Source organism: Taudactylus pleione, unplaced genomic scaffold, assembly GCF_031769625.1.
Source record: "Taudactylus pleione unplaced genomic scaffold, aTauple2 ptg000013l, whole genome shotgun sequence".
NCBI classification, from domain to species: domain Eukaryota; kingdom Metazoa; phylum Chordata; class Amphibia; order Anura; family Myobatrachidae; genus Taudactylus; species Taudactylus pleione.
This window is the reverse complement of record NW_028284416.1, coordinates 4,878,362-5,021,731: the sequence shown is the minus strand read 5'-3', so window position 1 is coordinate 5,021,731 and position 143,370 is coordinate 4,878,362. Positions and strand designations below refer to the sequence as shown.

Below are 143,370 nucleotides of genomic sequence, written 5' to 3'. Positions count from 1 at the left end.
TCCCCCCACAGGCCCACACACACACACACCACCTCTCAGCCTCTCAGTCTCTCAGACAGTCTGTCTGGAACAGATTTTAAGTGGAAAAAAATAAATATGTTTTGGAAATCTTTGTTCTCTACCTGTATTCATCATGCATGAAATTAAACCCATATGTATTCATTTATTATACATTCCTTTATATAAATAAAGGATAATGATAATAATTCCCCTGGACTATACAATTACATTACTGGAGTAATAAGTACCATTCTACTAGCTAATACCTTAACAGGTTAAGGACTATAGATAAGACAGTAAAAAGGTCGACAATGTCTAGATGGATAACAGATGTTAGACATTCCATAGGTCGATAGTGACAGAGTGTCCACACTAAAAGTTGATACGTACAAATGGTTGCCAAGGTCAAAAGGTCAACAAAAAAATTGACAACACAAAAAAAATGGTCGACTCACAATTTTTTTATTTTTTGTTTGGGTTAGGCACTTACCCCGACGGCTAGGGTTAGGCACTTACCCCAACGGTTAGGGTTAGGCACTTACCCCAAAGGTTAAGGTTAGGCACTTACCTCAATGGTTAGGGTTAGGCACCAGGAGGGAGGGTTAGGGTTAGGCACTTACCCCGATGGTTAGGATTTAGGTACCAGGAGGAGGTTAGATACCAGTAGTGAGGGTTAGGCACTTACCGGAGGGTGAGGGTTAGGCACTAGAAGGGACGGTTAGGGTTAGGAACCAGGCGAGAGGGTTAGGGTTAGGCACTAGGAGAGAGGGTTAGGCACCAAGGGGGGGGGTTAGGATGAAGATTAGGGCTAGGATAAAAATGTGTCAACCAATTTTTTTGTCGACATTTTCACCCAGTCCACCATTTATACATGTCGACCTTCATACTTGTCGACCTTTAGTGTGTCGACCTTTTGTCCCTGTTGACCTACTGACTGTCTAACATCTGGGGGTAAATTTACTAAAGTGAGAGTTTTTAGAAGAGAGTTTTAAAAGTGATGTTGCCCATAGCAACCAATCAGATTCTACTTAACATTTAACTAGCACCTTCTAGAAGATAATAGCTAGAATCTGATTGGTTGCTATGGGCAACATCACTTTTAAAACTCTCTTCTAAAAACTCTCACTCTAGTAAATTTACCCCATACATGCCTACCCTCCCGGTTTTCGCGGGAGGCTCCCGATTTTTCGGGTAACCCCCCGCACCCCCGGAATGGTAGGCATTTCTCCCGCATTCTGCCCACTTCCTAGTGAAGTGGGCAGAATGAGGAGAATACCCGCGGCAATCGCGGGTCTCCGTGAAGGGGGCGGGGCTTAAGCTGTGATTCTGCATGAATCACAGCATTTGGCCCCGCCCCTATGTAAATTGTGCCCAATCGTGGCAATTTTACCACGAGGGGCGGGGCTTAATGACGCGAATCATCAAGCCCCGCCCCCGTCGGCCCCCTGCTGCATCTCTTACCCGGGCATCTCCCGGGAAGAGAATGTTAAAGGTAGGCAACCCTGATTTACCCCCTGGTGTCTATCTAGACCAGGGCTGGCCAAGAGGTCGATCGTGATCTACAGGTAGCTCGCGGAGCTCCTGCAGGTAGATCATGACCAACTTGGTGCAACAACTGGGAACGTTGGTCTCTGAAGCAATCAGAGACTAAAGAAGCCTCTGATCGCTGCAGAGGCCAGCATTCCCGGTGATGCAATACGCAGGTGACGTCATGACGTCATCCGCGTCACCCAACATGTGAGGAGCCTGCGCGCCTACTGGATCTAGTTAGATCCAGTCAGCGGCAGGCACAGGCAGTGTCTACGCCGGAGTGAAGCTGGAGAGCTGACCAGCGTGAAGACAGGTAAGTACTGCACAGGGGGCATTCAACATAAGGGGCATTACCGGGAGCACAGCATAAGGGGCATTACCGTAGGTACAGCATAAGGGGAATTACTGGAGGCACAGCATAAGAGGCATTACCGGGAGCACTGTATAAGGGGCACTACTGGGGCACTGTATAAGGGGCACTACTGTTGGCATTGCATAAGGGGCTCTTAAATAGGGGGCATTACATAATGGGCTCTTACACAGGGAGCATTGCATAAATGGGCTCTTATACAGGGAGCATTGCGTAATGGGCTCTAATACACGGGGCATTGCATAATGGGCTCTAATACAAAAGGCATTGCATAGTGGGAACAACTACAGGGGGAACTGCATATTGGGCACACCACAGTGGGCACTACTACTGGGGGCATTGCAAAAAGGGCACTACTAGAGAGGGCATTGCATAAGGGGCACTACTATAGAGGGCATTGTATAAGGGGCACTACTACAGTGGTCATTGTATAAGTGGCACTACTGTCGGTATTGTGTATAAGGGGCACTACTGTGTGTCGCATCGTGAATAAGGGATATTATTATGCGGTGTAATGTGAATAAGATTGTGCTGCTGTGTGGAGTAATTTTAATTGGGGATACTATGTGTGATTTTGGCGGGACAGACCCCTCAACCCTTCCTGTGAGGTCACGCCCCTACTTTTGCATACTACGCCCCCTTTTTCGAGCTCGGTAGATCGCAAAAAGGTTTTTAGTTTTAAAAGTAGATCACAAAGTCCAAAAGTCTGGCCACCCCTGATCTAGATACTGTCGACCTTTTTACCTTCTATCTCTTAATCCACACCCTACAGTAACACACAATGATAAGGAAAGAGACAGTCTTGCTCCCTCCTGCATGATATCTCTAGGGAAAGTTGGGCAAGGAGACATATATATATTTTGCACAAAAGTTCTGACACCTATGTATCCATAAACAGGGCCAGGATAACAATGGGGTGTCTGGGACTACAGCCTCAGGCCTCCACATAAATATGGGTTCATCACCATCATGACAGTCAGCCAATAACCATGAGTAATAAAATTTAGTTTTTATTTCCTCATAAAATGAGGTAATTTTTTCCAGCCCCAATGTCTTTTCAAAGACGTAATAGATTTTTGTTTGAAATAAATCAACAATAGTAATATAATTCCCTACTTCTTATCAGACTGGCTAAGATCCTTTTAGTGCCAACACTGTCATTACTTCATGTGGATTAGTTTTGTCAATATTGGTTTTCATTTTAAAATCAACATTTTTTTAAGTAAGCCCTGAAGTTTTGTGAGTGATACTGATCACAATTCCATCTCCCCAGAAGACATGTGCAATGATAAAGAGCCTGTCTACAGATGGATGGGGAATGCTTACAGAGACAGCCCTCTGAGAAAGAGACAGCCCTCTGAGAAAGAGACAGCCTGTGAGTACTGGAAACATAGGGCCTGATTCCTTACGGATCGCTATTGCGATCGCAGCTCGGTAATCGCACGCAGGTCTGCTGCAAAAATATCCTAATGACTGCTATCGCCATGCCGTCGCACTGCCAGCATAGAGACGCCTACTGCCTCCCACTACCGCTCTCTCACATCCATAATACCTTGCACCAGGGTTTCCGACATTTGGCTCCCTCCTTCCGGGAGGGAGCTGTCAGGCAACCACACGGGGGACGTGTTGCTGCGAAAAGGGGGCGTGGCATGGAGCATACAGTGTCATCGAGGGCATAGGGCGTGACAGCACGAACACGTCATCGTGGCCCCTCCCCCTCTTCACAATGCCGAGATAAATTACATTGTGAAGCAGGAGGCAGGGCCACGATGACACGATTCAGAGCGAATCACATCACCGCCACACACACACACACTGCCGGGGTTTATACAGCCAGCTTGCTGGGGCTGGGAGGCTTGCCTGCTTTTCCGCTAGGCTCCCGAACGAATCGGGAGGGTAGGCAAGTATGCCATGCACACCTCCATAAACATCGGTAACATCGAGTACCATCGGCCCTCACGCAGAATTACAGCAGCCCTGACCTTACTTAGAACCTCATTGCACGTAGGCTGCGCATGCCATCGCAATGGCTAATTTATGCACATCCATGCAACAACGTTCAAATGGTCAGGCACGCCTGCGTTTCTTCGACCACTCCCCGTCACCCCCCCCCAAATGCTCACTGCCTGTCAATCACTCTGTGTGGTCTCTGTGATCGCAGTGGTGCCTTTGCGCACTTGCGATGTCTACGCATTTGCAATGCGCAACAATCTCCCGTCTACATATTCGCTTTAGCAATAGCGATCCGTAATGAGTCAGGCCCAGGGAATGCTGGGGAGAGCTGGAGAACAGTGAGCTGTAATTAAAAAATGATCTGAGGCAGAGAGTCCATTTGGGAACGCCACCGCAGAACTTCTTTGTCCCCCACGATGAACAGTTTATTTTCCTCTGAGATGACAGAGATCAAACTCCCGACATTCACTGCAACGGGATGTCTTGTGCCCAGTTCATATGGAAAATCAGATTCTTATGCGCATTTAAATCAATGCAAAAAACAACAACGTGAAATACACAAATGTAGAGCACGAGATAATTACGGTCTATAAAAAAATAAATGAAAAAATTACAAGTCTGTGAGTTATTCAAAAGCGATATTGGGTGATGCTATCGGCTGTCGCATTGTCTGGAATGCCACAAATGGTAGTACAGGACGTCTTCCCACATGTATATCAAAGCCTGCACCTATGTACACTCATGGCGGACCAATAGGTACCATAGGGGGAGATTTAATAAAGCTTGGAGAAAGATCAGATTGGAGATAAATAGCACCAACCAATCAGCTCCTAACTGTAATTTTTCAAAAACAGCCTGTAAAGTGACAGTTAGGAGCTGATTGGTTGATGCTATTTATCTCCAATTTTATCTCTCTCCAAGCTAGGGGCATATGTATCAAAGCTTGATGTGAGATAAAATTGTGAGATATATATCACCAACCAATCAGCTTCTAACTTAAGGCCCCCCGTACATCAGCAATTGATTGCAGCAATCGTGCAATTTGCAATCGATTGTGTATAAATATCTTTCCCTTTTTCAATCGATTGCAGAATGCAGAATTGCCACAATCGATTGAAAAAGGGAAAGATTTTTATACGCAATCGATTGCAAATTGCACGATTGCTGCAATCAATTGCTGATGTACGGGGGCCTTTACATTTTGCAGGCTGTGTTTAAGAAATGATAGTTTGGAGCTGATTGGTTGGTGATATATATTTCACAATTTTATCTCACATCAAGCTTTGATATATATGCCCCTAAATCTCCCCCTTAGTGCCATAAATACACATTCTTCTGGTTTATAAATTACCATAACACTGTTATATTATTTCTAGGCAGTATACTGAGTGACCTGTTGCTCTTAGTGTAATGTAATATCCTGTATTCAGTGTTCCCTGGGTGCAGGACATTTTGAGTACTTACCAATACTGACGTCTCTCTTTCCCGACATTGTACGGACATGGAACATTCACAAAACCCTCTGGATAGAGCAGTGCACGTGCGCTGATTACGCCTCGGATACCGCGGAGTGCTACAATCCTCAATTTGCTGCCATAGGTAGATTTAATTACAACTTATTTATTTTGCATTTGAAAATACTTATATTTAATTAATACCAACATATTGTTAACTTTTAATGAAAGGTAGATTTTTTTTCCCCATTTTTTTTACAGTATTAAAAAATAGGGACTTTTCCAGGGAGACATTTAAAACCTGGGACTGTTCCTAAAAGTTAGGGATAGCCGGTAACCTGGGGGCATGATTCAGAATTGTGCAAAAACCCGATGGTTAGCGATCGGTGCATTCGCAAGATCTGTACCGCGCATGTGTCGAACTCTGACTGCGATGGCGGTAGCAGTCCCCCTAAGTCCCTTTCGGGGGTGGGGAAGGGGTGGTGATGGCCAACGTTCTTGAAAACAGGGGGTGCCGGTCTCCTTTTTTCCTTGGCCCCAGCAGAGTGAAAGCACCTCCCATCCTGCATTACTTCAGGGTTACTCAGTTTTCGCAAATGATCCGAAGCTGCGTCCTCGCGCACTGCAGCGGATCACACAAGATGACAGGAGGCGTCTGTTAACACAAGACCAAAGATGCAAATTTAAACAGGGCGATGATTTTACTCTCCATGTTTTGCTAGTTAAATCATTGCCCTTTTAAATTTCAGGCATAAACACGATAGGGAGGGCCGAGTTTTAGAACCTGCTTAGTAAACAACCCACCGCCCCCCTCCCCATTTAACTTGTCTCTGTAGGAGGGAACGTTATTATTGGAAACAACTTTAGCAGATGTGAGGGAAACAGAAAATAGCCCTGGAAAGAGGACCCAGCCAAGACTAGCAACGATGACCTCTGACCTGTGCCCTGTAACCCTAAGCTCGGGTTTATGGATTCACCCTATGTGCCTGTCTGAATTCCAGTCTGTGTTATGCTAGGCTGACACTGATGATACCCACCTATAAAACATCTCCTCTTTCAGGGTGTGAATATAACTACACATTATATATCTCTGCGATGACACCTTGTCAGACCTGTCTGCACAGCCCGGATCAGGCAGAGAACATCAGGGTGGTACTACGCTGGTCGGAATACAATTCATTTTACCAATATGAATCCACAATCAAAATAGCTTCAGCTCCGCCTACATACTGGTGATAGAGCTGCAATCTACATAGTAGGTTTCTTTTCCTTTCGTAGACAGTTATGTACCTTTTAAGAATGCATCTGACCATCACTTTTCTTAGCTGCACTCCTGCAAATCATTATCTCCTTTTCAAAATATCTCTGGAGGTTACAAAATATGGCTGCCGGTCAGTCTGCTGCACAGACTCACAGCAAGTGATGCAAATAAGGGCTCCATTTATTAACAAAGCCTAACCCATTTAGCACTCGCTAAAGGGGTTATGACTTCCCTTCTGGATTTAACAAACAGAGGTAATCTAAGATTACCACTGTTTGTAACAGCATCGCTCTCTCCATCTTTAGATGGCGGGAGTGATGCGGTCCCCATTGCGGGCAATGGGGATCTTCCAGGTACGACCCGTCGCGCACTTCACAAGACCCCCGTCGCTGGCAGTGTTAGGCTGCCAGCAGCCCAGCGGAGGACCTCGCAGATGTGAAGGACTTCACTGGACCTTGCCGGAGGGGTAAGTATTGGTAAATACTAGTAGATCTTTCGTTTGGATCACAGTAATACTAAGCAAAAAATTCAGCTGGTGTTACTTTCATTGATAAATAGGGGCCTAAATGAGGCTTATGTGAAAGCGGTTGCATCATAAACGGATCTCAAAGGGTTTTTGTTTTACTCCACTATTAAAGCCCTCTGCAGACTGCATGTGCTCTAGGTGCAGGAGGTGCTAATATATATAAAAAAATCTAAAGTCACATCAAAGTCCCACTTTCTAACACTTTGAAACCACCCATTACACTAAATAAAGTGTCCCATTACCTGTATAGGAGCAGATCTGATTCCCAGTGTCCCATTAACTGTATAGGAGCAAAACTGATTCCCAGTGTCCCATTACCTGTATAGGAGCAGAACTGATTCCCAGTGTCCCATTACCTGTATAGGAGCAGAACTGATTCCCAGTGTCCCATTAACTGTATAGGAGCAGAACTGATTCCCATGGCCCCATTACCTGTATAGGAGCAGAACTGATTCCCAGTGTCCCATTAACTGTATAGGAGCAGAACTGATTCCCAGTGTCCCATTAACTGTATAGGAGCAGAACTGATTATCAGTGTCCTATTAACTGTATAGGAGCAGAACTGATTCCCACCAGTCTATTTGCAGCAAGAAAACCTTTAAAATGCCCCATACATCTTTAGCTGTAAGCTCACATGGGCAGAGCCATCCTGTATAGGAGCAGAACTGATTCCCAGTGTCCCATTAACTGTATAGGAGCAGAACTGATTCCCAGTGTCCCATTAACTGTATAGGAGAAGATCTGATTCCCAGTGTCCCATTAACTGTAGGAGCAGAACTGATTCCCAGTGTCCCATTAACTGTATAGGAGCAGAACTGATTCCCAGTGTCCCATTACCTGCATTGGAGCAGCACTGATTCCCAGTGTCCCATTAACTGTATAGGAGCAGAACTGATTCCTAGTGTCCCATTAACTGTATAGGAGCAGAACTGATTCCCAGTATCCCATTAACTGTATAGAACCAGAACTGATTCCCAGTATCCCATTACCTGTATAGGAGCAGAACTGATTCCCAGTGTCCCATTAACTGCATTGGAGCAGAACTGATTCCCAGTGCCCATTAACTGTAAAGGAGCAGAACTGATTCCCAGTGTCCCATTAACTGTATAGGAGCAGAACTGATTCCCAGTGTCCCATTAACTGTATAGGAGCAGAACTGATTCCCACCAGTCTGTTTGCGGCAAGAAAACCTTTAAAATGCCCCGTACATCTTTAGCTGTAAGCTCACATGGGCAGAGCCATCCTGTATAGGAGCAGAACTGATTCCCAGTGTCCCATTAACTGTATAGGAGCAGAACTGATTCCCAGTGTCCCATTACCTGTATAGGAGCAGATCTGATTCCCAGTGTCCCATTAACTGTATAGGAGCAAAACTGATTCCCAGTGTCCCATTACCTGTATAGGAGCAGAACTGATTCCCAGTGTCCCATTACCTGTATAGGAGCAGAACTGATTCCCAGTGTCCCATTAACTGTATAGGAGCAGAACTGATTCCCATGGCCCCATTACCTGTATAGGAGCAGAACTGATTCCCAGTGTCCCATTAACTGTATAGGAGCAGAACTGATTCCCAGTGTCCCATTAACTGTATAGGAGCAGAACTGATTATCAGTGTCCCATTAACTGTATAGGAGCAGAACTGATTCCCACCAGTCTATTTGCGGCAAGAAAACCTTTAAAATGCCCCGTACATCTTTAGCTGTAAGCTCACATGGGCAGAGCCATCCTGTATAGGAGCAGAACTGATTCCCAGTGTCCCATTACCTGTATAGGAGAAGATCTGATTCCCAGTGTCCCATTAACTGTAGGAGCAGAACTGATTCCCAGTGTCCCATTAACTGTATAGGAGCAGAACTGATTCCCAGTGTCCCATTACCTGCATTGGAGCAGCACTGATTCCCAGTGTCCCATTAACTGTATAGGAGCAGAACTGATTCCTAGTGTCCCATTAACTGTATAGGAGCAGAACTGATTCCCAGTATCCCATTAACTGTATAGAAGCAGAACTGATTCCCAGTATCCCATTACCTGTATAGGAGCAGAACTGATTCCCAGTGTCCCATTAACTGCATTGGAGCAGAACTGATTCCCAGTGCCCATTAACTGTAAAGGAGCAGAACTGATTCCCAGTGTCCCATTAACTGTATAGGAGCAGAACTGATTCCCAGTGTCCCATTAACTGTATAGGAGCAGAACTGATTCCCAGTGTCCCATTAACTGTATAGGAGCAGAACAGATTCCCAGTGTCCCATTAACTGTATAGGAGCAGAACTGATCCCCAGTGTCCCATTAACTGTATAGGAGCAGAACTGATTCCCAGTGTCCCATTACTTGTATAGAAGCAGAACTGATCCCCAGTGTCCCATTACCTGTATAGGAGCAGAACTGATTCCCACCAGTCTGTTTGCGGCAAGAAAACTTTTAAAATGCGCCGTACATCTTATGCTGTAAGCTCACATGGGCAGAGCCATCCGCTCTTAATCTTTCATGTCATTGTTTGTAATAATTTGTATAATTTCACTGTAGAGCGCTGCATAATAATAAAAGTAATAATGATTTATTTCACGTCAATAATCCTACTATATAAAATGAAATCTTTTTTTTTTTTGCACTGCGCCAAGTGCACCTCTTCTGTACTGAGCGTGGAACTCCACCCCCCCTGCCCCTCTGCACAACTCCTGCCATTAGCCACTGCAAACCTCTATTGTAAATGTGTACATCGTTCTCATCAAATGTATGTGCTGTGTAGGAAATAAATATAGACGAGACTGGATTGAGTGCTGCACCTCGTACATAAAACCAGTGTTTAAACGACACAAGTTTGTTAAATCGGGAAGTAATACTGCAGTACATATAGATTATTAAAAATGAATATTTATTTTCAGCATTTAACCAGTAAAGCACAGGAAGTCAGGCCCAGGTCCTTATCACTCTCCTCTCTGTAATACAAAGATTAAGATGGACAAAGGGCGGTGTGAGACCTTGGGGAAGTCACAACAACACAAAGTCCAGAAGATGCCATCAGACCTCTGTATAGATAACTTGATAACCAGCCCTACAGGATTACCTTTTGAGTTGATGTAGCCAAACCAACTCTCCAACTGGCCTGGAACTACAGGTCCCAGCCTGCTATCCACAGTGGCCGCTGGTACATGTAAATACAGCACAGCTGGGGACCCACCAGGACCCCCCCAACATGCAAACGATCCTACTCATTATAGTAGAAAGATTTTTCACATTAATTTCTCACTGAACGATCAGCCAAAAATACATGGTGGTGATAAAGCCATTAAAGAAATAATTTTCCTATCATCAGACAGACTGTTACAACCTTCAATGATGATATTTGCAGCTTATAGGTGTCTGATGACAACTGAGCGACTTCTAAACTTCTAGGATAAACTATCCCATAAACTGGGCTGGTCTCCGAAGTAATCTTGTTTGACAATAAGGGGTATATTGTCTAAAGTGAGAGTTTTTGGAAGTGGAGATGTTGCCCATAGCAACCAATCAGATTCAACTTAACAAGCACCTTCTAGAAGATAACACCTAGAATCTGATTGGTTGCTATGGGCAACATCTCCACTTGTAAAATCTCTTATTTTAGTAAATACACCCCTAAGAGTAACAATATCTGGAGCAAGTGACTAAAGCAGGACATTTGGTTAGTTTCATGTATAGTACTATTGATTCAGCATTAATTATCGGTGGTGATCGGCTTAAGAACGTATAAAGGTCCTGAATTATATTACAAATGATTGGTTATACCAAATGCCTGGCGCCGCAGGGCTTTGTGGCCCCCTTACATATATGGATTACGACACAACAGACACGGCCTTTTGTACATGACTTCTGCTGCACTGTGTACTCTATATTCTCAGCAGCCAGAGACTTGGACCTCCTGCCAATTGTTCAGGGACAGCACTCAACGTTCAGCTCCTTTTGGCTTTGCCTGCAGGCCGCGCAGCGTCCACCGCGGCCTGCGAGTGGCTCAGGTTCACCCAGGCGTCCACGATCAGGGCAGCCGGGATGACGATCCACAGAGCGTTCATGAAGACGAAGTAGAACCAGAAATAGATTGGATGCCACATCTCACTGTGCGAGAATCCCTCCCGGTACTCGGTGTAGAAATACAGAACGTCACCGTAGAGCTGCCCTGTGCGGAGAGAGAAGCGTCAGCAGACCCGACCGCAAACGGGGTACAAACAACCGGGCCCAAAAGTGCAGCTCCCCCCTGTGAAGATGTCTACATCCTCGGTGTCTGAGCTCTCCCCAGCTTGTGAGCAACAGAGTGGCACAGTGGTTAGCATTGCTGTGTCACAGAACTGAGATCATGTATTCGATTGCAACCAGGGAGCTATCGGAGTGGAGTGTATATCTTCTACCCGTGTTGTGGGTGGGATTTCTCCGGGTGCTCCGGTTTCCTTCCCCACTCCAAAAATATACTGGTAACTTACTGGGCTAGTGTGTATATGTGTGTAGGGAATATAGATTGTCAGCTCCACTGGGCCAGTGACTGATGTGAATGACTAAAATACTCTCTGTACAACGCTGTGGAATATGTGGACTCTATATAAATATCTGTAAATAAACAGCTTCAATTATTTAGTTATCTCCACTTATATCATAGACACGCTATAATCTCCAGTTATTTTCCCATCCATCTTCCAATATGAGGAAACCCGTCCCGGTTCCCGGAGCACAACACCCGTCAACTGCTCACCAAGGGACACGATGAGCTGCAGCACAAAGCGGTACGGCCGCTTCTGGAGGAAGGAGATAACGGTCCACACACTCATCGGCCCCCAGGCTACGGCTGTGATGGTTTCCATGCAGACTGTAAAAGTATCTCCTCTGTGGGTAGGAAGGAGAGGGACAGTGTAACAACCGCAGATGCGAGAGGGGTGCGGGCAACAGAGGTAATACGGCTGCAGCCGATTCGCATAACTAGCACCACGAAGAGGCAGAGACAGACACCCATACGGGGGAAAGGAGAAATTGGGGGAAATGTAAGAAAGCGACACCCAAAAAGATAGTAGACCAGAGGTAGACGCCCAGAAGGGAGGACAAAAAGAGACCCAGGTAGAGGGAAGAGGAGAAGAGACGGGTGATGGTAAGACAGGAACATACAGGGGCAGAGTATCACAGAGGGAGGCAGTAATATGGTGAGACAGGAACATACAGGGGGAGAGTAACACAGAGGGAGGCAGTAATATGGTAAGACAGGAACATACAGGGGCAGAGTATAACAGAGGGAGGCAGTAATATGGTGAGACAGGAACATACAGGGAGAGAGTATCACAGAGGGAGGCAGTAATATGCTAAGACAGGTACATACAAGGGGAGAGTAACACAGAGGGAGGCAGTAATATGCTAAGACAGGTACATACAAGGGGAGAGTAACACAGAGGGAGGCAGTAATATGCTAAGACAGGTACATACAAGGGGAGAGTAACACAGAGGGAGGCAGTAATATGGTGAGACAGGAAAATACAGGGGAGAGTAACACAGAGGGAGGCAGTAATATGGTAAGACAGGAAAATACAGGGGAGAGTAACACAGAGGGAGGCAGTAATATGGTAAGACAGGAAAATACAGGGGAGAGTAACACAGAGGGAGGCAGTAATATGGTAAGACAGGAACATACAGAGGAGAGTAACACAGAGGGAGGCAGTAATATGGTATGACAGGAACACACAGGGGAGAGTAACACAGAGGGAGGCAGTAGACAGGAACATACAAGGGAGAGAGTATCACAGAGGGAGGCAGTAATATGGTATGACAGGAACACACAGGGGAGAGTAACACAGAGGGAGGCAGTAGACAGGAACATACAAGGGAGAGAGTATCACAGAGGGAGGCAGTAATATGGTAAGACAGGAACATACAGGGGAGAGTACACAGAGGGAGGCAATAGACAGGAACATACAGGGGAGAGAGTATCACAGGGGGAGGCAGTAATATGGTGAGACAGGAACATACAGGGGGAGAGTAACACAGAGGGAGGCAGTAATATGGTGAGACAGGAACATACAGGGGGAGAGTAACACAGAGGGAGGCAGTAATATGGTGAGGCAGGAACATACAGGGAGAGAGTAACACAGAGGGAGGCAGTAATATGGTAAGACAGGAACATACAGGGGAGAGTAACACAGAGGGAAGCAGTAATATGGTGAGACAGGAACATACAGGGGGAGAGTAACACAGAGGGAGGCAGTAATATGGTAAGGCAGGAACATACATGGGGAGAGTAACACAGAGGGAGGCAGTAATATGGTGAGACAGGAACATACAGGGGGCGAGTAACACAGAGGGAGGCAGTAATATGGTAAGACAGGAACATACAGGAGGAGAGTAACACAGGGGGAGGCTGTAATAAGGTAAGACAGGAACATACAGGGGGAGAGTAACACAGAGGGAGGCAGTAATATGGAGAGACAGGAACATAGAGGGGAGAGTAACACAGAGGGAGGCAGTAATATGGTAAGGCAGGAACATACAGGGGGGAGAATAACACAGAGGGAGCAGTAATATGGAGAGACAGTAACATTGAGGGGGAGAGTAACACAGAGGGAGGCAGTAATATGGAGAGACAGTAACATAGAGGGGGAGAGTAACACAGAGGGAGGCAGTAATATGGTGAGACAGTAACATACAGGGGCGACTAAACAGGGGGCGGCAGTAATAACGGACCAGCAGAATCCGCAGAGATTTCACGCAATGCACCATTAAATACTCACATGACGTATCTACTGTCGCCCTTGCCATATTCTTTCCCTGGGAAGAGATATAACACAGTCTGATGAGTGACAGAGGATATCACCCATCACGGCGACTCTGTCACACTAAAACCTTGTGCACGTCCCTCAATTATACAACTTTTACACCAGAGCAAAAACCTGGGTTTTTGCTGGGTCTACCCGGATCGCAGCGCAGTGTAAATGGCGCAACCCGGGTTATCCAACCTGGGTCATGCCTAAAATGAGCTGATTGGTGGTTGTGGAGCAGTCACCTCCCACTTTTTTATGACCTAAAAAGTTTAGCAGAGCAGACCCAAGTTCAGTGTGAACGGGGCTGACCTGAGAATAACCCAGATCGATGGTGCTATGTAAACGGTGTCTGACCTGGGTTGGAACCATGTCTGAAAACCCAGGTCGGACCCGGGTTTTTGGTGGAAAAGAGGTATCATTGGATCTGGCGTTACGTAACCAGATCCACAATGCTTAGACACCCAGCATTGTGCCTTCCTCTATATAGAGGTAATCTGCATTCAACAAGTCCTACTCCACATCTCCTCCTCAGAGAACCCCCCTTCTAACACAGCCACTGCGCCATCAGACCATGAACCCTCCTCCTGACCAGGAAAGATGCCATCTGTACATTCCTCCTTACTAGCCCACCCATCCAGAGGTTTCCTTCAACCCGGACACGACCCCCACCGTCCCCTTCTTACATAGCTGTGACAGGAACGCCTGGTCCTGCGGGATGACTTGGTAGTAGAAAGAGAACCAACCCTCGATTACACCATGGATGAAGCCACAGATCATGAACCAACAGATCGCCAGGCGCCGTACCGGGCCCAAACCAGACACCCGTCCGGACACGATCCATGTTAATACCAGTAGGACCCCTGATATGGAGAACAGGAAGGTCAAGATCTCCCACATGGGGCGGTCATTGGGACGGAAGTTTTCTATCTTCAGATCACGGGGCCAGTATGGGTGAGGAACAGGAGATTCTGCGTCTGGAGCCATGTTATGTCGTGAGTCCTGTCACAGAAAAAGATCAATGACTAGGCAGAATAACATACATCGCCAAGGGAACACATACTTATACAGCAGCCAATGGTGCAAGTAACAGGGGAGACATACAGGTGAAGGGGCATCGACAGTGCTGCTTTCCATATACACACATAGGAACCAACGTTCTTCTACTATTGGGTTGGCCACCTATATGATTAAAAAAAGTAATACACATAGGGGGAGAGTTATCACAGCTAAGAGAGAGATAAAGTGGAGAGTCGTAAAGTACCAACCATTCAGCTCCTAACTGTCATGTTACAGGCTGTACTTGCAAAATGACAGAAGCTGATTGGTTGGTACTTTATCTCACTCCAGGCTTTGATAGATCTGCCCCACAGATAGTGACAGCACATATATTAGATGTTGTTATTAAGGCGTGAATGCCATAAATAAGGATATAGTGGACTCCTTCCTTACATGGAACCTACCTTTGATCTATTTCTTGAGTCAGTACCAGATAAGCTGTTTTCATCTGTATTAGATGTACGCCTTTTATCTGTTGTTTCCCTTGGCGACATAAGCCTGTGTTTTGCATGTTACACTACTGCCCTGCTTGTATCTGTTTTAGATCGCTCCATGTGGGTTAGAGGGGCTGATTCAGCAGCTGACGGATGCCGACTGAGGACGCCGACTGCCGGCCCAGATACACAGAATTACAAGTGACTTGTGCGCTGAGAGGCCCTCCTCCGGCATCTTGCATCCGACGCTTACGTACAACAGCGAAAACATCACTCGCACATTGAACCCCTGAGTAAGCCTATACTGTCTCAGCATGAGCGCCTCACCTAAGACACCGGGGCCGATGCCGCTGCGAACGAATTTGCAGAGGGTCGCTAGGGCACGGCCATAAAACGTTCCCAACACGCCCGCGTTTTTCTAACCACTCTCTGGTTACCTCCCCAGAACGCTGATTACTTGTCACTCACTTTACGAATAAATCCTCTCTGCGTGTTCAGTGCGGCTTTCACACGTGTAGTGGCAAAAAGAAAAAAAATCGCTCTACTGCGCCTGACCTGGATATTGCGTGTTTCTGTGCATCAGACCCACTTTATAGATAGGGTAGCATGGTGGCAAGATACTACATCACAGCTAGGGATGTCCATCGATGGCAAAGGTCCGATGGTTCCCCGCCATTGATTGCAGAAACATGTTAATGTTTATTTTCCGCCACGCAGGGGTCACAGCACTTAGTTCCACCCTCCATTACACTGCTCTTACCCATCCCCTTCCCTCATTGGCCTGCCACCCCGACGTGTCCCCCAGTTGAGTTGGCAAGCATCTGGTGCCCATCAATGGTTCAAAGTCAAACCATCAATGGTTTCATGCCATTAATGTAAAGTTCTAACGATGGTCATTCATACTCACAGCACTGGGGTTATGAGTTAAATCCCAGAGCAGGATCCTATCTGTGTGCAGTTTGTATGTTCTCCCCATGTGTGTAAGAGTTTCCCCAGGGTTTCATCCAACACTCCAAAAACATACAGGAAGGTTACTGGGCTTCTGACATTACCCCATGTGTGCATCCCTGTGATCAGGAATATAGATAGATAGATAGATAGATAGATAGATAGATAGATAGATAGATAGATAGATAGATAGATAGATAGACATGGACTCACCTGTGCTTCTCCTGTCCCTCTACAGACCTCTTACACCTTTGTCTGCCAGATCTGTATGTACTCTGTACATTGAGACTGAATTGTATGCCAAGTTTACACTTGGACTACGCCCACTGCCCACTATTCCTCCAATCACAACACACAGCTGTCATGAGCTAGCCAATCAGATCAAAACCTCGTTGTAAAAAGCCATCGCCCCGCCCTACTGATCAAGAAAAGGCAGCAGCTCATTGGGTAAGCAGAAGAGGGCAGGACAAACCGCGGTCAATGAACCTCGCAAGACGCTCGTCCCATGACAGCCGATTGGCTAACATCGGGGGAAAGGGGCCGGCACACACCGTGTTCCTACAGTACCGCTTACGCCCCTCCTGAGAACAGTTACCATTATGATTGAAATACCCGCGCTTAGACACTAGAGGGCGGGCTTTCTCTTATTAAAAAGAAAAAAAGTCCGGTTAGTGCGCCGCCATTTTGTTGGTTAGATCCCACTTTCAGGCACCACATTGTATCATCTTGTCATTCAGCTGCCCTCTGATCCCGCCTATGCTCCTCTCCTATTAGTCAGAATGACTGACAATCATTTCAACCTCTTGTTCCGGTTAGACGACTGGAGCTAACCAAGCTTCCTGCTCTCTCATTGGTCCAGCCCATCAGCTACTTTTTACTGATTGGTCAATCCGTGCTACTAGGCTCTGTGACAAGGGGAGTTACTCCGAACTCAACACGTAATTGGTCCAACCCCCTCCTGCCCTGCTATTTGACTGGATGCTTTTTTTTGTTGTTCTCTGATTGGTGTAAAGGATCCATTTCTGCTTAGCGATTGGTGCGTTGTTATATCTTCTGCTCTCATTTGTTCCCTTTAAAACACCAGTGATACATTGTTACAACAAGCAGCATAGCATCACCCCCGGCCCCTATCTCAGGGAGAATGGGGGAAGGAGGAATGGCATAGAGCAGGAGCAGGGCTGCTGCTGGGTAATATGGTACACTTATTATATCTACATCCAGACCATAATGTGTGTATATATATATATATATATATATATATATATACATACATACATACACACACACATACACAATACTCTGATGGAATCTATGTTATTATGTGTTTGTAGGTTGGGACCACTGAGCCCCCAGGCTTCCTGGACCAGAAAAGATGGCCGCCTTCAGCCGCAGGGAATTCTATGAACAGCTTCTCCATGGATGCGTCTTCCCCACTGCCCTGCAAGGACTGGAGCAGATCTGGGTGCTGCTGCTTATGTGCCTGGGCTGTCGGGTGCTGTGGAGGCTGGGTGAGGGTTTATATAGGGCACCAAGTACATGTAGGGTTACCGGATAAGGAATACTGGCACATATGAAATACACACGTGCTATATGTTCGCCGGCGTTTGCTCGTATGGATCCCGCACGGTAATAACTGCATCCACGTGCACACTGGGCCTGATTCAGCAAGGAACGCAGTTGCGAATACGCACGCAATCGTCTGATTGTTACGTACTGTGTATGCATAGCAGTGCGCGAACCCATTGCACTCGGGACAGCGATTGCAGTGACTACGCAGACCCATCGCAGAGTGATTGCCAGGAAGCACAGTTTGGGGGGGGGGGGGGGGGTTGGAGACACGCAGGCATGCCAGTGCGTTTGAACGCCGTTGCAGGGGCGTGCATAAATTATCCACTGAGATGGCGTACGCAGCTTGGGCTCTCACTGCGTGCAGGAAAGTTAGAAATTTAGTGGTAGGGTCAGATCTGCATTAAATGTGCGAGTGGCTCCGATGTACTTCGATGTTACCAATGTTTTGGCTGGATTGCAAGGTATTATGGATGTGCGAGAGGGGAAGTGGGCGCAGCATGTTGGCCGTGCGAGTTCTGTGCGATTGCAAATATTAGCACACTTTTGCCGCAGAACGGCATGCATTCTTGCTGAATCAGGCCCACTGCAGGCAGGCAATGTGTCTGGATTTACATGTATGATCTGCCAGAGCCAGATTAACAGGGCAGCTGGGGCAGTTGCCCGGGGCCTCACATACATAGCTACATCACCAGTGGGGGGGCACTGTGGCATTATGTGAACTGGGGGCACAACAATGTGTTTAACACATTATGGGAGTATTTATATATTATAATTTCTAATACCATCGCCAGCATATTACATACCTATATAATTCTAACACAAGGAACATCTCCTCCTCTCTCCGTTGTTCCGTCCAGGCCTGCCATCCCACCTCAAGCACCTGTTCACGATCGCTGGCGGCTTCTTCTGCCTCTATCACTTTTTTCAGCTGCAGATGATCTGGGTGGTCCTGCTGAGCCTGCTGTGCTACCTGGTGCTCTTCCTGTGCCGGCACTCCCAGCATCGGGGGGTCCTGCTGTCCACCACTATCCTCATCTATCTCCTGATGGGGTGAGAGTCAGGAGAGCTGCTTATTAGGCATGACGCACGCACGCTCCCGCTTCCCTTTTAATTATCTTATTTCTCTCTCGGCCACAGGGAGATGCACATGGTGGATACAGTCAGCTGGCACAAGATGAGAGGTTGGTACATAGGACACGTCTATTGAATCATTAAATATTGTTAGATTCCACGTCAGAGAAGTACGTGATCATCAATGTTTTCCTCTTTCACTTCCACTAAACCAGCAGTCAAGCATTGGCCCCAATGGGGGTGAGCAGTACAGATCCTCCAGTCACCTAATTAGCGAGAGAGTTCTCTCTGAATCACTCTGGTCCTGTACGTGTAATAGAGAGAATCATTTGTTGCGGCTTTCTGATCTAGGAGAGTGTTTGTAGAAGCGATCAGCCGTCACATCTTCCCTCGGCGGCCGATTACTCGCCCTTTCTATGGATGGAGCCTCCCTTCCCCTGGTCTGAGTGATGATGCCGTGTAGTCTGTAGTGCGCACGGCATAATGCAATCACCAGGGGTTGTCAGTCCTGTAATTAGAGTATGATCATTATATCGCTGTGTAATCAGCTCTGTTCTAATGTAAACACTAGGATGTTGATGCTCAGGATATCTACACCGGTGTTACTTCTGGATGTGCGTCCTACATTAATCCGGGATGTTCCCTCCGTTTGCACCCTTCCTATCTCTTGGTTGCCTTCTCACCGTATGTTTCTATTGTAGGTGCGCAGATGATTGTGGCGATGAAGGCGGTGTCGCTGGGCTTTGATGTGGATCGCGGGGTGGTTCGCTCCATCCCATCTCCAGTGGAATTCATGGGATACGTGTATTTTGTGGGCACTGTCATCTTCGGGCCATGGATCAGCTTTACCAGTTACCAACAAGCAGTAAATGGGCGGAAACTGGTAAGCAAAGTGGGATCGGGGAAATTAGTGTAACCAGTGTTTGCTACGGGTCCCATTGGGTAGGAGAAAGTGGAGTAGAATTTGTTGCTGGTAGTTTGTAGTGGACGGGGAGGCCAGAAGGTCCGTGTTAATGGGATTTTTATAGTATATTGCTGTAGTTTTCTTGGCGCCTCTTGTCTGGTTTGGCCTGATTCTCGCTCCCGTGTGCCTGTAGAGTTTCAGTTGGTTCCGGCGAGTGTGCCGCAGTCTGGTGCTCTGCCTGCTGTGTCTCCTGGTGTCCACATGCATTTCACCGTACCTCTTCCCCTACTTCATCCCCCTCTATGGAGACCGGCTGCTGAGAAAGTGAGTATTTCTTTCCTACACAGCTATATCAACAAAGTTATTTACTTTCTCCTAGTGATGGCCATCGATGGCTCTACCATTGATGCTCAATGGTTTTAAACCTTTGCCAGAAAACCATAGATGGTTTAGCTGTTGATGGGTGAGTGCTGTGTACCAATGTTTTTTTTATATCATCAAGGCACCGCCACCGATGATGCGGCATTGATGGCAAACACTTGTCATTGGCCGATGGCCATCCCTACTCTCTCCTCTTCCGTGCTACTCTATTGTGCCTTTCCCCTTATCACTAGTATTGATTATTTGTATAGCGACATTGTGATGAGCAGCTCCGGGCAATACATAAATAAGAGCTACTTGCAAGCTAGCACGAGATGATTGTAGTAATGAAATAAAGGTGAAGATGTCCCTGATCCTGAGGGCTTACAATCTAGTTGTGAAGAAAACACAGTTGAGGAGCAAGTGGGACTCACGTTGGAGTTCGGGGCAGCAGTGTATCTGCGTGAAGTGGTTGGATCAGGCGGCTGTTGAGTAGGCTTCAGAGATTTGGTAGATTTTCAGAGAGTGTTTAAAGCTTTAAAGGCCGGGGAAGGGAGATGTATGAAACCTTCGAGAGAGGGAAAATGGCAAATAATCAGCTTCTAGCTATTGTGTGTGAAGCTGATTGGTTTCTATAGAATACTTCTCCACTTTATCTCTCTTGAAGGATTGATACGTCTCCTCCTGAGAGAAGTTGGGAAGTCCATGTGTAGGTAGCAGAGCTAGGTTGGAGGAGAGGTAAGAAGCAGAATGGACAGGGCGAATGGTAGAGTGTGGGGAGATGTAGGTTGGATGGAGCGGTGTTGAGGGCTTTGGGGAGTTTGGATTTTGAGTTGGGTTCTGGAGGCAGAAGATATGGAGAAAGCTCAGCGAACGATCCGTCTGGCGGAAATATTTAGGATGGATTGAAGTGGGGTCACCTGCAGGAATACCACCTAGAAGGGGACCGGTGATGACGAGAGAAGGGAAAAGAGTGGAAGTGGTACGTTTTCCGGATATATTTTGTAGGTGGAAGTGGCAGGAATTTGTGGGAGGCTGGGTGTTGGGAGCAGGATGAAGAATGGTGGGATTGGGGAGGAGAATGGTCTGAGGGAAGTGGGGAGTGGTGAGTCGGGAGAGCAACTGCCCTGTACATCTGATATCTTAGCAGTGACATCTCTAGGGAGACCTTACCCCGATCTCTGTGACCTGTGTTACCGCTCTCTCTTCTTCCCTCTATGTTCAGTATTTTTCTTTTTTCTTTTTCTTATCACTTTCATGGAACCTCCAGTAAGAAACGCAAAGCCAGGTATTACCGTGTTCTGTGTCATCGTACACCTGGAGTCCCTCTCTCCGTCTCTCTCTCCCCTCCTGTCTCATCACACAACATAAGTGTGCACCATAGTGTTTTTGTGTAGAAATAGATGTACAAGCTGGAACAGTGCTGGCAACATACAGTCACCACGTCACAAATAAAATGAGCAGAACGTGGACCCGTTGCAGTAAGAGGAATAGATGTGACATTTCGGGGTATAAGATCCCCCCCCTTTCCCCTACGTGCTCCCATCCAGGTGTATAACCATTTATCTGTCTGCAATGTGCGGGAACCGCTCTGAGCGCTGTGGGGTCTGTATGTTATCACCCACGTCACGCGGCCGCCTATTGCGCCTTTCATGTGTACGGCGCAGTCTCCTGCATTCTAACCTATCACGTGGCGTCTTCCACCTGACCCTGCGCGTCCGCCCTCAGCGCATCCGCCTTCTGCCATCACCGCATTGTCTCTGTTATCTCTCTTTCTCCGCTTCGCATTATCACTTACCTTCACTTCTTCTTCTCTCCGCGGCAGGGGGCTCGCTGTAAGGTAAGTCTGACGCATCTCTCCGGGTGTTTATTTCAATGGCTGTTGACAGGGATAATCTGCTTGATCCAGATTTGTACGCTATGCTGATGCTTACGGAATTGAGCGATTATCGGTAAACTGCGCATGCACCAAGGTACATTACCGTATTCGCGACATTTAACTCGCGGTGTGAAGGACAGGGAGTGTTTGGAGGAGGTAACATGGAGTGGCGGCAGATGACACGGGTGTGCCTCGACCATGTCGGGGGCGTGACTCCCCCTGCGACTGCGATCCCCTATGCGCGATATATGTCACCGGCATCTCAGTTCCCTTGGGACACTTCTGCAGGACCATAAGCTTACTCAGTACTGCGACAATGTGACCGATGCTGCATTTTACAAAGCCGTCGGAGGGTGTCTCAACACGTGCTGTTATATTATTATTATTATTATTATTTTTTTTTTTTATGGTCTAGAAACCTTATATTGTCAGATTAAACCCAAACGGCCCTGGTCCTATGTTATGTTGCACACTAGATGCCGGATTCACCATGCTCTGATTTTGGACCGCTGATCCTAGATGGTCCTGGACCTGTCCAGGATCCATTGCGAGGACTCCTGATACCACTAGAGGGGGCGTAGCTCTTACCATGGGGGGTGTGGCTATATTCACAGAGTTATATCTAGCGGCAACGCCCTAAAAGATGTCACCGGATAAAAAGATGTTCCTGGGGGATGGATAATATAAATCATCAGAATTAAACAGACAACAGAAACGTGGGATGAATTATTCCTTTGTTATGTGCAAAAAGATGATTTCCCTGATGGTCTGTTTTCCCCTTACATGCCTAGCACACGGCGTTCTCGCTTTATATATAATGAGGTCTGTGATGCCCAGCCCCCGCCACCAAACCTCTGATCTCCCCTGGCTCCTCCCACATCGCCCCCATTTACAGAAGTGTCTGTCTTTTCTCCAGGTGGCTGCGGGCCTATGAGAACGCTTCTTCCTTCCACTTTAGTAATTATTTTGTGGGGTTTTTGTCGGAAGTGACCACTGTCCTCTCCGGAGCCGGATTCTCAGAGGAGAAGGATCACGTTCACTGGTGAGTATGAGGGTAAGTGGCCTCTGCGTGACTTATATCCGCAGTCACTTACAGGGTCCTTCTCCAACACTTGTGGTCAGTGTCTCTTGTTTGTTAGTTTTACCATAATACCCTCAGTAGGCTCTTCCCATCTCCTCCCTATGATCAGTCCTCTCCCTCATCTGTATAATGAGCTTCCCCTATTCCCTTCACCTCCCTATAATCAGTCCCCTCCCTCATCCATATAATGAGCTTCCCCTATTCCCAGCTCCTCCCTGTGATCAGCCCCCTCCCTCACCCGTATAATGAGCTTCCCCTATTCCCATCTCCTCCCTATGATCAGTCCTCTCCCTCATCCGTATAATGAGCTTCCCCTATTCCCAGCTCCTCCCTGTGATCAGTCCCCTCCCTCACCCGTATAATGAGCTTCCCCTATTCCCATCTCCTCCCTATGATCAGTCCCCTCCCTTATCCATGTAATGAGCTTCCCCTATTCCCAGCTCCTCCCTATGATCAGTCCCCTCCCTCACCCGTATAATTAGCTTCCCCTATTCCCAGCTCCTCCCTATGATCAGTCCCCTCCCTCATCCGTATAATTAGCTTCCCCTATTCCCAGATCCTCCCTGTGATTAGTCCCCTCCCTCACCCATATAATGAGCTTCACCTATTCCCATCACAAGCTCTTTCTTTTCCTCAGGGACCTCACAGTTTCTCGTCCACTGAATGTTGAGATTCCTCGTTCAATGGTTGATGTTGTGACCAGTTGGAACTTGCCCATGTCCCGATGGTTACACACATGTAAGTATCCTCTTACATATACGTACCAGGTGTTCCTGTGGGTGGGCTGGTACCAGACACACAGCTCTGTCCCGCGGGTGGGCTGGCGCTGGACACACCACTTAGTTCCTGTGGGCGGGCTGTCGCTGGACACATGCTCTCCTCCTGCGGGTGGGCTGGTGGTGGACACATGCTCTCCTCCTGCGGGTGGGCTGGTGGTGGGCACATGCTCTCCTCCTGCGGGTGGGCTGGTGATGGACACATGCTCTCCTCCTGCGGGTGGGCTGGTGGTGGACACATGCTCTGTTCCTGCCGGTGGGCTGGTGGTGGACACACTGCTCTGTTCTTGCCGGTGGGCTGGTGGTGGACACACCGCTCTGTTTCTGCCGGTGGGCTGGTGGTGGACACACCGCTGTGTTTCTGCCGGTGGGCTGGAGGTGGACACACCGCTGTGTTTCTGCCGGTGGGCTGGAGGTGGACACACCGCTCTGTTCCTGCCGGTGGGCTGGCGGTGGACACACCGCTCTGTTCCTGCCGGTGGGCTGGCGGTGGACACACCGCTCTGTTCCTGCCGGTGGGCTGGCGGTGGACACACCGCTCTGTTCCTGCCGGTGGGCTGGCGGTGGACACACCGCTCTGTCCCTGCCGGTGGGCTGGCGGTGGACACACCGCTCTGTTCCTGCCGGTGGGCTGGCGGTGGACACATGCTCTGTTCCTGCCGGTGGGCTGGCGGTGGACACATGCTCTGTTCCTGCCGGTGGGCTGGCGGTGGACACATGCTCTGTTCCTGCCGGTGGGCTGGCGGTGGACACATGCTCTGTTCCTGCGGGTGGGCTGGCGGTGGACACATGCTCTGTTCCTGCGGGTGGGCTGGTGGTGGACACATGGTCTCCTCCTGTGGGTGGGCTGGTGGTGGACACATGCTCTATTCCTGCGGGTGGGCTGCAGGTGGACTCTCCGCTCTGTTCCTGCTGGTGGTGGACACACCGCTCTGTTCCTGTAGTGGAGCTAATTTATTGCTCTCAAGTTTTATTGATCGCCCTAAATATTCTTCTTAGATGTGTTCAAGAATGCGCTGAAGCTCGGTACTTTTCACGCCATTATTGTTACATATGCGGCAAGTGCTCTACTTCATGTGAGTATCACATGTGTATGACGTTTTCTATGTGTTTGCATGTTAATGTATATTCTTCATATTGGGACAGCTCCTCTCGTGTCAGCCCCCCCCCATGTCATCCTGTAAGATTGCATAAATGACGCATCACTCAGCCATGTAACAGCTCCCTTGCTGTTATTTCTGATTCTATATACTGTATATAAAGGAATAATCATGGTCATTACGGAGATTGCACCAGCGATTCATGGCCTGTGCCGGGGAAGCGAATGTAAGGTCCTGCTGGTGGGGGGGGGAGCAGCGTCTGTTCCCCCAGGGGCTTTTTCCACCGTTTACTGTCATACAGACTGATGGGCCTTGAGAGAGGGGGGTCCAACATAGAAGCAGCAGCAATTGTGTAACACGAAGTGTCAGTCCTACATTTGAGCGTGTTGACATCCAGCGTCATGTGCGTGTTTGCGTGTTTTCCCCAGGGTCTCAGTTTCCATCTGGCAGCTGTGCTGTTATCCCTGGGATTCATAACGTACGTGGAACATGGTGAGTCCCCTCTTCCGTATTCGTATGTAACACATGAAACTCTGACTAACACGCTGTGCAAATCCCCATGCCACACATAAGATCACGCCCTCCGCGCTATTTATTATTATCGTTTTTTACTTCTCTCTCATACGTTAGTATAAAAAATCACTGGGCCTTAGAACGGTTACATAATTTTAACATCTACACAAACCAGAAGAAACAGGAATAAGAACTGTGTTCAAGAGCTTACAATCAAGAGGTATCATGTCTATATATGTCAAAGAAAAATGTTTTGTTTTCGCAAATAATGTTCTTGCAGTATCCTGCATTTATGTATGAAATATCCCTCTACCATAGAGCTTAGACTTTTCGTACTACAGGTACCTGCACTGCAGGTGAGACACGCGTATTAATAATGTGTGATATCTCCTCTTATGGCAGATTTAGAGAGAACTCCGCCCATAGGTAACTCTACACCTTAGGTGCGTCCTCCACCAGGTAGTTAACAGGTTGGATTCATTACCCTGGAGTACCTGCTTTTAAGCATTGCTGCTTTATAGTACCGTAGAGTTTAAACCGTCACCTACTCACACCAGTGGCAGCCATTTTGGGGGTAGTGGCTGATACTCCTTAGAGAGCAGCATGCTTGACAACTCTGTCTGTATATCCTGGGCAGGGCGGACCCAGGGTACAGAGCTCTGTGTGGGCCGAGTTCTCACTAGCTATTAACTATAACCCTCTCCTGCCACGCGCCTGTCCCTTGTATTTCAGTGCTGCGGCGAAGACTAGCGGACATCTTTAGTGCCTGTATTTCGTCAAAGAAATGTCTGCCAACTTGTGCCCACCGCAACAAGAAGGTGAGGTTACAGAAATGTGATCAGTAAAGACTTTGATCTCTTCCGCCATCCTGTGTCATACTGTACGGTATTTAATATTACATTGTAACCCACAATGCTGTGCGTCTCATGCTCAAAGGTTGTTTCTTTTCAACAGGGCGTCCTGGTGTATCTGATTAACACTCTATTCGGGGTCCTCGCTGTGCTCCAGCTGACGTACCTGGGGTCTATGTTTGATACAGATTCAGAGGACGCCACCGAGGAGGAGGTAATGCAGATTTGGCAATCATTTGACTGTAGCTGGGGCCTATGCTCCAGGACCGTAGTGGGGGGGGCCCATGCTGCAGGAGCTGTAGCGGGGGGGCCCATGCTGCAGGAGCTGTAGCGGGGGGGCCCATGCTGCAGGAGCTGTAGCGGGGGGGCCCATGCTGCAGGAGCTGTAGCGGGGGGGCCCATGCTGCAGGAGCTGTAGCGGGGGGGCCCATGCTGCAGGAGCTGTAGCGGGGGGGCCCATGCTGCAGGAGCTGTAGCGGGGGGGCCCATGCTGCAGGAGCTGTAGCGGGGGGGCCCATGCTGCAGGAGCTGTAGCGGGGGGGCCCATGCTGCAGGAGCTGTAGCGGGGGGGCCCATGCTGCAGGAGCTGTAGCGGGGGGAGGCTCATGCTGCAGGAGCTGTAGCGGGGGGAGGCTATGCTGCAGAACTAGTGGAGCTCTCAACCTTCGGAAAGTTCTAATGTCCGGGCAGATTTGTTTATTTTGTAGTCCTTGGATACAGCAGCAGATTAAGCTTAAGGATTGTACATTGCATACAATTGTATCTGCAAAATAACAAAACAAGGGCCTGATTAATCAATGGATTTTATCACAGAGAGTGATAAAACTCGCTGCATATGATAATGGTGTTCCAGCCAATCAGAATGTCATTCTTCAAACAGATGACAGTTGGGAGCTGATTGGCTGGAGCACCATTATCATACGCAGCGAGTCTCATTGCTCATTGTGAATGATTAAGCCCGTTGATAAATGAGGCCCCAAAATACAACAAATCTGCCTGTGCATTAGAAATCTGTAAAGATGGAGTCCCCCTATAAGGACTAAATAAACTTTTGCTTATTATCTGTTCTCTCTTCACCTTCAGGGTTACGGGATGTCACACACCATTAATAAGTGGTCCGAGCTGAGCTGGACTGGCCACTGGCTCACCTTTGGCTGTTGGGTGTTCTATCGCCTGGTTGGCTGAGAGGAGGACCTCTGCAGGACTCGCAATGTGACATCAGCCAATGAAAATGTCTCAGTCTTGTGGGTGTGAACAAATCATACCATTCAGTATTTCTGGGTGGACGAGAGCCGGGGGGAGGGAGGGGGGTATCGCTGATGGACCCAGGGGTACGTGTGTGTGGGGGGGGGGTGTCTCTCAGTGACCTGACTTACAGCTGTGGTATTAGGGGAAAAGACGACTTCTCTCGGGGCACATTGTATTGCACAGCCGGCTCTGTCTGCGCCTTTGGCTCTCTGTGGACTTATGGCACCAATAATCATATACTCCTGGTGGTACGGACTGAGAGTCTCATTTGCTATCTGTAAGGAGAGTTTAGAAAAGATCACGTCTTTGCCACCTGCCCTGATTCCATTAATAAAGCTGTTTTATAAGGAATGTGTTTTCCTGTATTGGATCCACACAACCCCCCCCCCTGAAAACACTGACACCTAGGACCATTCCAAAAAGATCTTTATTCCAGGAGCCAAGCGACATCACAAATACGACTCTGTTATACAGATTACACAACACATAGCAAACCGCCAGATAGTCGCTCATGCACACTAATCATCGCGCACACCCTCAGAAGCCCCGGGTGGCTCGCACCAACAGAAAGGGCCTGACCGGGAGGCTGTGCCGGTGCCAGGACATTAAAGTCTTGCTTGGCTGAACGTGCTCTGTGGACACGTGGCGGATCCCGCGCTTCCTGCGGCATGAACCCAGCAGCGTCTCCAGCGCCATTCGCACAAAAGCCTGGAAATTACTGCTTCGCTCTCGTCGGCTGTCCTTAGGGAGGCAAAAGAGGAGGGCAGGGTGAGCTTCAGATGGCGTAGGAGAGGAAAAATTGATACAGTAAGCTGCATTACGTAGAGTAGAGGCAAGATGGAGGGTGTAGCACAGGACAGACTACATAATATGGAGGACAGACAAGATGAAGGGTGAGGGACCAGACAGGCTGCATAATATGGCGAAGAAACAACATGGAGGGTGCGGTACAGTACAAGTTGCATAACATGGGGGAGAGGCAACTTGGATGGTGAGAACTGTAAAGTATGACCAGCTTTGTTTGGAGGTCGAAGGGGCTGGATGTGAGGGTGATGGACAGTACAGGCTGCATAACATGGAGGAGAAGCAAGATGGAGGGTGCAGGACAGTACAGACTGCATAACATGGAGGAGAAGCAAGATGGAGGATGAGGGACAGTACAGGCTGCATAATATGGAGGAGAGGCAAGATGGAGGCTGTGGGACAGAACAAACTGCATAATATGGAGAAGAGGTAAGATGGAGGATGAGGGACAGTGCAACCTGCATTACACGGAGGAGAGGCAAGATGGAGGGTAAAGGACAGTACAGGCTGCATAACATGGAGGATAGGCAAGATGGAGGCTGTGGGACAGTACAGGCTGCATAACATGGAGGATAGGCAAGATGGAGGCTGTGGGACAGTACAAACTGCATAATATGGAGAAGTAAGATGGAGGGTGAGGGACAGAGTACAAGCTGCATTACACAGAGGAGAGGTAAGGGACAGTACTGGCTGCATAACATGGAGGAGAAGCTAGATGGATGGTGAGGTACAGTACAAACTATGTTCTGTATACAGTGGCGATTTACCCCCATGAGCACAGGTAAATGCATCCAATTGGTCTTATGCATTATCCACCTGTGCTCCGTATACAAGGCCAAACACTATAATAACATTCTGGTGAGATCCCCTGATCTAATCAAAGCTAAAATACAGTGCGTCAGCATCCGAGATGTGAGAATGTTAATAGAGCAGTAAGAGATGGCGCGCAGGCCTGGGCTGGCGGCTGGCCCCTGCTAGCAGAGCTGGGGTGGCTGAGAGTCTAAGCCGGCGGTTGCTCCGGCCTCCCGGGGAAAGGTAGTAATGTGGCCACTGGATGCTCTAGAGTACTTCAGTCTGATGAATGATGCAGTCTTGTGTGACATTATATAGAATTTGATAGCACATTTTGGACATCTAACTTATTTTTTATTCCTGATAACCCCAGGCTGATTCTTAACTATTTTTTACGATTTTGCATAGCCTTACGTCTATCCAATGCACACTTATATCCCCCTAATGTGGCTGCTGCTACATCCAACGTCACGTTACTGTTCTGCAATTCTCCCTAAACTGTAAACCCTGCAATGTCCTGTTCTTCTAATGTGCCTCTTCCTCCATGACCTGTCCCCCCTCTCCCTCTCTTGTCCTTCATCTTCCGCGTTTCATCACGTAGACCAGGCACCAATTTAGTAGCCCTTATCTGAACAATCCTTACGTTCTCCGGGAGGCAGGTATGTTTGGCCTCCAGGACACAATGGAGTATTGCAGGTGGGGTCTCGCCGTGACTGCAGTTTTTTTCTATATTTTCTCAGCCGCCTGAGGAGGATTGGGACAAATGGGGGTCTCCGTCTTAGTTGGATCCCCCCCTAGCAAGTTTGTCAAAGACTGATAGCTTCTCCATCCTCGTAATGTATCCCACTTACTACCTGTCTGTTGTCCAAACTTCATCCAACATCTGATCTATCCAGCGCACTTTATATCAAATCCCCAGATGATTTCATTCGCAGTCTACAGTGAGTGAGATGTTAAGGGCCTTACTGACCTCAGTACAGGTCACGTCTACAGCTCCACCTTGTCCTATCACTGCTCATATTAGGTCGGATGCCGAGTTGGACGGGAATCGGGCGCATCTGCTCCTGGATTGTGTGCATAGAAATATGCGCATATTCGCCAGTATGGCGAATTATACGCATCTTGCGGTGCGTCTGCCCTTTATCCATGTATATGGTTTGCCACTAGTCATCATCCTTATCAGTCCGCACTTAACACCAGCGCCGACTAGGTACTAACAATATGGTAACATCTAGCTCTGCGTTTCCCGCAGGTGCGTCAACGCAGCCTCAATGGACTTATGTGGGAGCACCGCTGTCCAGCCCAGTTCTGTCTCTTCATTGGCAAGGGGAGATGCGTACAACTCTGCATCGCCAAAATTGCGCACACTCAGTTTCGGAGCATGCGCGGTGCGAATATAAGCAAGGTTTACGTTCAACATCACAGCAGTCCTACTGTCTAGTTTTACTATAAAACGTCATATATAGAGAGAAGGTAAAGTTGAAAAATTGGCTCATACATTACTAATGACAGGTTTCTTTACTCTCCTAAAAATCAGTGGCTTGGCATGCGGTCTGACCTTTTAAAAAAATATGGCAGCATGCAGTGACCAATTGATATGTGGACTAACACTTAATGAAAACAGTTCACCCTTCACTATAACATATCTAACTTCATATTACGGTACAGAAGCAGAGAACTGCATGGAAAATGTATCTGTTGTATATGATCTTCGTGTTATGATCACCAACCGCTTACACTGGGAGCAGCCATTTTGTGGACTGAACCAATATTCAGGAGACTGCAGCCTGCTATTTGAGTAGGCTGTTACTAATTCCTGTTGAATTGATATACTGAATGTTGGTTCATCCCACAAAATGGCTGCCTCCGTGGTGAGGTAATTGAAGTGTTCATCAAATATTTTTTTTTTAGTCTGTTTTTGTTGTCTGATATTTTATTACCTCTTTGCTTTTTAACATGTGTTTTCTTCTCTTGCACCCGGTGCCTGTGTTCTGGGAGATTCTGGGGAGAGAAGAGAGGTAGAAAGTCATGGAGATGGTCTGAGAGGAAAAGTTGGAAGTCACAGAGAAAGCTGAGGAAAATACCATATATAGAGTGTTCCAGACTCAAAAGAGAAGAACTCTGGGCCTGATTCAGACCCGCTCACAAGCGGATCGATGTTTGCCCCCTGCGCATGCGCCGCGTCCGGCGTGCGCATGTGCGAGCCCCAGCGAGCGACTGAAGTTCAGTCGCTCTGGGGCTCGCCACAAAACGGGGCGGCTGTCGATGTTGATTGACAGCTCGCCCCGTTTTGTAGGGGGGGTGGTTGAGCAAACGCAGGTGTTCCTAAAGGAACGCCTGGCGTTTGTGGGCGACCCTACTGACATCACTAGTGATGTCAGTAGTGGACTTCCTGCTCTATTAGAGCAGGAAGTCCACTCGGGCTTGTGAGAGCTGAGATCCTACCACAGGGTCTCCTCGCAATCCCGATGGTCGCGATAATCGCGCCCATCTCCAGGCCGCTTGCAAAAGCTGTGGGTGGTCACCCACAGCTTAGCGAGCAGCCTGAAGAAAAAAATTAAATAAAAAATCCCCGCCCTGATTCAGAGTGAGCAGCTCTGAATCAGGCCCTCTATACACAGGGAGACAGAGGAGTCCTGGGGGACCAGTAGAGGTCACAGGAAAGGGGGAAGGCTCGAAGGCACGGGACAGATTTTAAGGAATCTATTTACTAAGCCCTGGATAGAGATAAAGTGAATGGAGGTAAGGTACCAGCCAGTCAGATCCTAACAGTCATGTCATAGGCTGTGTTTGAAAAATGAAAGTAGCTGGTTGGCTGGTACTTTATCTCCATCCAAGGCTTAGTAAATAGACCACTGTGTGGTCATAGGAGCCTTTAGAATAGGGGAAGAAGAGAGTCATAGGGCTAATTTAGGGGGAACATGAGAGTCGTAGGGCAAATTCTGAGGGAAGAGGAGAGGGTGAGAGTCATAGGGCAGATTCTGGGGGAAGAGGAGAGGGTGAGAGTCATAGGGCACCTTTTGGGGGAAGAGGAGAGGTGAGAGTCATAGGGCAGATTCTGGGGGAAGAGGAGAGGGTGAGAGTCATAGGGCACATTTTGGGGGAAGAGGAGAGGGTGAGAGTCGTAGGGCAGATTCTGGGGGAAGAGGAGAGGGTGAGCGTAATAGGGCAGATTCTGGGGGAAGAGGAGAGGGTGAGAGTCGTAGGTCAGATTCTGGGTGAAGAGGAGAGAGTGAGAGTCATAGGGCAGATTCTGGGGGAAGAGGAGAGGGTGAGAGTCGTAGGTCAGATTCTGGGTGAAGAGGAGAGAGTGAGAGTCATAGGGCACATTTTGGGGGAAGAGGAGAGGGTGTGAGTCCTAGGGCAGATTCTGGGGGAAGAGGAGAGGGTGAGAGTCCTAGGACAGATTCTGGGGGAAGAGGAGAGGATAAGAGTCGTAGAGCAGATTCTGGGGAAGAGGAGAGGTGAGAGTCATAGGGCACATTTTGGGGAAAGAGGAGAGGGTGAGAGTCATAGGGCAGATTCTGGGGGAAGAGGAGAGGGTGAGAGTCGTAGGGCAGATTCTGGGGGAAGAGGAGAGGGTGAGAGTCATAGGGCACCTTTTGGGGGAAGAGGAGAGGTGAGAGTCATAGGGCAGATTCTGGGGGAAGTGGAGAGGGTGAGAGTCGTAGGGCAGATTCTGGGGGAAGAGGAGAGGGTGAGAGTCATAAGGCAGATTCTGGGGGAAGAGGAGAGGGTGAGAGTCATAGGGCAGATTCTGGGGGAAGAGGAGAGGGTGAGAGTCGTAGGGCAGATTTTGGGGGAAGAGGAGAGGGTGAGAGTCATAGGACAGATTCTGGGGGAAGAGAGGGTGAGAGTCATAGGGCAGATTCGGGGGAAGAGGAGAGGGTGAGAGTCGTAGGGCAGATTCTGGGGGAAGAGGAGAGGGTGAGAGTCGTAGGGCAGATTTTGGGGGAAGAGAGGGTGAGAGTCATAGGGCAGATTCGGGGGAAGAGGGGAGGGTGAGAGTCGTAGGTCAGATTTTGGGGGAAGAGAAGAGGGTGAGAGTCATAGCATCTTTTCTAGATGGAGAGGACAAGCTTTGGATACTGGGGTGAATTGTGAAACCCACACATATAACGGGCATCAAAGACTTGAAAATGAGATTATGGGTAAATGTAATGGTCAGCACAATGCAGGCATCGGTGAGTTCCAGAGAGTCTGCCCAATGTTTTAAAGGGGCAATCATGTAAAAGGTAAAACCAGGTTGTTTTGCTTTTTATATAATTGCCCCTTTATAACATTGGACAGACTGTCCTGAAACTCGCTGAATCACGCACGCTATTACATCTCCTCTGATAATATTTCTTCCCATGGGTGCTTTCAATGGGAGGCGGTAAATACACAGAGGAGAACATATGGATATCACATACCTTGTATAGAGGTTTGTCTGACTTCTCCCCTGTTGGAAAACGGAATTGATTAAAACTGACCGGTAAGCGTCAGACTAAACTATCACCCAGAGCATTCAGAGCAAGGATATCTGCTCATTCTCTATGACATTGCCAGGGGAGGGGGGCACAGGTAATTTATCTGACTGTATACAAACTGGGGGGGTAAATTTACTAACAGCGGGTTTTTCAAAGCCGCCGATCATGGATAGATTTAAAACCACTAATTTAGCATTTGTCTCTATTGCCGTTTTAAATCCATCGGTCAAAGGAGCCGATGATCGGTGTCTTTGAAAACTCGCTGGTTAGTAAATCTACTCCCAGGTGTTATCTTCCAATTTATATGGCACAATGAAATGTACGGTTTGGGATAGAGATGTGCGGGTTCAGTTTTACTCGGTTCTTTTCGTCAAAATTATCTCAAGTTCGGTTTAGTTCGGATTTATTTTATTGGTTATCCAAAACACGTGATAGCCGATAGCCAATAAAATGCAGTTTTTCAGATCTGAACATATCCGAGTAAAACCGAACCCGCACATCTCTACTTTGGGATGCCTTTCTGTTCAGGCTCTTTCCCAAATTTTAAGACATCCATGATCCGCCTTTCCAGTGTGGAATGCGTCCCATATAAGGGGTCGCACAGGTGTGGGTTATGTCGGGTGTGTTTTATCTTCCTCCTGGTTAAGGGGACAGCATCATCACACCTGTATATCATTTCTATATAATCCGTTTTTATTTACATGTCCCTTTATGGCAGAGCTGCAGTTGTTATCCCTGTAGCATTACTGCATTTTTCAGGCTGGTAACCAGTTGTAGAGTAGCCATAGTAAGGTGATGTAAAAAATATAGTAATCATTATAATCTTATCTTACATATTATTTAACTCAAAGTAATGGTGCATACACACAGTCAGATTTTCTGTCAGATCTGAATGATAACGATTTTAAAAATCATTCAATCGTTCATATCTGAATGAAAATCTGACATGTGGGCCTGCAACGATGAACGATGCGCGTTCCCGCTTGTCAGATAACGATATCTAACATTGGATGGGTTTGCAGTCAGATTTGGACGATTCCATTAATTTTAATACTGTCTAAAATCGTTCAATAGTTCAAATCGTTGGTAAAATCGTTCAGGAGTTCATCGTTCATTTGACATATACTGCCCATCCACTACAAGATGTGGGAACGACGGCACGGTTACAACATCATAATCGTGCCGTCATACCCCTAGGGGTGAAGTGCATACACTGAACGTTCAGACATTCAGTGTATGCAGATCAATCATCCCCGAACATGGCAACCTGACAGCGGTCGTCAGGTTGACCACCATGTTCGGGCGATGATAGATGTTAAAAACGACCAGCGGGCGCGTGTATCACTGGTCGTTTTTAAACTTTTACTGCCTGATTTGCGGACGATTTGCAAGCGATGGAGCGATAACAACGCCGTTATCGTGCAATCGCCTGTCAAAATCGCCTAGTGGATGGGCAGCAATATCTGACCGTGTGTATGCACCATAACACAAAGGCCCTCATTCAGACCCGCTCGCAAGCCGGTTGATGGTTGTGCGAGCGTGCGCAAGCCCCGTAGCGAGTGAGAAATTCACTCGCTCCGGGGCTCGCTACAAACGGGGCAGCTGTCGATGTTGATCGACATCTCGCCCCGTTTTGTAGGCGGGGTGGGGGGTGGCTGGATAAATGGAGGCATTCCTCAAGGAACGCCTGCCGTTTACACCAGTGATGTCAGTAGTGAGCTTCCTGCTCTATTAGAGCCGGAAGCTCACTGGGGCTTGCGGCAGATGAGACCCTACCACAAGGGTCTCATCGCAAGCCCGATGGTCGCGACCATGACCTGGCCGCTCGCAAAAGCTGTGGGTGGTCGGCTTTAAAAAAAAAAGCGTCCGCCCTCATTCAGAGCGAGCGCTCGCTTTTTGCGAGCGGCTCTGAATGAGGGCCAAAGCCCCTGATCACCTGGCCATGTTGAAATCAAAAGGTAAAAACACTAAGGCCCTCATTCAGAGCCGTTCGCTATTTGTGGTCGCTCGTTTAAAAACAAGGGGTGGCTATTCAAATGATCCGTACGCACATTGCAGTCTGTTCACACCTCTAAGTCTGAACGAGCGAGCAAAACATACGCTCGTTTATTTGTTAAAAACGCCCCCTGGCCGCTCGCATCCTACGTCATGTCCGCTATTTATTAGATTAATCGAGTACATCGACCAGCGTATGAACTGCTCGCTATTCTTGTGGTTGGTGTTTGCTACCACAAATTTGCGAGCAGTTCTGGCTATAAAATAACCCAGTGACGTGGTCAATGACGCTGCTGTTTTAAATATGCACACCCATAAAACGCCCGTTTTGACCTTTAAGCACGCCTGCGTTCGGATCTCCACTCCCCATTTTCAAGCACCTTCCCCTGTTACCACCCACATACGCCTCATTCTGTCACTCAAAATAGCAGGCACTCGCTATATTGCGTACCAACGATTTTCGGCCGCACTGACTGGTTCGCGCATGCGTACTAAAAACCGTACGCATGCGCAGATGTGCAAACATCGCTCGGAACGAGCGTACTGCCGCTAACGAGCGGCTCTGAATGAGGGCCTAACATCACAAGAAAAACTTTGATGATCCGTAACAATTGACCATCGATGTCCATCCCTAAATTGAAGAGGCCTTCATTCTCCAACAGGATATAAGTGCTGAGGGTGTTTAAGGACCTCTGTCGGGAGAGGTTGAATTGGATAACCCCTGTGTCTTCTCTCTATACGTATGGACGGAGATCCCTGACCCCCAGCATACCTTGCAGGTCTGGAACTTACAGTTCCAAAATCGATGGAGCACTACAGCCCCCCACATACTTGTAATGCTGCTTCCAGATGACGTGGGCCAGTAGTGGAGCAAGCAATTATATACAGGATAAGAAATTATATACAAGAACTATTTCTTCTAAGATGATCTGCAAACTATTATTTGTATCTTCAGATATCGCTACGAGTGCTCTGCGGGAGACGCGGGAGGTAGAAGGTGTAACAAGTTTATATGTTGATACTTACTATTCTCTTACATACATTTGTGTTTCTTAATGATAACGTTCGGGTCACCCAGTGTGAGGGGTTAGTCTGTCACTTATTGGGGTGGTGCAAATTTAGCAATAAAATAAGAAAAGTAATGTTTCTAAGGCGTCTGTCTCCCAGTTCAGGGGTCCCCGAGTTATAGGGAGTTTGGGGGGTTGTGGTTACTCGTCCCCTCCCAGTTATGGTCGTCTCTCAGTCATGAAACAAATATCGCATATTGCGGTCTCCCAGGTATAACAGCCTCTCTGTTAAATATTTTAAATTGTGAGAAGTGGGTGTCTCCTTTTTATGGGGGCATTCAGGTGTTGTTTCTTCTGTTTAAGAGGCCTCCTAATTAAGGGTGTCTCTACTGGTTATTAAATGTGTCTCTCTGATAAATTAGGATTCTAATGACTTTTTGTAGGGGGTCTCCCAGGTGTGATGTGTCTCTATGAAAGGATCTCCCAGGTGTGATGTGTCGCTCTATGAAGGGATCTCCCAGGTGTCATGTGTCTCTCTATGAAGAGATGTACCCAGTGTGTGAAGTGTACCTCTATGTAGGGGGTCTCCCAGGTGTGATGTATCTCTCTATGGAGAAGATCTCCCAGGTGTCATGTGTCTCTCTATGTAGGTATCTCCCAGGTGTGGTGTGTCTCTCTATGAAGGGATCTCCCAGGTGTGATGTGTCGCTCTATGAAGGGATCTCCCAGGTGTGATGTGTCTCTCTATGAAGGGGATCTCCCAGGTGTGATGTGTCTCTCTATGTAGGTATCTCCCAGGTGTGATGTGTCTCTCTATGAAGGGATCTCCCAGGTGTGATGTGTCTCTCTATGAAGGGATCTCCCAGGTGTGATGTGTCTCTCTATGAAGGGATCTCCCAGGTGTGATGTGTCTCTCTATGAAGGGATCTCCCAGGTGTGGTGTGTCTCTGTATGAAGGGATTTCCCAGGTGTGATGTGTCTCTCTATGAAGAGATCTCCCAGGTGTGGTGTGTCTCTCTATGAAGGGATCTCCCAGGTGTGATGTGTCGCTCTATGAAGGGATCTCCCAGGTGTGATGTGTCTCTCTATGAAGGGGATCTCCCAGGTGTGATGTGTCTCTCTATGTAGGTATCTCCCAGGTGTGATGTGTCTCTCTATGAAGGGATCTCCCAGGTGTGATGTGTCTCTCTATGAAGGGATCTCCCAGGTGTGATGTGTCTCTCTATGAAGGGATCTCCCAGGTGTGATGTGTCTCTCTATGAAGGGATCTCCCAGGTGTGGTGTGTCTCTGTATGAAGGGATTTCCCAGGTGTGATGTGTCTCTCTATGAAGAGATCTCCCAGGTGTGATGTGTCTCTCTATGAAGGGATCTCCCAGGTGTGATGTGTCTCTCTATGAAGGGATCTCCCAGGTGTGATGTGTTGCTCTATGAAGGGCTCTCCCAGATGTGATGTGTCTCTCTATGAAGGGGATCTCCCAGGTGTGATGTGTCTCTCTATGAAGAGGATCTCCCAGGTGTGATGTGTCTCTCTATGAAGAGATCTCGCAGGTGTGATGTGTCTCTCTATGTAGGGGGTCTCCCAGGTGTGATGTGTACCTCTATGTAGGGGGTCTCCCAGGTGTGATGTGTCTCTCTATGAAGGGCTCTTGCAGGTGTGATGTGTCTCTCTATGAAGAGGATCTCCCAGGTGTGATGTGTCTCTCTATGAAGAGAATCTCCCAGGTGTGATGTCTCTCTATGAAGCGGGTCTTCCAGGTGTGATGTGTCTCTCTATGAAGCGGGTCTCCCAGGTGTGATGTGTCTCTCTATGAAGGGATATCCCATGTGTGATGTGTCTCTCTATGAAGAGGATCTCCCAGGTGTGATGTGTCTCTCTATGAAGAGAATCTCCCAGGTGTGATGTGTCTCTCTATGAAGAGGATCTCCCAGGTGTGATGTGTCTCCCTATGAAGAGGATCTCCCAGGTGTGATGTGTCTCTATGAAGAGAATCTCCCAGGTGTGATGTGTCTCCCTATGAAGGGATCTCCCAGGTGTGATGTGTCTCTCTATGAAGGGATCTCCTAGGTGTGATGTCTCTCTATGAAGAGGATCTCCCAGGTGTGATGTGTCTCTATGAAGAGGATCTCCCAGGTGTGATGTGTCTCCCTATGAAGAGGATCTCCCAGGTGTGATGTGTCTCTCTATGAAGGGATCTCCCAGGTGTGATGTCTCTCTATGAAGGGATCTCCCAGGTATGATGTGTCTCTCTATGAAGGGATCTCCCAGGTGTGATGTGTCTCTCTATGAAGGGATCTCCCAGGTGTGATGTGTCTCTCTATGAAGGGATCTCCCAGGTGTCATGTGTCTCTCTATGAAGAGATGTACCCGGTGTGTGAAGTGTACCTCTATGTAAGGGGTCTCCCAGGTGTGATGTATCTCTCTATGGAGAAGATCTCCCAGGTGTGATGTGTCTCTCTATGAAGAGGATCTCCCAGGTGTGATGTGTCTATGAAGAGGATCTCCCAGGTGTGATGTGTCTCTCTTTGAAGAGGATCTCCCAGGTGTCATGTGTCTCTCTATGAAGGGCTCTACCAGGTGTGATGTGTACCTCTATGTAGGGGGTCTCCCAGGTGTGATGTGTCTCTCTATGAAGGGCTCTTGCAGGTGTGATGTGTCTCTCTATGAAGAGGATCTCCCAGGTGTGATGTGTCTCTCTATGAAGGGATCTCGCAGGTGTGATGTGTCTCTCTATGTAGGGGGTCTCCCAGGTGTGATGTGTACCTCTATGTAGGGGGTCTCCTAGGTGTGATGTGTCTCTCTATGAAGGGCTCTTGCAGGTGTGATGTGTCTCTATGAAGAGGATCTCCCAGGTGTGATGTGTCTCTCTATGAAGAGAATCTCCCAGGTGTGATGTCTCTCTATGAAGCGGGTCTTCCAGGTGTGATGTGTCTCTCTATGAAGCGGGTCTCCCAGGTGTGATGTGTCTCTCTATGAAGGGATCTCCTAGGTGTGATGTGTCTCTCTATGAAGGGATCTCCCAGGTGTGATGTGTCTCTCTATGAAGGGGATCTCCCAGGTGTGATGTGTCTCTCTATGAAGGGATCTCCCAGGTGTGATGTTTCTCTCTATGAAGGGATATCCCATGTGTGATGTGTCTCTCTATGAAGAGGATCTCCCAGGTGTGATGTGTCTCTCTATGAAGGGATCTCCCAGGTGGGATGTTTCTCTCTATGAAGGGATATCCCATGTGTGATGTGTCTCTCTATGAAGAGGATCTCCCAGGTGTGATGTGTCTCTCTATGAAGAGAATCTCCCAGGTGTGATGTGTCTCTCTATGAAAAGGATCTCCCAGGTGTGATGTGTCTCCCTATGAAGAGGATCTCCCAGGTGTGATGTGTCTCTCTATGAAGAGAATCTCCCAGGTGTGATGTGTCTCCCTATGAAGGGATCTCCCAGGTGTGATGTGTCTCTCTATGAAGGGATCTCCCAGGTGTGATGTCTCTCTATGAAGAGGATCTCCCAGGTGTGATGTGTCTCTATGAAGAGGATCTCCCAGGTGTGATGTGTCTCCCTATGAAGAGGATCTCCCAGGTGTGATGTGTCTCTCTATGAAGGGATCTCCCAGGTGTGATGTCTCTCTATGAAGGGATCTCCCAGGTATGATGTGTCTCTCTATTAAGAGATCTCCCAGGTGTGATGTGTCTCTCTATGAAGGGATCTCCCAGGTGTGATGTGTCTCTCTATGAAGGGATCTCCCAGGTGTGATGTATCTCTCTATGAAGAGGATCTCCCAGGTGTGATGTGTCTCTCTATGAAGGGATCTCCCAGGTGTGATGTGTCTCTCTATGAAACGGGTCTCCCAGGTGTGATGTGTCTCTCTATGAAGCGGGTCTCCCAGGTGTGAAGTTTCTCTCTATGAAGGGGTCTCCTAGGTGTGAAGTTTCTCTCTATGTAGGGGGTCTCCTAAGTTTGATGTGTCCCTCTATGAAGGGGGTCTCCTAGCTTTGATGTGTCCCTCTATGAAGGGGGTCTCCTATACCTCACTTATCAGGTATATCTCAGGTGTGTCCCCGTTATGGGGTCTCCAAGTCCTGTCTTCCTAATAAGGTGTCTCACTGTGTAGTGTGTCCTCTAATATGAGGGTCTCTTGCTTATCAGGTATATCCAAGGTGTGTATCCCTGTTATGGGGTCTCCCTATCCTGTCTCCCTATCTGTCTGGCTGTGGAGTGTGTTCTTTGATTTAGGGGTCTCTTGCTTATCAAGTATATCCCAGGTTTGGAGAGTTGCAGGTCAGGGTAGGGGTCTCGGTTGCTCTGCACCACATACCTTTTGCCGCTGGCATCTTGCCCCAGTGACTGGCTCTCAGTGATTGATAGTGAGGGGTCTCAGTGTAGTGTGGGCAGATTCTGGCACCTCCCACATTTATTGCCCCTCCCTGAATGCCTCCAGTGCGGGAGAGTAGGGGCAGATTCTAGAACTGGGCAGATAATCTGCACATTCAGATAGAGATGTGCTGACCCAGGCTGGCCCCTAATTTGACCTCCAGATCCCCCGTTATCATTCAATGACAGAATTAACTCCTGCACCACCAGACACCTCATGCAAAGATTCCCTATTATTGCTCTATATTCCATACAAATGACCTGATTTTTAGCTTGTTTGTCTGTTTGTTTAAATCTGTGGGGAAAAAAAGCTGTTTACATGGGACAGCTCGCCCAGCAGACTGCAGGGATCTGGCAAACTGACCACAAAACATTTGCTCAATGACTAAAAGTCCACAGTAAGTGCTTTCGGGTGTTGCTTTTGTGAGGCCTTTTCAGGCTGGTCATTTTATTAATGCAGTTCATAGCGATTCTGCAGTGCCATTCACTCCCCCCATTCCGGCCTCTGCAAAAACTTTTCCACCTATTAGGACATTTTGCTTGAATAAAAAGTAAATAAATACATTTTAAAAAAACACAGTGAAAGTGAGTGAGCGCCCTGCTCCCCAGAGCTTACAATCTAAAGCTGGCCATCCGCACAGCAATATTAGCCGCAGTATAAGGCCAATTGGTGTAAGTATTTCGGCCGCAGACTGGGTACGAGTTTGCTCATGGTGGGGTAGATGCCTGTCATGTTACAGGCTGTGTTTGAAAAATGACAGGAGCTGATTGGTTGGTACTTTATCGCTCTCCACGGCTTTGTGCATCTACCCCATTATAGGACTGCTGGAAGTGCGCACTCGTGACGATGACCGGTATCGTACCCAGCGTGCGGATAGGGGCAGCCAGCTGGCAAAGACTTGCACAACTCTTCAAATGGGCGAATTTTACACATTTTTTTTTCCATGCACGCGCAACAAGGGGGCATCTAGGGCGAGCTGCGAATAAATCTGCTTCGGGCTACCGATATCTTCCGGAAGACATCCCACATTGACCGGCTCGATCTTCTCCGATTTGACCACCGATGTGTGTCGCCAAACTGTACACTGAAGCAGGCCTTTGCTGGTTTGGTCGAGAGACAGGATTAGCCGGTGCCTAAACAGTACATAGTATCTCTTGTGTCCTCCCTAGCGGCCCTGCTAAAATGCTAAGGGGCTGTCTCAGAACGATATATGCAACTATGAGCGACTGCGAGCAATTCGGTCCTACACATCTCAGCTGCATCACCACTTACAACGGAGTGGGCGTGACTCGGCACTCACAAGCAGGCTAGGTGCTTCATTGATGGAATTGCGGGCTATTCAGCATTGTGCGTAAGCAGAGATCCGCCTGACTTGAGATTTCCAGACACAGAGCGGGCGCAATTGCGCACTGTGGGTTTGATACCGAGGTGTATGCTCCTGCGTTCGCTCTAGCGCCTTTTAGCGTGTCCCTTGTATACTAGCGTGTGCCGGAACGTGCAGGCCCTAAGACACACACTTTCAGTGCCCGTGCAGTATGCAACACCCGCCGGTGGTTCCAGACAATCCACCATTGCGCCCACCATCGACACCTGCGACAGCCCTGTGGCAGGTGACTATGACTTCTGCGGCTGCGCATCTGAGAACGCAGCCGATTTCACTGACACACCCGCGACACTCACACGAGGCGTATTGGTTTGCATTCACTTCTAGTCATCACCCAGAACGGCCATCGTTTTGCTTCTCGGTTTCTCATGCCATCGATCCCGTACGCAGCGGCACCGTTGTGCGTACGCTCTGTGTAACCCATGCGCCGTAGAGGTTGTCAGAATATTTAGCGCGTGCGCCTCCAAATCAGGCCCTGTATGTGATGACGGCTACTTTCACAAATGGATGGACGGGACCGGAGACGCCGCATAGATGCGGTCAACTGTGAATATAGGCGGAGATCCATATTTATCTATGAGCATACTGTGCGCCATATCTGCAGCCGAATTGTATCAGCCGCTAACAGGCAGAATTATCAGACTGCCGCCAGAAACAGCTGTTTTTTAGCTGTTGATTGCGCTATTTTTTGCTTCGCCCAATAGAACAAATAGTTGAGGCTCACAGTCATTCGCCTATGTAACAAGTTTCATGATAAGTAGCAATGAAAATACATCTTTCCTATTGTCGCATTTTGATGATTAGGTCCTTGGCGCTGGAAAGACGTAACATGTGGGCAGCAAAGACGGTGTAATGGTTAGCGTTACTGCCTCACAGCAATGAGGTCATGGGTTCAATTCCCACCCTAACTGTGTGGAGTTTGTATATTCTCCCTGTGCTTGTGTGGGTTTCCTCCGGGTACTCCGGTTTCCTCCCACACTCCAAAAATATTCTGGAAGGTTAATTGGCTCCCCACACAAATTGACCATAGCGTGTATGTGTGTGTGCATGTTATAGGGAATGTATAAGGGAGTGGTTATTTGATGCTTGTGTGTCTATAGATCAAACTGGTCTGTGGGTTATAGTGTAATTTATTAATACAATACGATATGGACTTTTATGTGTCAAAGAATAAAGTCACAGTGTTACACACAAATATACAAACATACAAGTGATACATTCTGAATGGTACAGTTGCAGTAGGTCAGAATAAAGTATTAACACAAGAATATAAATGCCTGACCGGCAGTAGACGGCAGAGTGCGGCGTCCCGCAGTGCTGTGATAGTTAGTTGGCATGCGTATAGAATAATGAAGTCAGTGGTTAGTGGTGAAAAACACGGGATATGCACGATCCAATAGAGTGCACAGGTGGGATATAGAAAAACATTGTTATAAAGTTGAAGAGACGTGGCCAGGAATAGTTATTGTAGATGATGGTGGTGGCTGGTAATGCACAATAATTTGGATAGCTTGGAGAGTGAGGTAGAAACAGAACAGGGGGGAGGACAGAGTGTGAATCAGTCTCGGAAGAAGTGGATCAAGTACCTTTGCAGATAGCCTCAGTTCCGGTATGCCTTACTCGGATGGGGCGCTGGATGGTTGTCAGCTGGGGTGGTATGCCGGCTTCCCTGCAGTGTGGGCTGCAAACAACGTGCCTGATGCGGCCGGATCGTTGGGCACACTGGGTCGGCTGGTTCAGTCTGGCCACGGCTTTCCTTCTATGGGTTAGTCGCGGGGGGGGGGGGGACCGTTCCTTCCTCCTAGTTGGTGGTGCTGGGGACCGCTGGCCTGCGTTCCTCCTCGGCGGCCATCTTTCCAAGCAATTAAACAGGAGACAATGCACTTACAACAATCTGCAAGCACGAATATTACTTATCCAGTCAACCACCACAAAATGTCCGATTAACCCCCCATCGGCTGGACAATGCAGTAAGCATATAGGAGCTGAAACATACAGAGACTCTGGAAAGATGGCCGCCAAGCAATTAAACAGGAGACAATGCACTTATAACAATCTGCAAGCACGAATATTACTTATCCAGTCAACCACCACAAAATGGCCGATTAACCCCCCATCGGCTGGACAATGCAGTAAGCATATAGGAGCTGAAACATACAGAGACTCCGGAAAGATGTCCGCCAAGCAATTAAACAGGAGACAATGCACTTACAATAACCAGGAGACCTCACCTCCAGCCCCTAACCCAATCAGAACAGGGGGCAGTCTCACGCACCACCACCCTATCAGAACAGGGGGCGGACCCATGCACCACTATAAACCAACGACACCGATGAGACTGAGTTTCCACACCCCCAGAGGAAGGCCAACCCGGCCGAAACGCGTTGGGACACACCCACAATCTCCGAACGTATGAGCAGGATACGACTAGTACCATCCAGCAGCCCCAGCTCCCAGCGACACGTGACCGGGATTTCCGGACGCCTACCCAGAAGCGAAGGAGGAACGCAGGCCAGCGGTCCCCAGCACCACCAGCTGGTCCCCCCCGCGACTAACCCACAGAAGGAAAGCCGTGGCCAGACTGAACCAGCCGACATCCAGGCAGCCCAGTGTGCCCAACGATCCGGCCGCATCATGCACGTCGTTTGCAGCCCACACTGCAGGGAAGCCGGCATACCACCCCAGCTGACAACCATCCAGCGCCCCATCCGAGTAAGGCATACCGGAACTGAGGTTATCTGCAAAGGTACTTGATCCACTTCTGCCGAGACTGATTCACACTCTGTCCTCCCCCCTGTTCTGTTTCTACCTCACTCTCCAAACTATCCTAATTATTCTGCATTAACAGAAACTACCATCACCTACAGTAACTATTCCTGGCCACGTCTCTTCAACCTTTTAACAATTTGTTTCTATATCCGATCTGTGCACCTTATTGGATCGTGCATATCCCTTGTTTTTCACCACTAACCACCGACTTCATTATTCTATACGCATGCCTACTAACTATAACAGCACTGCGGGACGCCGCACTCTGCCGTCTACTGCCGGTCAGGCATTTATATTCTTGTGTTAATACTTTATTCTGACCTACTGCAACTGTACCATTCAGAATGTATCACTTGTATGTTTGTATATTTGAGTGTAACACTGTGACTTTATTCTTTGACACATAAAAGTCCATATCGTATTGTATTAATAAATTACATTATAACCCACAGACCAGTTTGATCTATAGACACATAAGCATCAAATACACCATCCAGGGGTTGAGCGCGGTAACCACTCTCTTCTATTTGCAAACCTAAGAGGACGAGGCACCTCTGTTCTACTCGCAGCACACCCCACAACAACTAGTGTCAGTTATCCAGTGCGCAAGGGACCCATTACTCGTTTATAGGGAATATAGATTGTAAGCTCCACTGGGGCAGGGACAGATGTGAATGATAAGATATTATTATTATTACCAGTTATTTATATAGCGCACACATATTCCGCAGCGCTTTACAGAGAGTAAAGCGCTGCGGAATATGTGTGCGCTATATAAATTACTGGTAATAATAATAATAATGTGTCAGAGTGAACTGTAGATATCCCAGTAATCTGATCACTGGCTGCAGAAATGTTGCCTCCGAATGGATTAGTTTGAATCAGATTGGAGTGTGTGTATTGTACTTGTGTGATTTACTTACAACTGTCTAATGTAAGTGAAGTAATCACTCGTGTGTGTGTGTGTGTGAGCATGCCTCTGTTCTACATTGATGCTAGTGGACAGAAAAGGCTATGTGTAAAGGGACATTTTAGGGAAGTGTCTGGCCTGGGTGTTCAACAGTTCATCAACCCCAAACCATTCGGATCTCTCTAAAATGGCTAAAATGAGAAAACGAATCTATCTCACACTATTAGGCCCAAAATCCTGCCACCACTAAGGCTTAGTTTTAGAGCAGACACTCGTAGGGACCCTATATGGTTACTCCATGACTATTTCCAAAATGCAATCAAAGCCTAAGAAAAAGAATTCCCTGCATAAATGTAGAATTATAAGAAGTTGGAACTAAGTCTATCTTGCACATTAATTCTTTCTGACTACAAAGACAGCATGTTATTGAACAGGATTTAATATACAAATAAAGTCACAATGCTTAAATAGTTGATAATACATTGAAATAGTCAATATAAACGCAAAACAGTTCCTTAAAATAGAATAGAAATAAAACACAGAAACAAGGACAACACTCACATAGTTCTTCACATTATCTGCCACACAGGGGAATGCTAGATGATGAATAACTCCCCAAAAAACGAACAATTCCTAAAATTATTTAATTACTTTTAAACTTACTTACTTGCTTGCTCAAACCTCACTATATTTCACTAGATTTAAAGCTGCAGTTAGTTTAAAACAAACCTAATCATGCCTTAAACTAAATGCCACTTTAAATCTAGTGACTATCTCGCCGGAATCACGACGGCTCCTGCAAATCGTGGGCTATTACATTTGGCCCAATATCTTTGTTGACTAGTGATGTCGGAGGCTGACAAATACTTCTTTATAAAAGTATTCATGCCACTTATGGTTGATATTATCAGTAAAACTGATAAAGATTATTTGGTTTAGATTTAGAAGGAATAACAGTGTGTTCCAATTACACAGACATGTGGCCGTGCCTTGGCTTATTTCCAGGCACTAATAAACATAAAACACACCTTACTATACACAGCCACAAACAACACGACCGTAATAAAACTCTCAGTAACACGCTGGGAAAATGGGATTATGCTGATTTGACCTGAGAGTCAGACACATTCAGGAGCCAGTAAAACGCTGTAACAATAAACATCTATATAATACAATATAAAGGAAGGACATTTATTAATGTCGTATACTGTAATACCTGTAAAGTGATACAATTCGAATCCCATATATAGATCAGAGGTAGGCTACATATGGCTGACAATTCATGTTCGAATCTTGGCTATGACTCATGTGGGACAGGATTAGTCCAGGATTACTAGCAGATAAGTGGATTTAAATTTACTCCATTTCTTTCAAATCGGGCCCCCTTGTGCCACATAAACTGTTTACATGCTGGTAAACGGGCAAAAATGGTATTCCCCAGTTAGCGTGTGGCTGCAGGCCATTCCGCCCAACAAATAGACATGCTTTTAAAATGGGCTCGCAGTCGGGAAGCCGACGGATGGAATCCTGATCGCCGGCTTCCCGACTGTCTAATCCCGCCAATGGTTAAATGAGAGGCGCTGAGATCCCGACGCCCTTTCATTTTACCTACGCCGGGAGCACGACTCCAGGCATCCCAATCGAAGGTAAGCCGGGCGCTGGGGGCAGACAGCCGCGGTGGGGGGCTTAGGATCAGACCGCCCCCCCCCCCCCGGGAGGGTTAGGTTTAGGCAGTGGGGAAGGGGGATTAGGTTTAGACACTTAGAGGGGGGTTAGGGTTAGGCACCCCTAAGGGAGGGTTGGGGGGGGAGAGGGTTAGGGGTACTTACCTTTTTTAGCTGTCGGGATCTTCACCCCTGCCGGGCTTCCGATGTCGGGATTTGAACCGCCGGCGTTAAATCATACCGATCACCTACTACCATACAAACACATTTGATGCTTAGGAACGTTCATGAAGTACAAGCATTCGCAAGAGCCACACGTAATACAGGCATACCCAATGTCTCCTCATTCTGATTTCATTTCTAATCATAAATAAGACTATCATTTATTTTAGGAGAGAAGCAAATGGAAAAGTGAAATGAATGAATGAAGTGGTTCTAAAATGATACTTAAGCCGCCCATACGACGGGGGATCATATCGGGTGGTCCCCACACATGGTGCAGTCAAGGGCCCAATATACCGGCAACCCCCCGCATAGCGCTGCATGGGATCGCACTTCACATCCCCAGATCAACTGTACCTGCAGTAAGATCTGGAGGTGCGATGTACGACCCCACGGGTGCGCGTACTACCCGATATAATGTCCATACACGGTACGATATAGCAGCAATATCGTACCAATCCATCGGATCGGCTGCTTTATCGCACCGTGTATGGGCACCTTTAGACACCGTTAAATGTTCCACTATCCATCCTTCCATGCGCCCGTGGACGTGCAAAGCGGACCAACCGGCGCATCTGAAAATAATTGCAGGTATTTGTGAAAACGTGACGGAGGGGGTGTCGGAGAGTAAGGACGTACTCACTTAGGGTTCCCATCGCAATACACAATAACAGGCTGGGATTACATTAATGATCAGTGAAAAGGGGGCGTGGTTATTCCCTCCTCAGGTAGATGTTACCTGTGGACTTCAGTCAGTTACCTGGACACCTGCACATGGCTCTATTAATGATTAATGCGCAGAGGTTGGGAGCATCCTATGCTGGAATAAAGAGGGATCTGTTCATCCAGGAGAGAGGAGGATGTCTTGATGGGGAGAGGCTGTCCGGAAAAGATGGAGGACGGAGAGAGAGCGTTTACGATGAAGTGAGAGAAGTCCGGCACTACCATGGCGAAGGCGATTAACTGTTCCCTGGATGGGGGCAGCTTCCCCCTCTCATCGGAATTCTTCCAAGGTATTAATGGTTCCTATACTTCCTATGCTGGCACAGAATGTGCAGAGGCCCATAGGCTTCCAGTGTATGGGGGGAAGGCTTAGTTATATCTCTGTGCAGGGGTGATACTGAGACCAGCTAGGCAGAATGCTGTAATTAGCAGCTTCATATGTATCAATATAATGGAAATAATGGCCTTAACCCTGATTAATCGTTGTAGATGCAACTCCTTACCCCTAAGGCTATCTCGGATGTAGCTACTTCCCAAAAGATTAGACTGGGCGGCAGAAGTGTATTTGCTCTGTCCGGTCACACGTGTATCAAATGCTACTATATTTAACTCATTGCCGATGACTACATTACAGTGCAAGCTTGCTCCATGTAAACAGATGAGTCTCATGACGATATTTATCATACAAAGGGGGATATGTATCAAACTTTTGAGAGAGATAAAGTGAAGTTGGCCACAGCAACCAATCAGCTTCTAAGGGTCATTTATCTCGCACGGCCTGTAATATGACAGTTACTGTAGGAGCTGACTGCATAGGCAAACGCAGGGGGGGGTTTCCGTCTGCCTGGAAACCCCCTTCCCCCGCACACACATGACCACAGTAGAAATAACAATGTAATAGAATTTTGCTAGCGCTGCATGTTCTTCTCAGTATCACAAATTAAATAATTAGCACCACCTGTGGATCTTTTCACATGTATCAGTCAGTAATAAATAACCTGTGCACCAACTAGGAGATCTGGAAAACATTCACTGTTAGCGATGTGCTGTTATAGAGCCCAATATGTATATATACAGTATGTCCAGGGCAGTCCTAGGTTCTTCTGCTGCTCCTCCAGGCTCCTGGACTTGCTCCCATACCCTGGAATGGTGCCTACATCTAAACTAAATACGTTCAGCTCAGGCAGGATGGACCTACTGCCGCATCTAATGGCTAATTACTGTGATCACTGGTCCTGTATATGCTGGAATTATTATACACAATACACTATGTATGACACATATAATGGGTTACTGTGATCGCTGGTCCTGTATATGCTGGAATTATTATACACAATACACTATGTATGACACATATAATGGGTTACTGTGATCACTGGTCCTGTATATGCTGGAATTATGACACACAATACACTATGTATGACACATATAATGGTTACTGTGATCACTGGTCCTGTGTATGCTGGAATTATGACACACAATACACTATGTATGACACATATAATGGGTTACTGTGATCACTGGTCCTGTATATGCTGGAATTATGACACACAATACACTATGTATGACACATATAATGGGTTACTGTGATCGCTGGTCCTGTATATGCTGGAATTATGACACACAATACACTATGTATGACACATATAATGGGTTACTGTGATCACTGGTCCTGTATATGCTGGAATTATGACACACAATACACTATGTATGACACATATAATGGGTTACTGTGATCACTGGTCCTGTATATGCTGGAATTATGACACACAATACACTATGTATGACACATATAATGGGTTACTGTGATCGCTGGTCCTGTATATGCTGGAATTATGACACACAATACACTATGTATGACACATATAATGGGTTACTGTGATCGCTGGTCCTGTATATGCTGGAATTATTATACACAATACACTATGTATGACACATATAATGGGTTACTGTGATCACTGGTCCTGTATATGCTGGAATTATTACACACAATACACTATGTATGACACATATAATGGTTACTGTGATCGCTGGTCCTGTATATGCTGGAATTATGACACACAATACACTATGTATGACACATATAATGGGTTACTGTGATCACTGGTCCTGTATATGCTGGAATTATGACACACAATACACTATGTATGACACATATAATGGGTTACTGTGATCGCTGGTCCTGTATATGCTGGAATTATGACACACAACACACTATGTATGACACATATAATGGGTTACTGTGATCGCTGGTCCTGTATATGCTGGAATTATGACACACAATACACTATGTATGACACATATAATGGTTACTGTGATCGCTGGTCCTGTATATGCTGGAATTATGACACACAATACACTATGTATGACACATATAATGGGTTACTGTGATCACTGGTCCTGTATATGCTGGAATTATGACACACAATACACTATGTATGACACATATAATGGGTTACTGTGATCACTGGTCCTGTATATGCTGGAATTATGACACATAATACACTATGTATGACACATATAATGGGTTACTGTGATCGCTGGTCCTGTATATTCTGGATATATGACACACAATACACTATGTATGACACATATAATGGGTTACTGTGATCGCTGGTCCTGTATATGCTGGAATTATGACACACAATACACTATGTATGACACATATAATGGGTTACTGTGATCGCTGGTCCTGTATATGCTGGAATTATGACACACAATACACTATGTATGACACATATAATGGGTTACTGTGATCACTGGTCCTGTATATGCTGGAATTATGACACACAATACACTATGTATGACACATATAATGGTTACTGTGATCACTGGTCCTGTATATGCTGGAATTATTACACACAATACACTATGTATGACACATATAATGGTTACTGTGATTGCTGGTCCTGTATATGCTGGAATTATTACACACAATACACTATGTATGACACATATAATGGTTACTGTGATCACTGGTCCTGTATATGCTGGAATTATGACACACAATACACTATGTATGACACATATAATGGGTTACTGTGATCACTGGTCCTGTATATGCTGGAATTATGACACATAATACACTATGTATGACACATATAATGGGTTACTGTGATCGCTGGTCCTGTATATGCTGGAATTATGACACACAATACACTATGTATGACACATATAATGGGTTACTGTGATCGCTGGTCCTGTATATGCTGGAATTATTATACACAATACACTATGTATGACACATATAATGGGTTACTGTGATCACTGGTCCTGTATATGCTGGAATTATTACACACAATACACTATGTATGACACATATAATGGTTACTGTGATCGCTGGTCCTGTATATGCTGGAATTATGACACACAATACACTATGTATGACACATATAATGGGTTACTGTGATCACTGGTCCTGTATATGCTGGAATTATGACACACAATACACTATGTATGACACATATAATGGGTTACTGTGATCACTGGTCCTGTATATGCTGGAATTATGACACACAATACACTATGTATGACACATATAATGGGTTACTGTGATCACTGGTCCTGTATATGCTGGAATTATGACACACAACACACTATGTATGACACATATAATGGGTTACTGTGATCACTGGTCCTGTATATGCTGGAATTATGACACACAATACACTATGTATGACACATATAATGGGTTACTGTGATCACTGGTCCTGTATATGCTGGAATTATGACACACAACACACTATGTATGACACATATAATGGGTTACTGTGATCGCTGGTCCTGTATATGCTGGAATTATGACACATAATACACTATGTATGACACATATAATGGCTTACTGTGATCACTGGTCCTGTATATGCTGGAATTATGACACACAATACACTATGTATGACACATATAATGGCTTACTGTGATCACTGGTCCTGTATATGCTGGAATTATGACACACAATACACTATGTATGACACATATAATGTGTTACTGTGATCACTGGTCCTGTATATGCTGGAATTATGACACATAATACACTATGTATGATACATATAATGGGTTACTGTGATCGCTGGTCCTGTATATGCTGGAATTATGACACACAATACACTATGTATGACACATATAATGGGTTACTGTGATCACTGGTCCTGTATATGCTGGAATTATGACACACAATACACTATGTATGACACATATAATGGGTTACTGTGATCGCTGGTCCTGTATATGCTGGAATTATGACACACAATACACTATGTATGACACATATAATGGGTTACTGTGATCACTGGTCCTGTATATGCTGGAATTATGACACACAATACACTATGTATGACACATATAATGGGTTACTGTGATCACTGGTCCTGTATATGCTGGAATTATGACACACAATACACTATGTATGACACATATAATGGGTTACTGTGATCACTGGTCCTGTATATGCTGGAATTATGACACACAATACACTATGTATGACACATATAATGGGTTACTGTGATCGCTGGTCCTGTATATGTTGGAATTATGACACACAATACACTATGTATGACACATATAATGGGTTACTGTGATCACTGGTCCTGTATATGCTGGAATTATGACACACAATACACTATGTATGACACATATAATGGGTTACTGTGATTGCTGGTCGTGTATATGCTGGAATTATGACACACAATACACTATGTATGACACATATAATGGGTTACTGTGATTGCTGGTCCTGTGTATGCTGGAATTATGACACACAATACACTATGTATGACACATATAATGGCTTACTGTGATCACTGGTCCTGTATATGCTGGAATTATGACACACAATACACTATGTATGACACATATAATGGGTTACTGTGATCACTGGTCCTGTATATGCTGGAATTATGACACACAACACACTATGTATGACACATATAATGGGTTACTGTGATCACTGGTCCTATATATGCTGGAATTATGACACACAATACACTATGTATGACACATATAATGGGTTACTGTGATCGCTGGTCCTGTATATGCTGGAATTATGACACACAATACACTATGTATGACACATATAATGGGTTACTGTGATCACTGGTCCTGTATATGCTGGGATTATGACACACAATACACTATGTATGACACATATAATGGGTTACTGTGATCACTGGTCCTGTATATGCTGGAATTATGACACACAATACACTATGTATGACACATATAATGGGTTACTGTGATCACTGGTCCTGTATATGCTGGAATTATGACACACAACACACTATGTATGACACATATAATGGGTTACTGTGATCACTGGTCCTATATATGCTGGAATTATGACACACAATACACTATGTATGACACATATAATGGGTTACTGTGATCGCTGGTCCTGTATATGCTGGAATTATGACACACAATACACTATGTATGACACATATAATGGGTTACTGTGATCACTGGTCCTGTATATGCTGGAATTATGACACACAATACACTATGTATGACACATATAATGGGTTACTGTGATCACTGGTCCTGTATATGCTGGAATTATGACACACAATACACTATGTATGACACATATAATGGGTTACTGTGATCACTGGTCCTGTATATGCTGGAATTATGACACACAATACACTATGTATGACACATATAATGGGTTACTGTGATCACTGGTCCTGTATATGCTGGAATTATGACACACAACACACTATGTATGACACATATAATGGGTTACTGTGATCACTGGTCCTGTATATGCTGGAATTATGACACACAATACACTATGTATGACACATATAATGGGTTACTGTGATCACTGGTCCTGTATATGCTGGAATTATGACACACAACACACTATGTATGACACATATAATGGGTTACTGTGATCGCTGGTCCTGTATATGCTGGAATTATGACACATAATACACTATGTATGACACATATAATGGCTTACTGTGATCACTGGTCCTGTATATGCTGGAATTATGACACACAATACACTATGTATGACACATATAATGGCTTACTGTGATCACTGGTCCTGTATATGCTGGAATTATGACACACAATACACTATGTATGACACATATAATGTGTTACTGTGATCACTGGTCCTGTATATGCTGGAATTATGACACATAATACACTATGTATGATACATATAATGGGTTACTGTGATCGCTGGTCCTGTATATGCTGGAATTATGACACACAATACACTATGTATGACACATATAATGGGTTACTGTGATCACTGGTCCTGTATATGCTGGAATTATGACACACAATACACTATGTATGACACATATAATGGGTTACTGTGATCGCTGGTCCTGTATATGCTGGAATTATGACACACAATACACTATGTATGACACATATAATGGGTTACTGTGATCACTGGTCCTGTATATGCTGGAATTATGACACACAATACACTATGTATGACACATATAATGGGTTACTGTGATCACTGGTCCTGTATATGCTGGAATTATGACACACAATACACTATGTATGACACATATAATGGGTTACTGTGATCACTGGTCCTGTATATGCTGGAATTATGACACACAATACACTATGTATGACACATATAATGGGTTACTGTGATCGCTGGTCCTGTATATGTTGGAATTATGACACACAATACACTATGTATGACACATATAATGGGTTACTGTGATCACTGGTCCTGTATATGCTGGAATTATGACACACAATACACTATGTATGACACATATAATGGGTTACTGTGATTGCTGGTCGTGTATATGCTGGAATTATGACACACAATACACTATGTATGACACATATAATGGGTTACTGTGATTGCTGGTCCTGTGTATGCTGGAATTATGACACACAATACACTATGTATGACACATATAATGGGTTACTGTGATCACTGGTCGTGTATATGCTGGAATTATGACACACAATACACTATGTATGACACATATAATGGGTTACTGTGATCACTGGTCCTGTATATGCTGGAATTATGACACACAATACACTATGTATGACGCATATAATGGGTTACTGTGATCACTGGTCCTGTATATGCTGGAATTATGACACACAATACACTATGTATGACGCATATAATGGGTTACTGTGATCACTGGTCCTGTATATGCTGGAATTATGACACACAATACACTATGTATGACACATATAATGGGTTACTGTGATTGCTGGTCGTGTATATGCTGGAATTATGACACACAATACACTATGTATGACACATATAATGGGTTACTGTGATCACTGGTCCTGTATATGCTGGAATTATGACACACAATACACTATGTATGACGCATATAATGGGTTACTGTGATCACTGGTCCTGTATATGCTGGAATTATGACACACAATACACTATGTATGACACATATAATGGGTTACTGTGATTGCTGGTCGTGTATATGCTGGAATTATGACACACAATACACTATGTATGACACATATAATGGGTTACTGTGATCACTGGTCCTGTATATGCTGGAATTAATACACACAATACACTATGTATGACACATATAATGGGTTACTGTGATCACTGATCCTGTATATGCTGGAATTATGACACACAATACACTATGTATGACACATATAATGGGTTACTGTGATCTCTGGTCCTGTATATGCCGGAATTATGATACACAATACACTATGTATGACACATATTAAAGCTGGATAAGTACTAATTCTACCCTCATCATGGACTGCCCACACTCAATCTGAAAACAAGCATTTGGAAACCCCCCTCTATAAATCCTGCGTTTGCCACTGGACTGGGTGTTATGGGCAACTTCCCAACTTAATTTCTCTCAAAGGCTTGATACATTTCCCCCATGGTATATTTTATATCACACAGTTCAGCCGCACTAGGAATTATCACTGATAATAAAATCAACCTTTCAGGTATACCCATTGGGGAGGGGGGTAATATTCTGCAATTTTTCAAAACTTTAGCAACTCCAGGGAATTTTGTTGGGTTTCAAATCTTGATGTGACGAAAGTCGATGTCCCGATTTTTTTTATGTGAAACATACAAGTAGCCAAGTGTAATAGCCAGCAAGTTCAGCGCTGACAGCATTAGGTTTTGGGTGTGGGGTTAATAATATGTTGTAAAAATTGAATTAATATACTTTTTTACTGGCGCACTACAGATCCCAGGCTGCCTTGTCATGCCCAATTTAATGCTGGTAGTTGGAGAACCATAAGTGCCAGCCTGCCCTGGCCACTGACAACTGTAAAGAAAAAAAAAATAAAGAAAATAAAATAAAATATATATATATATATATATATATATATATAAAGGCAGTATATAAACACACACAGCAAACCGAAAAATACTTTAATAAGTAAAAAGAGCCCAAGTTCACCATTTTCTTTCTTACAAATCCCTTGGGAAAGGTCCTCTGTGGCCCAGCTAGTCATCCCACGTTACCATGTTTAGCATTGTGCTACTATTCCCATAGGGCCATAGCGAGCCCAACACTAATGACAGGTCACTAGAGGACACTGCCATTGAGATGAATAGGAGCACTCTGATTGGTCAGAGAACAGCAACTTCCATACGCTGCATCTATGTGTAAATAAATATAAATGCACTGTATATTGTACGTATGTTATTCATCCTACCTGACTGGCAGATAAAACGTCACTCTTATGCCGGGTACACACTAGATGATATGTCACCTGCAGGGGCACCGAGAGAGGGGGGGGAGCGGGTACTACTTACCCGGGCCCGGGCTTGCTAGATCGACCCGGCACCGCTCTCCCCCTCCCTCCTCCCACCCACACAGCAGCCACAGCAGACTCCTATGCCTGTGGGGGAGAGCGATCACACTGATTGCGCCCCCTCTGGCTTTGCGCCCACAGTGCCCCTCTACCCAGCGAACACAGTGCCGTGCAAAAGTGTTTTGTTTTTTTTCTTTAGCTCAAGGTGGCGTGACCACGCCTTCCGCCATTAGGCCACGCCCCCTTCACCTGGGCGTGGCCGGGCTCTCTACGCCCCTGGTCACCTGATCCAGCCGATCGGGCCGACATATCGGCACTTCGTCTAGTGTGTACCCACTATGCGCAACCCCGCTGGCCAACATTGGGGTCATTCCGTCGACCCAGCAGCTGACGCTGGCGAGTTCAATGGTGCAGGTGAACGACATATCGGGTGGTCGGTCACCGGATCGTGCAGTGTGGACCGCCCACCCGAAATATCGTTCATCGGCATCGGGCAGTTGGATAATGTGTACCCAGCTTTATTCCTTAGCCTATATTCATCTGAAAACTTTAATCTATAACATAAAATACAATAATGGGGGAGATGTACTAAAGCCTTGGAAAGAGATAAAGTGGAGATAAAGTACCAACCAATCAGCTCCTAACTGTCATTTTTCAAATGCAGCCTGTAAAGTGACAGGAGCTGATTGGTTGGCACTTTGGACCTTATTCAGAGCCGGTCGCACAGAGCGTGCGGTCGGTCTGAATGAGGGGAGGACCTCTTGAATTTTAAAGAGGTCCTCCTTTGCGGTGGTAAAGCTTAACACCCACAGCCTTACGACTGCCTAAGGTGATGGTCGCGATGGTCAAGACCATCGCGACCATCGGGGCTTACGACGAGACCCTAGGGTAGGGTCTCCCTTGTCGTAAGCCCCGGAGAGCTTTCGGCTCTGTCTGAGCCGGAAGCTCTCCACTGACATCACTAGTGATGTCAGTGGGGCCGCCCCCAAACAGTAGGCATTCCCATGGGAACGCCCTCGTTTGGGCTGCCACCCCCCCCGGCCCGCCTTCCAAAAGGGGCGAGCTGTCAATCAACATCGACAGCTCGCCCCCTTTGGATCGAGACCAGCTACGACCGGCGCTGTCGGTCGTAGCGGGGGCACGCATGCGCACGACGGCGCCGGCACCGTCGTGCGCATGCTCTGTGGGGGGCCATCGACCCGGTCCGAGCGCACCGGCGCTAATGACCCCCTTTATCTCCGTCCACTTTATCACTCTCCAAGGCTTAGTACATAGGCCCCAATGAATGATCTACAAATAAAATAGACTCTAGATCTGTATGAGAAACTGGTGATCGAAAGTCTGACAATGAGACGGGTGGCAGCGTGATGACGGTGAAGCATCACGTTTAAAGTTGTAAAGCCGACACAGCTACACTGCCGCAGATCGCACTAGTCACATGTCGGCATGCCTGGGTCGACATCACGCTGCCCCCCCCTCTTCCGATTGTTGACCTTTTGCTCGTCTATAGTCTGACTACATTCCCTGCGTGGAAAACCAATGAGTTTAGCAGTCACTCTAATATCATTTAAATATTGCAAATGCGATTTCCAAATTTCAATGTATTAGTCCAGGCCAGCAGCTTTCCTCGCCATCACAGGCCACCATACAGAGCTGAGAGAGTGACGTACCTCTGCTCGCTGCACGTCACCTCACAGCTCCGCAATGGGGGACATAAGGGCCTGCTGCAGCGGGAATACATACAAATTGAAATCCCGACAGCGGCAGGCCGACACGGCTGAAAATCACGTTCGTCCCCAGGTAAGTATCAACTAAACTAACCCCCCCTAACCCTCCTTAGGGGTGCCTAACCCTAATCCCCCCTTTAAGTGCCTAAACCTAACCCCCCCTTCCCTGCCGCCTATACCTAAGTCCCCCAGGGGGGTGCCTAACCCTAAGTCCCCCCCGGGGGTGCCTAACCCTCCCTCCCCCTAGCCTAACCCTAACCTCCCGAGGGGATGCCTAACCCTAAGTCCCCCCCGGGAGCCCTAAACCTAACCCTCTCCCCCCCATGGCTGTCCGCCAGTATCACTTCGATCGGGATGCCGGGCGTCGGTAAAATGACAGGCGTCTCGAATTAGACGCCTGTCATTTAACCCTCACCGGGATAAAACAGTCGGGAAGCCGGCTGTCGGGCTTACGTCCACTGGCTTCCCGATTGCATACCCTGCAGCAAAGCCCCTATTTGGCCATTTTGGCACCACTTGGTGACACGGCAGCACTCATCAAATGAAGAGATGTGTCCGCGTTGCACACAGACTTCTAAAACTGCACAGAAGAGATAACCATCTGGCGTGCTGCAACAGCAGGCGGCTGGACATCATCGTCAGCACGACGGGCCTATCTCTATGTGGAGGCCTGGGCCTACTACAGTCTCATCAGCCCCACCTGGCCCTGTGCAGCAATATCGGAGTTGATTGGGTGTGAGCTAAGGAACATCGGCCTAGTAGTAGGGGTGGAAATCAAATGGTTCACAGTACTTTACATCGATGGCAAGAGACCATAGCCAGAAAACCACTGATGGTTTGAACCATCCATGGGCATCACTACTGTGGGTGAGATGAAAGCGGTTGGTCAAGTATGGAAAGGGGTGGGACTAAGCAGTGCGACAATTGTTAGGGCTAAGCGCCATGAGCCAAAAAAACAAGCCCATTGCCACATCTCTGCCATTGATGGCGGAGAAACATTGGACCTCCGCCATGGCTAGGGAAAATCCATCGACCATTGATGACTGCTAACCATCCCTACCTGGTTCTGCCAGTTACTGTGATGTTAGCGCCGCGCACACTGACATGATTTGAGTAGCATCTGAGCTAGTGAGAGGTCAGGAGTGTTCCGAGGGGTGACATATCTGGAATTAGTGTGACCTTGTTCTTCTCTATATTATTTGCCGCTCTTGGTTTGTGTATATTTCTGTTTTTAGTGATAAAAAAGGACCTGTGGATATTCCTCATCCCCGCGCTGGCGGCTTTGGTACAACTGGCTTTGTTCCTGGAGGAGATGGGATTTTTCCTGCGCAATATTCGGAGCTCACGGAGAACTGCCATCTACCTCTGGATCTTGGGGGTATACCCGGTAAGAATAAAGCCACCACGGTGACCTCCGGCAGTAAAGAGATTAAGGGGCCTGATTCTAAGGCGCAGATGGTCATGTAAATTAGCGATTACTTGCTACTGCGCATACGTGAAAATTCCTAAAAACTCGTACAGCGCATGCGTTTCATGGTGTCTACGTATAGAGTCGCAGTGCCAGTTGAGACGCACGGTGTCCGAAGACGCACCAAGCGGTATTGCAGCGTCTATAGAAGCAGAACGTGGGCGTGTAAGTCCTCGTACGGTCAGACGCACGCTTGCACACCAGGGGAAGAGCTTGCACTAGCAGTGGCATAAAGTCGCAGATACAACTACTGCAAAAGGCGCTAAAAGCGATCGCAGCAGCAGGCGGCTCAGAACCAGGCACTAACGGTTGCTGTTCAGGACTCACGTAGGAAGAAATGACTGTGTTGGCCTTGGGATTGCGGGCAGCGCATTAGTACGGGAAAGGTAAGAGGACATTTTGTGCGATGAACCAATATTACATGGCGCTGATCTCCGGTGGCCGAGGGGTAAAGTGGACTGAAAATGTTTACATGATGCTGGACTCTGGCAGGTGAGGGGTTAAATGACGTTTCGTTCTTGCCGTCTCTCGCCCCCCAGGTATTCTGCATCTCCGCCATCATCGGACTGTATATCCCTCGCTCCTCCACAATTTGTAACTTCGTGGCTTCCATGTAAGTGATCAGTATGGTCTAATATATGAGAATTACTGCGCTATATCAGTTACCAGCGTGATATCATATTACAGTCACCTGCGTGTAACCCCACTGACTCCCCCATCCAACTAATTTACTGTTATTAGCTGTCTTAGGCCCTGTATGTACCAGGGAGACCCTTAAAGGACATGGGGTCTATGTACTAAGCATTGAAGAGAGAGTGGATAGAGATAAAGTACCAACCAATCAGCTCCTGTCAGTTTACAGGCTGTGGGGTCTATGTACTAAGCCTTGGGGAGAGAGAAAGTGGAGAAAGATAAAGGGTCTGATTCAGACCCGCTCGCGAGCGCATAGAGCTCGCAAGCGGGTCGATGGTCAGCCAGTGCGCACCCGCGAGTCCCGGACCGAGTGAGAACTTCACTCGCTCCGGGGCTCGCTACAAGACGGGGCGGCTGTCGATGTTGATCGACAGCTCGCCCCGTTTTGTAGGCGGGGAGGGGGGGTGGCTGCACAAACTGAGGCGTTCCCGAAGGAACGCCTGCCGTGTGTGGGCGGCCCTACTGACATCATTCATGATGTCAGTAGTGAGCTTCTGGCTCTGTTAGAGCAGGAAGTTCACTCGGGCTTGCGGGAACAGAGACCCTACCACAAGGGTCTCGTCACAAGCCCGATGGTCGCGATAGTCACGACCATCGCCAGGTCGCTCGAAAAGCTGTGGGTGGTAATCATTCATCATTTTAACTCAGAAATTGAAACTTTTTTCAACGATTGAACGATAAACGATATCGTTAAAAAAATCGTTGTGTGTATGCACCTTATCTGTCGTATTTCAAACACAGCCTGTAACATGACAATTAGGAGCTGATTGGTTGGTAGTTTGTTAATGTTTCTAAAATTGTAAAGAATCCTAACACGGCAATTTGTACCAGTGGAAACAAAGACAATTGTTATTTTGTTTGTCTCCTACATCTCTCTTTAAAGACTCTTCTTTTCGGGCACAGTTGCCCCATGGGATTTTTGGGGGCCACAAATATGATCTTCTCTCTGTCTGCAGATATCACTCCATAACGCTGTGGAAGTTCCTAGACCTCATAACAGATTTTTTCGGGGGCAAAGCCAAGATGTTAAAAGAACTGGGGGGTCAGACTGTCCCCCCCAACCCGCCGCCATGCTGCTGCTGCTGCTGTTTTCCTAACATCACAGTGAACAGGTGAGTCTCGTTATTCCCTACCCTGCTCCCTACACTTGGACTGACTGAGGACAACTCTTATCGGACACTATAGTCCCTGAGATGCTTTCGAATGACCAAGGGGCCGCAAGTACAATGAGATCACAGGATCATTGAGATTTACAGGTTTGGTTTAAAAGATAGACTGGAAGTAGATGTTAGACAGTCATTAGGTCGACATGGAAGAAGGTCATCGGAGTCATAAAAAATAGACAAAAAAATGGTCAACACAAAAATGATCTACACTTTATATTTTTTTTCTAACCCTAATCTTCACCCTAACCCCTCTCCTGGTGCCTAACCCTAAAAAAAAAAAAGTGTTGACCATATTTGTGTTGACTTGTACCTCTCGTCCTTCATCTATGTCAACCTGTTGCCTAACATCTATCTATAGTCTGGAACCCGAGATTGACGTACGGCTGCAGGGACTCCTCATCTGGGATCCAACCAAATGCGGGATTCTCTCAGAATCTGCTAAATACTGAATGCTAATTTGCAAGTCTCCTGTGCTGGAAATGGCTGGATTTAAATTTGTCAGGTCAAATGCAAAGGATTTTGTGGTACCGAATCTCGGTCTGTATGACAAACGTAATCTTGGATTGCTATGGCAGGTGGTTTCTCTGTCCGTGTACGGCCCTCCTATGTGACCGGCTGAGCATCCGTTTATGCAAACACTTTCACCGACACGCCCTCTCTGTGGTGTGCGCCAAGCCACCTCCCTGTCACAGCTCAGGAACGCCCACTTCATTCTTAATATACTGCTCTGTGCGCGCTGTTGAAATATCAACAGCAACTCTGCGCCTGATTCAGAGATGGAGGCAGCAGCGATTACTAACGGAATCGGTGGTTCAAATCCCGACGCAAGAAGCCCGACAGGGGTTTTTGGTAAGTACTACTAACCCTGCTCCCCCCCTAACCCTCCCTTAGGGGTGCCTAACCCTAACCTCCCCCCCTAGTGCCTAACCCTAACCCTCCCCCCCTGCAGCTGCCTGCGCCCGGCTTATCTTCGTTCGGTATGCCAGGCGTCAGGGTCCCGGCGTAGGTCTAATGACAGGCGTCGGGATTTCGACGTCCGTCATTAGTACCCTGCCGGGATTTGACAGTCGGGAAGCCAGCGGTCGCCATTTAGACAGTCAGTTTCCTGACTGCATCCCTTACTAACATATGCTAATGCTGCCGGAGGCGTCTGAGGAGAAAAGACGCCTCCTGAAGGCCATTGCAGATCCGGAGCGATGCGTCCTATGACGGATCATCTGCCACACCATTGGCTACTCAAATTGGCCCTTGCAGCTCTGTAGCTGAGGCCAGGAAGTCTAAGTTGGAAGACACAAACCGTGGTTTGGCACTCCCAGGAAACGTGGGCAACACGCCTCCGTTTACCGGAATGGAGATCGGCACCGCTCCACCTGGCCGTAGCCTTTTAATCAGGCTGCGGCTCGGGGCACTGTGTACAGAACTGTGCGGAATGGGTTTGCGTAAGGGCAGGCGTCCCACCATCGGAGATGTACAGAAACCATCAGGATTGCGTCCTTCTCTGAATGAGGCCCTCCGTATAGAGCATATATAGAAGGGGAGCAGATTTGCCAGCGGCCCCCTCCTATATGATTACATTATCTTTAGAACGGTAAACGCCGCGGTTTCTGGCCAACTATCTCTAAAACCATCCGATTTGCCTGAAATAATTGCAGCATTGTTTGGCACCTTAAGGGGTTAAATAGATTTATATTATTTGACCACTTTGTGACATAGAGGCAATAAAGGTCTCTTGGATTAGCAGACATTATACTGCAGTAGTAGTAGAATAGCAGGTTAGTAGATTTAGGTGTATATTTATTTCCCATCTGCTCTTCTGTGTCTCAGGAGTAATTTGCGGTGGATGAACATCGCTGTGTACCAGCTATCGGTTGTCCGGACACTATTGTTTTTTATGGGCCTAATACTGTGGACAGATGAGAAGTATGAATATGGAGATGTGAGTAATAGACACAGTGGACTCTTGATTAACTGTAGTGGAACAGTGCCCCAACTGGCCACGTTATATCAGAACAGTGCCCCAACTAGCCACGTTATATCAGAACAGTGCCCCAACTGGCCACGTTATATCAGAACAGTGCCCCAACTAGCCACGTTATATCAGAACAGTGCCCCAACTAGCCACGTTATATCAGAACAGTGCCCCAATTAGCCACGTTATATCAGAACAGTGCCCCAACTGGCCACGTTATATCAGAACAGTGCCCCAACTAGCCACGTTATATCAGAACAGTGCCCCAACTAGCCACGTTATATCAGAACAGTGCCCCAACTGGCCACGTTATATCAGAACAGTGCCCCAACTAGCCACGTTATATCAGAACAGTGCCCCAACTGGCCACGTTATATCAGAACAGTGCCCCAACTGGCCACGTTATATCAGAACAGTGCCTCAACTGGCCACGTTATAGCAGAACAGTGCTTCAACTGGCCACGTTATATCAGAACAGTGCCCCAACTGGTCATATTATATCAGAACAGTTCCTCAACTGGACACATTACTAACAAACAGTGGGCCTGATTCAGGTTGAATCGCAAGTGCGATTGCCGCTGCGTATACGCACGTAATCTCACTGCGAAGATATGCTAATCCTCTGCGATCGCTATGCCGTCGCAGCACAACATAGGGACGCCCACCTTACCATACACACATCCGTAATACTTAGCAAGACTGAGAAACCATCGGTAACATGGAGTACCAACGTAGCCTCAAGCACACTTGCACAAGGTCAGACCTTACTCAGAAATTGCTAACCATCCGGTACGCAATGGCTTCGCAGTAGCTAATTTATGCACGCCCCTGGCACACCTGCTTTTTTCCGACCACAACCCCCCCCGTCACCACCCCCAAACGGTATTTCCTGTCAATCACTATGCGTTGAGTCTGCGTCGTCACTGCGATCACAGTAAGGCATTTGTGCATGTACACCATGATGCATATGCATGCGCAGTACGCTACAATCACCCATCTGCATACGCTGTTGCAGTTGCGATCCAACCTGAATCAGGCCCAGTGTCCTAACTGGCCACATTACTAACAGAACAGTGCCCGAACTGGCCACATTACTAACAGAACAGAGCCCGAACTGGCCACATTACTAACAGAACAGTGCCCCAACTGGCCACGTTACTAACAGAACAGTGCCCCAACTGGCCACATTACTAACAGAACAGTGCCCCAACTGGCCACATTACTAACAGAACAGTGCCCCAACTGGTCACATTACTAACAGAACAGTGCCCCAACTGGCCACATTACTAACAGAACAGTGCCCCAACTGGCCACATTACTAACAGAACAGTGCCCCAACTGGTCACATTACTAACAGAACAGTACCCCAACTGGCCACGTTACCACCAGAACAGTGCCCCAACTGGCCACAATACTAACAGAACAGTGCCCCAACTGGCCACAATACTAACAGAACAGTGCCCTAATGATCCTGTGTATAGCGGTGCTTGTTCTGAATCATAACAGACACAATTGTATTTAATCTCGCTAAGAACACACTCTCCTTTACTAATTTGGGTTAATTTATTACAGTTTTCAACACTGCGCATGCTACGGAAACCCCAGCATGTGCCACTATGTGCGACGCAGACATTTGCAAAACTCAGTAGAGACTGAAGGGGGCTCACCTGGGTGGTGGCGGGGAGCCCACTTTACCATACGCACATCCGTAATACTTAGCAGAATAGCGAAACCATCGGTGCCATGGCACTGGTCGTACTACCTTAGTTACGGTCCTGCACACAGTATCTTAGGCGTTAGTTCAAAACATTTTGTAGTGAGTTGTAAGTACAGTCACACAGGGGTGGCCATGATGTAGGATGAGCAAGATCTTCTAAGGAGGCAGGGGAAGGGGTGCATCCATTTTTAGTAATAGTAATGGCTCCCAAGAGTTTGACGCCAGCCGTAATTTTTTGGGTGCATCGGCCTCCCGGCTCCAGCCCTGGTCTTGCATCCCGCATAGCAAAACCAGCTTCTTCTTTTTTTTCTCTCCAGGTGGATTACACCAACCCCAATACCTACATCAACATCATCATCTTCCTGTCCACCTTCCTGTCATTCTACGGCTACCTCCTGTTCTACAAGGCCACCAAGGTCGCCCTGGAGGGCTACAGCCCACGTTCCAAATTCATCTGCATCACGCTGGTGCTGGTCCTGGCGGGGGTACAGAACGGAATCCTGGAGACTATGGCCGCCCTGGGAGCGATACCATGCGTGCCCCCCTTCACGGTGGAGACACGCTCTCAGAGTAAGTGGAAAGGTGGAGTAGACGGATTGTGGAAGCAGGCAGGAACCTAGGAATGCTGTAAGTTGATACGATGGAACTTCCGTGGCTATAAAACATATATTTCTCTCCTTTGGCGTTTTCCACAATTCATGTGGACTAGCAAAGTCCAAATATTTAAGAATTCGGATCACTGGTTTTGCCTGTGACTATTTCAAACTCAATATTGATACAGGGACTGAGTATCTTAAAAACAGGTCCCACTCATGAAAAAAGACACCCCTTCATGGTGACAAGGAAAATTAATCTGGTCATTCAGCTCAAACACTTGTATCCACTACAACATTCACCAATTTACTTGGCCAATTAGGTCTTTCACCACCAAAAGGCAAATATCATCATGGCTGTGGGAGAACATTCGTACTTGGGGCCTGATTCAGACCCGGTCGCAAGCGCTGAGCGCTCGCAACCGGGTCGATGGTGGCCCAGAGTGCATGCGCGAGACCCGGATAGCGACGGGCAATCCATCGCTCTGGGTCTCGCACCAAAGGGGGCGTGCTGTCGATGTTTTAGTGACAGCATGCCCCCTTTGGTGGGCGGGCCGGGGGGCGTGGCTGCCCAGAAGGAGGCGTTCCCATGAGAACGCCTACCGTTTGGGGGCGGTCCCACTGACATCACAAGTGATGTCAGTGGGAGAGCTTTCGGCTCTGTTTAAGACGAAGGCTATCTGGGGCTTGCGGCAACGAGACCCTACCACAAGGGTCTCGTTGCAAGCCCGATGGTCGCGATGGTCTTGACCATCGCGACAAACATCATGGCCGCTCGCATTAGCTGTGGGTGGCAACCCACAGCAATGCGAGCGGCCAGGAGGCCGCTCCATAAAAAAAGAAAAATGCCTTGATTCTATGTAATCTGAATCTCATAGAGGGCTTAGCCCTTCCTAACTTTAATTTGTAATGTTGTACTTCTCAATTTACTCATTTAATTAAAACTCTGGCTGCGTCCCTGGGGGTCAAACTCAGGCACTTCTTGGGCGAGCATATGGATCCTTTCCCTGGGGCCCTTCTTACACATCACAGATCACATGGAGTCGCTCCAATCATAAGACAAGCTTCTAGAATCTGGCTGGTTGCTCACAAAATTTCAGAGTCCATTGGTATTGATCTCCTTGGGAGGTAACTCGGATGAAGAGTGGAGTTTTATACATAGCATCACGTAGGATACTTTTTGCCTGAGGGACCAACAAGCCTCTATTTACATTTCTCACAGGGTCTACCTTCCCCCTGCCGGGATGTTAAGGTGAATACACACAAGACGATCGTCAACGACAATGATATCGTGGGCGATCGTCAACGATAATGATACCGTTGAACGACCAACCCACCAACAATGGCCAACCACCCACGATCAATGCTCTCGGGTCCCTATAGTAACCTGATTGATATTGACCAGTTTGGCCTGTATTCAAGGGCGATGGACGATATTGACCGAAGGATAAATTTACTAAAGTGCACATTTTTAGAAGTGGAGATGTTGCCTATAGCAACCAATCAGATTGTAGCTATTATCTTCTAGAAGAAGCTAGATAAATGTTAAGTAGAATCTGATTGGCTGCTATGGGCAACATCTCCATTTCTAAAAGCCCACAGGTTAGTAAATATACCCCCTAGTGTTTCTGACTGCCCTAAACGTGGATCCCCAACAGGGAACATTTTGTCATGTTATGGGGCTGTCCGGTGGTGCACATTTTGGTTAGATGTTGCCAATATATTTATTTGAAGTGCCCCCTGCTTTGATCCCCAGGACATTTTTCTTTGGAACTGCATTGGGAGAGAGCCATAATATACTCTAATTTGAATATATTTTTAAATGAACTTCACTGGCTGGGGTTGTACTTGTTAGTGTTGGAAGTTGCACGATGCCCTTATAACGGTACAGGTTGAGTCTCCCATATCCAAAATACTTGGGACCAGGGATATTTTGGATAACGGAATATTCCGTATTTTGGAATAATTGCATACCATAATGAAATATCTTGGGAATAGGACCCAAATATACACGCAGAATGCATTTATGTGTTATATACACCTTATACACACAGCCTGCAGGTAATTTTACACAAAATAATCAATAATTTTTTGGCTCAAACAATGTTTGTGTACAGAAATGAAATTCATTTATGTTTCATATACACCTTATACACAAAGCCTGAAGGTAATTTTATACAATATTTCTAATAATTTGTGCCTTAGACAAAGTTTTTGTACATTGAACCATCAAAAATCAAGATTTCATTATCTCAGCCATCCCAAAAAAATTCCGTATTTTGGAATATTTGGCTATGGGAGACTCAACCTGTAGTTGTATTGCCCATCAACTATACCATGAAAGCTTAATCCCCACAAAACGGAGTTTCCTTTTAAACTGTTTTTATAAAAACGTTACAATAACGATACTTTATTTTAAATAGGAATTTAAAAAATAAATTGCCTTAATAAAACAAAAAAAACAAAGTTTTCCCTATCAGATCCATATTTTTTTTATTCATTGCAGGAAGGGGGTAATTGTGGGTTGGTAGACTACATCATTTTATTTCTTTTTTCCTAAATTGCTGTACTCCCTCGTTCACCATCTATCCTGCCGGAGATCAATATCGCAAACTGGGCAAAATCCCAGAAGCGCAAAGCCAGAAAGTTGTTTTTTTTTTTTTTTTACTATTAATAAAGACCAAAAACAACATTTAGTTTTTTTTTTTTACATTAGGGTATATTTACTAGTGTGGATTTATAGAAGTGGAGATGTTGTCCATAGCAACCAATAAGATTCTACTTACCATTTACCTAGCACCTTCCAGAAAATAATAGCTAGAATGTGAATGGTTGCTATGGGCAACATCTCCACTTCTATAAACCTGCACTTTAGTAAATATATCCCCTAGCGTTCAAAATTTCTGAATAACCGATTTTATTTTGTGATGTAAGAAGCTTGACATTTTTTTTAAACATTTTTAATTGTATGTGCTGCCATGTTGGAATCACGTACTGGCGGGAGGAGGGCGAAAGGCAATGTAATGGGGCGATAAGGACATGTTTATATCTGCTGGCATAGGGGGGAAGACTCAATGACACGAACACTGCTTGTGCCGCCATAGGCCGCACGCAGATCAGCGAGATCCATATCCCGCGAAGCTGCCAGAAGCTTGCAGCTAATCAAATTTACCCTACAGTCCGATTGAGAGCATAGTGGGCTTAAGGTGCCGATCCACTAGACGATTAAGTTGAGCGATTGATCGATAACTATATCGTTATTATTTAACAGTTTCTTATGTAGCGCAACATATTCCGTTGCGCTTTACAATTGTAAACATTAATAGAACAAAACTGGGTAACAACAGACAGATATATAGGTAGGAAGGCCCTGCTCACAAGCTTACAATCGTTATTCTTCAATCGTTCATAAATCGCTTGCAAAAATGTCTAAAACGACCAGCGATGCGCGCTACCGCTTGTCGTTTAGACATCTATTATCAGGCAAACATGATAGACAACCTGACGATAACGTCAGGAGATGATTGATGGGCCTACACTGAATGACTGCTCGTTCAGTGTAGGCTCATCACAGACCTACAAATGATGACTGCACAATTACAATGTCATAATCGCGCAGTCGTTTTCATGTCTTCTGGTGGATGGGCACCTTTAGATTGTGGTATACGGAAACTAAATAGCATCATTATGGGGGCTATATAATAGCACTATGGGGGCTTATGGTGGCATCATAGATTTATATAAAATCATACACCAGGCAATGGGTGGGTCACATGTAGGAGTTGTACAGATGTCCCTAATATATCATACCAACCTTCCACATAGCAGTGACCAGCATATATCATACCAACCTTCCACATAGCAGTGACCAGCATATATCATACCAACTTTCCTCAGAGCAGTGACCAGAAATATATCATACCAACCTTCCACATAGCAGTGACCAGCATATATCATACCAACCTTCCACATAGCAGTGACCAGCATATCATACCAACCTTCCACATAGCAGTGACCAGCATATATCATACCAACCTTCCACATAGCAGTGACCAGCATATATCATACCAACCTTCCTCAGAGCAGTGACCAGCATATATCATACCAACCTTCCTCATAGCAGTGACCAGAAATATATCATACCAACCTTCCTCAGAGCAGTGACCAGAAATATATCATACCAACCTTCCACATAGCAGTGACCAGCATATATCATACCAACCTTCCTCAGAGCAGTGACCACAATATATCATACCAACCTTCCTCAGAGCAGTGACCAGAAATATATCATACCAACCTTCCTCAGAGCAGTGACCAGCATATATCACTACTTCCAGTTCTCTCTCCAAATTTTAATCACAGGAGCCCCCTCTCCCTTTATGCTAGATGTCTCCTCTCTCTGATCACTGGAAGCCACTAGTCTTACTCTATGGGGAGAATGTTCGCTATGATATTGGAATACAATCATTACTATTCATTATATTTATGACAGTATGACATGGAGCTGTATAGGTCACTAACGGACAATATCTATCTCTCTGAATCCCTGCAGCTATCTACAACTATTCCATCACCCTGGAGATGTTCTTCATCAGCCTGTTTGCCCGCTACTGCTTCCGGAGGGTGGAACCCTGCCCAGACAGAGACTCTCTGGCCCAGGAGGAAACACAAAACAAATCCTGCCAGACGACCCTGACGGATCTGTACAGCCTGTCGTCGGAGGACGGGGTAGGCACCAATGCTGGTTACATGAGTGATGGAGACGAGACCCTCTGCCACATCGAGCATGCGCCACTCGACAAGTACGACTTCCTGCAGGCCAATGGCTCAGTCCTGCCCCGCCGCAGCGCTGCCAGGAACGTGGCCCTAGAAATGGGGAACATGAGCTACACTCCAGCACATGAAGCGAACGATGTGGTAACATCGCCCACTGCTGGCAAAGGTGGACTACAAGTACAGGCACAGATAAATTATATCGGCATCAATGAAGCTACGGTAGTCTGACAGCAGGGAAATGAGTTCCCCACTAATAGGACTTCCTATCTGATTGTGGGCATGCTGAGACTTGTAGTTCCACAAGTCGCCCATCGTGCTCTACACTACGATACGTTTACTACGTTCTACATCACTAACCACGTTCCCGGGCATTAAAGGCGTTTCCCGCCTCCAGATCACATGACGTCATCAGCTTGCGCAGGACTGTAACTTTAACTACGCGCACTGCCTAATCTTCTGCCATCGTGCTGAGTTTTTCAGCAGTACATGTGTGTCATCAGAGGAAGCGGTTTACTTTCCTTGCCCATAGCTAATAATACGGTCTGGATACAATTATACCGAAAGCAGAGCGTATCTAGGTTCATAAAACGATCGACAATTCTGACGGATAATATAAATGAACGGCTGACATCTGAAGAGAGACACAAGGGAGAAAGATGTTCATTTTGTAAAGAAGGCAGAGACACACGAGAGCAGCAAAGTCGTCTGAAGGTGGAGGAAGCGTGACGTTGTACAGTGAGCGCACAGAGGACCTCATTCAGAGCCGCTCGCAAAAATTGAGCGCTCGCTCTGAATGAGGGCGGCTGCTTTTCTTTTGAAAGGCGGCCTCCTGGCCGCACGCTAAGCTGTGGGTGACCACCCACAGCTTTAGCGAGTGACTAGGTGATGGTCGCGATGGTCGAGACCATCGCGGCTTGCGACAAGACCCTTGCGGTAGGGTCTCGTCTACCGCAAGCCCCAGGTAGCTTCCTGCTCTAACAGAGCAGGAAGCTCCCTACTGACATCACTGGTGATGTCAGTAGGGCCGCCTACAAACGGCAGGCGTTCCTTCAGGAACGCCTCCGTTTGTCCCACCCCCCCCCCCCACCCCGCCTACAAAACGGGGCGAGCTGTTGATCAACATCGACAGCCGCCCCTTTTGTAGCGAGCCCCGGAGCGAGTGCATTTGTCACTCGCTCCGGGGCTTGCGCAGGCGCAGTGCGTGCGCAGGCCCTCACCATCGACCCGCTTGCGAGCGGGTCTGAAAGAAGTCCAGAATGCTTCCTGCGATGGCTATTAAAGCGCGTGCAGGCACCGGGTGGAACTTTGTGGGTTAATTATACAGTGAGCAGAACCTCATTACACAGGAAGAAGCACAACTGTATTGTAGAGACTGGAAACACATGCGATGGATTGTGGCTGGGCCGTCACTTCCAGGAATGATCCTCACGTGATGGACTTATTATAGGAAGTGCAGGTAATACAATGAGCAGCCTGAATGTATACTCTGGATCACAAATAAGTGAAATAATCTTTTGTGTATATAAAATATTGTATGTTACCCATTCTCTACAACACAGGTCTCCTTCCACCTACTCCCCGACGCACCCTCTCCTCCCCCCATATACACACTCCAAGCTTTAATAAAGAGGAGTAAAGCTGCCTTTATTTTGTACAAATTAAAATGCTAATAAATAAAAGAGAATTGTTTCCTCGTGTATAAAATATGTAGCACAGATAAATCATTGAATCATAAAATCTTCACCCACGAACAACAAAGACGTCAGGAGGAAATAGACAGGCGTTGGACGGCAGCACCATCGCAGACGCTGGAACTCTCTTCCTCATTGGCTACTGCACTAGGGGGTTTATCCAAAGGGGACGGTGACCTCTCTTTGGCAAGAAGATTGTTTTTCTTTAAGAAGCAGGCCTCTTCGTACGGTGGGTGAATGGGGGGCTGATTTGGCGACGTGTAGCTGTATTCTTTACCGGTATCCAACTGCAGGGAACGGGAGCTTGTGAATACAGATGTGAGGTGCTTAAGCACAGGTAGGGTTCCTAACGTTGAGCGCTCCCACACACTTACCTGGAGAGGGTAGGTCCTATCAGAGTCATACGCGCTCAGGTCCCCACACGCCAGGAACGGTACAATCACACGGTTAGGACCTTCAAGCTGGTTGAAGTCCACATCTGGAGAGAGATGAATAAATGTATAACATAGCTGATTACAGGAGAGCATGAGACCATGTCCATATCTGGTCCTTGGAGTGACCCCATGTAACCGGTGCTCTCACCATAGCAGTGATCCAAAAGGGGATTAGACATGTTGGGTATGTAGCCCTCCGGTGGGCTGTAGCCTTGGCACACAACAAACGCCTCTGTGGGGGAGAAGTAAAGATGAACGACTTGGAGTAATAGTGTAATCACTTGTAAGTGGCTAAATCTTAGAATCGTCATGTTATAACTGTCCCATTGCATTTTTATTAAACAACTCTTGAACCCCACCTATAAGTGCCCTAAATCGGTGAACCCGGCAAGCTGATGACTATCCAACGCACTCACCCCCATTACTTACTGGGGAAAATTGGTGCTTTGTAAACACCAGGGGGTAGATTTACTAAATATCAGTTTTTCAAAGTCGCCGATGATTGTTGTTTTAAAACTATCGGTAAAAGCTGCCAATCAATGACAGACCAGCCTTGTTTAGCCCCGATTCCTGTTGCAGCCTTAAGTGCGTTGGTCAAAACCGCCGATGACCGTCAGCTTTGAAAAAAAATCAACATTCAGTAAATCTAAACTCACGGGGTATATTAACCGACCACTTGTCGGCGGTTATGGAAGCTGAATTTCTAAGGGTTATAATATGAAATGCAAAGACAAGAGGGTTTAGTAAATACATCTCCAAGTGCAACATCTCTAACGGGGAAATGTAAATAGAAATCAATGTAAACCCCTGAGCTGTGCCCTAGGGATGAGCGTAGTTTGCCTATTTGGTAAATATACATCCTTCCTGTCCTGACCATTTACCGATGCTGGAGTTTCGGCTGCTCCGGGGCTTAGCACATGTGACCTCTCGGAAGAAGATCTTCAGCTGGGAATACAGGAGGGTGACGTCCTTACCTCGAAAGATCTGAAAACGATGGTCCACGTGTCAGTAATGGGCTCAGTTTCCCAGTATATAAAGATAAGTTATACGGAATAGGGATACCCACCTTAGCCACCAGCGTGCCTCCGTTCCTCAGCACATGAGTGGTGATGTTCAGGGCCTGTGAGAGAGGAGACACTGTGTTACTAGATGGGCAAACATGGTCCAGCCACGGAATGTAATTGTCACCTCTGGTGGAACTTTAGGCTGCCCACCTACAGTGTGATACAACAACGGGAGACGAGAGTCACCTGACAGTCACCGTACGGTCTGGCCACACACACTGATGAGCTCAGGCCGTTCGCCTCTCTGATCAGGACACTGCGTCCCCTGAATCTTCATTGCGGCCTGTCAGTGCGGTGGGAAGTCTGCTGTAAACCCACACAGTGGCCAACTCCTGACCGTATCTTCCATCAGCTGCTGTATCGCAGTTTGATTGGCCGCCATGAAGAACAAAATATTTAAACCTGCGGCAATAGCGGGTGCACGAACAATGGAATCACCCCATAGCGGTCAGGGCAGCACGGTTTACCCAGGAAATACTGTATTAGTTTTATCACACAGCTCAACTACAAAAACCCTCAGAAAATCAGTGACTTAGGGTATTCCACTAGTCCAGTGGTCAGGGAACAGGGGTAAGTTACCCCATATGGGGTAAAAATTATATTGGGGTAATGGACGGACAGCCGGGCATGTATATGAATCACTCTATAATATAGAATGATTCATATGCATGCCCGGCTGTGCCGCAGGGAGGCTCTAAGCCGGACACCCGCTGAGATGTTATTACCAGCGTGCGCCCGGCTCCTTCCCTGCAGCGTCGCGTTAGCCGGAGGCTGCAGTTCTCTTCTGAACTCCAGCTTCCGCCTCTCTCCATGTGCACTATGGGAGAGATGCCATGACGTCTCTCCCATAGGTCCAAGGAGCAGCCGGGCGGACAGGACGGCGGCGGATGCAGGAGCGGGGATTAAGGTAAGTGGGTTTTTAGTACAAGCGGCACTACAGGGGCATTATATGGGGGCACTACTACAGGGGCATTATATGGGGGGCACTACTACAGGGGCACTACTACAGGGGCATTATATGGGGGCACAACTACACGGGCATAACTATGGGGGCACTACTACAGGGGCATTATATGGGGGCACTGCTACAGGGGCATTATATGGGGGCACTACTACAGGGGCATTATATGGGGGCACTGCTACAGGGGCATTATATGGGGGCACGACTACACGGGCATAACTATGGGGGCACGACTACACGGGCATAACTATGGGGGCACGACTACATGGGCATTATATGGGGGCACTACTACAGGGGCATTATATGGGGGCACTACTATATGATTTCCTTCCTTTCAAATCAAGGAGGTTAATGTTGGCGTATCTAAATATATTTTGGGGTAAAAGGTAAAAAAGTTCCCTGACCCCTGATCTAGTCCATCCTATGGTGCGTACACACGGTCAGATATAACAGGGCGATATGAACGATAATGATATCGATCATATCGTTATCGTTCATATCGTCCTGTTCCCTAAACGATGGTCGATGCGTGGGCACAGATGGCCGATATCGACCATGTTTGCCTGTTTACTATAGGGACCCGCGATAGTCGATCGCAGGTCGTTATAGTTGTTTGGGAGTTGGTGTATGTGCTGGATGTTCGATATTGAACATCTAGCACATGCAGGACGATCAGTGTATAGTCAGGCATGTAAACAATGCAGGATAATGATGAATGCAAAATGGTGTGATAAATGGGCAGCAGGCACCAACAGAGAGTGAACAGTGTTTTGTGTTATAGAACAGGGACTAGGAAAATGTAACGGCACTTACTATCTATTCAAATACAAAAAATATAAGAAACCAAACAGAATAATGAGCTAAAGCAAATAAATGACATTTTATACATCGTACATTGCTGCTAACCAGTCAGTTAACCCCTCACATGTAAGTTAGTGACTTGGAATAAAGTTTCTTGGAAATATGGCAGCATGCCACAACCAACTTCTAAATTATTTGCCGTAAGCTAGGAAAACCTTTCTAATATCCTACCAAGTATTGGAAATATCTTTACCTGTAATACAAGAAAATGTAGACTCACCGCCAGTAGAAGCTGTGCTTGAATATATTCATCAATATCATGCAAGCCGGTTACTACAAGCCAAAAATAAGAGATATCAGACACCTCGCCTACGTTTACCGGGGGGGGGGGGGGACGAAAATGAAGAAGAGCGAGTAACTGCGCAGAAAGCAAAAGGAATGGGACATCCCAACCAGAGGCAATTGGGGGACAGAGAACGGTCGGCTTACCATCTGGTGCCCCGTCACAAACCACAAGGTCCGCTGGCTGCCCCTCAAAGTGACGAATGATCTCATGAGCTGTGGAAACCTGAATGAAGAAAACCAAAAAGGAACATGGTCAGCTACCAATATTATATCACTCATCTCCGGCTGCCATTTTTGTGTAGCCTCTGGTGGTGCGGTATGGCTGAAATGAAAAGAGACGGTAGAAAGTGAGGATATAAAATGGAGAGCTGTGGTTGTGTTTGCCGGAGCGGACACAAAAGGGTCGATTCAATTAGCAGCGAACTGGGTCAAAACGGAGCGCACATTATTTTTGCAATTCAATTATAAATCCACAATCACTTAACATGGCAAAATTGCATTATACTGTGTACACTACCTGAGCATAGTGTTCACTCTGGCACCCTGCACCTGTCACTACCTGTGCAGTTCCTCTTTCCTACCTGGGGTGTCACTCTCTCTGCTCTGGTGCTTCTAGCACACACTGGTATGGATCTCAGCTGTTTGTTGCATCAGTTGAGTGAGCAGAGAGTGACACCCCAGGCAGGAGAGAGGAACTGGATGGGTTGTGACAGGTGCAGGGTGCTAGAATGAACACTATGAGCAGGTAAAAAGGTGGGGAATGACGGGTGACATCTTTGCGATGCCCGCAAATTGCCTTTTACAACTTAATTACGCAATTGTCAAGAGCGCACTTCAAGGAAGCATGCCGCGATGTGTGTGATTTGTAAGCCGCAATTTTGAATGACTGAAATCACTCCTGATTGAATTAACCCCCAAGAATACTGCGGAGATCAACGACCAGTCTCAATTTCTAAGGGGAGGACAGCGCTACTTCTGCGCAAATTGTGGCCTTGGCGATTCAACTATGAGTGATATTTGGAATTGGGTAAACCATTACTAGTGTTCATCCTAGCAACCGGCACCTGTCACATCCCGTGCAGTTCCTCTTTCCTGCCTGGGGTGTCACTCTATGCTCTGGTGATTCTAGCACACTCAGCTAGTGCAACAAACTGCTGAGATACAGGCCAGAGTGTGCTAGAAGCACCAGAGCGGAGAGCGACACCCCAGGCTAGAAAGAGCAGGTGCTGGGTACTAGAATGAAGACTAAGGGCCTGATTCAGAGCCGGACGCTATTTGCGCTCGCTCGTCCAGAAAAAGGGGCTGGCTATTTAAATTGACCGTTCGCTCTTTGCGGTCTGTTGACGCCTCTATGTCTGAACGAGCGAACAAAACATGCAGACTTTTTTTGTTAAAAACGCCCCCTGGCCGCTGGCATCATACATCATCTCCTTTCTTATTAGATTAATCGAGTACATCGAAAGGCGAATGAGCTAAAAGATACCCAACTGACGTGGTCGATGACGCTGCTTTCTTAATTATGCACATCCTTAAAACGCCCGTTTTGACCTTTTGGCACGCCTGCGTTCGGATCTCCACTCCCCGTTTTCAAGCACCTTCCCCTGTTACCACCCACAAACGCCTCATCCTGTCACTCAAATTAGCAGGCATTCGCTATTTTGCGAGCACACGATTTTCGGCCGCACTGACTGCTTCACGCATGCGTACTAAAACCCATACGCATGCGCAGATGTGCGAACATCGCTCGGAGCGAACGAGCGGCCGCTTACGAGCGGCTCTGAATCAGGCCCTAAGTACGGAAAAGAAATCCAATTACCATGAGCCCAATCACTGTCTATGCGGGATGCTAAATACTGTTCCATCGCCTGCTTATAGTTACAGAGAAAGCTGTGATGACAGAAACAAATTATAGTCGACTGAATGCTCCATTCAACATTTAACCATGGCTGGATCTCATACACTTCACAACAGAAATTACCTTGGTAATATCACCTTGAATTTGGATTACCCCAGGCAGAGGAGCCATGGCTTGCAGATCCACTGCGACAATCTTCACCTCTGAAGTCTCGCTGCCAGCCCTGTGTGGACAGAAGGACAAGTAGGTCCATCATCCGCTCTAGATGATACTTCATTACCAGACGAGGTGCAGTATAGAAGAACATCTCACCTGAGCTTACGGCTGAGAACCTGGCTCCAACTCCCAGGTGCTGCACATAGATCTACCGCTCGCTGCACCCCTGGAAGACAAAGAGGTGCGGCTCGTCAGTATGCCGTCATCAGGGCACGTGTTAGCTAACCCAATACTGACGCTGTATCGGGACACTCCGCCTACATGGTCATGTGGGGGTATTTACGGAGATCATCTTAGTGAGATCAACCCAAAATTTTATTTTTACCTTTGGGTGAAATTCTTCATTAAGGATCCTGGGACAGTGCAGTAAATCATCAGAGAGTTGTGCTAATATGGCAAGATGTATATGGCAACTGAAATGTATTATGGCGGAACTGCCCGGGCGCAGTGCTAGGGATTATGTAACGGATCAGCAAGGTCACGGTGAATATAATAATCAGCAGCTGTTTATAAAGTTTCAGCATAACACCATGTGGGCCTACTCCACGTTATCCCTTCCTCAGGAGCGTAATCGACTGACTTTAGTAATGTTATAACCACGGTACCTTGGAAGAGCTGATACTCCTCGTCCAGTTGAAGCAGCTTAAATGCACTACGCGCTCTCCAGCCTTCCTCTTTTGCCAGGCGGTAGTAGATGTCCCTCTTGTCCTTTGAGGAACGTCCCATGGTGCTTCCTCAAAAGAGAAGAGAAACAGCTCAACACAGAGGTCATTGATGATGCAGTTATCTGGGGGAATGGAAGAAATACAGGGGCTGGTGCAGATCTGAAGGTGCGCCTGTTTGCGTAGCGTACCTTGCGTTAAATCATAATGTGCATGACCCGTAAATGGCTTCATGTACATACAAGCAATGCAGAGTCAGGCGTATTTCAAGGACACCCACACTTGCGACCAGGGGCATAACTGGGGCCTTCTCAAGTAGGCTAAGTTCAGTAAGGGGGTGCTGGCAGAAATGCGGGATGTGCAGAACTGGACGTAAGCAAAAATACGCCTGTTGCAGCTAACAAATGGTGTCTCATCAATGTATAAGTGACGCAAACCGTAATGACACAGGGGGGTCCCGCGATGTGTCCTGCTCTCTTATATATACGGATATACATGGTACATATGGCTTGTCAACAAATGGTACCGTCAAAGTTACTTTCCACTCTGCATCACTCCCACAGTGTGAGGTGGAAGTCATCAATCAGAATACCGCGTTACGCCAGGGATAGGCAAGTCGTGATCAGGTGCGTGCAACACCGGGGACTGTAGTAAGGAGACAGGGTGCGAGCTAGGATAATAGTCCCCAGCAGTACTCATTAAAGCCTACATGAAGTACAATACATGCTGCATGTGGTTCTGGTCAGATAGACGTATGGGGATATATTTACTAATGTATGGGTTTTTAGAAGTGGAGTTTTTGCCCATAGCAACCAATCAGATTCTAGCTATTATCTTCTAGAACAGTGGTGGGAAATCTTTTTTCTGCCGAGGGTCATTTTGATATATATATATTATTTGCGGGCCCAGTGCAGGCCACGCCCCCTCTGTGTGATGTCACACGGGGACGGGGCCACAATCGCCAGTGATTACAGCAATGCCCGGAGCATCCTGAGGATGCTTCGGGGAGCTGTAAGGGCAGCGGTGTGACCGTCTGAAGCGTCCTAAGGACACTCCAGGCGGCACTACTGCATAGATTCTGGCCGCAGGGCACCATTCTAGGCACACTGCTAGCCAGATGAGGCTAGCAGAAAAAAGATCTGAGAGCCAGATCAACTGACTCCGGGGGCCTTATACGGCCCCAGGTCTGAGGTTCCCCATCCCTGTTCTAGAAAGTGCTAGATAAATGATAAGTAGAATCTGATTGGTTGCTATAGGCAACATCTCCACTTCTAAAAACTCTCACTTTAGTAAATATTCTCCTTATGGGGTAAATATAAGAGCCTGCGAGTTGCAGGCAACTACTAGCTGAATTACATTTACCCCTAATTTATAGGTGCTGTAACTTACTATAATTATAGTTTCCTCATACACTGCGGTCACGTCCCCCTAATACTCTATTCATTTCAGGTGATGGGAAATACAGGAGCATGGCAAATAAATGACCGAATATATATATAGGACAGGGGGGATCCGGCATTACCTGAGGGACAGGACTAAACTGGGAGTATGAAGGATAATGCAGGGGGTTAAGTAACAGATGTTGTAGGACTACAAGTGTCAGCATGCCCTGGCAGCCTATGTAACCCCACAGGAGACAGAGAGAAGCCACAAGCTGTTCATGTCTGGTGGAATTGCTGCAGCAGTAGCCAGGGCTATAGATGTGCTGGCAGCAATGGGAATATGGAGAATGGTCATTACTGGGTCTCCTGGCATGGTCCAGGCATGTACTCACCTCCACCTCCCTCTCTCAGCTGTGTATCCCCAAAATGCGAGAGGAGGAGGAGGAGCTCAAAGCAGCAAGCTAGCAAATTGATTGGTCTCTAACAAAATGGCCAACACCAGATTGGGCTCTAACAAAATGGCCGACGCCAGAGATAAGCGTACAAATTACACTCTAGTGATGATCTTAATGGACGGTTACCAGGGAAACATTCACCCAGCTTTATTGACAATCACACACACAGAGACAAAGACGGAAGTGTCGCCGTGATGGCGGACCTGGGCCGGCAGTTACAGGAGTACGTGGCGCAGAATAAAGCCGGGAGCTCGGCCGCCGCCGCCTCTCCCCCCGCAGATCGCTCGGAGCCGGTATGGCGGGCCTGGCTGCCCTCCTCCAGCCCCGGTACGGCCTGGTCGTGGAGCCCGGTGGACGCGGATCCCTTCCTGCCGGGGATGACCGGGACTCAGAGGCTGCTGGCGGCCGGGGTGTGCGCCGCCATGGGCGCTCTGTGCTTCGGGCTGGCCGGCCTGTACGTGCCGCTGCTACTGCTCCGGGCGCGGAAGTTCGCCATGCTGTGGTCTATGGGCTCCGTGCTGGGCCTCGCCGCCGCAGCCTTCCTGCGGGGCCCCAGCCGCATGCTCCGGGAGCCCGAGCCCTGGGCCCTGCTCTACCTCACCGCCCTGGGGGGCACGCTGTACGCGGCGCTGGGGCTCCGGAGCACCCCGCTCACCCTGCTGGGAGCCGCGTCCCAGGTCATCACCGGCGCCGCTCTCCTCCTGGGCATGCTGCCGGGCGGAGCCGCCGGGAGGCGCTACATCAGCGGCCTGTGCGGGACCCTGCTCCGCAAGGGGGTCTCCAAAGCCCTGCCCGTGTGAGGACCGCCTCCCCCTGCTGAGACTGAGTGACCTAACCTGCCCCCCCCCCACTGCTGGGACTGAGTGATCCGATGGGACTGAGCGACCTGTCCTTGTGCCCCCTAGCCTGATGGAACTGAGTGACCTGTCCCAGTCGTCCTCCAAGGATGGTACTGAGCGACCTGCCCTGGTGCCCCCCATCCCCGATGGAACTGAGTGACCTGTCCTGGTGCCCCCCATCCCCAATGGAACTGAGTGACCTGTCCTGGTGCCCCCCATCCCCGATGGTACTGAGTGACCTGTCCTGGTGCCCCCCATCCCCGATGGAACTGAGTGATGTGTCCTGTGCCCCCTACACCGATTTAACTGAGTGATGCGTCCTGTGCCCCCTATCACGATGGAACTAAGTGACCTGTCCCAGTTGCCCTGCCCCCATGGGAATTGAGGGACCTGTCCCAGTCGTCCTCCCACCGTGGGAATTGAGTGACCTGTCCCGGTCGTCCTCCCCCCGATGTAACTGAGTGACCTGTCCCGGTCGTCGTCACGTTCCCCCCCCCCCCCCCCCCGATGGAACTGAGTGACCTGTGCCGGTGCCCCCTATCCCGATGGAACTGAGTGACCTGTCCCGGTGCCCCTATATCTGATGGAACTGATTGACCTGTCCTGGTCATCCCCCACTGGGTCACTGTCATTGGGCCTGATTGATCTAACCTGGTCATCCCCCCTTGTTGGGATAGAGAGAACCTCCATGTTGAAGCTGGGATCTCTGGCCTGTTGGAACTGCGGGTCCCTGGCCTGGGGCTGAGATGAAGGATGTGTTAGTAGAGTGGGCACTAAATGTAGCCGGGTCGTAAGAAACTGACGTAACAGCAATTCTGTGCTGAAGACATTGAAGAATGATTCACTCTAAATGGTTTAGGGTCTGGATACAGCAGATTGTTTCCTGAGAACTTTGCTTCTTACTGATTCTCACAGCCCTAGCGTCTGGGACCTGGGGTTCAGGCATTGCCCCTAATACCTGTGAGACGGAGCACCCGTTTATGTGCCTTATTACGCTACAATTCCCCTTGTAGACGTGGACAATATCTGGATTTTGATACTGCAGTAAAAGCGGCAACACCTCAAAATGGACCATTTATGAACCCAATGATTTTGCCACTTTAAGCAGAGTATGAAATGGGAATTCCATTGTCTGAGAATTATACAGTATTGTCCAAGTTTGTTTTTTACACATACTATTTTCTGTAACATCAATGGGTAACTACAATTGTATCCAATGCACAAAAGGGTTTATCTGGCGATTGATGAAAATAAACCTCGTAGGGAAAAAATAAAATCTTTCTCTAAACCTTGAGCTTTGCCTTAAAATCGTAGACGTAAAGTTTATATTCGTTGTCCTGGGAATAATACGCAGCCACATATTTTTTTTTTTAAGAGGAAAAGTGCATCTAATAACTCTTTCACGCAAGATTTCGTTAAAATCCTTGCTCTTACCCAGCATTTCAGTTCTGGGTCTTTCTGCCAGTTCTAGCCTGACCCTCCCTTTCACACAGAAAACAAAGTTACCGGGTAAAGTACTTTTACCCGGTAATTTGCTGATCAACACGAGTCATTTTTCTGTGTGAAAGGGTCAACCTGGGTCGAAATTGACAGGTCTCCGACTCTGGTATAAAACGAGGTCAAAGTCCCGGGTAAAAGTGCTTTACCTGGTAATTTCATTTTTGAAAGGGGTATTTAGTGAGTTATTGCTGAAACATACTTTTATTGATCTTTAAGGTAGTGAAAGATTATTACGTAATTTTCTCGTTTAGGTGTAGCCTTGTTTTGGTAAGATGTATATTTATTTTAACACAATTAAAAAAGTTTTGTTCAATTCCTATTAATAATAATTCCAGAATGAAATTGCACATATTATAATTTTGTTTTCCTCTGAGATTTCTAGTTTTATAATAAATATTCCTTTATATAACTGGACCTGATTGTTTTGGCTGTGCATTCAGTGAAATGTACAATTTTACGTTCCCATGATTTCATGTTCATCTAATACAGGGGTAGGCAATGTGTGGCACTCTCCAGCTGCTGTGGAACTATACATCCCAGCATGCCCTGCCCCTGCTTTGCTGTTAGGGCATGGTAAAACTGGTGAGGGCATGCTTTGATGTGCAGTTCCACAGCAGCTGGAGTGACTGACGGACGGTGCTAGTGCTTCGAATGCTGAACTGTTTAATGCCAGGAGGTTGAAACGTTTCTGATATCCTGGCTGGGAAAGCGCCCTCTGACGCTAGCGTTATGATGTCACATGGCGGCAGTTTTTTGTTTATTTTATTGGAGCCAGATATGTAGCACTGAGTGATTTCTCAATGCTCTGTCATTCAGTGATAAAGCATAACTTATATTACCAGAATCAGGTTATAAATGGGCCATTGAATATTCTTTTTATGAATTCGCATAAAAATGCATTTAAAGAAATATATTTCAGTGTTTTCCATAAATCTACTGGGCCCCAACATAGCCATTTCCAAATTCATCACATCGCCTGTGAGCACTACCAGGGAGCTTCGTGATGCAGTCACATGGGTGGGTCTGTGTATGTATGTATAATATAGTTGTATGGTTTGGGTGCTATAGGTGCCTTCTCCATTCTTCTCTCACAAAGGTGTGATACTTCTCCCCTTGGGCGAGATTACCCTATTGCGAGTATACTTGCTTACTTTTTGGACCAATACACAAGTGCGTGGATTGCGTCAGACAATGTGGTTTCCATCATCATGCCCCCCCCCTCCACAGCAAGGTTGGGGGCTGGGACATGATGACTTAATCTGCATTTACTGGAGAAGTGGGGGCTGTATTTGGGAGGGTGGTCTATTCTGCAGTCCAGAACAACCGCCCCCACCTTACCTGAAATGTGGAAGTTTCACGTACGGTCATGGTGAGTAGGGGACTGTGGTACAGTGTGTAGCATTGTGTGACCCAACAACCAAAATAATTGAAGAGGGGTAATTCAAGTGCAACTACACACAGAGGTAACATACTCCCAACTCATGCCTCCAAACTTAGGCCTAGCAGTCCTGTTTGAAGGACGGTATGCCCCACTAACTGTTGCCCCTTCACAGACCCTCCAACATGACCCGTTCCATCAGGTACAAAATGCTCTGTGCCTGGACTTCCCTCCTAATTTTTGACAGGGTAGGCCTTCAGTATGTCACATGTACCAGCGGCAGGTGCGCAGCATTGAAGAGGTGTTTTTAGGCTGTACATGCACCCAACAGGGGATGTGGTATGCCCGATATGATGGTGCCACACACTGTCAATTGGAAAGTATAAGAATGTGAAAAATTGGGACACAATAAACCACGTCCCTGAACCAACCCCGATCACCTAAGGTGGTCTTACACTGCAATTGTTGGCCTGATCAGCCAATCACATTGTTAATTGCACAGTGTATGGCCGCAACCGAGCACCGATTATCGCTCTGTCAGGCATTTCTCATAATAGATAATTAGATAATACATGGCTGCCTCTATAGATACAGTTTGCTAGAACAAGACACCGTGCATGCACTAACATGGCTGTGTGATTAGTTAGTGTATATTCTGATGCAAATTCACATCATAAACTATACCCTCCAACATTTCTCAGTTAAAACCCGGTACGGGGACGTGGCCATATATAAAGGGGCGTGGTCATAGATAAAAAGGGCGTGTCTATGGGTACTGTTTGGTACACTGCCTTGCCCTGTACACTGGCACTGACGTGATGATGTCATGTCAGCGTCAGTGCAGACTGCAGCAGGATTGCCTACCCTCCCGATAATTAGGTGCAGCTCCCGTCCCCCCGGAAAGGCAGGCAAGCCTCCCAGCGGCCACCGATTCCCCCCATGATTAACCGTTAAACCCCCACAGCGGGGGAGCAGTGATACGATTTACGCTAAATCACGTCCTTTTGGCCCCGTGCCCTGCTTCACAATGCCTGTATTATCGGCATTGTGTAGCGGGGCGGGGCCAAAATGACGCGATCGAATGACCCCCCCCCCCCGTTACACCCACAAATGGCAGTCATCACCCTAGCCACGCCCTCTTTTGACGGTCGCGCCCCCCTGCCCTGCCGATCTGGCTGTTCCCTCCCGGAAGGAGCAGCCAGAAAGTCGGCAACTATGGACTGCAGAGAACCACGGAGGACGGAGCCGCCTGTCACTCAACAGCGCTATGGGAGTTATGTGTCCCAGTAGCGCTGCTAAAGAAATCGGGAGATTGTACCCACCCAGTACAAAACGGTACAGCCCGTTTCCCGGTGCAGACCATTAAAAAACGGTACTGTACCGGCTCAAACGGCACAGTTGGAGGGTATGCATAAACCCCCATTATAGGGAAACTGACCACATCATATCCATGCTGGAGGCTATTAGGGATTACTGAGTGGAACAGTCACCTGAGATGATCCAGCAGGGGGAGATCATTCTCCTATATCACAGGTTCTCAAACTCTGTCCTCAGGACCCCAAACAGTGCATGTTTTCCATTTCTCCTCACAGTATTGCAAGTGAAATAATTAGCTCCACCTTTGGATCTTTCAAAATGTGTCAGTAAGTAATGAATACACCTGTGCACCTGCTGGGTGACCTGGAAAAAGTGAACTGTGTGGGGTCCCGAGCACCGAGTTTGAGAACCACTGTCCTATATCATTGGTTCTCAAACTCTGTCCTCAGGACCCCACACAGGTCACATTTCCCAGGATACCCAGCAGGTGCACAGGTGTATTCATTACTTACTGACACATTTAAAAGATCCACAGGTGGAGCTAATTATTTCACTTGTGATTCTGAGAGACCTGGAAAACATGCACCGTTTGGGGTCCTGAGGACCGAGTTTGAGAACCTGTGTTCTATATCTACAGACCCTCCAACATGACCCGTTCCATTAGGTACAAAATGCTCTACTCCTGGACTTCCCACCTAATGTATGATTGCAGAAATTGTCTCATCAATTACCTAGTTCAACACAGGTGAATGCAATCATACATTAGGTGGGAAGTCCAGGAGCAGAGTGATTTGTACCTAATGGAATGGGTCATGTTGGAGGGTAGGTATCTATATATACACATGGCAGGAAAAGGCATGGGGGCATTGCATGGTGCATTCAGCACTCAGCTGCACATGTCTGCTCCCAGGCCAGACCAGGGAGAAGCAGCCGATTGCAGAGCTGTGCAGAAGGGGCGGGGCTAACTGCTCCTTAGGGGAGACAGGGTCACTGTCACACAGACAGATGAGATGACAGACCAGGCTGACAGCAGGTGGGGGATGATGGGGGTGGTTGTCCTGGGTCATCTCAGGTATCTGCAAATGAGGGGGGGAGGGGAGCAGCTTAGGTGTTGGATAAAGCAGAGAGATGTGGGGTGAGGATAATGAAATGGGAGCCATTCTAGAAAATGGACCAAAATATAATAAAATTGACTTAAGTTACCTACTGAAGCCATAAGAGAAGTCTGTTAGTCTGTGCAGTATTATAAGCCATGCAATGTAATGGTGGTTTAGAATAAATACAAATTAAGTCGACCAAAAAACTCCCAAAAATGATTCTCGGAATTGTTACAAATCAGTGATCTGAGACACATACTGAGCAATCTGAATATATATATATATACCCTCTGCCCTCTTGTGCTTCTCCCTACCTCACTTTCATCTAATTCTACCAGGTGGCGTTTCTAGAGAGAAGGGGGCCCGTGTGCAGTCTCCGACACGGGCCCCCTCCTCTCCGCCCGGCGGCCGGCAGCGCACTGAGCTGTGCGCGGCCAGCGCCGGAGTTATAGACTCTGGGCACTAGAGTGTGCCCAGAGTCTATAGTGTATGCACAGATCATGAAAGGTCGACAGACAAAAGGTCCACAATGTATAGGTCGACAGGTTCAAATGGTCGACACACCAATGGCTCACACACAAAAAAAGGCTTAGGCACTCTAGGGGGAGGGTTAGGCTGCCGGAGTGGACGTTTAGGGTTAGGCTACATTTAGGCACTAGGGGGAGGGTTAGGATTAGACTTAAACAAAATATATATATATATATATATAGATACATACTGTATATGTGTCGACCATTGTTGTGTTGGCCATATGTGTGTCGACCATTTGTCCTTATCAACCCTTTTGCCAGTCGACATTTTGTACCTGTTGACCTTTTGTCCCTGTCGACCTATTGCATGTCAACCTTTTGGTGTCGACCTATACATTATCGAACTGTTGTCGGTGGATCTTTTATACCACACCCCTTCTCACCATCATCACTGAGTGTCCTCTCTTTTCCTTATGCAGTGAGATGGAGTCGTTGCTGAAGCAGATCCGGGAAACGCATGGAGGTAATTACAGAGTATATCATGTAAATCACACGGACGTCATTGCTGCTAGTTATAAGGAGATTTTACTTCTTCCAAACTTTACGAACAAAGACAAAGAACAGCGCAAGCAGGAGGTTATAGGAATAATAACTTGAATCATGTTCTGATTCAATATAAAATGTATATCCAAGATAAATAGAATTCATTTTCACCTATACTATTATATACCCAGGGCACCTAAACTAATGGTACAATGTTTTCACTAACAAGTAACTACACTGTGTAGACACAAGTGATTGGACACTGACAGTAAATAGGTCACTGAGCTGTTACTGACGTCAGTACTGTGTAGGTCACCATGTGCAGTGATTACTGCAGACGCCCTTCCGTGGCAAACTGGCCACAAGTTCCTGGACAGCAGCAGGCGGTATGTTCTGTCATTCCGCCTTATGTACAGTGACCAACTGTGACACTGAGGAAGGGCCTAGAACGCACCCATCACTCCAATTCATCCCAGAGGGTCTCAGTGGGGTTAAGATCTGGACTCTGAGCTGCTCAGTCCATCCGGGTTACCGAATTTTCTCTATATAGTGTAGATACAGTATATTATTGTATTCTTTGGGACCCTAATCACAAATTATGTTGTGAATGTCCCCTAAAACACTGTGGAGGCGTTCCAGAAGTGATACAGGGACGCAGTAACTGGAAAATGAATACTAGCAGGGCGAAAGCAATGTATTATATATAATATGTGCATGTTTTATTACAGATGAGCGGTTCAGTTTTAGCTCGAAACTTCCCGCCAAGTTCAGATCTCAGAATCAAAACGGCATCTTTCACGGACATCTCGGCACAGGTGACGTTTCGCTTCCTTCTGAGATCCGAACTTGGCGAGAAGATCGGAGTAAAAACCGAACCGCTCATCTCTACATTTTATACAGTCATTATTATGAGTTCTGAAATCGCATTTTAAATATTATTAAAGTTAATTCCTTTATTGGCCATAGAATCTGGTCTATCTCTTAGTGATACACTTTATATTGAATCCGGGTACATTCCCGGGATTATTTTTAATAACTATTCCTTCTGCTGGCTCTCTTTGTATGTACATTCGCATAGCAAATAGAGATATACAATCACTGCGGTGAAACTCAAACAGTGTATTGTCGTCACACAGCTGGAAATGTGGACCCGAAGATGGAAGATGTTCTGAAGAAGATCAGCATGATCCAGAAAGGTTGTTAGGACTACGCGAGGTCTCCGAGTCTCGGCGTCTGCTCTCTGTGTCACGTTTCTGTGTCTGTAACTATGGGCCTCATTCAGAGCCGCTCGCAAAAAGCGAGCGCTCGCTCTGAATGAGGGCGGCCGCTTTTTTTTTTTTAGCCGGCCTCTTGGCCGCTCGCTAAGCTGTGGGTAACCACCCACAGCTTTTGCGAGCGGCCAGGTGATGGTCGCGACCATCGGGCTTGCGACGAGACCCTTGCGGTAGGGTCTCGTCTGCCGCAAGCCCCAGTGAGCTTCCGGCTCTAATAGAGCCGGAAGCTCACTACTGACATCACTGGTGATGTCAGTAGGGCCGCCCACAAACGGCAGGCGTTCCTTCAGGAACGCCTCCGTTTGTCCAGCCACCCCCCCGCCCCGTTTGTAGTGAGCCCCGGAGCAAGTGAATTTCTCACTCGCTCCGGGGCTTGCGCGTGCGCAGTGCCCCACCATCGACCCACTTGCGAGCACGTCTGAATGAGGGCCTATATCCACTATATAAAAACTGGTGCCCTGGTGACTCTGCCAAGCAAAAGGGCTGCACCAACCAATCAGAGTTTAACTTTCATTTTTCAATTACAGATGTGTCCTCATACATCTAGCCTCAATACGCCACACAGCGCGACTTGCCCGGCGTGAGTGAGCTGCCATGTTCGGTGCAACTCTGCTAGTGTTGGGAATCTTTTTTTTTTCCCGAAAATGTGTGTAAGTTGCGATGCGATGGGACTAGGATCCACCAGGAGACTGTGCTGATTAATGTGATATGTGACACTTGTATATCTGTGTGCACCTGAGTCTGTAGATGAGGCACAACAGAACTTAGAATTTAAAAAAACGCGTCCGCTAAATTGTAGCATGTCGTATACAGATTCAGGGACTCAGATATACAAGTTTCCCATAGCAAATGAATCCGCAGTCTGCCGGTACGTCCTAGTCACATTGCATTGGCCGCGATGTGCACATTCTCGCGCGAGAATCCACAAGATTAGCCGCGCTAAGCAGCTTTACCTGTGCTAAGTGATGGGGCCTGCGTGACAATTATGGCGTACCCAGCACTCGTGCCGGAATGGGTGAAAATCCTGATCGTCCCCAGGTAAGTATTCACTAACCTAATTCCCTCCCCTAACAGTCCTTCGGGTGCCTACCCTAATCCCCCCTCTAAGTGCCTAAACCTAACCCCCCCTTCCCCGCCGCCTAAACCTAAGTCCCCCGGGGGGGTGCCTAACCCTAACCCTCCCTCCCCCTAGCCTAACCCTAACCTCCCGGGGGGGTTGCCTAACCCTAAGTCCCCCCCCCCCCCCCCCCGGGAGCCCTAACCCTCCCCCCCGCGGCTGTCCGCGCTCGGCGCCCGGCATCACTTCCATCGGGATGCTGGGAGCCGGTCTCCTGGCGTCGGTAAAATGACAGGCGTCTAGATTTATGTCCGCCGGCTCCCTGACTGCATACCCTCGCGCCTCGCCCCAGATTTCTGCTTGTATCTCAGGAGGGTGCTAGCAGAAATGCCAAATAAGTGCAGCCTTGTGGCTGGTTTCCCGAAACAATTGAATTAGCTCCTGTTCACTTTAGACAGGAGCTAATTCTTGCAAACAATTGAATCCCCCCATTATGATATAAAAATGAAGTGCGCATTTTGATCAAATGCCCATCTACCGCTAGCCACACTGGGTTTTTTTGCACACAGCCCGGGAACAGACGGAGGCAGAGAGCAAGGAGTTAGAGAAGCAGAAAGTCGCAGCACAGAGCAAGATGGAGAAACGTAAGTGACTATGATCACCCGGTCTCATCTCACCGTGATTCTGCATGTACTGATAATACCTTATAGGACACTGAGCATTTCATCCCAGTATGTCATATAGGAAACTTCCTTCCACTTAGGTGCAGATATACTGTTATCAATGCAATGCTGGAAGCAGCACAGGGGAGCCATGCACATATTCAGCAATGTTTGGAGATTTGTTTGCACTTGAGGCAACAAAGTATTAAAATTAATTTGTCACCAATTTATAGATAAAGGGCGCGATTCAGTATTACACGCTATTACATTCTCACGCAGCCTATGTGCGGGAATATGCAAATGCCTGGCGGCAGCCTCCCCGCCTAGCTTAGCGCGCAACGGACTGAGCAAATGCTGCTACACCCACCATTTCCTCTATCTGCGCTGGGTGTAGATCAGCCAGGGGGTTAAGAACACACCATCATCGACGCAACACCAGATGCGCAACGACTCCTCCAGTAAGTCCTGGGTTGCGTAGATTTAGGTACATCTCTCTAAATATGGCCTCTGACACTGTGGTTCTGTGATTGGTTATTCAGCCGCCCCTGGAAACTCCCATAACGCGCCTATAGGCCAACCTCTTTTTGCATTCGCTTTCGGGCCACCTCCCCAACTCCGCCCAGGAACGCCCAGGAACGCCCATGGATCTCAGAGGTCTTCTCAGGGTGTTGTGTTTACGGATACTTTGCGAATGCCGTCTCAAATGCCGTCTCAAACTTCAACTTGCGCAGTAAGACTTTCCTCAGTTTTTCACGCGTGGTCCGTTGCAAAACAGCGCTCAACTGCGTAAAACTTCGGCATAGCGCGCAACTCTGAATGAGGCCCTAAATCAGCATTCATGAGATTGCAAAATATCCATTCACCAGGAGGTAGTGACATCACTGAGGCACGAGGCACAAAGGCCAGGATGCAGAGTGTAACACAAACCGTCTGTATGTGCTCGGGCATTGCGTGCATGGAAATAAAACCGTATATTTGCCCGTATTAAGATTTGTGCATATCTTATGGTTTCCTCTATACGTGCGCTACGTTTGTACTCGCCACCATCATCATCAGTGCGACTTGCACCAGCGCTCTAGCAGGTGTAAAAGATACGGCTGCAAACAGTTATATTTACGTGCATGACCCCCAGGTGCATCCACATGGCTTCACGGAACTTGCCTACGAGAGAGTGCCCCGTTATCGATAAGTGGAGATACGATTGTAATGCTTGCGACTCGGCAGTTCCTGTACTTGCACGTGATTGGTTCTGCATTGTGACGGCACGCAGAATACGGTACACAAACCGGCGTACGTTCATCTCTGCGTCAGCCTCATAGTGTCTCTGCAGCCAACAGGGACACTTTATGTTCAGTATACGTTCAGTGTCGACACTCAGATTGTTGACAAGATAATGTCGACATGGTCTGAATGTCGACATTAAGAATTCCAATGTACACAATTTCAGCAGTAGCAGAATATCAACATAACATAAGGGTGACATTGGGAATGTCGACTGCCAGAATATGGACGATTTTATTGTTAGGCTGCGGTTAGGGTTAGGCTGCGGTTTGCGTTAGGGTTAGGCTGCAGTTAGGGACAGGTTGCGGTTAGGGTTAGACTGCAGTTAGAGTTAGGTTGTGGTTAGTGTTAGGGTTAGGCTGTGTTTAGGGATAGGCTGTGTTTAGGGATAGGCTGCAGTCAGGGTTAGGCTGCAGTTAGGGTTAACCTGCCATTAGGGTTAGACTGCGGTTAGAGTTAAAGTTTGGCTGCGGTTAACGTTAGGGTTTGGCTGCAGTTAGGCTACGGCTAGGGGTTGATTGTGGTTAGCATTAGGTTTGGCTTTGGTTAGGGTTAGGCTGCAGTTAGGGTTCTGTGTTTAGGCTTAGGCTGTGGTTACATTTAGGGATAGGCCGCGGTTAGGGTTAGGTTGCGGTTAGAGTTAGTCTGCAGTTAGGGTTTGACTCTAGTTCGAGCTAGGGTTTAGCTGGTTAGAGTTAGTTTGTAGTTAGGGTTTGACTGCGGCTAGGGTTAGTCTGCAGTTAGGGTTTGGCTGTAGTTTGGGCTGGGGTTTAGCTGGTTAGAGTCAGTTTCTGGTTAGGGTTAGGCTGCGGTACGGGCTAGGGTTTAACTACGGTTAGAGTTAGGGTTAGGTAAGACGTCTATGGAAATCTGCATGGTCTACATTAGGGTTCTGGCAGTGTCAACATGATTTCAATGTCAACATTGTGGATGTCAGCATTTGCTATGTCAGCCTTCCATTGACATTCTGAATGTTGACGTCAACTTTTTATTCCACACCCGTATATACACCCGTCTACACCGTACAATCCGATTGTTTCACATGATCACCGATCACACACAGACTTAGGGCCTGATTCAGTGAGGATCGCAGTCCCGATCGCAGTGGAGCCTTCATGCACGCGCACTGCAATGCATACGCATGCGCAGAACGCAACTATCGGCAGATTGCGTGCGTAATCGCAGTTGCGATTGGTAATGGATGAGGCCCTTAATGCGAAAAGCATCTCCACAAGCAAACCAGCATATTTGTATGTTCTTCACCGCTCAGGAAATTCTATGTATTTCCCTTCTGCACATCCCTACGGAGCCTGGGAACCTTCGCTGTGATGGACTGTAGCCATCAGGTTCACAAACTCTGCCACTGACTCAGGAGTGTACCAGAAGGTTTATTGCTCTGTGTCTACGTGCTGTGGGAACGCTCTGGTGCGTCTGTACTAAATAAGAATGGATTATTTGTTTTCACATGAAGGAAGGAAACTGTACGGATCATGTACCAGACATTATTGCATTTGTCTTTCAGTACATGCAGAGAAAGTAAGACTGAAGGACATACTTCAGAAGAAACAAGGTGAGGGCTGCGGGCCTGATTCAGAGCCGCTCGTTCGCTCCGAGCGATGTTCGCACATCTGCGCATGCGTATAGGTCATAATGCGCATGCGCCAACCAGTCATTGCGGTCGGAAATCGTGCGCTCGTAAAATAGCGAGGGGCTGCTAATTTGAGTGGCAGGATGAGGCGTTTGTGGGTGGTAACAGGGGAAGGTGCTTGAAAACGGGGGAGTGGAGATCCGAACGCAGGCGTGCCAAACGGTCAAAACGGGCGTTTAATGGGTGTGCATAATTTTTCAAAGATGCTTCCCTGTTAAAATATATTAGTTTTGCTTAGATGGTGTCACACAAGCAGATTTTCTGCACTGACAGCTGCCATAAAGCTACAGCAGTGTTTAGGCCCAGCAGGAGAATAGCTCAAGCAAAAAATGCTTCATAGAAGTCTGATATTCCACAACCGTGCTTAGATGCTGAAAATAATATCTAGGCCTCAGTAAGAATTAGACATAAATGAAATAAACTGTGAGAGATGACAGACATTGGGACGGTCTGTAATACATATCGCACTTTTGCAGGGTTTTTTAAGCTTTATTTCACATTGGGCAAATTGTACCTAGAAATACACTGGTCGGAGCACAGTACATCCAAGATATAGGATAGGGCAGGATTCGATCTCCACCAGCTGTTCTGTGGCACCAAAATCAAGTTCTTTTACAGAGTGGAATTGGTGGAACAGCTCCACATCTAGGGATGGCTTCAGTTATCTGTGAGGTTGGTCGCCCTCGCAAGCGGGTCGATGTTTGGCCCCTGTGCATGCGCCGTCTCCGGCGAACGCATGCGCGAGCCCCAGCGAGCGACTGAAGTTCAGTCGCTCCGGGGCTCTCTACAAGATGGGGCGGCTGTCGATGGTGAGTGAGAGCTCGCCCCGTTTTGTAGGCGGGGAGGGGGGGGGGGTGGCTGCACAAACGCAGGCGTTTCTATTAGAGCAGGAAGTCCACTCGGGCTTGCGGGAGCCGAGACCCTACCACAGCCCTCGTCGCATGCCCGATGGTCGCGATAATCGCGACCATCGCCAGGCCGCTCGCACAAGCTGTAGGTGGTCACCCACAGCTATGCGAGCGGCCTGGAGGTGGAAATTAAACAAAATTAAAAAACGCCCTGATTCAGAGCGAGCACTCGCAAACAGCGAGCGCCTCTGAATCAGGTCCTAAGTGCGTGCGTATGCTGCTCTTACGGTAGCCATGAATTTGCAGTCTTGATTACAGGCCCAAAGGGCGAGATGGGGACGAGCGTGCGGTTGCTTGCATTTTCACGCTGTTGCAATGGCACACTGCGCCGCCCGTGGTGAATTGAATCGACCCCTTTATTTATTTTCACACTGCGCATGTTCAGGATCCGAGTGTAGGTTGTCTCAACGCAACTGCGGGTTCTGCAGAGTTGGACTGAAGGGTAAATACGTCTGATTGCAGCAGTATCATTTCCACCAGGTATAGGCTGGTGTAAGCGCTTATTGATTCTGATGAAGCAGCATAGGGGGCGGATGAGCCGCAAGAAACGTACAGGATGCGTACAGCGCTGCATATGAATGAAGATATAGATTGATCTCTTCGCTCGCAGTTGCGTTCAACTCAGCAAAGGGCCCGATGTGTCAAATGTGTCAAAGTCATAGACTTGCGCAGAACTTAAAACACAATTGTTAGCAGATGCTTTAGTTGTGTAGTCAGAGTCTCGGCGTAAAATAAATATCTAACAATGAAATGATCGCATTTACTTTATTTCCAAGAAACCATCCAGATTCTGAAGCTGCAACGTGACAGCCTGCTGGAGAAGGAGAAGAGGTGACAGCCGTTCCGTCTTTCTGTATCGTCTGCTCCTCTGGGTTTGAGTGTTTATCACTTGTTGCCACAACCTGCGCTGTAATGTCTGCGGATGTAAAACTTCCCAGCAACAAGCTGAACAAATGTTGCAGTGTATTTATAAGTATGATGGTGTTTTGTGACCTGGACGGTGAGTAGCGAGATCACAATGATTCCAGCTGGACCAGTATCTACATTCCGGCGGCCTCCAGACTGAAAGTCGCATTTATTATACATAATATGGTGCAGAAATTTGCCCAACCCAAGTTCTCATGGCTCTAGGGGGTAAATTTACTAAAGTGAGAGTTTTTAGAAGTGAGTTTTAAAAGTGATGTTGCCCATAGCAACCAATCAGGTTCTACTTAACATTTAACTAGCACCTTCTAGAAGATAATAGCTAGAATCTGATTGGTTGCTATGGGCAACATCACTTTTAAAACTCACTTCTAAAAACTCTCACTTTAGTAAATTTACCCCTAGGTCTGATTCAGCGGTGGAGGCTATTGCAGCCGCAAATGTCGCAGTGGCGGTAATATGCAAATGCAGGTTTCAGCCTCCCCTTGTGCACTAGCGTGCGCTGGACTGCGCAAGCCCTGAGACGCCAACTTTCAATGCCTGTGGTAGCAAACACTCCACCATCTGTGCACCATCGCATCCACCATCGACCCTTGCACCAGCCTATGGCGGGTGCAGGGTCTCCTTCCAAAATTGCTCTAAACATGGCTTCTGTGGCTGCGGCCCTGCGTTTGGGCACGCAGCCACGTTTAGTTACACGCCTGTGGCACTCCCATAACACGCCCACGAGACCCTTTTTTTTGCGTTCACTTCAGGCCACCTTCCAGGCACCTCCCATAGTCTTGTGACGCCAGTTGTCATGCCAGCTGTCCCGCATGCAACAGCGCGTCTCTGAGTACACTCGGTGGTACGCAAGCGCCGTTGGGGTTTTCAGGGCGTTATGCGCAGTAGCAATTAATCACTCAACTGTGCAAACTCCGTCACTGCGCCCATCTCTGTCTCAGGCCCAATGTGGCGCAGTAACATCGCTCCCCGGCGTCTCTGCAGTTTTCCATGCGTCACCCTTTATATGACATATAATGCTCTTGTATGTGTGCAGACTGCGGGAGCAAACGGAAGAGACCAAGAAGAAGACCGATGACCTGGCCGCCAAAATTCAGCAGGAAAAGTTGAAGCAGAGAAAGCAGAGGTGCGGGAACCAGAAATGTCTGGGCACAGATGCCCGCTTGCCCTTAAAATTTGCCCATCATATAACCCATGGAATAAGGAGACAGAGATTTGGTTATGACATAAATATATCACGGCATCTGGGGGGCACCACCATAACTAAGAAATGGAGGCGGGGGCACATGACGTCTCGCCTTTGCCTGGCACTAGCAAGTGCTCACTCTCACCCTCCTAGGCATCGCCCATGAACCCTCTTATGTGGACACAGGGCTACATGGAGCGACCTTGTGCACATCATAAGGCTACCCTCTGTCACTGGCTGCAGTGCTTAGTGCCTGCCAGGAGGCCGCTCCCCGCCCCAAATAGCCTCCCTGCACACTCCTCATCTTCCCAGCATCATGAAGGGGGAGGAGCAGTTTCCACATGGCCGACACCCTCCCAACGAGGTCCCACCCCCATCTTTTAAGGAAAAAAAAAATCACATAACCTGACTATGCAGAGGGAACACAGGCCCTGATTCAGAGCCGGACGCTCTGACATGGCGCTCGCTCTGAATCAGGGCCGTCCCTCTGTTTTTTTTTGAGCGGCCTCCTGGCCGCTCGCATAGCTGTGGGTTACCACCCACAGCTATAGCGAGCGGCCAAAAAGATGGTCGCAATGGTCAAGACCATCGCGACCATCGGGCTTGCGATGAGACCCTTGCGGTAGGGTCTCGTTGCCGCAAGCCCTGGAGTGCTTTTGGCTCTATCAGAACCGAAAGCACTCCCACTGACATCACTTGTTCTCATGGGAACGCCTCCGTCTGGGCAGCAACGCCCCTGGCACGCCCACCAAAGGGGGCGTGCCGTCACTCACCATCGACAGCACACCCCATTTGTAGCGAGACCCATAGCGACGGCCTGGCCGTCGCTATTCGGGTCTCGCGCATGCGCATGACGGAGCCGCCTCCGTCATGCGCACTTGGCCAACATCGACCCGCTCGCGAGCGGGTCTGAATTAGGCCCACTGCCCCCCTCATCCCCTTCCCCTGCCAAGCACAACAATGGGACTCCAAAGGAAGAAACATAGGGGGTGGGTTCTCGTTCCTCTACTACAATAAAGATATAAATAGATGGAATTATGAAGAAACTTGATCATAGATTTGAGGACACTCTAAGGTTATGGATTTAGGCTTCTGTTTGGAGTTGAGATTAAGGGATATATTTACTAAAGTGAGAGTTTTTAGAAGTGGAGATGTTGCCAATGGCAACCAATCAGATTCTAGCTATTATCTTCTAGAAGGTGCTAGTTAAATGTTAAGTAGTATCTGATTGGTTGCTATGGGTAACATCTCCATTTCTAAAAACTCTCACTTTAGTAAATATACCCCTAAATGTTGGCTTGATACACTCTAGCGGAACGTGTCTAACTAGTGTCTTTTGGTGAAGTATTTTTACCTTCAACGAGCCAGATGTGTGCAACTGAGTTACTAATATAACGTTTCTATTCCTGTAAAGTCTGTAATTATTGCATTTATGAGTTTATATGTCTGCCTAGGTAACCTAAACTTCTTCTCAATTCACCTAGGATGGAATTTCAAGATCAACTGGAAGATCTGATGGCGAAACATAAATCCCTGGCGGAGTTCTATGTGAGGACTGGAGTGTAGGCCGGGGATGAAGGATTCATCTTGCTAAAGTTTATTTTACATACATAAATATGATATTTTCATGAAATGGTCTCATCTAAACATATCAGCAGTGTGGTACCAGAGAGATGCCCAACACTTCTTTGTGTGTGGAGGCCGCCATTTTGTATCTCGCACCAACATTCATGAGGAATGCGGCCTGTCCTTTCACTAGCAACCATAGCCAGTGACTGGTGATGCCGCTGGTTCCTAGGAAGCTGCATTCATGGAGCCTTTGTGATGTGATAGGTTAGGTAACTATTTATTTCATGACATGTATTCTCATGAACATTTGTGTCACACACAAAATGGTGGCCTCCAGTGTGTATAGGTGACAGGTGCTCATTAATCTATTTCTTTCTCTGTGGTATAGAGATGACTAGTGAGTGAATGTCTCGACACAGTGACTCGAATCATTTAGATGTTCGAATGATTCGAGTCACTCATAGTCACTGTCGAGACAGTCACCTCTCTAGCCTCTCACGCTGCTACTGCAGGGGCCCAGGGTGTGTGTACTGACTCGAGAGAGTCAGTGCAGAAGGATCAGCAGATGTGCGGGGGGCGGAGCTGTCAGCGACTCACTCAGAGTCGCGCTGCTACTGCCGGGGATCGGGGTGCGTGATTGTGTACTGACTGATCATCAGCAGTGCGGGGCTGAGGGGGCGGAGCTGTCAGCAACTCGCTTTGAGGCGGCGGCGCTGCTACTGCTCAGTAGTCTGCGGAATGCAAAAGAGCCGAGACACAACACTGACCTGAGCCGTGTGGCACTGAGCTGAGCTGTGTGGCACTGAGCTGAGCCTTGTGGCACTGAGCTGAGCCGTGTGGCACTGAGCTGAGCCGTGTGGCACTGAGCTGAGCCCTGTGGCACTGACCTGAGCCGTGTGGCACTGAGCTGAGCCGTGTGGCATTGAGCTGAACCGTGTGGCACTGACCTGAGCCCTGTGGCACTGACCTGAGTCGTGTGGCACTGACCTGAGTCGTGTGGCACTGAGCTGAGCCCTGTGGAACTGACCTGAGCCGTGTGTCACTGAGCTGAGCCCTGTGGCACTGAGCTGAGCCGTGTGGCACTGAGCTGAGCCCTGTGGCACTGACCTGAGCCGTGTGTCACTGGGCTGAGCCCTGTGGCACTGAGCTGAGCCGTGTGGCACTGAGCTGAGCCGTGTGGCACTGAGCTGAGCCCTGTGGCACTGAGCTGTGCCCATGACTACTGTGATATGCTACGATAACAGAAATCCATTCAACTCTACGTCGACCCCGTATGTTTTAACGTTTGGTTTAGTTTGAGGATTACAGTCTCATGTCTTTATTTCCATTTATTTTCACCTTTTCTGCTACAGAACTCCAAGAGACTGGCAGCAGAGATACCTAAAATGGAGGAACGGAAGAAGGAGCTCCAAGAAGAAGGCTAGTGTTGAAAAACAATCCTCTCAGGGCCAAGATCCCTGGGCAGCATTAATACTAAGTACCGAATGTGGGGCTCAGAGGTGTAACAGGCAGTTTCCTGTCTTAACTTTCACAGAGCGAGAGAAAGTCAGAAAACTGAAAGAGGTAAAAGAAACAGAAGCCGGACTGAGAGCGCAAGGTGTCCTGACGGCGCAGAGTCTGTTCCTGCGCAGCGAGGAGGCAGCGTGCGCAATGTAGGGAATCGTGTTCACCCCTATAGGAATGACAATTCTTTTTATATTTATTGCTAATTTTTGGATTGTCTGTATTTCTCTATATGGACCTCCAGGAGCTTTTTATTCAAAATATAGAAATGTGGGTTATAGATACAGTAACGTGAGAGGATGACATCTTTACATACCAACCGTACATCTAAAAATTGTATTTACAGATTCTCTCCATCTGTATAAATACACTATGTATGTAAGAGGTTTCTGACTGTACAATATGCACCAGGTTCATCTTTACTGTGTTCTACCAGCATTTGCCTAAGCACAGTGGAGGCAGCCATTTTGTGGTCTTAACCAATGTCAGGTGACTAGGAACTAATGACATCACTGAGTTATGAGGCGCTTGAGAGACGGGAGGAGTGACGGAGGTTATTAACTGTGTGAGGCACAAAGTAATTCCACAGGTTCTTAGTGTATGGACCGGACACATTTTATGAATATTGGATCATGTGACAAAATGGCTGTTCTTAGGAGCCTCTTCATGGCTGTATCTTACGTCTCTTGGCTTCTCTCCTAGAAAACTGTTTGAGGAAGAAAACACACGTGCCAAAACCATGCTGGGAACAGTGACTGCATGTCATACGGATCTTCTGAACAAATATAACAGGTAAACAGAGAACCCCACACAGTCGGAGCGGGACCAGGCTCGCCATGCAGACTGTGCACAACTAACAAACCGGTCACCTAAAACAGCAAGAAGTTGGAATAACTTATTGCATATTATACACTCGAACTACCATCCGGCATCAGTGCGACAGAAACCTAACTTCACTCTCAGGGCCTCATTCAGACCAGCTCGCAAGCGGGTCGATGTTGAGGCGCTGCTCGTGCGCAAGCCCCGGAGCAAGAGAGAAATTCTCTGGCTCCGGGGCTCACTACAAAAGGGGTGGCTGTCGACAGCTCGCACCGTTTTGTAGGCGGGGTGGGGGGGTGGCTGGCCAAACGGAGGCGTTCCCGAAGGAATGCCTGCAGTTTGGGGGCGGCCCCACTGACATCACTCGTGATGTCAGTGGTGAGCTTCCGGCTCTATTAGAGCCGAAAGCTCACTGGGGCTTGCGGTAGACGAGACCCTACCACAAGGGTCTCCTCGCAAGCCCCGATGGTCGCGATGGTCTTGACCATCGCGACCATCAACCTGGCTGCTCGCTAAAGCTGTCGGTGGTCACCCACAGCTTAGCGAGCGGCCAGGAGGCCGGCTCTTTACAGAGAAGCGGCCGCCCTCATTCAGAGCGAGCGGCTCTGAATGAGGTCCTCAGTCTGTGACTTCCTGCTGCCTCCATTCCCCTCCTCACATCATGTCACTGCCCCTGTCACATGCAGCCCTGTCCTCACTAACACGTAACTCATCTCCTGATATACTCTGTGCTGCTGGGGCCCCTGCTCCTCCCACTATATAACTGTCAGTCTGTAGCTTCCTGCTGCCCCATTCCCCTCCTCACATCATGTCACTGCCCCTGTCACATGCAGCCCTGTCCTCACTAACACGTAACTCATCTCCTGATATACTCTGTGCTGCTGGGGCCCCTGCTCCTCCCACTATATAACTGTCAGTCTGTAGCTTCCTGCTGCCCCATTCCTCTCCTCACATCATGTCACTGCCCCTGTCATATGCAGCCCTGTCCTCACTAACACATCACTCATCTCCTGATATACTCTGTGCTGCTGGGGACCCTGATCCTCCCACTATATAACTCTCAGTCTGTGGCTTTCTGCTGCCCCCATTCCCCTCACATCATGTCACTGCCCCTGTCACATGCAGCCCTGTCCTCACTAACACATCACTCATCTCCTGATATACTCTGTGCTGCTGGGGACCCTGATCCTCCCACTATATAACTCTCAGTCTGTGGCTTTCTGCTGCCCCCATTCTCCTCCTCACATCATGTCACTGCCCCTGTCACATGCAGCCCTGTCCTCACTTACACATCACTTATCTCCTGATATACTCTGTGCTGCTGGGGACCCTGCTAATCCACTGTATATATAAGAGCATGGTCAAATGTCGAATACCAGGGGTCTCCTTACATGCTGCGCTGACCCATTTTGGAGGACATGGCTGCCAGGCCCCAGGATATTCTCAGGCCCTTGTGATGTTGCCCCTGCCCCATCCCCTTCCCGGTGCCTCTGCCTGCAAGAAATATATTGGGAGGCACTATTATCCCTTATATATAATCACACTACTAAATGTTTACCCTGTTCAGAACTTGAAACCCAAAAATTGAATTTATAATACTGTGCCCTAGATGCTGTAACCCATAGCGACCAATGAGACATTTGGTTTCATTTCCAGTGCTGAACCAGAAAAAATGTCAGTATCTGATTGGTTGCTATGAATTACAGCACATTGCACAGACACCTGGGCCTCAGTGTGCTAAATGTCCCCAGTTATATTTTGCTATATGGGCAGTAGTGTACCCGAGACCCTTTGCTGCTTATAACTTTGTATTGTGTCTCACAGCCTGAAAGCGGAGCTGGAAGCAGCAGAAAGGAGCCGGTCTTCCCCGGCAGAAGCTCCCTCTAATAATCCTCTATGCAAGAGCAGCCAGGGGAGGGCGCAGATCCCATAGCGTTCTACTACCATGGCCGACACAGCGTCCGCACCCAGAGAATCGTACAAGTTACATTACTGTGTTCTCAGTTCATTTCCTCCTTGGTCCTCAGGCTGGTGCTGCCCTGTAGTTACATGAATAAAGGAGACTTTTCCCCAGCATCACCCTCGTCTGTGGTTAATAGATATGGGGGTAAATTTACTAAAGTGAGAGTTTTTAGAAGTGGAGATGTTGCCCATAGCAACCAATCAGTTTCTAGCTAATGTTAAGTAGAATCTGATTGGTTGCTATGGGCAACATCTACACTTCTAAAAACCCTCACTATAGTAATTATACCTCATGGAGTTTGTCTTCCACACACTGAAAATCACACGGAGTTAATGAGTGAGCTCTGATCCATATTGGTTATGAATGATGTTTCCACAGAGTTAGGTTTATATTTACATTTTGGGGTATATTTACTAAGGTGCGGGTTTTTAGAAGTGGTTTTGTTGCCCATAGCAACCAATCAGATTCTAGCTATTACCTTCTAGAAGGTGCTAGATAAATGTTAAGTAGAATCTGATTGGTTGCTATGGACAACAAAACCACTTCTAAAAACCCGCACCTTAGTAAATATACCCCGTAATCTCACAGTAATCATTCTTATTACATTTATACACAGTCAAATACATGGCTCTTCTGTACAATGTTGGGACCCGGCATATATGCTGGGTCACCTCAGTGTCTGTCCGCTACCCCGCCACCCCCCTCTATCCGCTGTTCCAGCCTCCTATTCTGCTGCTCTGTCCCCTCCACCCCCCTCTCAGCCTGCTGGTTTGTCCCCCCCCGATATCCTGGAGCTAATGATGGCCATCGAAGGCTGTACCATCAATGGCTGATGGGTTTTAACCATTGGTAGAAAATCATTGATGGTTGACCCATCGATGGCTGAGTGCTGCACCTGCACAGACCTATACCTCCAGACCAATAGTATAGCATCATCGATGGCAAAAACAAAAAACACTTGCCATCGGCCGTAGATCATGCCATATTTGCTGCCAAAATTTGCTGCCTTACATGACAGTCTACTGTGGCTAAAGACAAAGGGGGAGATGTACTAAGCCGTGGAGAGAGATAATGTACCAACCAATCAGCTCCTAACTGTCACTTTACAGACTGTAGGGTCAATGTACTAAGGGCCTGATTCAGACCCACTCGCGAGCGGTTGTCCGCTCGCAAGTGGGTCGATGGTGCGCATGCGCGAGACGCGACGAGCGAAGGACTTTCCTTCGCTCGTTGTGTCTGATCAAAGGGGGCGTGCTGTCGATGTTGATTGACAGCACGCCCCCTTTGGTGGGCGTGCCGGGGGCGTACCTGCCAGACGGAGGCGTTCCCATGGGAACGCCTACCGTCAGAAGCCGGCCCCACTGACATCACTAGTGATGTCAGTGGGAGTGATTTTGGCTCTAATAGAGCCAAAATCACTCCTGGCCTTGCGGTTGAGAAACTCAACCGCAGGCTTCTGCTCGCACTGGCGATGGTCGCGATGGTCAAGACCATCGCGACCATCATCCTACATGCTCGTATAGGCTGTGGGTGGTGACCCACAGCTATACGAGCGTCCAGGAGGACGCTCCATATTTATGGAGGTGGGCCCTGATTCAGAGCGAGCTCTCTGGTCAGAGCGTCCGGCTCTGAATCAGGGCCTAAGCCTTGGGATGAGATAAAGTACCAACCAATCAGCTCCTAACTTTCACTTTACAGACTGTAGGGTCTATGTACTAAGCCTTGGGATGAGATAAAGTGAACGGCAATAAAGTACCAACCAATTAGCTCCTAACTGACTTTACAGGCTGTGTTTGAAAAATGACAGGAACTGACTGGTTTGTACTTTATGTCTCTCCAAGGCTTAGTACATTTGCCCCAAATACTGATGTGTTTTTCCATACTGGGTAAGGGTAAGTGCATAAGTAGACTTAGACATGTATGCACATTTTGCCTCTCTACGCTTAGAACGGCAGAATGGGGGAGGGATGGGGCAGGTGCTAGTGTAGCCTGAGTACAGTGTTCTCTGCACCATCCGACCTATGTAGAGGGGGGACAGAGGTGCTAGAGAGTGGAAGGAGGTGCTAGAGGGAGGATGGAGGTGCTAGAGGGAGGAAGGAGGTGCTAGAGGGAGGACGGAGGTGCTAGAGAGGATGGAGGTGCTAGAGGGAGGATGGAGGTGCTAGAGAGTGGAAGGAGGTGCTAGAGGGAGGACGTAGGTGCTAGAGGGTGGAAGGAGGTGCTAGAGGGAGGACGGAGGTGCTAGAGGGTGGAAAGAGGTGCTAGAGGGAGGAAGGAGGTGCTAGAGGGAGGACGGAGGTGCTAGAGGATGGAAGGAGGTGCTAGAGGGAAGACGGAGGTGCTAGAGGGTGGAAGGAGGTGCTAGAGGGAAGACGGAGGTGCTAGAGCGTGGAAGGAGGTGCTAGAGGGAGGACGGAGGTGCTAGAGGGAGGACGAAGGTGCTAGATGGAGGAAGGAGGTGCCTCTTAGGAGGCATATCTGCTGCAGCTGCTTCCCCTACAGGTGCAAGGTACACGCTGATGATTATGGGGGGGCTCATGCACTAATGTTTATACACTTAAATTCTGGTGCGGTGCCGCATAATATTAACGATGAATAAAAAAAAACATGGAAGAACATTTGTATATGGAAATATGAAGAAATGAATAAATGAAGGAGATGAACAGGAATCATCTCTTGTTATTTTATCAAACGACTTCCCAGCAAATCTCTGGCTATGCAGTAATCCTCAGGGCGGTGATTACAGGTATCTCAGATATTATGTGTGACTAGATCCTAAATTACAAATTGTGTACCCCACATACTAGTCCCCCACTGTCCAACACCCCCTCCTCCATTACTTATTATACTGGAAAAAGTATGGGGTTGGAAAATAAAAAAAATTACAAAGTGAAAAAGTAACATTTTATATTTGTTATAAACTATCCTGTCCTTGGCAAGTGCTTCGTTTTCTGATATGGAGCCGGATTCAGAGATGGCAGGTAATGCAGCTGCGCTCACAGACACTCTCGCAATATCGGTTGTGGGAATATGCAAATGCTAATCTCAGCGGCGAGAAGCCCACTCTCAGACTGCGTGGTCTGTGCATTTGCGATGGAGATTGTAAACACACCAACATCGATGTAACATTGGTCGCACCATTGACCTTTGCAGTAGCCTAGTCCTCTCATCCAACTAACCATGGCCTCGGAAACTGCGAATTTGTGATAGGGAAGATACGCCCATGACACTCCCCTAACACGCCCATGGCACGGTCCCCTCCCAGTCTCCACCCTGATACGACGAGGAATCGCAAACCCCTGCCCAAGTGTTAGCAATACCGTCCACAACTGCGAATGACATCGAAGGCATTGTTTTGCATATGCGCAGTAACGGCTGTCTAGACTTTTCGCACATGCACAGTAGCAAAACATCGCTCAACTGCTTAATTATCGGCACTGTGCTCGTCTCTGGATCACGCCCATGGTACCTACACCCCTGTTTATGCTTCGTATAAGCTAAATAGTGATAACACTGACAGCCCTCCTATTATTCATCTTTATTTATAAGGCACCACAATATGTAGGCAGCGCCGTGCACCAGTAGCTCCTCTGTGATACATGTGCACCACCAGTTCCCTACTGTTTATGTGGATGTTCAGGTGTCAGCGTGTTTGTATAGAGCACACCAGCCCGTGTTCCTTTCACTTTAGAGTTTCCTGCTTTGGAGTCTTTCACTTTCAATACTGAAAGGAACAAGAAAGGAATCGCAGGCTAGCCAAGGCTCCAAAGTACAAACATGAAGGATTTGCATCCTCAACCAGGTAAATGACCTTCTAGCAACATGGCAAACTGCCCATATGAAGCACCACCATATTTCTCTGCTTTTCAGACCCTTATCTTCTCCTATGTGTATGTGCTTTATTCTGTGTTGATAGAACATCTTCAACTTCCTTATCAGACATTTATTCAGAAGGGAGATGACTGGGAGAGGAAGTTGAGGTTGTAGAAGGACCTACTAGGACCAGTCATGGTGGGCTGTTCGGTACTGAACGAGGATTGGCTATGGCTCAACCATCAGTGGTTTCTAAAGCTGGGTACAGATTAGACGATTTTTTTGAACCATTTGGCCAATCCTGACGGTTTGGAACGACAAATCGTTCAAATTGTCATGTTTGTACGCACTATGGGCCTGATTCAGACCCGGGCGCTATGCTGCGCTCGGTCGCATTGAGTGATTTTTCGCAAACTGCGCATGTGTATGAGTCGCAATGCGCGCGCGCGAACCAGTCATTGCGATGGGAAAGTGCTCGCCCGTAGCCCGCAGTCGGGCCACTATTTTGAGTGACAGATAGTGCCGTTTGTGGGTGGTAACAGGGATAGGTGCTTGTAAACGGGGGTGTGGATGTGCAAACGCAGGCGTGCCCGACCGTCAGAATGGCGTTTAATGGGTGTGCATAATTAGCAAAGTAGCGTCATTACACACGTGACTGGGTTGTATTTTAGCCTGAACTGCTCGCAATGTTGTGGTGGAAGAGGCTACCACATGCACTGCGAGCAGCTCCGATGGCTCTCGATGTTCCCGATTAATCCTAAAACTGCCGGAGATGACGTGTGTTGCGAGTGGCAAAGGGGCATCTTTATACAGGTGCGAGCGCATAGAGCGGCCGCTCACTATTACTTAGTGGGCAGTTTTACGCGACGCAGTGCGAGCACAGGATAGCCGGCCCCTTTTAGCCAGCGAGCGGCCGCAAATAGCGTCCGGGTCTGAATCAGGCCCTATGCGCGCTCCAGCGGCATCGTCCATCTCATCTTCAGGTCGCCCCTACATGCAGCTCAATCTGACAATCTCGTTAACAATTTCCCGCAAATCGGACGACCAGGCGATATGTTAACTTTATACAGTTAACGATCTATCCACAAAACGATGCGAGATATATCGTTCGGTCGTTTGGAAGATTGCGCAGCGTGTATGCACTATATATCGTTTGTCAGGGAGTTCGAGGGAAATATGGACGACTATCGCATCGTTTGCTGATCGTCTGATGTGTACCCAGCTTAACTGATGGTTTAAAACCATTGACCATGGACAAGCCTATACAGAAGTCAGTGGCGGCTGTTTACAGAGCACAGTCCATGGGCACCGCTACATACCGTGGCTTTGCACCATTGTGATTGGATAGGCCTCGCAGTGGAAAGGCGGATATGTAGAGCTGAACCATACAACATGGAAATGTCGCCTCCTCGCACTATTAGAAGACCCCGTTTATTGATTTAAATTTCTTCAGGTTATTTCCCATAATACTGCTCAGTTTCATCTTATTTATAGCTTAAATTAATGATGAGTAAGGGGACATGGGGCTGTCCTTATTGCCTGTGCCAATTGTATCAGTACTGTGGTCCACCTGAGCTAGAGCTCTACCCTTTAGTACTGTCTGGACTACTCCAACCCTCATCTTCTCTACACAACTCTTCATTATTATTGGTTGGACTATCCCCTTCGGCTTCATCATAAACATATTCCTAGACCTTTCATATTCTGCGGCAGGGAGACTGGACCCGGTGGAGGACCACGAGACACAACATGGAGCCGCCATGACAGGACCTATGGAACATGACGATACAACCAGTATCAGCTGTTTGTCAGCCTTGCAGATTTCACTCCCAGAGCCTGGTAAGACCCATTTCTGAATAAACATAATTTACATGGGTTTGTCTACATGTGGGGTGGGGGGTGGATGAGCCAGCAAAGCCTATGGTTCTGAGTGCCCTCTATTGCAGGTATATATTGTGGCCTGAGCCAATAGGTGCATTAGTTATCTGTGACATCACTTGGGCACTTTGTGGCCAGTAGATACTGTATTTTGATTGGCTGTAACTTTTAACTGGAATTGTCTTTTTTTTTTGGTACTCAATATCTATATACTGTAATAAAGGACAGTGGCCAGTCCCGTCTCGGTCATGTGCAGTGAGGGTTTGGGCTGCCACTGGGGCAACGTGGACAGGACAGGTCACCGGGAGAGGAGAGCAGGATTGTTGCGCTGGTAACGGGGATAAGTATAGTAGGGTGGGAAGAGGGTCGGATTGGGGGCAGACTAGGACCTGTTGTAAGACGGTTCCAAAACAATTAGGTTTGTAATATTATATTTAAACTTTTCTGCCACTTTTACTCTTGTTATGCTAAACAGAACATGGCTGTGGTTCAGCTAATGCCGCAATAATACATTTTTATAGAATACACTTTAGACCAGTGTTTCCCAACCTCAGTCCTCAAGGCACACTAATGGTGCATACACACGGTCAGATGAACGATTCAACGGTTTGATCGATTTGAACGACTGAACGATTTCTGACTGCATAAAGCTGGGTACACACGTAAGATATTCTGTCCAACCATCCAACTAGTTGATTGGTTGGAATGAAAATCTGGTAACGTATGGGAGTAACTGATGATCAGCAATTTGCTCCTAAATGCCAGAAACAGATGAAAATGGCGTCAGACAAGTTTGTTAAATGTTTGATCTAAACAATTTGGTCAAACAACAGTTTTTGTCCATTTTCCAGCGTTTGGGAGCAAATTGCTGATTGTCATTTGCTTTCATACCTTACCAGATTTTCATTCCAACCAATCAACTAGTTGGATGGTTGGACAGAAAATCTTTACGTGTGTATGCAGTTTTAAGCTGCCCATCCATTTAACGATGCGGGGACGACGGCACAATTACGACGCCGTCGTCTCCCGCGGGAAGAAGTCTGGAGAGGTTTTCCTTCCGGGTCCTCGGCGGTGACCGGCAGAGTCAGCAGGGCACTGGTCTCCGGCAGGCTGCAGGACCCCCTCCTCAGCGGCTACCAGCAGCGGACATTCCATGGCAGCAGCGTCTAGACAGGTGAGTAACAGCGCTCTTGGCACTCTGCTATATGGTGGCGGGTTCATCCCTGAACATGGCAACCTGACGGCAGTCGTCAGGTTGACCGTCATGTTCGGGCGATGATAGATGTTAAAAACGACCAGCGGGCGCGCGCATCGCTGGTCGTTTTTAGCCTTTTACTGCCCAATTTGCAAGTGATTACCAAGCGATGGAGCGATAACGACCGTCGTTATCACGCCATCGCTAGGTTTAATCGCCTAGTGGATGGGCAGCATTGGTGTGCCTTGAGGATGGTGGTTGGGAACCCCTGCCTTAGACATTTTTTTTTTTTTTCAACTGACATTTTACAGCCCCACATTGGTTATAGTAGCATTTCAGAACTTAATGTGAACTGGGGGCACGGTGTGGCATAATGTGAACTGGTCGGCACTGTGTGGCATAATGTGAATTGAAGGCACTACAGTTTAGCACATGAACTGGGGGCAATGTGTGGCATAATGTGAACTGGGGGCACTGTGTACATAGGAGATGTATGGAAGTACATTAGGGGGATTAGAGGTATCAGCACATGTTATGTGCTGCTGATACCACTTATCCTCCATGTATTAATGAGATGTGTGCTAAATGATAGGGGCACTATGCACCACTGACATTATCGGCTCTGCTATCTACTAGATAGCGCACCAATATGCTAGGCAATGTATGAACGGTCAGTGTCACTGACCATTCAGATAGCTGCAGCTTTCGATTTCGAGAGCTGCAGCTGTCATTGCCCTACCACCACAGCAGGGGACAGCACTGTCACAGGCTGCGGCGGCGACTGGGCTGAACGATCTTGCGATGCTTGCGAGATCCCGTGCATGCCCAGTGGAGCTGGCCGGGAGGTGAGACACAGCGCATCATGACTAGGCACTCCCCCACTCTGGCAATTAAGATCTGTGCCGCTATAATACATCTCTCCCATAATGTGATCTGGTGGTACTACAATGTGGAATTTGACCTGGGGGTACTACAATGTGGAATGGGGACTTGGGGCACTACAATGTGGAATTGGGGGTACTACAATATGGCATAATGTGAACTGGGGGTGCTACAATGTGGCATAATGTGAACTGGGGGTACTTCAGTGTGACAATGTGACCTGGGGAAACTGCAGTGTGACAATGTGACCTGTGAGCACTGTGTGGCATAATGCGATCTGGGGGTACTACAATGTGGAATGTTAACTGGGGGGCACTACAATGTGGTAAAATGTGAACTGGGAGCACTACAGTGTGGCTTAATATGAACTGGGAGCACTACAGTGTGGCTTAATATGAACTGGGGGCACTACAGTGTGGCACCATGTGAACTGTGGGCACCATAATTAAAGAAAATCTCTATGAAAAAAAAAAAAAAAAAAAAAAAGATGGTGTGTCTTGGCAATTATAGCACCTTTTCAGTGCGCCATGAGCTGAAAAAGGTTGACAATCTCTGCCCTAGTCTATACAGCTCGGTGTATCTCCCACATCTAACCTAAAATAGTGATATAATTTACACCATATTTGTTGACTCTCCCAGAATGTCTGGGAGGCTCCAAAAATAATGGGTGATTTGCCGGACGTCCCGTAAGTGTCTGGGAATCTCCCCTGAGGCAGGGCAAACAGGGGCCATGGACAGAACCCAGCGTCATAACACATTTCACATCAAGCTTTACCAATGACTGCAGTGGGTGGGATGTTGTGAGGTAAGGCGGGCCAATAAGTCTTAAACCGTAAAAGCCACATTGTGTGTTAAGCTTATTACATGACTTGGAGAGCTACTGGAAATGCCTTTGGAGGAGGAAAAAAGGTCCCATGAAAATGTAGGATAAGACTGAAGACCATTTGTGTATTGGAAATGGTTGTGAAACCATTGGCACAGAAGGGAATATCCCTAGAAATGCTCTTGTTCTGTACAGGACGTATGTCAGACTGTCTTGTTTTCATCAGGAAAGAGAAATGAGAATTGAGGTTGGGGAATCACTCAAAGAATGAGCGTTTACTAAGGACACTGGTCTGTACAGAAAGAATCATGAGACATAGACAAGCCGAAGGTTGACTAGATAAGAACTTGCTTCCTAGATTTAGTTGTGTAATTGTTGTATCAAAGAGTGAGACTTGCATATCCTCACACATCATTTTCAGATGCCTCTTAAAAAGAACCTTTAGATGCTCTGTTGCCCTTTTGTCATGTTTCCATGTGATAACCAAGATAGATTTTCAGTTACAGAGAGATGGGGACCAGTAGAAGATGATGAAACACAACCGGGAGCCACAATGAACTATGATACTTACTGTAAAACACTGCGTTCTGAGGAAACTTATTCTGATCCAGAAACGTTAGATCTGCAAATTTCCGCCTCTATCCTTCCTTCTGGACCAGGTAGGACCCATGGCTAAAAATGGATGAAATAACATTTACAGGAGGATTTTCCATCTTTTGATAAGTAGTCCTCTTTCCCCATTATGTGAAATTAGTTTTCAGATTGTGCCGCAACTTTCGGTATAAACTGAGTTGGTTACAAACAATGAGATTTCATGTCCTCACTTTTCATATAGAAGTGTATCAAAGGGTAACACTTTTCGTACCATCAATTATTACAGTACCTTTATAAATGCACCCTGCTTGCAACGCCAATATTCATTCCCCTGACCTGAACCAATATTGAGCCGTTAGCAAGGCACTTGTGACATCATTGGGGAACTTTCTGTACCAGCCATTTTTAGGCAAAAGTAATATTCCCATCAGTGTTGGGCACAGTGGGGAAATATAGCGATGGGTGAAGATTTCCATGCGGTGTTTCTGTGAACCCAAGATGTAAAGCGATGACCCTGTTATCTTTTAATAGGGATTCATGACCACTATACTAATACTCTATTTACAGGTTTTCAGTGGTCCCAAGAAGTTCTTTCTACCTTTGGCAGTCTCCCTGATTTCAGCCCTGAGGAAGCGAGGGTCCTAGTTCCGCTGGTTGGACCCCCAGCGGTAAGTGCTACTTAGTCTTCACCATCTGCTTTGAGACACCTATTAATGACTCCTAGCATCTGCTCCTTTGACATGTCCTGCTCCTAAAGTGTTTAGCAACTAAAATATACAGTAAGTTGCATTTTATGTTCTTTGTATTCCCGTCCTGGACACTTCCCACTCCTACTTTCCGGGCCCATACATCTATACGGGGTCAGCCGTCCTCCTCTGATGCACTACAATCATTACCCGGGACTATAGCCTCTATGGCAGATCACACCTTGCATTTGTCTTCAGGGTTGGGGGTCTGGTCAAATCATCCACTGAAACATCAAACTATATCATATTATATAAATAACATATATTACGCAACACGTTTCAGTATCCATTAGAATATACGGGAAACCTGAAACCCTAAATTGCTTATAATATATAAATTAAAAGCAAAAAGCCCATCACCCCAAGACAACGATCTCATGTGCCATTTCTGCAGTCTTTAGAATCCAACCAAATGTTGCAAAAAGTCCCTACTGCACTGCGTGCGCCTCCCAGTGCTCAACTTTCCCCTGTAATACACTGCGGGCGCCTCCCAGTGCTCAACTTTTCCCTCTAATACACTGCGTGCGCCTCCCAGTGCTCAACTTTCCCCTCTAATACACTGCGTGCTCCTCCCAGTGCTCAACTTTTCCCTCTAATGCACTGCGTGCGCCTCCCAGTGCTCAACTTTCCCCTCTAATACACTGCGTGCGCCTCCCAGTGCTCCACTTTCCCCTCTAATACACTGCGTGCGCCTCCCAGTGCTCAACTTTCCCCTCTAATACACTGCGTGCGCCTCCCAGTGCTCAACTTTCCCCTCTAATACACTGCGTGCGCCTCCCAGTGCTCAACTTTCCCCTCTAATACACTGCGTGCGCCTCCCAGTGCTCAACTTCCCCTCTAATGCACTGTGTGCACCTCCCAGTGTTTGTTCCCCCTTCTAATGCACTGCGTGCTCCTCCCAGTGCTCAACTTTCCCCTCTAATGCACTGCGTGCGCCTCCCAGTGTTTGTTCCCCCTTCTAATGCACTGCATTCACCTCCCAGTGTTAGTCCCCCCTTCTGATGCACTGCATTCACCTACCAGTGCTCAACTTCCCCCTCTAATGCGCATCACAGTGTTTGTCCCGCCTCTACTGCACCTACCTGCATTTATTCCCCCTCTAATACACAGTATGCAACTCCGTGTTTGTCTCCGCTCTAATACACTGCATGCGCCTCCCAGTGCTCAACCTTCCCCTCTAATGCACTGCGTGCGCCTCCCAGTGCTCAACTTTCCCCTCTAATGCACTGCGTGCGCCTTCCAGTGCTCAACTTTCCCCTCTAATGCACTGCGTGCGCCTCCCAGTGCTCAACTCTCCCCTCTAATGCACTGTGTGCGCCTCCCAGTGCTCAACTTTCCCCTCTAATACACTGCGTGCGCCTCCCAGTGCTCAACTTTCCCCTCTAATACACTGCGTGCGCCTCCCAGTGCTCAACTTTCCCCTCTAATACACTGCGTGCGCCTCCCAGTGCTCAACTTCCCCTCTAATGCACTGTGTGCACCTCCCAGTGTTTGTTCCCCCTTCTAATGACCTGCATTCACCTCCCAGTGCTCAACTTCCCCCTCTAATACACTGCCTGCTCCTCCCAGTGCTCAACTTTCCCCTCCAATGCACTGCGTGCTCCTCCCAGTGCTCAACTTTCCCCTCTAATGCACTACGTGTTCCTCCCAGTGCTCAACTTTCCCCTCTAATACACTACGTGCTCCTCCCAGTGCTCAACTTTACCCTCTAATACACTGCGTGCGCCTCCAAGTGCTCAACTTTCCCCTCTAATACACTGCGTGCGCCTCCAAGTGCTCAATTTTCCCTCTAATACACTGCGTGCGCCTCCAAGTGCTCAACTTTCCCCTAATACACTGCGTGCGCCTCCCAGTGCTCAACTTTCCCTCTAATACACTGCGTGCACCTCCCAGTGCTCCACTTTCCCCTCTAATACACTGCGTGCGCCTCCCAGTGCTCCACTTTCCCCTCTAATACACTGCATGCACCTCCCAGTGCTCCACTTTCCCCTCTAATACACTGCGTGCGCCTCCCAGTGCTCCACTTTCCCCTCTAATACACTGCATGCACCTCCCAGTGCTCCACTTTCCCCTCTAATACACTGCGTGCGCCTCCCAGTGCTCCACTTTCCCCTCTAATACACTGCGTGCACCTCCCAGTGCTCCACTTTCCCCTCTAATACACTGCGTGCACCTCCCAGTGCTCCACTTTCCCCTCTAATACACTGCGTGCGCCTCCCAGTGCTCCACTTTCCCCTCTAATACACTGCGTGCACCTCCCAGTGCTCAACTTTCCCCTCTAATACACTGCGTGCACCTCCCAGTGCTCCACTTTCCCCTCTAATACACTGCGTGCGCCTCCCAGTGCTCAACTTTCCCCTAATACACTGCGTGCGCCTCCCAGTGCTCAACTTTCCCTCTAATACACTGCGTGCACCTCCCAGTGCTCAACTTTCCCCTCTAATACACTGCGTGCACCTCCCAGTGCTCCACTTTCCCCTCTAATACACTGCGTGCGCCTCCCAGTGCTCCACCTTCCCCTCTAATACACTGCATGCACCTCCCAGTGCTCCACTTTCCCCTCTAATACACTGCGTGCGCCTCCCAGTGCTCCACTTTCCCCTCTAATACACTGCGTGCTCCTCCCAGTGCTCCACTTTCCCCTCTAATACACTGCGTGCTCCTCCCAGTGCTCCACTTTCCCCTCTAATACACTGCGTGCTCCTCCCAGTGCTCAACTTCCCCTCTAATACTCTGCGTGCTCCTCCCAGTGCTCAACTTTCCCCTCTAATACACTGCGTGCTCCTCCCAGTGCTCAACTTCCCCTCTAATGCACTGCGTGCTCCTCCCAGTGCTCAACTTTCCCCTCTAATGCCCTGCGTGCTCCTCCCAGTGCTCAACTTTCCCCTCTAATACACTGCGTGCTCCTCCCAGTGCACAACTTTCCCCTAATACACTGTGTGCGCCTCCCAGTGCTCAACTTTCCCCTCTAATACACTGCGTGCTCCTCCCAGTGCTCAACTTTCCCCTCTAATACACTGCGTGCTCCTCCCAGTGCTCAACTTTCCCCTCTAATGCACTGCGTGCACCTCCCAGTGCTCAACTTTCCCCTCTAATACACTGCGTGCTCCTCCCAGTGTTTCTTCCCCCTCTAATGCACTGCATGCACCTCCCAGTGTTTCTTCCCCCTTCTAATACACTGCGTGCACCTCCCAGTGTTTCTTCCCCCTTCTAATACACTGCGTGCACCTCCCAGTGTTTCTTCCCCCTTCTAATACACTGCGTGCACCTCCCAGTGCTCAACTTTCCCCGCTAATGCACTGCATGCACCTCCCAGTGTTTGTTCCCCCTCTAATGCACTGCATTCACCTCCCAGTGTTTCTTCCCCCTTCTAATACACTGCGTGCACCTCCCAGTGCTCAACTTTCCCCGCTAATGCACTGCATTCACCTCCCAGTGTTTCTTCCCCCTTCTAATACACTGCGTGCACCTCCCAGTGCTCAACTTTCCCCGCTAATGCACTGCATGCACCTCCCCGTGTTTCTTCCCCCTTCTAATGCACTGCATGCACCTCCCAGTGTTTGTTCCCCCTTCTAAAGCACTGCATGCACCTCCCAGTGCTCAACTTCCCCCTCTAAAGCACTGCATGAACCTCCCAGTGCTCAACCTTCCCCTCTACTGCACCTCCCTGCATTTGTTCCCTCTAATACAGTATGCACCTCCCAGTGTTTGTTCCCCCTTCTAATGCACTGCATGCACCTCCCAGTGCTCAACTTCCCCCTCTAAAGCACTGCATGCACCTCCCAGTGCTCAACCTTCCCCTCTACTGCACCTCCCTGCGTTTGTTCCCTCTAATACAGTATGCAACTCCCAGTGTTTGTCTCCGCTCTAATACACTACATGCACCTCCCAGCGCTCAACTTTTCCCCTGTAATGCACTGCATTCGCCTGCCAGTGTTCGCCCAAGCCAGTGTCTCCCTCCCAGCGCTAGTATAGTCCACATTATCCAGTGTTATTGCTGCATAGTCCACATTATCCAGTCTGTAACACTATCACTCGTATGGCTCAGCTCAATTCTCTCCAATTACCTGAACATATAACTGTCTCCCACAGACCTCCCGCCCCCTGCAGGTCAGGGATTGCTTAGCGACCTTCCAGCGGGAGCCAGGTTCTCATCACCATCTACGGGAACTCACCCAGAAGCTGAAGAGTGTGGGCAGAGAGGATGTGGTAAAAGCCATGCACAAAGAGGAAAACGCCCTCCGCTGGCTGGGTGAGAATCATTCTGACAATACTCTGATCTAGGGGGCAACGTATAACCGTCCTGCATTCTCTGCTGCCCAGAAGTAATTGGGTAACACTAGAAAACACAAAATGAAATATAAATATGGGCACAATATAAAAATAGCCTCGATCAGGCCATAAATAAATGGTCCGTAGTCCTCAATGAATTAAAAAAAAAGTGAGATATAACCCTAACTTAAGCAGACCCCTAAGATACCCAAACAGAAGAGGCAGCCATTTTGTAGGCTAAACCAACCATCCTAATGAATGGAGACGATTTGTCCTAGAGGAACTATTGACTTTAGTGCGTCACAAAGTACCTCAGTGATGTCACCAGTTCCTAGTAAATTGATAGGCTGTCTAGTCATGAAGATGGAATCTGACCACAAAATGGCTGCCTCAGCACTGTGAGGGCAGTGAGTTAGCGTTAATCAGTGTCCTAGCAGATAAATAAAACAAAAAACCCAAGGTCCATATGGTGCCATCTTGTTAAATCTCATTGCTTCCATGTGGATTTATAGGTCCAGTGTTGGCGGAAGAGCATTTGATAAGAGACATCGTTCCTTCTCTGTGGGTGCCATTGACAACGGCGCTCAGCATTTCTCATCCTGAAGGTATGATGTGACGCCATAGTGCTTCCTGTTTGGAAACTGCCTTTTATGGAGGGCACCGAACTGGAAAAAAAAAAAAAAAAGATGCCAACCCTGCTCCCCCATAATAAAATATGGTTTCCTCTACAGGACATGACTGGCGGCTGCTGGCTCAGGAAATAAACATCCCCCGCGGATATGTTGACTTGTGGCAAGAAAGAGAGAGAAACCCAGCAGAGGTGGTATTGAGAGCCTGGCAGGTAATGAGCCATCGCACTGTGCAAGCAAAACAGAAAACAGGGACAGCCTAGACAGGAGGTCAATTATATTTAAGCGTTAGCGAACGTGTCCACTAGTCCCAGTATGTAAAGGGCACCACTTGCCTGGCGGCCATTCCGGGAGGTGAACTGATGAAGATAATGCAGCCTATCCACTAGGGTTCACATGACATCACTCTGTCAGCCATTTTGTGGGCCGAACAAATATGAAGCCTTGGCTAGGTAGGAACCAGTGCCATCACAAAGACACATGAGGGAGGCGGGGGGTGGGGTCATTCGTTGCATAATAGGTGACTGCAACGCTGTTTTGTTCCTCACAAAGGGGCTTATTCCGAGCTGCACACAGATCGGACATATCTTGTGGTCTTTAGCACTGCGCATGGGCCACAGCTCAGGTCTACGGTTGATACCAAGTGCGGCTGAATGGACATAACTGGGTGTTAATGGTCGTTCACACGTAGGCTACGTTTGGGGAGAGCAAATATGCAGAAATGAATCTGGATTTCAGAGCATGACCTCTAGCATTAAGCATAGTGCGGTTACTAGTGCGCGCTGATAATGATTAATGATGGTTGTATGAACAAGCGCATGGATAGGGCCGGTACAGCCGCATAGATACCTGCGTCTCCTCATAGGGCAAATATCTGCCTTTAGTGCCATGCGCATAGTGAGAGTAAATTGGGTCCGACTTGCATTAAAATCTGAATCAGTCCCAAAAAGGGGTGGAAAGAACCGGAGGAAACAGAGGGCCTGATTCAGAGCCGGACGCTCTGACAGAGCGCTCACTCTGAATAAGGGCCAGTCTTTTTTTTTTTTTCTTTTTAGAGCGGCCTCCTGGTCGCTCGCATAGCTGTGGGTGACCACCCACAGCTATAGCGAGCGGCCAGGAAGATGGTCGCGATGGTCAAGACAATCGCGACCATCGGGCTTGCGACGAGACCCTTGTGGTAGGGTCTCGTGGCCGCAAGCCACAGAGAGATTTCGGCTCTAACAGAGCCGAAATCTCTCCCCACTGACATCACTCGTGATGTCAGTGGGACCGCTCCCCAAACGGAGGCGTTCACATGGGAACGCCTGTTTGGGCAGCCACTCCCCCGGCCCGCCCACCAAAGGGGGCGAGCTGTCACTCAACATCGACAGCACGACCCCTTTGGTAGGAGACCCGGAGCGACGGTTTGCCCGTCGCTATCCGGGTCTCGCTTATGCGCACGACGGAGCCAGCTCCGTCGTGCGCATGTGCTCTGGGCCACCATCGACCCGGTTGCGAGCGCTCAGCGCTTGTGACAGAGTCTGAATCAGGCCCAGAGAACGGGCACGTGCAATCCTACAAATGTAATATAGGCATTTAGAGAAATGATATAGATGAAATCCCCTGTGTCCCCTCACCTAATTTAAGACGTAAACAAGCAATATTGTAAGATAAAACAGTTGAAGGGGGCGGTACTGGAGCCGTAGCGGCCTCTATATAGACTGCGCATTTTCAGACGATATCGCAAAAATAAAAAAATCAGACTGATCTTCTGTGATGGTACGAGGAATCCAGAACGCTGTGCGCACCTATGTATGGCCGGGGCAGTTCTATAGGTGCATTCACACAAAAAGAATTACATTACGGTGCTGCGTCCTGCTTTTTTTTCCCCCTACAGTTTATAAACGAGCCCCGCCATGCTCACTTACCACTATGTGGATAATGGACTCATTATCTGGATAATGTTCAATTACCCCAAGAGATCTGAAATGTTTAATCCGGTGGAGACGCTACTTATTGGGTTTTAGGAAAGCTTCCAAGTGAAGAGTAAAAGCTACATGCGCTATTTCACACTTTGGGCCTGATTCAGACCCACTTGCGCTCGTTGGTGGCCGATAGTCGCTCTTCTGCGCATGTTTCACAATGCGCGTGCGTGAACAAGTACGAGAGACCGGGATGTGTTCGCTCGCTGCGCATTGACAGCCCAGCAGAGTGAGTGACAGGAGAGGCCGTTTGTGGGTGGTAACAGGGGCGGCCACTAGTAACGGGGGAGTGGAGGTGCGAACGCAGGCGTGCTTATGAACTTAACCGCCGCTTCAGAGACGAGCATAATTAAAAGGCAGCGTCATAGTACACGTCGCTTGGTGGGATTTCACTCTCAAATGCTCGCAGTGCTTGCGGCAGGGTATAGTCAACCTCAAGTGCTGCGATCACATCCGATGGTGCTCGATGTACCAATGTTTTCATGCACTTCCAGGAGATGACGTGCGCATGTGGGCGTCTTATGAATGGCTGGTGGGCGCCTGCATACACAAAGCGATCGCACGCCAAGACATAGTGGGCGTGCTAATGCCTTGGCGTACGATCGCTTCACTTGCGGGGCGTGTGCTGGATTTGCATTCGCAGGGAGCGAGCGAACGCATCTAGCGAGTGGGTCTGAATAAGCTCCATTGCAGCTGACATCACATCCCTGAAGTATCGATATTCAGCTATATAATAATAGGTCTCCCGGCTACATATATTTCCTCCACCCCATTAGCGCTGTGGTCAGGCGGGCGGCACCTCTCTAACCGTAACTCTCCATCTGCAGGTGAAGGTGAGCGAGGCAACCGTGGGACGGCTCTTTGACCTGATGATAAATTACCGGGAAGACCTGGCCGCTATGTTATGATACTCACGGTAACCTCTTATCGACTTGGATACGACATCACTCTATGGACCAGAAAAGTCCTTAATCATGGTAATAAAATAAATAAAAGGCTTTGTCTGTAGCAGATTTATTCTGAGGCCTATATATATATATATATATATATATATACACACGGAAGAAAACTAGAACAGAACGCGTTAGAAGTCCCAGCAATTGGCCTCCTGTTCCGTAGACGAAGCGTCCTCCTGGGAAGCGGCTGCGCTCAGGTTAGTCCTCTAGCTGCGGAGCTACATCGTCAGAACGCAGCGGTTAGATGACATTGTACGGGGGGGGTGCAGACACGGTCGGCTCCTATGGGTGGCTCTTCTTCAACGCAATTGCCGCTAGAGTCCAGCGAAAAAGCCGTTCTGAGAGGGGTCAGTCCTGTCTGTCCGGCCGGCCTTCGCCCCTTTCCCTGGCAGGGGAGTTGTGGAATACTTTGGGGGGTAACGTATGAACAGACGGTCCTCCTCCCTCTTGATCCAGCGCAGGAGTTTGGTTATGACGTTAATTGCACCCACTTTGGTCACCAAGGAGCTGAACGCCGTGTACAGTTCAAACTTGCTAGTGACCTACACAGAGAGAGAGACTATGAGCAGAATATACCAATAATAAGTACAGTGTAATTACCAGTCCCACATGTTACGTGTGAAATCAAACCGGTCACCGTTATTTACAGAGCTCAGTCATAGTAAAAAAAACTAATTGTCCTTTTTTAAATGCATTTTAAATCTGTTCCTGAAAAGGTTTAAGCTGCTAATAGAAGCACTGATTTACTGGTTTTAGACTGCAGTGTCCCCCCAATTGCTGCGCAATGAATCCATAATGACAATAGTGTTCATTCCAGCACCTGTCACAACCTGTGCAGTTCCTCTTTACAGCCTGGGGTGTCCATCTCTGCTCTGGTGCTTCTAGCACACTAAGCTGATACAACAAACTGCTGGTATACAGACCAGAGTGTGCTAGAAGCAGAGAGCGACACCCCTGGCAGCAAAGAGGAACTACATTGGTTCTGACGATGCTGGAATGAGCACTATGACAAATCACATTCATCTGGTTTTAACGAACAGCAGGGCTGGCGTAAAATCTGGTTGGCCGAGGTGCGAACTGCCGCGGTGTATGGCGCTAATCAGGCCCCACAGGATCCGGTCATTTGGCCTATTAGCGGGGAATCGGTATGAAATACCGCCGGTTCGATTCCCGGCAGCGCCTGGCCGACAACAGCAGAGTTCCCGGCAGCGGAAGCTCGACAGCGCTGGAAATCCCGATCGTGGATAGGTAAGTACTAACTAACCTAACCCCCTAACCCTCCTTAGGGGTGCCTAACCTCCCCCCCAAGTGCCTAACCCTAATCCCCCCCTTCCCCGCTGCCTAAACCTAAGTCCCCCGGGGGGGAGGGGTGCCTAACCCTAAGTCCCCCCCGGGAGTGCCTAACCCTAACCCTCCCTCCCCCTAGCCTAACCCTCCCGGGGGGGTGCCTAACCCTAAGTCCCCCCCGGGGGTGCCTAACCCTAACCCTCCTTCCCCCAAGCCTAACCCTAACCCTCCCGGGGGGTGCCTACCCTTAGTCCCCCCCGGGTGCCCTAAACCTAACCCTCCCCCCCCCCGCGGCGCCCGGCATCCCTTCGATCGGGATGCCGGGCGCCTGTCTCCCAGCGTCGGGGAAATGTCAGGCGTCTACATCTAGATGCCCGGCATTTCATCCCTCGCCGGGATATGACAGTCGGGAAGCCGGCTGCCGGTATTAAGGCAGCCGGCTTCCCGATTGTATACCTTTAGGGGAACAGCGTAAAAAGTACAACATTGAGGGGTACTAAGCTTTGGAGAGGGATAAAGTGGATGGAGATAAAAGTACCAATCAATCAACTCCTGTCACTTTACACACTGTTTGAAAATGACAGTTAGAAGTGAACTGGTTGGTACTTTCTCTCTCTCCAAGGCTTAGTGTACAGACCCCTATAATACACCATATCCAGGTTAGTTTCCTCTACATCAGTGGTGTCAAACTCGGGCCCTCCAGCTGTAGTGGAACTACACATCCCAGCATGCAGTGCCACAATGTTGCTATTAGGGCATGCTAAAACTGTGGCAGGGCATGCTGGGATATGTAGTCCCACAAAAAGTTGAAGAGCCCGAGTTTGACACCACTGCTCTACATCAACACATATCACGCTGGCAGTGAACACTTCTTAGAGATCATTACGTCCTATTCACCTATAACAGTCCCAGCACGTCCTGGTCAGTCTCCTCGTAGGGGTAGATTTTGTGAAGCTTCTAAAACAGACAAGTGGAGGTCGGTGGGATACGTTCAGAACTCCGGTGGTCATAATGCCAACGCCAGCATCCCGACCGCCGGGATCTTGAAGGTAAGTACTGAAGTTGGGCACTAGGGGGAGGGTTAGGTACTAAGGGGGGAGGTTAGGTTTAGGCACCGGGGAGGAAGGGTTACTTTACCTAGAGGTGCCGGATTGTAACCTGGTCGGGATGCCGGCATCAGGATTCTGAACGCCCGGATCTGAGCGCCAGCATCCCGTACCCAACCTGGTGGTAATACCCATAGCAACCAATCAGATTCTGTCTGTCATTTTCCAGAATGCAATAGAGAAATGATAGCTACAATCTGATGGGTCGCTATGGGCAACGCCACCACATTTTAGAAGCTTTAGTAAATCTACCCCACAGTATTAGCAGCCCAGTGTCCCCCAAATTTGTGCCGGCTTTCTAACCAATCTTTAACCCAACCACAACCCCCGAAACAGAAGATAAATCACCCAGGCCAGCAGCGTCTCCTTCTCGGCCACGTGGTAGATGAGTCGCAGCGGACGCACAGAGCTGTGGATGCGGCAGTGGAGGTACCGGTACAAATCGTACAGTCTCTGGCGCTCTTCCTGACTGGAGTACGGGCCGTCCGACTCGGGGCTGCGGGAGGTGGAGGAGGAAGACAGGTAAAACTTTATGTCCTCACAGAAGGGGGTGTGCGTTACTCTCTGGCTAGATTACGATGTTTCAGTCCAAGGCGTGGGACTTACATATAGGCCTCAGAACACAACCCCTCCAACCCCCTTTTAAAGTTGTTTTTAACTAAAAAAGACAAACAAAACCATTAACCTTCATAGTAAGCAATGAAAGAACAAATGCCGACTCGAACATTGGACAAGTGCAGTCTCATGCAGTCACGGCTCTTTGCAGCGTCTCCTGGGAAGGCGAGTATCCAGACGATATGCTCCACGTGCGATATTGTCTAGTGTTTGCCGTGCAGTGCCGGGCTCAATGTCGTTCCCAAATTTTTATCGTTCAGTGCCTGCGCCCTCCCTCATCCCCGAATTTGCAGAACCTGACAATATCGTCAGGTTGTCCTGCAAGTACGGGTGATGAAAGACATCGCCAACGACCTGCGGGAGCGCGCCTCGCCGGTTGTTGACGGCATGCTCACTAGACGATATTGCGGATGATAACGATATCGTTCAGATCGTCCAATTTATCGTCTAGTGGATACCCGCCTTTACACGGCTACAACTTCACTTCATACCGGGAACGCATAGCGCAGCTCATGGATTAGGGACCTACTGGCGATCCTGCTGTGTACAAAGTTTTGGAGGGGAGGCGAGAGCCCAGACTGACATCTTTTATAACTGAAATGGATGTGTCGGCTGCCTGTGGGTTACAGCAACTTTAATGTAGGTTATTTTTCTAGCAGAAAGCAGGAGAAAAGTTCACAACAATAAAGTACAATATTATATTTTAGTTGGGACCCAACTGGGTGCAAATGTGGATCGGCCCAGAAGTCCTCAGTTCCCAACTAACACATTATTGGAACCAGATGATGATTAGTGCGGGCAGCAAGTCTGACTGTATGATAAAACTACAAGTCCCAGCATACCCTCCTACCGATCAGCTGGTTGGCCAGGCCTGCTGCAAATGGTCATCGTCTGCCCATGCTAATGATGTCCTGTCTGGCCTCCCCTGGAACTTTCAGATGTTCCCTACTATGTGTCTGGGTTAGATCGGTCCTGGTGAGCTGCTTCACTCTCTGGGCCTAATTCAGACCCGTTCGCTAGGCTGCGTTCGCACGTAGTCTGCCGATGTTTGCAATCTGTGCATGCATACATTACGCAGTGCGCGAACTAGTCCATGCGATCGGGAAACGTTCGCACCCTGTACACAGACGCTCAGCAAGCATGAGTGACAGGACGAGCCGTTTGTGGGTGGTGACGGGGGGTGGTCGATGGTAACGGGGGTGTGGTGGTGCAAACCGAGGCGTGTCTGTGCGTCTTAACGCCGTTTCAGGGGCGTGCATAATGAAGACGCATCGCCAGCGTACACGTCACATGGCTGAAATACACACAGCAGCACTCGCAGTGCTTGCGGTAGGGTAGGGTCAGCCACAGGGGCTGCGTATGGGTCCGATGTCAGTCGATGTTACCGATTGTTTAATACACTTCTTGGAGATGACGTATGTTACTAAGGGCTGGTGGGCGTCTAATTACATACAGCGATCGCACGGCAAAACATAGGGGGCGTGCTAATGTATTGCTAGTGATCGAAGCAATTGCATACTTTGGATGCGGACAGCTGCGTGCGAACGCAGCCTTGCGACCAGGTCTGAATCAGGCCCTCTGTGTTGCTCCCAGTTTTCCACCAGTAAAAAAAAAAAAAAAATCGGGCTGGAATTGAAACAGTTTTTCATATCTTTGCTCCCCCCCGCCTCGCCTGCTAATTAGTTGAGTTACAACTGGGACCTTCCAAGAACCAAGCTTCAAGACACTGTTTAAGACATCCTGACCTCGATCTACAGGTGGGCGAGCGCGGGCTGCTCGCAACGCTCCAGCTGGGCGGCAGGATCATTAAGCCACACGTGGGACACTTCCTGGCTTCACTACAGCCTGCTGTGCCAATCACAAATGACTACAGAGGCTTGCCGCCGTCATCTTCTGACCGTGCTTGCCGATGTTCCCGATAATGGCCCTGGTGATTACAACAATATCCAGCATTATGGTGATCTTGGGAGCGGGGACACTGACCTCCGGTCGTGCCGCAGTTTGCGTGGTCATCTGTAGGATGACTAAAATGGAGAGATGAGGCAGCCTTCAGAAGGTTTATAACTGCAACTATGGGCAGGAGAACGATTCTTATTCATATGTCTCATTAGGCAGATAATAATGACCATTTCTCCCCCATCATATTCATAAGCAGGGGAGGTTCAATTCAGAATCTGTATGATTTACCTCCGGCCGCATGCCGACAGCGGAAGGCCGGCAGTGAAGATCCCGACAGGTAAGTATTTTTTCTATTTACTAACCTAACCTCCCCCCCCCCTAACCCTCCCTTAGGGGTGCCTAACCCTATCCTCCCCCCCAAGTGCCTAACCCTAATCCCCACTCTAAGTGCCTAAACCTAACCACTTCTTCCCCGCTGCCTAACCCCAAGTCTCCCAGTGGGGTGCCTAACCATAACCTCCCCCCGGGGGTGCCTAACCCTAACCCCCCCCCTTCCACCTGCCTAACCCTAACCTCCCGGGGGAACGCCGGTCATTAGAAACTTGCCTGGATTAGACAGTCGGGATGCCGACGGTCGGCATTTAGACCGTCGGCATCCCGACTGCATCCCGTTCAATTCAGTGCGATGACACGTTCCGGAAGTGCATATCACGCCCACTGGCATTATAAGTTTTCCCTCACGCCACTATGGGGTTGGCCTAATAATTCGGTCGCCCAGGTGGAACAGTAGGAGCGGCCCGCGCTCGGCCACTTGTAGATGGAGGTCAGGATGTCTTATACAGTGTCTGGCCCCTTTCTTGAAGCTTGGTTTATTGGAAGGTCCCATTTGTGACGCACCTAATTAGCAGTAGAGGGGGGCAAACATAATTAAAAATGTCACAATTCCAGCCTGTTTTTACTGGTGGCAAACAGGAGCAACACGGAGAGCTAAGCAGCTGGCCAGACCGATCTAATCCAGCTGCCGAGGAGGGGGAGGGATTCAATTCAGTGCGATGGACGCCATGTGCTGTTCCGGAAGGGCACATTGCTCCCACCGCCATCGCAAGTTTTCCCTCACAGCCACAGAGTAGTGAGGGAAGACTTGCGATGTCGACCCTACCGTATATGGCCAATATGTGCACATTGAATTGAAAACCAACCATGACATTCCAAGGTCAGTTGAAGCTTCAATATTAATGTGACCTATTTACCCTTAGAAAGCTCAGACTGACCTCTGTTTGCCGACTAAAATACCTTGTAAATTGGGGGAGCTGTTGGTAGGTGTCGGGGATGTCCAGAGGTTTGTACACAAAGTGCAGCAGCTCAGGGATCCCAACAAGAGAGACACTGTACGAGCAGCTCCGGAGAGCCCCGGCCAAGGCCTGCAAAGAGTTCTGCGCCTCCATGGCCTCCTGGATCTTCTTCTTGCAGCCGGACACGGCATAGAAGGATTCCTTATCGGTAGAAAGCAGCACCAAGCACACGGTGCACTGGGGGTCTAAGTAGGAGATATAAGCATAAAAGTAACCATCGGGGTTAAAGCGGGGGAGGCAGATAGGAGTCCAGATCTCGCCGGCCTGGAAGGCAGAGGAAGCACCGATGAGGTTCAGCAGGAGGTGGAGGTCGGCAGGGTCCAGGCGGCAGTCCTCGATGACCGCCCGCTCCTGCACCACAGTCACAAGCTGCTGCTCCGCTACTAAAATGGAGAAGACCAAATTCGGAGTGATGGCCTTGGTGAGCATGGAGCTCAGCGAGTCCCGGAGAGGGCTGGGTAACGCCACGCACTGCACAGCGCCCAGGAGAAAGCCGGGATCAGTATCTAACAAGTCCAAGAGGCTGTCCAGAATCTTCTCGGAGCCGGCGAGGAGACGTCGCAGATCGTAGTTCTTCTTGCGCTCAAAGATCCGAGCTACACTGGCTTGGGTCAGCATGCTAATGATCTGGTAGTACACGTACTGTAGCTCCCGTCTCAGCTGCTCCTCCGATTGGGGGGCCCGGGATACGGACACCAGCACCAGCGGCCCCTGCTGCAGGAAGACCACCTTCTGTTTGTCTGTGGAAAAAAAGCCAAAATTAGAAATCGGTTCTCGCAACAGACATCCCCAATAACACAACATCACTGTTAGTGGTACGATATAGTGGTAATTCTCGCACCGATCCTTAGGCATCACCGTCAGCCAGGAGCATCCCACAACAGCCTATCGGACAGGGTTGAAAATCTCGATTTAAAAAAAGTTATATTATCTACCTGGCCCTGCAAAATCACTGGAATCCCCTGTAAGGGGAATGACACTTTCTCTTTCTAGCCCTCATTTAGAGGCGGTCGCAAGAAGCGACCGCTCGTTCTGAATGAGTGCGACCGACCAGGTTGATGGTCGCGATGGTCAAGACCATCGGGTTTGCGACGGGACCCTAAGGTTGGGTCTCGGCAACCGCAAGCCCCAGGGAGCTTCCTGCTCTGATCAAGCAGGAAGCTCCCCACTGACATCACTGCTGATGTCAGTGCGGCCGCCCACAAAACATTTGTGTAGCCACCCCCCCGCCCACAAAACGGGGCGAGCTGTCGATCAACATCGACAGCCGCCCCTTTGGTAGTGAGCTCCGGAGCGAGAGAATTTCTCTCTCGCTCCGGGGCTTGCTCACGCGCAGTGCGGCCGCTGCGCATGCGCAGGGCCTTACAGTCAACCTGCTTGCGAGCGCTCAGCGCTTGCGACCGGGTCTGAATGAGACCCTCTGTTTTTTACTGGTCAAGGATTCAAACAGCATCACTTCATAGCAGAGGATACACCAAAGTGCTTATACAATATCCCAATGATGGAAGGGACGATGCTGTCTGAATCGAACGGCGCCTCTGTGTGTACACTCTGTGTAACGCATGCGCCGTAGCGCTTTCCGACATTTTTTTGCTCATGTGCAAATGCAAGTAATCGCTCAACTACGTGAACATCATTGTGTGCGGCTCTATTTAGAAAGTGAATGTTATAAAACTATTTGCTATGAAGGTACGACATGCCAAACACAAGAGATATATAATGATTACGTGCGCTATCAGCAGACAGAGGAATGATGTAAAAAGAAAGAATCGTAAAGAGACAAACGTAACAACAAAATAGGCAAGTTGCACTGTGCCGATAGTCGGCTTGATTCAACCTGAGAGTTCCAAACCGGTTCTCAAATATCAGCTTCCCATGTCTGTTTATAGGAGTCTAGAATTGTTGGATAACGCTACTAATCCATATACTGCATGGAACATGATGGAACGATCTAAGAGGGCTCGTTGGATCACTCACTTGTCAGTTCTCCCATTTTAGCAATGTAATCTTCCTCTCTCCCGTCCCACCCTTACTCTACTATCCCACCCTTACTCTCTCTCTCTCTCTCTCTCCCCCGTCCCACCCTTACTCTCTCTCCCTCTCTCCCATCCCACCCTTACTCTCTCTCCCGTCCCACCCTTACTCTCTCTCTTTCTCTCTCTCTCTCCCGTCCCACCCTTACTCTTCCTCTCTCCCATCCCACCCTTACTCTCTCTCCCGTCCCACCCTTACTCTACTATCCCACCCTTACTCTACTATCCCACCCTTACTCTCCCTCTCTCCCATCCCACCCTTACTCTACTATCCCACCCTTACTCTCCCTCTCTCCCGTCCCACCCTTACTCTCCCTCTCTCCCGTCCCACCCTTACGCTCCCTCTCTCCCGTCCCATCCTTTCTCTCTCCCGTCCCATCCTTACTCTCCCTATCTCCCGTCCCACCCTTACTCTCCCATCCCACCCTTACTCTCCATCTCTCCCGTCCCACCCTTACGCTCCCTCTCTCTCGTCCCACCCTTACGCTCCTACTCTCCCGTCCCACCCTTACGCTCCTACTCTCCCGTCCCACCCTTACTCTACTATCCCACTCTTACTCTCCCGTCCCACTCTTACTCTCCATCTCTCCCGTCCCACCCTTACCCTCCCTCCCTCCCGTCCCACCCTTACCCTCCCTCCCTCCCGTCCCACCCTTACTCTCCCCCTCTCCCGTCCCACCCTTACAGCACCAGAGGATAAACTTCTCTATATATAGGGGGTTAAGGACGTCACATACCTGAATGGATGGAACGGATACAGTTATTTCCACTCTGGACAAAACTGACCAGTGCCATCATAACACCCATGGTGGAAGACAGGGCCTCCTCATTGCCATAACGGGAGTAAATGGGCTTTCCGGCCTCACTCAAAACAAATACGTGCTTGCGTTTCGTGCGCCAGCTCTCCGCTGTGACGTCCTCCTCACGCTGGACAGAGGTAGATGGCGGGGATACCTCAGAAGTTACTCCTCCAACAACGGAGGAAATACTGGTAAAGTCTCCGGAGTCCTCGAATGTATTATCCGTCGAGGCGGAATCGGTTAAGTCCTTGACGTCATCCTCACATTTCGCAGCTGTAGGCCCAGGCTCAGAGTCCGTAACATCCAGTTTGGTCACATTAGCAGAACCATCTAGTGGCGGCTCGTCCATGTCCCCGGTCACCTTTTCAGAAGCCTGTCTGAAGTCATGATCTACCCTAGTCTCCTCGTTGTTTGTCTCGGAATTCCCCTCTGAATCAACCTGTAAAGACCTCGGTAACAAGTTGTCATCGAAAACAGCAGTTCCCTGCTCTCTATGTGCCTCTGCCAAGAGCGATGAGCCATCCTGGGCCATGCCTTCAACCATATCAACCCTATCCTGTATGGAGTCACCATCTACAGTGATCACCTTGATGTCCAACTGTGAAGCCCCATCTGATAGGACATCAATGGGGACTTCCTTTAAGTCTTCCTCCTCCAAAGTGCTCTGCTCGAAGACAATTGCAATCTGCTCTTTACCATCAGCTCCGTTACAGTCTAGAGGCTCATGGGAACTGCGCCCAGGCTCGTGTTGCCGAAACTGTGTGACCTCCTGTGTATTAGGGAAATCAAGGGTCGATGTCATTGTGGGTGGGTGTTCAGCATTGGTGGGACTTTCCTGAAGACCTGTTGAGAAATAAATATAAAATAATCAGTCTCTCTGTACTCAGGAGTATAGCTTATAGATGATGGTTGTTGACTGATTATTAAACTACCCCAGCCTAGGAATCAAAACAGCAGATGGTTTATATCTACTGCCTATATGCCGAAGAGGCAGCCATTTTGTAGGCTGAACCAATGACTTCACGAGGCGAGGATACAACTCATGCCTCAATGATGTCACTATTCCCTAATTAACAGACAGGATGAATATTGGCTTAGTCCACAAAATGGATGCCAGCACTGTTTATACTAGACTGTAATATCTTCTGAGCAGACCCTTATCTCTCTGTACCAGTGTGTGTAGCTATATGGAATAATTTTAACTGCACTGGGGAATGTTCTGAGACAAGTTTAGGCTGCAGACATCACCGAATACTTCTTAAGTTTAGAGTGCACTAACGGAAGCTTTTGTGGCGAGTTAGGCCAGACGATGGCATTCTGGTATTGACTAAATATTGAGTAATATTACAGTTTTGGAGAAGTTGCTTTAAGGCTGTTACATGACAATTAGAACTAAAATTTCCCAATAGCCTTAATGATGTGGACAACGGGGTGTAAGACACAGTGGCAGGAAGTCGTCGTAATCACACCACATTATCTTTTATTACACACCATGAGGGCAGCCATATTGGAAAGCTACAGCCTATAAACTTGCAGTCTCCATTTTATATAGTGTCATTTCACCAACTTTATAACCACAGCTCAAAAAATGAAATGTACACAATTGGTGTCCACAAACCGTTCTATCCAGCTATTCGATTGTCCCTAGAGGAAAGGTACATAAGAACTTGATACCCTTCTCCGCCAAATCATATCCACTGGAGTTCTGAAAGCCTAGTACAATGGCTTGCCAGACCAGCCACTAGGACCAGATTGGCACACATGCAGTCAGCTGTAAGCAGGCCGCACGTGAGCCGATCCAACCACTCATTCCACAAAAGGCAAACTCATTGGATTCATTGGCTGCTTGGATGGAGGAGAGGGAATTGGCTCCCACCTCTGTAATAATCTGGGGGAAAGCACAGCTCAGCACCTCTCCCAAACAGGGACAGCTGTCTAATATCTGACCCAGTCATTAATCTCCCATCCATTACCTCTCACCAACTCCTCCTCTTTCCCGTAATCAAGATATGGCGTTTCCGATTCTTCCGCCATCATCCCCACATCTCTGTCGGCCTCTAACGGTGTAAATAGATACAAAAAAACATGTTCAATCGACATCAGTGTCTGACAATGACTGCAACTATCTTATAATCACATAGAAGAAAACTCTTATTATAGTTCTAAAGACGACATCGCAACCACCGGCCTCAATAACCAATGGAGGCACCAACTTGCTTAGTGGTCGGTTTCTGCACAAGCGATAACTACCTGAGCCAGGTACAGACTGAGGCCCTGATTCAGAGCTGGACACTCTGACAGCGCTCGCTCTGAATCAGGGCCGTCCCTCTGAATTTAAGAGCGGCCTCCTGGCCACTTGCATAGCTGTGGGTAACCACCCACAGCTTTAGCGAGCGGCCAAAATGATGGTCGCGATGGTCAAGACCATCGCGACCATCGGGCTTGAGACGAGACCCTTGCGGTAGGGTCTCGTTGCCGCAAGCCCTGGAGTGCTTTCGGCTCTATCAGAGCCAAAATCACTCCCACTGACATCACTTGTGATGTCAGTGGGGCCGGCCCCAGACGGTAGGCGTTCCCATGGGAACGCCTCCGTCTGGGCAGCCACACCCCCGGCGCGTCCACCAAAGGGGGCGTGCTATCACTCACCATCAACAGCACGCCCCCTTTGGTGCGAGACCCATAACGACGGCTTGGCCGTCGATATTCGGGTCTCGCGCATGCGCACAACGGAGCCGCCTCTGTTGTGCGCATGCGCACTTGGCCAACATAGACCCGCTTGCGAGCGCTTAGCGCTCGCGAGCGGGTCTTAATTAGGCCCTGAGCACCGTTTAGAGAGTGAAGCTGTCAATGAACCCTTACCTTTCACCTATGTGTCTTTACCATATATACGGTCTCCACTTACATCTCATTTTGCTGGAGCCATTGGCATTAGTCAGGAAATGCATGCAGCACTTTTGCGAGCCAATTTTGGTGCCATAATTCAGAGGTGCAGGCAAATATGGCCGTTGTTCTCATTACTGGTAATGTGCGTAAAGCTACCACGGAGACTAGAGGCCCATTTAACCGGACCCTATATATCAAGTCTCTCCCTTACTTAGATTATTACTTTATTAAGTGCAACTAAAAACTTTAAAACTGATTTTTCTATTACACTAATTTTCTAGCCAAATAAAAGTCGCCAGGATTCAGTAAAGACCGTTAATATATCTGTATTTACTACTAGCGGCAATATCCCACACTTTATCCATACCTTTAACGAGAGCAGCAACAATATTCCCACAAATTGATAATTAAGCCCATCAAATCTCTAGACACTTATGACATCATCGATTCGATTAGAGTATCACGCTTTGGTGATGTCACCAGTTCCTAGTCAATAGTTAGGTTAAATAGTGACCAAAACCACAGACCGGCCGTGCTCACCTGCTCACCACCACTCGCGGACTGAGGGCAGAAAACCAACAACAGAGTATAGACTGTACAAAACATATCAGTGCCAAACCCATCAGTTAATATAAGACACGAGTGCACATCAGTCTCCTGCAGAGAGCAGCGGAACAAATAGAAGTCACATGAAGCCTGGGACATGCTCTGAGGCACAAAAAAACAACTCCCTTGTCTCCATGGATTCAGCACCGGGAACAGCTGCAGAAAGCAAAAATTCTGCATAATCACACTGGGCAATGACAGCAACACAGAGCCTGGCAAAGTCCTGAGCAAGTCTGCAAGATACACCAACGCAGAGCCTGGCAAAGTCCTGAGCAAGTCTGCAAGATGCACCAACGCAGAACCTGGCAAAGTCCTGGGCATGTCTGCAAGATGCACCAAGGCAGAACCTGGCAAAGTCCTGGGCATGTCTGCAAGATGCACCAACACAGAGCCTGGCAAAGTCCTGGGCAAGTCTGCAAGATGCACCAACACAGAGCTTGGCAAAGTCCTAGGAAAGTCTGCAAGATGCACCAACGCAGAACCTGGCAAAGTCCTGGGCATGTCTGCAAGATGCACCTACACAGAACAAGAGAGAGCCAACATGCACACCAGCAGGGGCCACAACTCATATACAGTATAGAGCAGGGACGGGGAACCCCACGCCCGGGGCCTGTATAAGGCCCCGGGAGTCATTTGGTCTGGTCCTCACAGCTTTTTTCTGCTAGCCTCATCTGGCCAGCAGGGTGCCCAGAATCTATGCAGCAGTGCCGTCTGGAGCATCCTTAAGACACTTCAGACGGTCACATCGCTGCCCTTACAGCTCTCCGGAGCATCCTCAGGATGCTCTGGGTATTGCTGTTATCAACGGCGATTGTGGCCCTGCCCTGTGTGATGTTACATTGAGGAACCGCGGCCTGCACTGGACCCGCAAATTATGTTATATATATCAAAATGGCCCTCGACAGAAAAAAGGTTCCCCACCCCTGGTATAGAGGATATGAGATTGTGTATATATATATATATATATATATATATATATATATATACAGTCAGGTCCATAAATATTGGGACATTGACAGAATTTTCAGATTTTGGCCTCTATTCACCACCACAATGGAATAGCCCACACCTGTCCATGAAATAGCTTTTGAGTTGATAGTCCCATTACTTTTGGCCCCTTAAAAAGTGGGAGGCACATATAGAAACCGTTGTAATTCCTACACCGTTCACCTGATTTGGATGTAATTACCCTCAAATTAAATCTGAAAGTCTGCAGGTAAAGCACATCTTGTTTGTTTCATTTCAAAGCCATTGTGGTGGTGAATAGAGGCCAAAATATGAAAATTCTGTCAATGTCCCAATATTTATGCACCTGACTGTATATGTAGAAATGATAGTAAATACTGCACAAAACATACAAATCCCTGTTGAGTCCTGTGGGGTGTAAGATGAATTCATAGGGGTCGATCCTATTAGCCGCAATGATCTCGCCAGCGCAAGTCATCGCGGCAATGGCCGGACTTTACGGCAGCCTGGATTCGCGGAATTTTGTTCGCAGCCCCATAGGGTTGCGATCAAAATTCAGCGAATTCGGGCTCAGAGTGGGCCGCGAAGGGTGGCAGGTGCTGGCCGTTGCCGGCGTTTTAACACCGTTGCAACAGCAACTCGCACCTAATTGGATTGACCCCTTATACAGTATATTATACAGATTTGTTGACGATACTCGGCAAGCTCCACTGGGGCAGGGACTGATGTGAATGGTAAGATATTCTCTATAAAGCGCTGCGGAATATGTGTGCGCTATATAAATAACTGGTAATAAATAATAAATAAAAAAATAAATCACCTTTGCATGCAGCTATTATTTTCTGTCGCTCTCCCTGGGGTCAGTACAACCAGCATAATGTTATATAAAGCTATAAAGGTATGCAGTGTAATCTTAATATAAAGTAAGTTGATAAATAAATAGCACTATTATTATTGGAAGTTGAGGTAATGGTACCTGCACCGTTTAGTATGCCTGCTCTTAGATATACATGGGGGAGTATATGAGCTGCTGCACTTACATAATACACACCCCATCACACACTGTATACAGTACACACACAGCCCCCCTTATATACATCTTTCCCTCTCCCCATATACCGGACATGGGGGCTCCTGCGTGCCCGCGCACCGCCGCTCAGCCTCGGCCCCGGGGACGCGCACCACCGATTTGCTGCTGTTGCACTTGCACAGGAGACGGTGAGGGGGCGTGGACAGCGACAACGAATCCTTAAGCTGATAACATCAGGTGACTTGTTTCCTATCCAATCAGAGAGCGCAGCAAGCTCGGAGACGGAACTCAGGGGCTCTAGCATAGGTCCGCGTAGTCGGACATATTTTAGGAGACTCAACTGATAAACTTTTTTTTTTTTTTTGCAAATCCGGGTACTTGTCGCTCTCCTGAGCGCAGCCATTTTGTTGGAAGGGTAAATGCATTTATAATAATAATAATGTAAACCTAAAATAACTGATCAGTTTTCACTTTTTCACCTAATGAGGGAGGTGAACCAAAATAGATCCACTTAAAGTGCGTAGTTCAGAATGTGGACGCTATTGCAGCCGCAATTATGACTTTTTGCGGAGTCGCATCTCTGCGATCATATATGCAAGTTAGTTAGTTTAATGCTACCCTTTGAGCATATCTCCCAACTGTCCTGCTTTCCGTAGGACAGGCAAGATGTTCAGGGACTGTCCCGGCAGTGTCCCACCCATGGGCCACAGTGTCCCGCAGAGGGATAACTTTTGGGGAGCAGTTACTGTCACTGCTGCCATGCAGCGGGTGAATAGATGCCATGCGCATGGCATCTGTTCACAGTGTGGGGAGAGCCTGGGAGACCATGCCCCCTTTTCATGAGGTCACGACCCTTGTTGGGCAGCGTGAAAGGGTTGCGATCTCGCCACCATCGTTACATGCCTGATGATAGCATGTAACTATCATTTCAAAGCCATTTGATGGTTGGAACCATCGATGGTACAGTAGTGCGCTTACGCAGAAGGCAGAGCTGGTTGGCGCATGCGTACATGACCGCTGCCTCTGAGTCAACGTTTCTCCATGGGGTTTATTACATCACCACAATTTGGGAGAAGATACAATGATGGTGGAAACCATTCCAATCCTGATAATTAGTGCCAAAATCGTTGCCACAGACCAAAAACATTGATGGTTGCAAACCGGCAATTACCGATGGCCATCCCTAAATCCTCCTTCTTTCTAAAGTGCCATTCCCACTCCTAGAAGTAGCCTTGCTTTGCTGCGTGCACCAGTGGCAGATGTTAGTGGCACCCACACACCACAACAAGTGGGGCAAATCTCCCAACAGCAGCGGCAGGCGAGATAGGCTCTTGCTACCTGTATTGCACCAAATGCTATAAAAAAAATCTAAACTTCATATTTATGAAATTACAACTGGTATAAACAGTATAATTGTTCAATAGCTTTACAATAATCGAACAATAAATAATTAAAAATGAACTAAAAAATAAAACACACAACGTCATATCTATAGATTTAAATGTAAAAAAAAATTAGTCAAGATTACAATATAAATTAAATAATGCGAACTAGTGCGTTGACTGTATGCTGCTTTCACAAAGGACAGCCAGAAAACAGATTATGGTGTAAAATATTATCTGTTAGCCACAGGTTATAGACATCAGTCAGAAGGCCTGATTTAGACCCGTTCGCAAGCGCTAAGCGCTCGCGAGCGGGTCGATGTTTGGCCACTGCGTATGCGCACGCCGGAGCCGGCTCCGACGTGCGCATGCACGAGACCCAGCTAGCGACGGGCGCTCCGTCGCTCCGGGTCCCGCACCAAAAGGGGGCGACTGTCGATCGACAGCTCGCCCCATTTTGGAGGCGGGCAGGGTGGGTGGCTGGCCAAACGGAGGCCTTCCCGACGGAACGCCTGCCGTTTGGGGGCGGCCCCACTGACATCAAAAGTGATGTCAGTGGTGAGCTTCCGGCTCTATTAAGAGCCAGAAGCTCACTGGGGCTTGGGGGAACGAGACCCTACCACAAGGGTCTCGTCGCAAACCCCGATGGTCGCGATGGTGGAGACCATCGCGACCATCACCTGGCCGCTCGCAATGGCTGTGGGTGGTCACCCACAGCTATGCGAGAGGCCCAGAGGCCGCACCAAAAAAAAAAAAAGCCCTGATCAGGCCCAGAATCTTTTATGCTAAATGTTATTTATTGCTCTTACAAAGACTGATAAACACACCTCTGTGGTAGGGATGGATGTTCACCCCTTGGAAGTACAAGATGGTCCACACTTTGCTATTGCATTTTGTATCCAATTATTATACACATTTTTACCCAGGGCCATCTTAAGAACAATGTAAGCCCTGGGCAAAGCAATACTCTGGGGCCCCTAAACACCCATTCACGGGAATATAAATGTAAATGGTCAATAAAATGAAACCTTAAAATTTATTGATACTTTTCATCAAAATCAATGTTTAAAGATAGAAAAACTTCTCCAGCTCGCAGTGCAGTTCCTGCTCTTCACTGCAGCTGTGATTAAAGTATGGGAGTCTCCTGAGAGAGGGGGGCAAGGAGGATTGTGCACACTGTGCCCCCACCCCTCAAATCTGGCTCTGTGGCTGCAGGCAGGTAGAGAATGCTGTCTGGCCACTCTAATTGTGTGCAATCACAATTAGAGTGGCTGGGGATCATCTTTCTCTGCCTGCAACGTGGTGTAAATGCCGGCAGTGGCATCAAAACTTTCCCCCCCCTCACGCCTTGGACTCGCACATTTTTGTTTGCAGCTCTATGTCCGAAGGTACCATAATTGCGGGAATCAAGTCAGACTTAGTGGCGGGTGCGATATAACTGCACCTAACTGAATTCCCACTGTATTAAGTTCCAGTAATCCTATAGTTACTGTACATTATATCTGTATAGTTACAGTGTGGCTGATGTAGAATTAGTAGAAAACCAAGAGTAAAAAAACATTTTAAAAAACAAATTGTGCACACGGGAATAACGTGTTTCTGCCTACCCTTAGAATATGTGCCAAGTCATCATCATCGGTGTATATCCGTAGCAGGTGCTATAAAAGCGCCTCCTAACAGGTGTATATGCACATAACTGGTGGTCTGCATGAGTCCTTACTAAACGTGGCCTATGTCAGTACACCCGTTCCTTTCTCTGTACTGCCTCTACACCTCTATGTGTAGTAACAGTATCACTTTGTATCAATACAGTGTCTCTGTAGTTCTAGTAATTCACCATACTCTATATGCCCAACTGGCAGCAGCTGGAGCATCTCCAAACAAGTTTGCTGTGCTGATTTGACACTCCATCAGAACACTGGAGCACAGAGACCAGAGAGCAGCTGCCAGCAAGAAGAGACAGGCGTCTTATCATGTAGGTGTGTACTTAGCAAGCCCAGCTCTGTCTTCTACTGGTTATATTATCTGTCTATAGTTATTATGGGATTCTGCCTCCTACTGGTCATATTATGTATCTATATTTATTATAGGATTCTGCCTCTTACTAGTTATACTATGTGTCTATATTTATTATGGAATTCTGTCTCCTACTGGTTATATATTGTGTATGTATATTTATTATAGGATTCTGCCTCCTACTAGTTATATTATGTGTCTATATTTATTATGGGATTCTGCCTCCTACTGGTTATTTTATGTATGTATATTTATTATGGGATCCTGCCTCCTACTAGTTATATTATGTGTATATTTATTGTGGGATTCTGCCTCTTACTAGTTATATTGTGTCTATATTTATTGTGGGATTCTGCCTCCTACTAGTTATATTATGTGTCTATATTTATTATGGGATCCTGCCTCCTACTAGTTATATTATGTGTGTATATTTATTATGGGATCCTGCCTCCTACTATTTATTTTATGTGTCTATATTTATTATAGAATTCTGTCTCCTACTAGTTATATTATGTGTCTATATGTATTATGTGACTCTGCCTCCTACTGGTTATATTGTGTCTATATTTATTATGGGATCCTGCCTCCTATTGGTTATATTATGTGTCTATATTTATTATGGGAATCTGCCTCCTACTGGTTATACTATGTGTGTATATTTATTATGGGATTCTGCCTCCTACTATATTATGTGACTTTGGGCCTGATTCAGAGCCGGACGCTATTTGTGCTCGCTCGTTCAGAAAAAGGGGCCGGATATTTAAATAGAGTGCTCGCTCTTTGAGGTCTGTTGGCGCCTATGTCTGAGCGAGCGAACGAAAAATGCGCTCGCTATTTTGTAAAAACGCCCCCTGGCCGTTCGAATCATACGTCATCTCCGCTATTTATTTCATTAATCGAGTACATCGAAAGGCGTCTGAACTGCTCGCAGTGCTTGTGGTAGGATTTTCCTACCGCAATCATGCGAACAGTTCAGGCTAAGGGACAACCAAGTGACGTGGCCGATGACGCTGCTTTGTTAATTATTCACACCCTTAAAATGCCCGTTTTGACCATTTGGCACACCTGTGTTCGGATCTCCACTCCCCGTTTTCAAGCACCTTCCCCTGTTACCACCCACAAACGGTACATTCTGTCACTCAAATTAGCAGGCCCTCGCTGTTTTGCGAGCGCACGATTTCCAACCGCAATGACCGGTTGGTGCATGCGCATTACGACCCATATTCAGATGTGCAAACATCACTCGGGCGAACGAGCGGCCGCTTAAGAGCGGCTCTGAAACAGGCCCTCTATATGTATTATGGGTTTCTGCCTCCTACTGGTTATATTATGTGTATATTTATTATGGAATTCTGTCTCCTACTGGTTATATTATGTGTGTATATTTATTATAGGATTCTGCCTCCTACTAGTTATATTATGTGTCTATATTTATTATGGGATTCTGCCTCCTACTGGTTATTTTGTGTATGTATATTTATTATGGGATCCTGCCTCCTACTAGTTATATTATGTGTATATTTATTGTGGGATTCTGCCTCTTACTAGTTATATTGTGTCTATATTGTGGGATTCTGCCTCCTACTATATTATGTGTCTATATTTATTATGGGATCCTGCCTCCTACTAGTTATATTATGTGTGTATATTTATTATGGGATCCTGCCTCCTACTATTTATTTTATGTTTCTATATTTATTATAGGATTCTGTCTCCTACTAGTTATATTATGTGTCTATATGTATTATGGGACTCTGCCTCCTACTGGTTATATTGTGTCTATATTTATTATGGGATTCTGCCTCCTACTGGTTATATTATGTCTATATTTATTATGGGATTCTGTCTCCTACTGGTTATATTATGTATGTGTATTTATTATGGGATTCTGCCTCCTACTGGTTATACTATGTGTCTATATTTATAATGGGATCTTGCCTCCTACTGGTTATGTTATGTCTATATTTATTATGGGATTCTATCTCCTACTGGTTATATTATGTATGTGTATTTATTATGGGATCCTGCCTCCTACAGGATATATTATGTATGTATATTTATTATGGGATCCTGCCTCTTACTGGTTATATTGTGTGTATATTTATTATGGGATTCTGCCTCCTACTGCTTATATTATGTGTATATTTATTATGGGTTTCTGCCTCTTACTGGTTATATTGTGTCTATATTTATTATGGGATTCTGCCTCCTACTGGTTATATTATGTGTATATTTATTATGGGATTCTGCCTCCTACTGGTTATATTGTGTCTATATTTATTATGGGATTCTGCCTCCTACTAGTTATAATGTCTATATTTATTATGGAACCCTGCCTCCTACTGGTTATATTATGTGTCTATATTTATTATGGGATCCTGTCTCCTACTGGTTATATTATGTATATTTATAATGGGATTCTGCCTCCTACTGGTTACATTATGTGTATATTTATTATGGGATTCTGCCCCCTACTGCTTATATTATGTGTGTACATTTATTATGGGATTCTGTCTCCTACTGGTTATATTATGTATGTGTATTTATTATGGGATCCTGCATCCTACAGGATATATTATGTATGTATATTTATTATGGGATCCTGCCTCTTACTGGTTATATTGTGTGTATATTTATTATGGGATTCTGCCTCCTACTGCTTATATTATGTGTATATTTATTATGGGTTTCAGCCTCCTACTGGTTATATTGTGTCTATATTTATTATGGGATTCTGCCTCCTACTGGTTAAATTATGTGTATATTTATTATGGGATTCTGCCTCCTACTGGTTATATTGTGTCTATATTTATTATGGGATTATGCCTCCTACTAGTTATATCATATGTCTATATTTATTATGGGATCCTGCCTCCTACTGGTTATATTATGTGTCTATATTTATTATGGGATCCTGCCTCCTACTGGTTATATTATGTATATTTATAATGGGATTCTGCCTCCTACTGGTTATATTATGTGTATATTTATTATGGGATTCTGCCCCCTACTGGTTATATTATGTGTGTATATTTATTATGGGATTCTGCCTCCTACTGGTTATATTATGTGTGTATATTTATTATGTGATTCTGCCTCCGACTGGTTAAATTATGTATGTATATTTATTATGGGATTCTGTCTCCTACTGGTTATATTATGTCTATATTTATTATGGGATTCTGCCTCCTACTGGTTATATTATGTGTATATTTATTATGGGTTTCTGCCTCCTACTGGTTATATTATGTGTCTATATTAATTATGGGATCCTGCCTCCTGCTGGTTATATTATGTGTCTATATTTATTATGGGATCCTGCCTCCTACTGGTTATATTATGTATATTTATAATGGGATTCTGCCTCCTACTGGTTATATTATGTGTATATTTATTATGGGATTCTGCCCCCTACTGGTTATATTATGTGTGTATATTTATTATGGGATTCTGCCTCCTACTGGTTATATTGTGTCTATATTTATTGTGGGATTCTGCCTCCTACTAGTTATATTATGTGTCTATAATTATTATGGGATCCTGACTCCTACTATTTATTTTATGTGTCTATATTTATTATAGGATTCTGTCTCTTACTAGTTATATTATGTGTCTATATGTATTATGGGATTCTTCTTCCTACTGGTTATATTATGTGTCTATATTAATTATGGGATTCTGCCTCCTACTGGTTATATTATGTCTATATTTATTATGGGATCCTGCCTCCTACTGTTTATATTATGTATGTATATCTATTATGGGATTCTGCCTCCTACTGGTTATATTGTGTCAATATTTATTAAGGGATCCTGCCTCCTACAGGTTATATTATGTATGTATATTTATTATGGGATTCTGTCTCCTACTGGTTATATTATGTATGTATATTTATTATGGGATTCTGCCTCCTACTGGTTATATTATGTGTATATTTATTATGGGATTCTGCCTCCTACTGGTTATATTGTGTCTATATTTATTATGGGATTCTGCCTCCTACTAGTTATATTATGTGTCTATATTATGTGATTCTGCCTCCTACTAGTTATATTATGTGTCTATATTTATTATGGGATTCTATCTCCTACTGGTTATATTATGTGTCTCTATTTATTATGGGATCCTATCTCCTACTGGTTATATAATGTGTCTTTATTTATTATGGGATTCTATCTCCTACTGGTTATATTATGTGTCTATATTTATTAT

The 143,370-nt window shown here is 47.5% G+C and overlaps 8 protein-coding genes and 1 pseudogene across 13 annotated transcripts; 5 read left to right on the top strand and 4 right to left on the bottom strand.

Annotated features, from left to right (window-relative positions):
• Nucleotides 1-10,669: 10,669 nt before the first annotated feature.
• On the bottom strand, nucleotides 10,670-16,811 carry EBP (EBP cholestenol delta-isomerase). Its single transcript, XM_088469196.1, has 5 exons — nucleotides 16,516-16,811; nucleotides 14,548-14,863; nucleotides 13,835-13,871; nucleotides 11,818-11,948; nucleotides 10,670-11,250 (listed from the first exon to the last, which is right to left on the bottom strand). Exons 2-5 carry the CDS (start codon nucleotides 14,846-14,848, stop codon nucleotides 11,027-11,029), a joined length of 693 nt encoding a protein of 230 aa, XP_088325322.1. The 5' UTR covers nucleotides 14,849-14,863; nucleotides 16,516-16,811; the 3' UTR covers nucleotides 10,670-11,026.
• A 487-nt stretch (nucleotides 16,812-17,298) lies between these two features.
• PORCN (porcupine O-acyltransferase) lies at nucleotides 17,299-27,721 on the top strand. Of its 4 annotated transcripts, none has more exons than XM_088470498.1 (15): nucleotides 17,299-17,338; nucleotides 17,634-17,810; nucleotides 18,729-18,921; nucleotides 19,009-19,052; nucleotides 19,644-19,825; nucleotides 20,040-20,170; nucleotides 21,477-21,494; nucleotides 22,032-22,046; nucleotides 23,002-23,127; nucleotides 23,804-23,904; nucleotides 24,942-25,018; nucleotides 25,471-25,534; nucleotides 26,288-26,373; nucleotides 26,510-26,620; nucleotides 27,490-27,721. In XM_088470498.1, exons 2-15 carry the CDS (start codon nucleotides 17,675-17,677, stop codon nucleotides 27,589-27,591), a joined length of 1,386 nt encoding a protein of 461 aa, XP_088326624.1. In that variant the 5' UTR covers nucleotides 17,299-17,338; nucleotides 17,634-17,674; the 3' UTR covers nucleotides 27,592-27,721. The 4 variants fall into 4 exon arrangements, with proteins under 4 accessions (XP_088326624.1, XP_088326621.1, XP_088326622.1 ...); XM_088470495.1 differs by lacking the exon at nucleotides 17,299-17,338 and adding an exon at nucleotides 17,359-17,490; XM_088470496.1 differs by lacking the exon at nucleotides 17,299-17,338 and adding an exon at nucleotides 17,359-17,498.
• A 342-nt stretch (nucleotides 27,722-28,063) lies between these two features.
• LOC148542358 (uncharacterized) lies at nucleotides 28,064-41,891 on the bottom strand (annotated as a pseudogene). The gene is made up of 5 exons (XR_015878183.1): nucleotides 41,865-41,891; nucleotides 41,030-41,233; nucleotides 33,663-33,691; nucleotides 31,191-31,251; nucleotides 28,064-28,395 (listed from the first exon to the last, which is right to left on the bottom strand). The product of XR_015878183.1 is annotated as an uncharacterized LOC148542358 (transcript).
• Nucleotides 41,892-48,981: 7,090 nt separating this feature from the next.
• LOC148542357 (organic solute transporter subunit alpha-like) lies at nucleotides 48,982-71,855 on the top strand. Its single transcript, XM_088469185.1, has 7 exons — nucleotides 48,982-49,048; nucleotides 60,481-60,632; nucleotides 61,253-61,326; nucleotides 62,363-62,518; nucleotides 64,397-64,508; nucleotides 66,576-66,828; nucleotides 71,404-71,855. Exons 1-7 carry the CDS (start codon nucleotides 48,982-48,984, stop codon nucleotides 71,853-71,855), a joined length of 1,266 nt encoding a protein of 421 aa, XP_088325311.1.
• Nucleotides 71,856-73,258: 1,403 nt separating this feature from the next.
• On the bottom strand, nucleotides 73,259-81,528 carry FTSJ1 (FtsJ RNA 2'-O-methyltransferase 1). The gene is made up of 11 exons (XM_088470493.1): nucleotides 81,431-81,528; nucleotides 79,600-79,728; nucleotides 79,091-79,160; nucleotides 78,902-79,001; nucleotides 77,068-77,146; nucleotides 76,859-76,911; nucleotides 74,819-74,872; nucleotides 74,634-74,736; nucleotides 73,901-73,984; nucleotides 73,693-73,796; nucleotides 73,259-73,605 (listed from the first exon to the last, which is right to left on the bottom strand). The coding sequence occupies exons 2-11, from the start codon at nucleotides 79,718-79,720 to the stop codon at nucleotides 73,390-73,392; spliced, it is 984 nt and encodes a 327-aa protein (XP_088326619.1). The 5' UTR covers nucleotides 79,721-79,728; nucleotides 81,431-81,528; the 3' UTR covers nucleotides 73,259-73,389.
• A 67-nt stretch (nucleotides 81,529-81,595) lies between these two features.
• Nucleotides 81,596-84,145, top strand: SFT2D3 (SFT2 domain containing 3). The gene has a single exon (XM_088470494.1). The coding sequence runs from the start codon at nucleotides 81,688-81,690 to the stop codon at nucleotides 82,291-82,293; it is 606 nt and encodes a 201-aa protein (XP_088326620.1). The 5' UTR covers nucleotides 81,596-81,687; the 3' UTR covers nucleotides 82,294-84,145.
• A 3,328-nt stretch (nucleotides 84,146-87,473) lies between these two features.
• Nucleotides 87,474-103,431, top strand: LOC148542354 (synaptonemal complex central element protein 1-like). Its single transcript, XM_088469171.1, has 12 exons — nucleotides 87,474-87,560; nucleotides 88,574-88,617; nucleotides 89,774-89,833; nucleotides 91,538-91,612; nucleotides 94,434-94,481; nucleotides 96,244-96,298; nucleotides 97,431-97,520; nucleotides 99,065-99,128; nucleotides 100,502-100,568; nucleotides 100,684-100,801; nucleotides 101,355-101,444; nucleotides 103,296-103,431. The coding sequence occupies exons 1-12, from the start codon at nucleotides 87,538-87,540 to the stop codon at nucleotides 103,402-103,404; spliced, it is 843 nt and encodes a 280-aa protein (XP_088325297.1). The 5' UTR covers nucleotides 87,474-87,537; the 3' UTR covers nucleotides 103,405-103,431.
• A 3,726-nt stretch (nucleotides 103,432-107,157) lies between these two features.
• On the top strand, nucleotides 107,158-121,217 carry LOC148542353 (uncharacterized). 2 transcript variants are annotated; one of them, XM_088470488.1, is made up of 8 exons: nucleotides 107,158-107,236; nucleotides 108,961-109,086; nucleotides 112,526-112,684; nucleotides 113,187-113,287; nucleotides 117,458-117,617; nucleotides 118,150-118,242; nucleotides 118,369-118,478; nucleotides 121,055-121,217. In XM_088470488.1, the coding sequence occupies exons 1-8, from the start codon at nucleotides 107,212-107,214 to the stop codon at nucleotides 121,133-121,135; spliced, it is 855 nt and encodes a 284-aa protein (XP_088326614.1). In that variant the 5' UTR covers nucleotides 107,158-107,211; the 3' UTR covers nucleotides 121,136-121,217. The 2 variants fall into 2 exon arrangements, with proteins under 2 accessions (XP_088326614.1, XP_088326605.1); XM_088470479.1 differs by having other exon boundaries at nucleotides 107,166-107,236; nucleotides 108,940-109,086.
• Nucleotides 121,218-121,225: 8 nt separating this feature from the next.
• Nucleotides 121,226-135,981, bottom strand: LOC148542352 (vacuolar fusion protein MON1 homolog B-like). The gene is made up of 6 exons (XM_088470466.1): nucleotides 135,850-135,981; nucleotides 132,249-132,332; nucleotides 130,213-131,118; nucleotides 127,384-128,182; nucleotides 123,925-124,072; nucleotides 121,226-121,725 (listed from the first exon to the last, which is right to left on the bottom strand). The coding sequence occupies exons 1-6, from the start codon at nucleotides 135,854-135,856 to the stop codon at nucleotides 121,498-121,500; spliced, it is 2,172 nt and encodes a 723-aa protein (XP_088326592.1). The 5' UTR covers nucleotides 135,857-135,981; the 3' UTR covers nucleotides 121,226-121,497.
• Between the last annotated feature and the right edge of the window lie 7,389 nt (nucleotides 135,982-143,370).

Excerpts from the sequence above, each read along its gene's own strand:
- EBP (XM_088469196.1), bottom strand. The coding sequence starts at position 14,848 with ATGGCTCCAGACGCAGAATCTCCTGTTCCTCACCCATACTGGCCCCGT. Across the intron at positions 11,949-13,834 it reads GGCGACAGTAGATACGTCAT|AGGAGATACTTTTACAGTCT; the intron begins GTGAGTATTTAA and ends TCCTACCCACAG. Across the intron at positions 11,251-11,817 it reads GCAGCTCATCGTGTCCCTTG|GGCAGCTCTACGGTGACGTT; the intron begins GTGAGCAGTTGA and ends CTCTCCGCACAG.
- PORCN (XM_088470498.1), top strand. The coding sequence starts at position 17,675 with ATGGCCGCCTTCAGCCGCAGGGAATTCTATGAACAGCTTCTCCATGGA. Across the intron at positions 19,826-20,039 it reads CAGTAAATGGGCGGAAACTG|AGTTTCAGTTGGTTCCGGCG; the intron begins GTAAGCAAAGTG and ends GTGTGCCTGTAG. Across the intron at positions 25,535-26,287 it reads CATAACGTACGTGGAACATG|TGCTGCGGCGAAGACTAGCG; the intron begins GTGAGTCCCCTC and ends CTTGTATTTCAG.
- LOC148542357 (XM_088469185.1), top strand. The coding sequence starts at position 48,982 with ATGGCGAAGGCGATTAACTGTTCCCTGGATGGGGGCAGCTTCCCCCTC. Across the intron at positions 61,327-62,362 it reads TGTAACTTCGTGGCTTCCAT|ATATCACTCCATAACGCTGT; the intron begins GTAAGTGATCAG and ends CTCTGTCTGCAG. Across the intron at positions 66,829-71,403 it reads GGTGGAGACACGCTCTCAGA|CTATCTACAACTATTCCATC; the intron begins GTAAGTGGAAAG and ends GAATCCCTGCAG.
- FTSJ1 (XM_088470493.1), bottom strand. The coding sequence starts at position 79,720 with ATGGGACGTTCCTCAAAGGACAAGAGGGACATCTACTACCGCCTGGCA. Across the intron at positions 77,147-78,901 it reads TTCAAGGTGATATTACCAAG|GTTTCCACAGCTCATGAGAT; the intron begins GTAATTTCTGTT and ends TTCTTCATTCAG. Across the intron at positions 73,797-73,900 it reads CCTTTTGGATCACTGCTATG|ATGTGGACTTCAACCAGCTT; the intron begins GTGAGAGCACCG and ends ATCTCTCTCCAG.
- SFT2D3 (XM_088470494.1), top strand. The coding sequence starts at position 81,688 with ATGGCGGACCTGGGCCGGCAGTTACAGGAGTACGTGGCGCAGAATAAA.
- LOC148542354 (XM_088469171.1), top strand. The coding sequence starts at position 87,538 with ATGACAGACCAGGCTGACAGCAG. Across the intron at positions 97,521-99,064 it reads TTGAAGCAGAGAAAGCAGAG|GATGGAATTTCAAGATCAAC; the intron begins GTGCGGGAACCA and ends CAATTCACCTAG. Across the intron at positions 101,445-103,295 it reads CTTCTGAACAAATATAACAG|CCTGAAAGCGGAGCTGGAAG; the intron begins GTAAACAGAGAA and ends TGTGTCTCACAG.
- LOC148542353 (XM_088470479.1), top strand. The coding sequence starts at position 107,212 with ATGAAGGATTTGCATCCTCAACCAG. Across the intron at positions 109,087-112,525 it reads GATTTCACTCCCAGAGCCTG|TTACAGAGAGATGGGGACCA; the intron begins GTAAGACCCATT and ends ATAGATTTTCAG. Across the intron at positions 118,243-118,368 it reads CAGCATTTCTCATCCTGAAG|GACATGACTGGCGGCTGCTG; the intron begins GTATGATGTGAC and ends TTTCCTCTACAG.
- LOC148542352 (XM_088470466.1), bottom strand. Across the intron at positions 128,183-130,212 it reads TATCCGTTCCATCCATTCAG|ACAAACAGAAGGTGGTCTTC; the intron begins GTATGTGACGTC and ends TTTTTTCCACAG. Across the intron at positions 121,726-123,924 it reads AGGAGACGCTGCTGGCCTGG|GTCACTAGCAAGTTTGAACT; the intron begins GTGATTTATCTT and ends CTCTCTGTGTAG.